Consider the following 121,896-nt stretch of genomic DNA (forward strand, 5'->3'; position numbering starts at 1 on the left):
CCTAGAAAATGTAACATAGCTGCCCTCTCCTTTCTGGTGTCCGGAGAGGTAAACACCCGCAGCTACTCGATGAGACCAATATTCCATAGCGCCTACAAAACCAATAGGAAGCCCACTGGTTTTGTAGGTCTATCAGATCATTGACAGCTATGGGTGTACTAGCATTACAGACCTATCAGTTTTACCAGATGCCATAGGACCGATAAAACCATAACCTATACGACCAGTAAACAATTGACCTATAAAACCAATACTCCAACAGACCTGTAAAACCAATAGGCTAGGATACCCATAAGACCAATACTCTGGCAGACCTATAAAACCAATATCAATAATCTGATAGGCTATTAGTTTTCTATTGGATTTTTTTGCTAGGGCCGCCACTCAGGTGTGCCGTGCTATGTGACTCCCGCGCTGCCCTCAGCAGCCTTCGAACCACCGGCCGGGGAACTCCGCTGCTGTGTCAGATTCGCGCGCGTCTCAAGCGCTTGGCGGAGCGTGGCTGCGCTATACGGGCACAGTGGATCCCCGGGCACTGCGGCATTGAGAGCAACGAACGTGCCGACGAGCTCGCGACCGCAGCACATGAACTCCCTCCTAGCAACGAGCAACTCGCTTTGGAGGATGTGCGTGCGGTAATCGACGATCACCTCCGGACGCAGCACCCCGACCCACGCATCGCAAGAGGTGAGCGCATTCACAGTGTCAGCGGCCGCTCGCTGACTCGGCTGCAACGCGCAATGATCCTCCGTGCACGCATTGGATGTGTGTGGCCTGGGGAACGACGGATGCGCCACGGACTTGCCGCTAGTGACGTGTGTGACGGCTGTGGCGCGGTAGAAACTCTCGAACATATTCTACTGCGCTGCACCGCGCTAGCCGAACCACGACGTGAGTTGCTGGCGGCTTACAGAGCGCAGGGGGTAATCCCGGACAGCGTAGCTGTGCTCCTGTGGCCGCCGGGCAGTGCGCGCGTCCGCGAGCGAGCTCACGTGAGCCTGTGTGAGTACATCGAACAGGCGGGCTTGATGACTCGCCTATTTCACCTCGCCAGATGGTGCGCGCTGTGACTGAACGCTCCACGTGTGCTATTTCCCACAATAACGGCCGATCGCCCACGACAGCCGTCAGTGTTTTGTACAGTGTGCCAGTGCGTGCGTTGTGAACAGTTGCCTGGACGCAGAGCTATTGCGGAGCCCCGCCCGATGTGCCGAGTGCTCAGTGACCTAAGACATTTGCGGGTGGGCCTCAAGCAAACTACTGTATACTGTGTAGGGCTCGTGGCGCGCCGCGCATTCGAAAGCCGCGCCACTTCCCAATGCTCCCTGCGCGCGTGCCTGTTTCCCTCTCCCCGCTCGCGCGGGGATAACCGGTCCCGCGCGAGGGGGCTATAAAAGAAGGCACGCGCCGCCGTCGCGCGCTCTCTTGGTTTCTGGCTTCTTGGTTCCTGGCTCGTCGCTACCGCTTCGCTCCCGGCTCTCCACGGAAACGACCCGCAGCCACCCGGACGACAAGATCCCTGTGAGATAAAGGATGTTTATCATACGGCCCACTGTGTGTTTTGTCGTGCGCATGCCTCGGGCAGAGGAATCGCCCACAACTGGCGCCCAACGTGGGGCTGAGTTAGCACCCATGTGGACGATTTTTCTGCCAACGTGGCAGCGCACGGCAACACGACGGGCCGGTCCTTTGTATGTTAGGCGCGACGCCATTTTGAGTTTAGGGCTATCGTGTGTACAGATGACACGGAGTGTAGTATAGTAGTGTTTGTACAGTGTTTTATTTTGTTTTGGGTTATGTGCGTGTTTGTTAGTGTCGGGCGGTTTGTGTTTTAATTTTTTTTGTGCATATGTTAGTTTTATGAAGTGTTTAGCCTTTGTGACTAGCCTCTTAATGCGGGCTAGGTGGTAGTCGTGCGCGTTTAGGCTCCCGACCGGCCTTAGTTGTTGAGTGAAATGCCTCCGAGAAAAGACGTGCCAGATAGGGCCGCCGCTTCGGACGCCAGTGCGTCCGGAAGTGAGGTAAAGGACGCGGTAGAGTCTGTGCAGGTTACCGATGCGGCCGCCTTGATGAGGCAGATGAACGAGGTGTTGTCGGTGTTCGCCCTTCAGCTCGGTTCGGTGGCTAGCGCCAACCAAGCCACAGCTGCGGCGGCAGTCCCGCGTCCGCGGATAAATGTAGAGGTTCCCTCCTTTTCCGGTTACACGGACGTAAAGTCAGTCCACGAGTTCCTGCAAGAACTCGAGGATTATCAGACGGCACTGGGTTCCCCAGACGACGTGGTGCTAGCGCAGGTAATCCCCGTGGCACTTGTTGAGAGCGCGGCGCGGTGGAGACGCTGCCAGCCGGCCTTCCAGTCGATGGCAGACTTCACAGATCGCTTCCGCGCCGAGTTTTTGCCGCCCGATTACGAACGCCGGATGCTTGAGGAGCTAGCGTTGCACACACAGCACCCAGAGGAGAGCCTCCTCGAGTATGTACGCGCAATGCAGGAGCTCTACAAGAGGGCAGATCCCACGGCAACCGATCTAGAACAGGTCACGCGCGTGATGAGGCAATGCCATCCGCGCTTCAAGCCGTATTTGCGGGGACGTGGTTTTGCAAACCTCGAGGCCCTAGCACAGGAAGCGAAGGTAGTACAGGCGGATTTACTCGCTGAATTGCGCTACCAGCCACCCCCCAGGCCAGCCGAATCGCTAGAGCCGCGATGCGCCTGGGCCGGAGGCCAAGACTCCGTGCCGCGCGCCAGAGGCGCAGGCGTAATGACGGTAGGGCAGGAAAGGCCAGCGGAAGGCTTCGCGATTCCTCGCGCTCTTGACCCGTACGCGTTCGAGCAGCGGCGCCGAGCTGGGCTCGCCAGCGACGTCCGCATAGGCGCGGAGAGAGGGGAAATACGTCCCCAACCGCTTCGTGGAACGCGGCATCCCCCGACCGCGTGGCAGGTGAACGATCGGCTTTGCTGGAATTGCAACCAGCCGGGCCACGTGGCACGAGAGTGTCAAGCAAGGCGTACGCAGGGAAACGCGGACCGCCGGCGGCCATAATTGGTAACACCAGCCTGTCGCCGTCGGCGGGAGAATTTCGTGGTAGCCACGGCGGAAAATGGGAAATGTACTCCCACGCCGCGTCACCGGGCGACCGCCCCGGGGGCGCAGAGGCTTTTGTCCCCCTCGCCTGTAGAGCGCAAGGAATGATGTCGCGCTCGAGCCCTTTTATGCTAGTGCGGTTAGTTGGTCAAAGCTACTCGGCACTCGTTGACACGGGCTCAACTCTGTCATTGGTCGGTGATGATGTTTTCGAGGCCTGGCGTAGATGTAACATCCGTGTAAGGCCAGCAGAAACCCCTTTGAGCTTAGCAGCAGGGACAACAAAAGCAGAAGGAGCGGTGCGTCTGGTCCTGCGTTTTGACGGCAGGAAGCGCAGGCATCGCTTCGTCTATCTGCCCGGCTTAGCCATACCAGTTATTCTGGGAAGAGATTTTCTTTCGAGCGAAGGCATTGTGCTTGACATGGGGGAGAACGGCTATCGCTACAGCCCCTTCACCCCCCTTATTCCCTTTGTTAGCGCACCCAAAAAGGAATGCGTCGCTGAGCGAGCGAGCGTTCACGCTTTTGTCGCAGAGGGCTCCCCCGCGACACTGAATGGTAGCCCATTAGAAGCAATTATCGCGTCCTTCTCAGGAACCGGTAGTCAGCGCCGAAGGCTCGTGGAAACTTTACTCCCGTTTTCGGATTGCTTCACAGAGAAACCAGGCAGAACCGACTTGCTTCAGCACGAGATCGAAACGGGTGATGCGCGCCCTTTCAGATGTAACCCGCGGCCGTTAAGCGCGCATAAGAGACAGCTTCTCGACAGCGCCCTTGACGAGATGATAGATACCGGCGCGGTGAGACCCTCACAAAGTCCCTGGGCGTCCCCAGTGGTTCTAGCGCCAAAGAAAGATGGTTCGGTCAGGCTGTGTGTTGATTATCGTAAGCTCAACTCACTGACGCCTACGGTTGCGTACCCTTTCCAGTCGATCAAGGCTGTGATGTACGCGTTAGGGAACGCAAGGTTCTTCACAGTCCTGGATGCAAGCAGAGGGTATCTGCAGATTGAGGTGGCGGAAGGTGACATTCAGAAAACCGCATTCACCTGTCACCGCGGGCTCTTCGAATTTACTCGACTCCCGTTTGGCTTGTCTAATGCACCGAGCACGTTCATGCGATTGATGGACATCGTGCTGGGCGATGCAAGGTTCAACTACGCGATGGCGTACCTCGACGAATATTCTCACAGTCGTTCGAAGAGCATCTCATTCACTTGAATTCCGTTCTTGAAAGAATGAGACGTGCGGGTATAACGATCAACCCAAAGAAAGTGCAGTTGGCATCGAAGAGAGTGAACCTCTTGGGATTTGTGGTTGATGATGGCACTTTGAGACCGAACGATGACAAACTGCAGGCAATTCTGAACTACCCCTGCCCGACGGACGTGAAAAGCTTGCAGAGGTTTTTGGGAATGGTTGCCTTCTACAGACAATTCATCCCTAGTTGTTCAGAGCTCGCTAGGCCGTTGAACCAGCTGTTGCGAAAAGGCTCGAAGTGGGTCTGGGGCAAGGAACAGAACGACGCTTTTGTTGCCTTGGCACGCGCGATAGCGAACACCGCTAGTTTGCGCCTCCCCGACCTGAACAAGCCGTTTGTCTTGCAGACAGATGCTAGTGATGCCGGTGTAGGAGCGGTTTTGTTGCAGGAACACGAGGGCAAGCTGCGCCCTGTCGCGTTCGCTAGCCGCACGCTCACATCAGCGGAGCGGAATTACTCCGTGACCGAAAAGGAATGCCTGGCGATAATGTTCGCATTGTCAAAGTTCGACATGTACCTAGACGGAGCGGTTTTCACCGTGCAGACAGATCACCAGGCACTTTCGTGGTTAAAGAGGCTGAAAAACCCCGCAGGCAGACTCGCGAGATGGGCGCTGACGTTGCAACGTTACGCGTACGCCATTGAGTACCGCCGGGGCAGCATGAATAAGGTGGCCGATGCGTTATCACGCGCACCGTTGAAGGCTGGCAGAAGCGCAGAAGAGGCGCAGACCAGCTTTGCTGAGATCGGCGTCGCCGCTAGTGGAGAGGAGGAGAGGGCGGACGCGAGTGTCGCGCCCTGCGTAGTTAAAGAGAGAAAGGAGGCGGACAGAGTGTCCGCGCGGTGCTGCGAGAGAGAGAAGGCGCAGCAGCTGGTGGCGGCGACTACTCGCCTGCCAAGAAGCGAGGCAGAGAGAAATCTGTCATGGGGAGTAGCGGTCAGTAGGGAAGAGCTAATTGAGGCCCAGAAAGCAGACGGTCTATGCCAGCGGGTGCTGACAGAGCTTGCGAGTAGTGCAGCTTGCACCGGGAACGCTGAGGGCAAGTACGACGCGTATCTGCTGGGCGATGATGGCTTACTGCTCCGCTACATCCCCCAACTTGACGAGGAAGAGGCGATTGCATCCCCCTTCCGAGTCGTGGTCCCGAGGAAGTTGCGGAAACGATTCCTCCAGTACTTCCATGACTCAGCGCTGGCAGGCCATGGCAGCGGCAGTAAGACTTATGACAAGTTATGCCGTGCCGCGACCTGGCCAGGTATGAGAAAGGATGTGCTGGGTTACGCCCGTACATGTCCTGTTTGCCAGGTAGCCAAGCCTCGGGCGGGGAAACCCGCTGGCATGATGAAGCCGGTAGTTAGCAACTATCCGTGGCAAGTGGTCGCGTGCGATATCATGGGACCCCTCCCTCGCTCCGCGCGCGGACACCAATATATCCTGGTAATAACGGACCACTATTCCAAGTGGGTTGAGGTTTTCCCCCTTAGGAAGCTTGTGTCAGAACGGATTTGGGAGAAACTGTTGGAGACATTCACTCGTTTCGGTTTCCCTTCCGACCTGATTACAGACAATGCCTCGTATTTCACAAGCAAAGTCTTTGTTGATTCCTGTCGGGCGCTTCAAATCCGCCACAGGAAAACGAGTCCCTACCACGCTCAGAGCAACATAACCGAGAGAGTGAATCGGAATGTTAAGAGTATGCTGGTCGCGACGACCGAGCAGCACAGAGATTGGGACGCACGGCTGTCCGAACTGGCTTTCGCCACTAGAACAACCGTGAACAGGTCGGTAGGTATGACACCTGCTTACTTGAATTTTGGGAAAGAGATCGCTTTTCCGCTAGAGAACGCCCTACTTGACGCGGCGGGGCCCGCGCCCCCTCCGCTTACACAGTACGCGGCAAAGCTCCGCGAGCGCCTTGAGGCAGCGCAGCGCGCGGCTCGTGAAAACCTCGATGTCGCGCGCATGGAGCAAGCGGATCAGTACAACAAAGGTCGTCGTCACGTCGTTTTCAACACGGGCGACTTGGTACTGAAAAGAACGCACCCGCTTAGTAACGCAGCGCGTGGTTTCGCCGCGTCGCTAGCGCACAAGTGGGTTGGACCGTTCGAAGTTACGGCACGGACTACGCCACTCACCTACCAGCTGCGGTTGTTGGCGAGCGGTGAAACCGCTGGTCCGGTGCACGTCGCAGACTTGAAAGCTTACCACCTTCGCAAGGACGATAACTGCGAAGCGGGGGAAGCTCAAAACGATGCAGGTAGCAACCCGGTTCGCAACCGACGCTATAACCTAAGGCCAAGGTAGTGCACTACTTTGTCTAACGTCTTTGCTTCTTTCAGAATGCATTCTGATAAGATTTTGCAGCAGCCAAATGAACCACCGTCGCTGGGGCGGGAAACCGCACCCAGCGCTTGGTTCAAGGAGGGGCCACTTAAACAGGGGGTACCCCCCTAGTTTGTGGCCCATTATTGTGACCAGCGCGGCCATGCTGGCCGTCTTCAACGCGTCTGGAGTGGAGCCCGCTGCCCAGGCCTGGAGTACGGGCCTCAGGAAGCCAGGTGTGCCCGGGGCGAAAACGCCTGCTGCAATGTACATCCAGCACGGCGCCACGTGGAAAGGGGTCAACGATGTAGAGCAGCAGCTCAGGGCCGCTGCCAGGCGTATCCAGGGCCAAGCCCAGCTGCGCTGTGACCCCGAGGATGTGGCCGCTGCTGGAGAGGGACCAGCCGGAACAGCCCCGCCATGCCTGCTGCTTCTCCCGTCCCACGGACCAGCTGAGATGGCATCCCGCCAGAGCCAGGCGACAAGCTTTCATATTTTACGCTGACCCGGGCTCGGACATGGACATGGCCCGGCTGTTGGCGGAGCCCGGGTCGGACGCTGAGGGGGGGGAAGATGTAGGGCTCGTGGCGCGCCGCGCATTCGAAGGCCGCGCCACTTCCCAATGCTCCCTGCGCGCGTGCCTGTTTCCCTCTCCCCGCTCGCGCGGGGATAACCGGTCCCGCGCGAGGGGGCTATAAAAGAAGGCACGCGCCGCCGTCGCGCGCTCTCTTGGTTTCTGGCTTCTTGGTTCCTGGCTCGTCGCTACCGCTTCGCTCCCGGCTCTCCACGGAAACGACCCGCAGCCACCCGGACGACAAGATCCCTGTGAGATAAAGGATGTTTATCATACGGCCCACTGTGTGTTTTGTCGTGCGCATGCCTCGGGCAGAGGAATCGCCCACAACTGTACCATAGTGTATATATTTCTTTTATTTTTACCTACCCTTTTCTTTCTTCCTATCACTCACCTCTTTGATTTCCTCTACCTTCTTCTCGCTATCCCTTTATTTCCGCCGCCCCAGTTCAGGTGCTTCAGATATCAGATAGCAGATACCGGGGATGGCAAACATATCTTTTCTTGTTGTTGTTGTAGTGGTTATTTATTGTATGTACAAAAGGAAAGAAAAGATGTTTGCCAGCCCCGGTATCTGCTATCTTATATCTGAAGCACCTGAACTGGGGCGGCGGAAATAAAGGGATAGCGAGGAGAAGGTAGAGGAAATCAAAGAGGTGAGTGATAGGGAGAAAGAAAAGAGTAGGTAAAAATAAAAGAAATATATACACTATGGTACAGTATACAGTAGTTTGCTTGAGGCCCACCCGCAAATGTCTTAGGTCACTGATTACTCGGCACATCGGGCGGGCCTCCGCAATAGCTCCACGTCCAGGCAACTGTTCACTACGCACGCACTTGCACACTGTACAAAACACTGACGGCTGTGGTGGGCGATCACGTGGAAATGCACACGTGGAGCGTTCAGTCCCAGCGCGCACTATCTGGCGAGGTGAAATAGGCGGGTCATCAAGCCCGCCTGTTCGATGCACTCACACAAGCTCACGTGAGCTCGCTCGCGGGCGCGCGCACAGCCCGGCGGCCACAGGAGCACAGCTGCGCTGTCCGGGATTACCCCCTGCGCTCTGTAAGCCGCCAGCAACTCACGTCGTGGTTCGGCTAGCGCGGTGCAGCGCAGTAGAAGATGTTCGAGAGTTTCTACCTCGCCACGGCCGTCACACACGTCACTATTGGCAAGTCCGTGGCGCATCCGTCGTTCCCCAGGCCACACACATCCAATGCGTGCACGGAGGATCATTGCGCGTTGCAGCCGAGTCAGCGAGCGGCCGCTGACACTGTGAATGCGCTCACCTCTTGCGATGCGTGGGTCGGGGTGCTGCGTCCGGAGGTGATCGTCGATTACCGCACGCACATCCTCCAAAGCGAGTTGCTCGTCGCTAGGAGGGAGTTCATGTGCTGCGGTCGCGAGCTCGTCGGCACGTTCGTTGCCCTCTATGCCGCAGTGCCCGGGGATCCACTGTGCCCGTATAGCGCAGCCACGCTCCGCCAAGTGCTTGAGACGTGTACGAATCTGGCACAGCAGCGGAATTCCCCGGCCGGTGGTTCGAAGGCGGCTGAGGGCAGCGCGGGAGTCACATAGCACGGCACACCTGGGTGGCGGCGGAGTCAGTTCAAGCAGTAGATCCAGGCCTAGGCGTAGGCCCAGCAGCTCCGCCGTGGTGGAAGAACCCAGGTATGACAGGTGCAGCTGTCTGTGCAGTTGCAGGGCGGGGATGGTAGCCGCCGCTGCTAGCGAGCAACTGTCTCTGGCCACGGAGCCGTCGGTGTAAACGAGTAGTTGGTGTTGGAGTTCCTCGTAGATGACGGCTCTGGTCAGCTGCTGCACTGCACAGTGCGGTGTGGTGCGTTTCCCCGCGATTCCGACAATCTCTCGCTGAACCTCCGTAGCAGCGGGCCAGGGCGAGAAGAGGTCGTAGGGGGGCGTTGCATTGGTGAGCTGCTCGTACTCGAGCAGCGCCGCTCCCATGCGTGAGTGGCGATGATGTCGCAACCGATGTAATAGCGGGCCGCCATCCTTTGCGCGCTGTAGGCGATCGATGTGTCGGAGCGCCCGCCGCGTGGCCTGAAGTTGTAAAGGCCACGCACCTGCCTCGGCCAAAGTAGCTGCGCATTGAGAGTTCTGAGGAAGGCCGAGGCAAATGCGGAGCGCCTTGCGATGCTCGACCTCTAGCTTCTTCCAGCATGGTTTGCGCAGTGTGACGAGCGGTAGCGCGTAGAGTATTGCCCCCAGAGCCGCGGAGTTGTACAGCCGTAACGCTGCTTGCTGGGAGATGCCCTGGCCTCGAGCAGTGAGCCTGTGTACGGCGGCGGTGGTTCTCTTCATCTGCAGGCAGGCCTTGATCGCCGCGGTATCTTTTCTTTCCTTTTCCTTTTGTACATACAATAAATAACCACTACAACAACAACAACAGCACGGGCCTGCTACTGGCTCTGTAGCTGAGCCACCTCCGCTGCCTCGTGCGGACAGAAGAGAAAATAGAGACGAAATAAAAAGAAGAGAGGAGAAAAAGACGCGCGCCGCAACAACAGCCGTCGTCCCCAACCTAAGCGGTGGCGGGTGCAATGACGGCCTACAACAGATAACAGGCTAGCCCTCGCCGCAAGCGGCATTGACCTACCGGTCCCAGCCGATCAGGGCCCTCCGTGCAATTGCTTTCTAGAGTGATCGGGGCGCCTTAATTGTTTAGGGGCAGGTGTTCGCATTGGTGGCGGCGTCCGCGGTTGTGGCTCATGCGTGTTCCTGTGCGCGCAGCGTTTGCGTCGTTTTGTTGTCTTTTTTTCTAGTATGGCTAGCCTCTTTTCAAGTCTATCGTTTTCCTCCCTGAGCTCACGGTTAGCAGCCTTTGAGGCCTCTATTTTAGCTAGTATTGTTTGGTCATGAAAGGTGGGAGAAGTCTGCACATCAAGTGGAGTTGGAGGGACAGCCGAGGCATATAAGGACGGGCTCGGGAGTTCGCGCGCGCGCACGCACATACACACCCACACAGCGGTGGACAAGGACGGGAGTCCCAGCCCGTATAGAGCAGCAATACACAGCCACCGCCGAACAATTTCCCATAGACTGCGGCAATGCAAGGCCCATGAGAATGCCCTTGGCGTGGACCGAGAAGCGAACCGTGCCTACTGAGATGCTGAAACAAAAGAGCACCAGGTGGAATCATTATTGGTCTAAAGTATACTGAAAACACATTGCCAGATATAAAAAAAAACATTGCCAACGCTCTTCAGTCGAACAGAACACCAAAGGAAATGTGGTGGCGACATTTTTTCTCAGCGTTTGTTTCGAGGACGGAGGCACTACTTCTGTGCCGACTAACCTTTTTCGGCGGTGACCTCATGGCGTTCTTCGCACCCCCGTCGTGACCAGCATTCGGTAGGCTCGGGAAATCCGCGTCCTCGTATAGTGGCCTGAAGCCAGCGTCCAGAGTCCCGGACTTTGATCTTGAAACGCCATTCCTAATTCCCTCTCGTTCGGCTTCCTCGCTGTCGAACCACCTCGGTCTATGGGTGGTTTTGCTGTCTTTCGTCGTCGTTTTGGGAACATTTTTGAGTCGTTTTTGGCACCCGGTCTCTCCTGTTGCGTGGGCTTCACCGCACCACTCACACTTGGGAGGGCCACATATGTCCTTGGATGTTCGAGCGTTTACACAGTGGTCATTGAGGCAGGGGTTGTGGTTCTGGCAAACGTCCGCTCGATGACCCTGCTCGTGGCATCCGAAGCACGCCTGCCTTGTCGGCAGGTAGGGTACACCTTGTAGAGTTCCCCCATTACGGCGACCGTCTTGAGTAGTCGTGAGCTTTCGAAGGCGATCATTGCTGTCTCTGACTTGCCAAACAACCTTGCGTAGATCGCCCTGACACCTTCGGTGGTTACTTGGATATTGGCCATAAGTTTCTTGCGAGGTTCCAGCGTGGATGCCGTGTACCAATCCTCGTATCGTGCCCTCCGATGTCGAGCAATATGCATTGAACTCGTAGGTCTTGACTCCGAGGGTGAGTTTTCTTGTCCGTTGTAGCGCTTCTGCCTTGACGCCGTCCGGTGTATGAACTGTCATTATTTTGGAAGTGTCATTGACCGCGACGAGCATGTCGCCAATGTATGTAATGTTACACGCGTTCACCAGGGCTTGAATGTATATATATAGTGACTGGTTTTAAAGTCATTCACCCTTGGATTGTGGTCCATCGGTCAGAAAATAATCTTGAATCCTCCCTTGGGCAGTTTCACGAAGTCTTGCTTCCTTGGCGAGGTCATCTCTTTAGGTGCTGCGGCTAGGCTCGCTGCGAAGCTGGGTGTTGTCGACCGAGTCGTTGGGCTTAGAGTCGTCGCCTCGTGGCCGTTCGCGGCTCCGAATCTTTTAATCCTCGCCTCTTCGAGCTTCGGCCATGAGCGAAATGGGAGAGGAGCTCCGTCTCACACCAGCTCAGACGCGCTGTTCTTTTTTCCTTGTATTTAGAATTTTATAAACCGAATAACTCTCGTTGCCGTGCGCCGATTTTTGTAATTCTTTTTGAACTGACATCGGCCCGGTGCAAAGAACCTAAAGGTCGGCTGGAATTAGCTGCCTGACGAACGTCACTGTGCTCCTTCAAGATTCGGTACACACGAGAGTGGGAATGCGAAAGCATTTTTTCTGTGTGCGGCAAAGCTTCTCATAGCTTTCTGCGAGATACTTCGTGAGCGTGGTTTGTTGTGCACAAAGATCGATAAACGTTCGGAACCACAGCGATGTGTAGCAGCCGTTTATTTTCAAGCAATCTATCTTGCTGCAGCCTCTCAACTATTTAGCGCACTCTGCCTGAAAGAGACTCCGCAGGATCCGTCGGATAAGCTGCTTTCCCTCCCGACCTGTCGGATAGGATAAGATAATCTTAATTGCTCTACTTAGATATTATTGCCGACGGAGTTCTTCCATCTTTTCGTCGATGGCTTGGCTCCATCTCACAGGGTTGGCGCCCCTATTCCAGGCCACCACTGAGTTTTGCTGCTCGATGGGCATGGATGACCAATCCTCGTTGTTGGTCTCTCGCACGAGTCGGTGGGATCGCCCAGCTTCGTAGCAATCTGCCTTTTTCGCAAGATGTGGCGCCGTCTGGGGAGTGCTTAAAAATTCGTCTGCTACTGGTTGAAAGTGTCCTGCGGAGGTGAGTGCCACTCTGACAGCTACCGCCATCTGTCGCATACACCTGCCATGAATATGAACTGCACATGGCCTCCGAGATAGACTCCAGCTGCGCCGATCACGGACGCCAAGAATGCGTATGCGCAGTTGCGCCTTGTGAAAACGGCAGATTCTCTTATCGCCGCGAGCTCAGTCGACACAGTGACGTCACCATATATAGGAGTCTTCTATTGCCACAAAGCGCGCCCCTCGCTCAGAGACTTCGTCCATCTTTTGAGGTCAAGTAGCCGACGGAATATTGCCTGATCAGCTAGTATGGCTTTTCGCATTAATATTTGCACTCATATTCTACTACAGCAAACCCGTAGATAAATTTAAAATGTGCATGGCGACCGCTTGCTCGCAACCAATAAGGGTGACGCCTCGCTGCACATCCTTAGCCTCCTTCTGTGCCCATTGCAATTAGCTGTAATATATTACAACTAGATAATATAATTAGGTGCCCTTGTGTATTTTTTCTCTGCATCTGCGGCCCACAAAATTGCCCATGACTGCATAGATTTTGTTCCACTGTAGTGACATGCTGCAACCTGTGCAGATGCCTTGCAGTAATTTATGCAAGCACCACCAGCAGTGAAAAGCAATCACTGAAGACCCCAAGCCAAAGCTTGAAAAAAGCATGCCACGGCAGCTTGCAAAGCTTGAACTTATTCCGATGGCCATATCACGAGATATTCATGGAACTGTAATGAAGTATTGTTAACCGGGAAATTTAATGTCCTGATGATGAACAAAGGCTATGAAAGACACTACAATGGAGGGTTACGGAATAATTTAGCCAACCTGGTATTTTTTAACGCATGCCAACACCATGGCCACTTCTCGTATTTAACCTTCTTAGGAATGCATGCCCGTATTGAACCCATATGGTTCAACTTATTGGCACAGTGCCTTTGTCACCGCAGCAAGTCAAAATAAATTGCGTAAAGCTATTAAAACATGAAAAGCGCATCCCTGTCAGATAAGTGCATTAGACAGCCGCCTCCGTCCGCAACCTTCCAGAAACATGTAGGCCTGTAACTGGTGTTCCAAAATCTCTCTGTAGCAATTTATAAGAAATCCACAGACAAAAAAGTCCTGCCACTCTGCTTCCAATTGATTCAATTTCATCCCGGAAGTCAACACCTTCACAAGCTTAAAATTACACAGCGGTGCCACTTCAACATATTTGGGCAGCACTTATTGTAATGTATCCTGCAATGTTCTACAAATTATGCAGGAAAAGAATTGAACACGGAGCACCTGTTACTTTGAAGTGCGCATACAGTCATGGCCAGCATGACAGCGCAAAACATTCCAGCAGAGTGCAACGGCGACATAGTACTTTTATTGGCCGGCTGTTTCATTTAAAAAGGAATGTCTAACAGTCCCAGGCTGAATTTCTCTTTACTTGGTCGAGCTCTTTATACACAATCTGTACAATAAATAAGAACGCCACCACTGCCAGCCCTCTCGGAGCAGCGGCTGCCACTGTCAGGCACACCCCCCCACGACTGTGCAAAGTGGGTAGTCAAGAACGGTCGAGACAGGGTAGTCCGAGCATATTAAGCACTGCTGGCACACAAGGAGTCACCCAACAAAAAACAAAAAAAAAAAAAAACAAACAGAAGCAGAAATTAAGTGCAAACGAATAACAAAAAAACAAGGGCTGGGACAATCCTTCATTTCACAATCACCCCGCCCTACCCCAGAAGCTGGCAACATACACGGGTGTGAGGCACGTCTGTGAACACAATCTCCCATCCACGAGCAAGCGCCGTGGCACCAAAGAGAAGTGGGACGTCCTCTTGAATTTGGCCAAACTGAGAGGAACTCGAGGTCAGTGAAGAAGCAAGGAAGGGACCTAAGATTTAGACTAAGGCAGAAGATCTTCTGCAGCGGCCGTCAGTGGTGGTGGGGAGCCGATTCGAAACAGCAGGAAACAAAGTGCGAGAAAGGGAGCTAAGAAGAACCATGACTTGGGTCCGTGAGAAAAGAAGGCGGAGATGCGTGTCCATTTTTTTTTTTCTCGCTTCTTGCTGCTTCCCTAGTGAGTAGTAGTGGTCGCCTCCTTTCTCATTTAACGAGGGTGCCTGCTGTCGTCATTGCCGTTTGACTCGGCCACGTCTGGACTAGAAACTCCGTTGGGCATGGCACCTTGAGAGAACCGCTGGAGCCGTCGCCGGCGTACCTCCTCGTTGGGGTCGTCTTCCCCTGGCTGCCTCAGCCCTGCCGTCACTGTCGTGCTCCCTTCCTTAGACCCTGCGGTAGGAAAATGTCAGAAGAGTAGCAAGGTATCTGTAAGCAGTTACTACAAGTACACCAAATTACATCTGCTCAAAACATCCATAATAATGGTTTTCATCCTATGACAGCTAGTATGCACATTTCCCTTCACAAGTCATTTCCCTGATAAGTCATAAAATACAACGATGTGCTAGAAGCAGCAACAATATTATTTAATACTATTTCCCAATTTCAAGCCACCAAGCTCCAACAGAAATCAATGAAAGTAGGCTTATTTTTCTGCTTGATCGTACGACAATGTTTCAGAGGTTTGCACATTGGTCTCACTACACTAAAGGAAAAAGCTATTCTCGCGGTAAGCTCATGTCCATGACATTGAAGAGCATGACACTTCAAAACATAAAATGGGGCTTTCTTCATGCAGAGAAGAAGACCAGGCTAACACCCAAACCTTCCATAAGCACTACAGGCAGCAATATACAACAAGGTTCATGTTATTTGCTGGTTAATACACTCAAAATCTAGGCTAATAAAGATGTAACACAGTTTTTTTTTTTAACATTACAATGTTAGTACAATACGCCGCGCACAAATGGATCGCTACGCCGCCTATCGGCTGTCCCACAAAAGCTACCTAGGTGGGCTGCATCTGCTGCATCTCCCCAACGGTTTCTGTATGCTTGCAAAGAGCTTGTCTCGACAACATACACAGTGTGGGATATTTACTAGCCGTGTTCGGAGGCCTTCAGTGATGTAAAGAAACACATTGCGCAAATGGTGGCTCAAGAGCTATTCTTTCAACTGGAGGCAGAACTGAAACCAAAAACGCAATTCTAGCAAGATATGCCAGAGCTACTTGGTGGAGTTGGTGGAGTAACAACATGAGGAAAGCCCCACCCCTGTATCCTTGGCTGCATAGCCACAGAAAGCTGTCCCCAAGTATAGTTTTGCTATCGTAATAAAGAAATCGGATGTGTTGCAAAGTTTTTTCCCCGCCAAGAACACAACTGCAGAATGAATTCTGTGAGCACTAGAAAAGGAATTGCTCAGACCCTGTGCCTTGGAAAGGTAAGATGAGTATAAACAAATGCTCTTGTACTGCATTCACTTGTTACGGCAAATTTTTCAAAATTTGGCTTGAATTACACATTTTCCTAGATATCACGTTTCTTTTCCTACTGCTTTTTTATAACTGGACCAAAGATTTATTGCACTGAACGTCTAAAACTTGTCCGTTGCACTTAATCTAAGTTGCACCACTACTCATTTCCTACTTCTCTGACGGAAGCATAAGAGGAGGAAGTAGCGGCAGCCAGTTTTTTACCAGGGAATCCGGTTAGCTATTTTGGGACACAATGTATCAGCATATATAATGGAACTGGAACTGGAAGTGCGCATACCTGATGCTGCCACATCCGCAGAACTTTGTGCAGAGGCAGCTGCACTCTCTGCAGAGGGCACACCACTCGCCTGGTTTGATGACGGTCGCTGCTGGTGCTGCTGCTGCGCAGGCTGCTGCTGTCCAGCCATTGTTTCTCTGTCAACACAAAGACATGAAAATGCAAAAACCAGCAGCTCATTAATCGTTCCTCTCCATGTTAGACATTCATGGGCACTGCAAAATCTTGATATTTTCAAGCCTGTCTGTTTAAAACCACAGCTAATTCGAAAAGCCAGAGCACTGGGATACCCTGCGACGAGAGATCAAAATCATGGCCAGATCTTAGAGTCCTCGGTAAAGGCCAGAACCCTACCGAATGACCAAATCCAAAAACAGGAACTAAAATGATGTTACACAAACACCGTATAGACAGAGTCATTGAGGTTCATGCAGAGACTAGAAGCTCTCACAGATTCTGGGGGGACATCAGCCAAACACAATACAAGCTCAGCACTGGTCATTGGTCATAAGCCAGGCAAGAAAACAAAGCCACACACCAGTGGTAAATCCAGGAATAGAGCAAACAATTTTTTCATTCTGAGAATAATAACCGAGCCAAAGTTGGCACATTTCATGCCATCCCATGCCTTATTCCATGTTAAGCTATAGAAATTGCCCCATTTCCTTCCAATGTGGCATCGTCAGAAAGCCTTCTTTTGCAGCTGTGGGCCTGCATTCAGGTGGATTTCATCCACAGTCATCCTTCGTCTAGTCAACTACCGCAGCAAACAGGAGCAGCCCACCTGGCCACGATGGCACTGTACTGCTGCAACTGGAGCACGGCCGCGTCCAGCAGCGTCTGAATGTTGCGCAGGCAGCGGATGCGGGCCACAACGTGCTCCCTCTCCTGACCCTCCATGGAGCTGAGCTCTTCCATGGACAGAGACTCCAAGCCCTCAGGGGGCACGGGAGGTGGCGGGGGCAGCACTGCACACCCACAAAGGCAACAGAGAGAGAGAACAAACTGAGTGGCAGCAGCAAACAGGCCATAATCTGCTGCTAACAGCAGCCAGCAAAAAGCAGGGGCTTCAAAATGCAGAGACACGTAACACTCAATTCAAGAAAGCACGAATAAGAATTTCAGGGGAGCACTTCGTTTCCCTTACGGCAGCAAAACGAAAGCCTTTTGGTCACCCTGCGGCGATAATTGGAATGCCCTACTCCACGAGAGAGAGATATACTTTCTCCCTCTCTCTTTTTTCTCTTGAGAGTAGTCTTTCTTCCTCTCTCTCTAGAGAGAAAGAAAGGGGAGGAAAAAGAGGAAAGAGGAAGAGGAGGAGAGAGTCTTTCGCTCTAGAGAGAGACCCTCTTTGCTCTCTTTCTATAAGAGTTCTTCCTCTCTCTATAGAGAGAGAGAGCATCTCATAATTGACTATCATTATCACTAACTATAACTATCGGTCATTATATACGAGAACCACTGACGATTACTGCACATCCCTATCTATGATTGACAGATGGAGCGGACACTTTCTGCGACACACTTTCTGTGGACGCCACTCATGAGCTGTTCAAATCTCTTGCTTTAAAAAGACCAGCAGGGCTTCATTTGTGGTCTGAAAAACTACCCTTTCTTCCCCTTTTTACAAGGTCTGTGCGTGCACAGTGCCCACAATGGAAGATCCCATCAGTGGCTGGCTAAGCCAACTGCTCGCACATTCAAGAAGCAAGCAACCATTTTTACTCTTCAAATACACGTTTTACGACAGGTCTCGTGAGCAATGTCCACTTTGCCACTCCTATAGCAAAGTTCAACACTGCTGACCAGAAAAAAATTTGCAGTGCTATAAACATTAACACACATTACTGCTTAGCATGCAGCGGAGCCCTAAAAACATGGCCTGCAATGCTGCGCTGCAGTAAATTACTGTGTCTCTAATGTAAGAGCAGTCCGAGCGCAGGGCTACATCTTAACAAGATAAAGTTAAGGGCCCCGTGTCACAAAAAAGCTGGTGTTGGCGTTGTGGTTGTAACGCGAAAATCAGAAGAGAAAAACAATAAACGTTTTGCGGAAACCTGAGGTGTTGAATACGATTCCTTTGCAGTGCGAAGCGAGCTCGCAACAACTCTGCCAGAACCACATTGCATCTTTCCGAACAAAGGTGGACCTAATGTATGCATTGCCTTATGACTGTCGGTTAATGTTTAGGTGCGTCATTAAAAAGAGACTAATTACAGAAAGAACATTTCCCCTTTGCTTACCTGTGGTGCGGCGCTCACTGAAAAATTTCTTCAATTGTATGGAGCTGCCGCAACAGATGGCACGAGCCACCGCCCGATCCAAACCCTTATACATCCATCCATCGCGTTGAACAGCGTCTTCCAATTTTTGCTCCCTATCTATCTGTACTACACCTGCAGCAAAACCTCTTTTGCAAGTTTTAAAGGGTATTAATCAACCCTGTGTCCTTCAGGAAAGTTAGTAAGGCCTTGGTAGCTCGCGCAGCAGACGATCCGTCGCACCAAGGGCCCAGGACATGTTCAAGGCGCAAGGTTGTTTCTTTAGGTAAGCTTAAATTATTGCGCTGTGTCCTGCGATGTGCAGTAAACCGTTGACAGGAGGTTACCAAATGTTCAAAATTTTCACACACATCACATGTAGAGCACAGAGGCCTGCTCGCTATGCCTATTTTATGTAGGAAGTAGTTTGTGTATGACACATTTAAGCGGATTCTGTGTAGACAGTTTCGATGCCACCTGTTCAAATTGTGAGGAATTCGAAAAACGCAAGTGGGATCTATTCGGTGTAGAGGTCGATATTGATGGTTCGGGTCACACCATAGAGAGCGTTGCAATCGCCATGATTCAGTTGCTACAAGTCTTGCTGCATCTCTTCGTGAGAATGGTATTGAAATTGTCCTTGTGGAATCCTTTAATCCTTTGTGGAGTCCTTGTGTCCTTTAAAACTCATCTGTGAGTGATTATGTGCGTGTGAAAGTTAACTTTTCTTAAGGACACAGGGTTGATCAATACCCTTTAAAACTCATCTGTGTGTGCTTATGTGCGTGTGAAAGTGTGCGACACCGATTCTTTTTTTTTTCTCATTTATTTCCCCTTCCCCTCCCACACTCTGTCACCCTCATCCCTCAACCCTCATCAGGAGTAGCATGCTAGGCATACCACCAGGCAGACATCTCCTGTTGCCATTAAAATATCTCTCTCTCTCTCTCTCTCTCTCTCTTTTGCAAGTGATCCAGTGAGGCAAAGTGCAGGCATCACAGCAATGCACAGGACACCACAATGCTTAATTTGCATTTCAGAAGTAAAACCACTACAACCATGGGTAAGCAAAGCCTCAGTGAAACTCTTTTCGGCAACATCGTATGCAAAGTTTCCAGACAACTGTCCCATATTTCTCGAGATCCTAGCTCTCGGGGAACAGAGCGTTCTCACCAACTTGCACACTACAAAGTTTCCAAACCCCAAAGCAGAGGAATGGCAACACTGAGAGAAGGCCTAAAATACATACGCAGCGGGAAGAAAGGAGGCAGGAAGAAGGCTGCACCGGCAGCCATTCCAGCTGCGCCGCCAGCCTCAGCCGTACTGGGCTGTTGCGGCTGTTGCTGCTGCTGCTGCTGCTGCTGCTGGCTGGAAGCACCAGGTGGACTGGGCGCACCTGCTACGCACCAAAGGAAGCAAAGCAAATGTGGCCAACCTTACTACAAAGCAGGTAGTAAGCAAGACTGCCACACAAAGCAGTGGGGCCACCCGAGGTGTTGGCCCAGAAAGTTTTGGACCAGGAAAAGCGCCATTTTGAGGCGGCTTTACACAGCGGAAAGACCCAATTTCGAGCAACTTTGTATCAGGATGGATATTCTGGACGGTGCTTGCAGTAGTACAACAATGAGTAATTCAGAAGAGTTGCTTAGGAATGGCGCTGAGTTCGGTCATGTGCAGCTATCAAAAACACACAAAAGAAGTTATACATTACAGCCACAAAACTTAATACGTTATTTGATGGTAGTTCTACCCTTGCTCGTAATAAGAGCATGTTTGTTATGATTGTTTCCCAATACACTATGATCCTGATTAACTTTAGTGAAGTCTGTGTGTGCAACAGAAACACTCAAAGCCCCAATACCTACAGCTTTTAACTACAGTCGAACCCGGATATATCGAACTCGAAGGGGATCGTGAAATAGTTTGATATATCGATAATTCGATATACAAAAATCGGCTTGTGACGGCACTTACGATGCCGAAAAACGATACCGTATTTGTTGCATAAGCAACCCACTCGCATAATGAACCCACCCTGCACTTTTGCACGAAGAATTTGAAAAAAAAAAAAAAAAAAAAAAAAAAAGCGTTAAGGCCAGCTCGCTCACATGCAAGCGATTGAGCGATCTCAGGAACGAGTGGCAGCGACAGAGCGAAAAATTTCTAACTCCCTCTCGCTGCTCGAAGCACAGCAGCAGCTCTAAACTAGGTTTTTGTGTTGCCGCGGCAGAAATCGCGAGCGTTTTCGCTTGCATGTCGATGGTGCGCCTCACTCTGTTTCGGTGGTCTCATCCACAGCTCATTGCTTGGCAGCGTGCCAAGATGCTGCGATAAGGTCGGGGTGCGTTTATCTTTTTATAGCTCCTGCGGTGGCGGGGAGCGAACTTGGCAGAGTGCCCGTGATGGCTTGATTGCACAAGCCTGGTTCGATTTATCATGCCGCGCTTGGGGCGGCCCATGATGGCTTGATTGCACAAGCCTGGTTCGATTTATCATGCCGCGCTTGGGGCGGGCGTCATGATCGCAGCAGCTGACCGCGTGCTTTCGTTGACTCATACATGCAAGGATAAACGACTCCCGCAAAAAAAAAAAGAAAAAAAAAGAAAAAAAAAAGAAAACTTGCCGCCACTTAATGTCCGAACAGCACAATGATAAGAAAGGATGACTCGCAATAAAACAACAAAGAGAGAGCTGCCGCTTTTTAACGTCCGCAGGCACCATAGCCACCTCAGCCGCTGCGCGCGCAGACAACACACGCTGGAGAAAGCGTTGACGCCTGTCTGAAAACGGGCTGAGCTGGCTTGGCGCATGCGTAGCGCGTGCTGAAGGAGAGAGATAGCTTGGCAAAAGGATGGGCACACCCACGCACATGGCTTGCAAACGTCATGTGTTGGCGCGCAGAAAACGATAACTGCAGATGCGCGCGCCTTTGGGGAATGGGCGCGGCGCTGCCCAGACCAGCCGTCGCCGAACTGTCCCCTCTCATTCCTTCCGCACGTGGCTTGAAAACGGAACGTGGAAAACGGCCAAGGGTGATGCGATCGTCTTTGGGGAAGGCACACTTTCCAGTGCGTGGTGTGGAGTTCGATATATCGAACGAGCGGTGAAATTAAGTTCGATATATGACGCGGCTTTCCTATACTTTTACATAGGATTTTCAAGGGGATATTCCGTGAGTTCGATATAACCAAAATTCGATATATCCGGGTTCGACCGTACGACTAGGCATCACTAAAAAGTCTTGACAAAAACTATAACAGCAATAATACCCTGAAAGTAAGATCTCATTAATTTCAACAACCAGGATGGCCCAGTGAGGCCCAAGCCAATGATCAGTGTAACCCTGCAGCATTTGACATTCATTAATCTGAACACAACAGTGGTCTACACACAACACAACACATGACGTGGTATGACAGGCATAACAAATGATCATCCAGACAGCCTTACTCAAACTAGAATTGTATGACCAATAGACTGCCCCTGTCTCCAAGAGTTGTCCAACCACTTAATTTTCGTTCTGCTTCTAAGAGCTTCAAGCCAGCCCTGGGTGGTGAAGGCTATCGGCCGCGCACTAGCGAGACGAATGAGCCCAGCTGTGTTCTCATCTGAACGCTGACCGGCGCATCACTGCTTTTTTTTTGTTGTTGTTGCCACTTCACCGCCTTTGTGCACTCTCCTCCTGCTTTTCCAGCATGATAATGTATGCTCAACTTTGCTTGCTCACAACACTGTGCATGCAACAAGGCATTGATGGAAGTGGGAAAAATTCTCACAGACACACAATTCTTTGAAATGCAGGTGAAAACTGCTCAGTCCTTCACTACACGAGATTACTATGATGCAAGCAGTCCTTCACACCTTTTTTTAAGGCCGTTCGGTTAATTCCAACATTTCTCCCACTCCCTTGAAGTATGAATTAACAAAATTTCACGATGCAGGGTTTTCCCACCTAGCCATGCTGAACAGCCACAAACTCTTCAATATCGCACGAAATCAAAGGCGGTAGACCCAACCACCTCAGAATGCCAGCACAGCACAGATAACTTAAGCCTGTCACAGATACCAGCTGGAGGCTGAGCACCAGGGACATGTGAATATTGAAACTTTCGAATAAGTACTGACTATGAATTTGGGAAAAAAGTACCATGTTGAGTCATACATTGAATACCTGATCAGTAGGGGGGGGGGGGGAGAACTAAAAACAAAAAAGCAAATAATGTGTCTTGTTCATTTCAGTACCCACATAATATTTGCAAACAAAATTAAACAAATTGCAGAGAAGTGTAAACCATACTGAAAAATACAGTACAAATTTCAGTACAAATTTGTACGAGTTCTTTAAGGCGAAAGCCTTTAATGGCTTATGTTGTCGTGGACAAAATGTGTCCCACTTTTGCGGCGACTCTGATAGGCCGAGACGGGATGATGTCATAGAGGTCTCGACCAATCACACAGCACCACCACAGTATGCACAAATGCGCGCCTTATATGGCCATATGTCAATCAATGATCAATAGCTAATGAATTAATTATTACTAATTGGCAATGAATTAAGCAATTCGTCATTACTAATTAATCATTCATCTAATTAATGACCAATCAATCCATTAATTATTTAATGACAAGTTAATTAATTATTTCTAATTAGTGTCGAATGCATAGCAGAATGCGGCACTCAGGCTTTCGCCTTTCACTACTTTAGTCACTACAGTCCCTCATTTTTTTTTTTTTGTACAGGAAAGATCTGCTTGAAACCCCATGAAGCTGTCATATTGTCGCTGAATATGGTAAACATGTGCTATTTCTGGCTTCAAGAGACCACAAAAGAAAAGGAAAAAGAAGCGTCTGAATTAACCAAAAGCTCAAATTATCAAATGGATATGGAAAAAAAAAATTGCCGAAAGCAGTTTCCACCACAGTAACTGTATCTGCTGTACACCCGCAAAATGGTTGTCTGCGTTTGAGATGACACTAAAGTGAAAAAAACGTTTTCCCCGTTTTGCCAAGTGCTTCGCTTTACGCACACTGGCGAAAAAGGCCCTCTTCACAAAACGGCCCGTCACGTTTTGAGCGATACTTCATCTCACAGTCCACACAGCCAAGCATTGCAGCGATACTGCAATGAATTTGAAAATTTACAATGTATTCGGTAATTTTCGAATATTCAGAAATTCCGAACGTCATTTTTCAAATATGAATCATATAACAAACATATTCGACTCATATTCAAAATTTCGAATATTCACACACCCTTAGTGAGTACTACGTGAATATGAGTGAGAGATTAGCAATGAGTATGCGGCTGAAAAACATCTCATCGGGATTACCGTGCTTACCGGCTGGTTGCGCACCCCTTTGTTGTTGCTGCTGCTGCTGCTGCTGCTGTTGATGCTGCAAAAAGTGCTGCTGCATCTGCTGAAATGGAGGAAACAACGGGAAGCCCGCCATACCCGGAGGCCCTGCAGAGAAGGCATCCACGACATGAGACATAAATGCACGAGTTACACCACGTGAAACTTCTGCTCATCTCATATCATGCTGCAAGCAATGATTTGACTTCAAAGACTACCACACCATTGAAGAACACAACACAGCTGTGTAGGCAGATGCCTACCATTGTTCATTCAAGCACAGACAAGTCTCTTTATGTCCCTGTCCTTTGATAGAGATTTGGAAAGAGCTGACTCATGTGAAATGAATCGCAAAGGACAATGCAAGGAGGCTGCCATCAAACCAAGCAGTTCAGATAATTTATGCCCAGTGTCCTTTGCAGCAAAATGCCACTGTTCCAGACTTCCAATTTGAACGAGCAAAGGAAGAGCACCACGGTAGGACTCCTGTAAACAATCACATCAATGCCATACAGTCCCAAAGCTATGAATACTCTGACTCCCACAAAGCAGTCAATTTCGTCAGCCAAAATCTTCAAGCACAGTCTCTCTAGATCACACCTACACGTCACGTTGTAAGCTATTTGCAACTGGTCACATACAAATGCATGCTGCATTTACATACTTAGGTATTTCTAGCACACACCCTTTCCACACATTTTAACCTCCATATATACTGACCCCGCATCACAGGCGGCAGCATCTAATCACAGCGGATGTTTTCAACAGGATAGCCTGCTTTTCATTGCAAGTACAGTATTCTAAAGCACCGTCAGCGCCTATGAAGAGCACGTGCCGCTATCTCAAGTGGCAACATTGGAGGAAAAGCGGTCAGCCCTAGCCAATCTATTTCATCCAACTGTCTCTGCCTAAATTCAATTCTTTCATGATGGCAAAGAGCTGGATGATTGCGACAGTGAAGCCCATTTATGCCTAGGTTCGGTCCCCCCCCCCCAAAAAAAAGAAACAAAAAAGATTTTAACAATAATGCTGCCATCTAATTTAGACTTCAAAGAGTTTGAAATATCGGTCATAAATATGCACCTGTTCACGTGAGATGCATAATGGTTTCTCAGAAATGTCTCAAGTACTCCTCAAGTGCAAATAATTGGAGTTCAAAAAAATTGACCAGCAATTGACCAGCAACTATACTAGATGGTACTACAAACGAAGCCATAGTGGAAGTGCTCGGGGTTAATTTCGACCATCTGGGGCCCATTAAAGCACACTGACATCACACACAACACCTGGGCACCCGGCATTTCACTAAACAAGTACGGCCATGTTTAACATCCTTCCTTAGGCTCAGCATCTGAGCACCCTAAACGCAAATCCACTGCAGTGTGGCTGTGTCCCTTTAATATATAAAAGGTTTTCAACTACAAGAACATTCGTTCCATATAATGCATTATTATGGCTGTGCCTGGATTCAACATTGTTGCTAATTTGTCTTGAACAGCTTCATGGGTGATCAATACTGAATGTGAAGTAGTTATTAGCCTAGTGCTCTGTCGTTTCTCTCTTTTTTTGCCTCGAGGCTTAAAGAGAGTTAAAGAAAAAAAAGGGGGTCGTTGGATAAATCACTAAAAGGTAGCTGATCGGATGAAGTTGAAGAGGGAGCGGCAATGAGGCTTGCGCGTCCCGGCAACATATGACGATGGGTGCCATTTTCTTGATCGCTTCAGTGCCGAGCAAACCCACAACAAGTAGTGAATATCTGCCCTAGTGTTCTCAGAGTGGCAGACGGGACACCCTCGGTGGGGCAGGAGTGAGGGCGACCCCAATCTGTATCCTCCAAAGCGCAACCTTCTCTGCGTGGTTAAGACCACGGGAGAGGGTCTCGCATATTCCATGCAATATCTCTGTACGCCGTTTCAAACTTGGGTGCCCTTGAAGCTGTGCCCTACTGGACACGGTGAGTGGCACAGAGGTCCAGAGAAGATATTTTGCACTCACAGTGGGGGAAGGCCTGTGGAGGAACGTTGGGCGGGACTTGGGGCGGAGCCTGGCCAGCAGGTTGGGCGCCACCTGCTGCGTTGTTGGGCGCGTTGGCATTGCCCACTGCAGGCGGGTGCCGCAGCACGTCCATGCGGCAGGTGGGGCATGTCTGCTGCCGCTGGAACCAGGAGCGCAGGCAGGCCGTGTGGAAGATGTGGCTGCAGGGAAGCCGCTTGTTGCCGCCGCCCACCATCTCCTCGCGGCAGATGATGCAAACGTTGTCGGCCGACGCCAACTCCTCGGGCGTCGCGTCTGGATAGCTGTGCAGTGCCGCCAAAGGGTAAGGAGCACCTCAGGGGACAAAAACTTCAAGCCCAGAAACCCAATGCAAACACATATACACGATGGAAGAACTGTACTCTCCTGTCACTATCCAACGGTTGTCAGTTATACCTCTGTCACATGGGCAGTTTCAATGCCCACTGAGTCTATGAAGATCGAACTCAATGGGGATCAGCCACTGCCACACAGCAATTTTCAATGACGATCGACACTGATTCAATGAAGTTCGCGAATGACCATTGGAATGCCAAGGAGCATTGAGAGGAGCCCCGCACTCGCCCTAAGGTGAAAAACAAGACATAAAACTTAGATGAAACAAAACATCTTCTGGATTAAATTATTTAGACTACATTATACAGTTCGTCAACTAGTTCTTTGCAAGTCAAAATGATAGCTGTATTGAATGTGCGGTGTTCAGATGTAAACAAGCTGACCCTGTTCTAGGGTGTCTAGCTGCTGTTCTACAGCAGTGCGGTATGCTGCAGTGTTTCGCTCATGTTCGCCCTTTATCCCACTTTGCGACAACTAAGACCAAGAAGAGCCCGATAGCAACTACGAACGCAGCGAAGACCACTGCCAAACTGCGGCAGCATCGCTGGCGCGAAATGAATGCGGCGATTGCACATCGTTCATCGTCGCTCCGCCGTTGCTTGCCTGTGGGTAGTGCCGTGCTGTGAGGTATTTCAATACCTTTCTCTGAACGAACTTCCATTTAATAATAGCATTTAGAGCAATATCCACTTCGTTTTGTCCTGTTTCAGTTCATATTTTTACTGGGTGTTATTACCCGCGGCACCATCTGTCGGATGACACACTCACTATTCAATGGTCATGAAATTTGCCATGTGGCAGTGGCACATCTCGATGACCCTCTAAATTTTCAATGGCCATTCACTCGATGGGCATTGAGATTGCCCGTGTGACAGAGGTATTACACAAGTTACACAATATATACAGACAAGAGAGACATTTAGAATGACATGGTTCGCGTTGCATCACCGTGAGCTGCTACCACGCTCTGCCGGTACCTATGTGCTGATTAGTCCCTATGCGACACATCTGTGTGTCATTGCACAATGAATATGCACGCAGCAGAGATCACACCCGAGCTGCCCAGCCTAGGGTCCATATTCAGAGTTTGCATCATTTTCAAAAAGTGTTGCTATCTCCCTCACCTTGAGTCATCTCATTCGTAGAAACACCGGAAACGGAACTGGCAGGGACATCCAGTTGCGGTGTCTCCACCAATCAAAAGACTCAAGGTCAGGGAGATTTCGCCACTTTCGATGGCGATGCAAACTCGCAATATGGAACCAGTAGTGAAGCACCCAAACCACTGAGCCACTACGGCAGGAGCAAAGCAAAGATAAGAACAACATTGCACGAAGCGAGTAGGGCTATGGAACTCTGAAGCAAATCCGGCAGCCAACATGAATGCATGTAGAAATTTGCACGGGCCGAAATTTTAAACCCGAGCACGGCCCGATTCTGGAAGAGCCTGAGCCCAGCTCAGCCCGGCCCGGCGCTCAAATTTAAGGCCCGGGCACAGCCAGTCATGCTGTAATTGCAGTTCAAGCTAAGATACAGAACGAAATAATTTCAGAACGATAAGTTTATCCAAGATCTTGAAATATTGAGTTCTCACATTTAAAAGGACAAATTTGCTGAATATATAGAGGCACAGCACATACATAGAATTAACCTACTGTGCAAAAGCGACAAGTTATGCATTGAATTGAGGAATTTGCAACGCTCCTAAATAATGGAGCCAGTAGCGCTGAAGTTTATTTTGATGCTACCACTTGTAGCTGGAATGACTAACACATTCTTTGATAGCAAAGCAAGTTTTTTGGTAAGCAGCTTGTTAGCTTGTAGCTGGAATGACTAACACATTCTTTGATAGCAAAGCAAGTTTTTTGGTAAGCAGCTTGTTAGCTTCTCCACTGTACTAGCTCCAAATCTAAACAAGGGGTTCATTTTGTGGCCAAGTGCTCGACGACCTCGCCTGGCTCAACGGGTGCCTTTCATGTGAACTTTTCGCAAAAAGAAAAAGATAAGGAAACTCTTGCACCGCAGATGCTTTGAGTTATGTCCCGCTTCAAACGAGGTTATATCGAACCAGGAGTAAGCCACAGCGGAGACGTTTGATAAGCGACAACGTGTTGCAAATCTCGAAACGGATGCCTAAACATCAGCACCGGTGTTACCCAAGCGGAGATGCGACCCTCGAAACTAAATCGCCCCCAAGCAGCCCCTCTTCTCGGTCACTGCCAGCTACCAAAAATCGATTCACGGCGAGCAGGCGGGGAGGAAAGGCGGATCAACTGAAGCCCCTCATGGGGAGGACGTGGGAAAATGCTGTGCATTCTAGACGCCTACAGCACTATGGCCGTATTTGCGCTTTCCCAAAAGTTTTATGTGCTCGTGGTCGGGGTGCCAAGCCCTTTCCCAGCCCGAGACAAATATACCTTGGCCCGAGCCTAGCCCAAGACCAAGGTAGAGGGCTTTCGAGCGACCTGAGCTCGTGCACAGCTCTAATGCAATGATTTACTCACAGGGTGTTCATGTTCCTGATCGCTCGTCGTGACATGATCACGTCGTTGAAGGCCTTCTTGAAAGCCCTGAAGAGGAGGAACAAGCACAGTGTTAGAGCTCTCGCCCTTTTGTTAATAATAGAATTAGCTAGACAGCCCTCTCACAAATGCACGCGGTCAGAGTTCAGATATTTTTTCACGCAAATACGAAGGCATTAGCTAGACAGCCCTCTCACAAATGCATGCGGTCAGAGTTCAGATATTTTTTCACGCAAACACGAACACGAAACAACAAATGCAACAAATCCACAAAAATAGTGCAAATGTCACCTGCTAGAAACAACAATTGTATGATGTATTTAATCAGAATGCACACGTGTTAAGACTGCAATAAGATATTGAATTCATAAGGCAGTAAGATAAAGGCGATTGCTTACCTCATGCTTAAATACATGGGACGGATCGCAAATAACGGGAATGTATGAATTTTTATCATGATTGCCATGAATGCCAGGTACAGCACCACCTTGATGAAACCTAAAATACGAGAAAGACCGGAAGGAAGAAAAATGCTTTATCTTTTTCAGCTCCTGTCCATTTCTTCTTGACCCCCAGAAGCACCCTAGCACTATCTGCATGCACTTCATATCCGGAAAGCCCAATACGAGCTGGTAAGAGCTCAAGGTGATAAGGAGGAGTCTCAACTCTGTTCAATTTCTCCAAAGTAGAGAGCCCTCCACACCTCAAATTAGGTCACAAAGCAAGACTTACAATACAAACAAGTGCAAAAATATAATATAAAGTAAAACTAAACATTACCATCACATAGGAAAAAAGCAGGTAATGTCCAGAAAAAAAGCAGCATGGACAATATTTTTGACAACGGGTACAGGCAATCCTTCGGTTTAGCGGAAAAAATTTTGACAAGCACAAATTTCCCTGCCATAGCCATAGCTAGACAAATGTAAAGGTTTTACTATGAAGATTTGTCACCTTGTCGAGACAGGCACTAGGCCCCGGTCCCGTTTTCATTAACGCCTCTCCCTCTACAGACCCAAGAAAAGGCGTGCACATGTCACTCACTGATGATGAGCTCGGTGTAGAGCAAGTAAACGGCCTTATTCTCCCACGGATTTTCACTATGCAGGTCCATCGTGTGCAGGAAGTACTTGACATAAATGTTGGCCACTATGCTCAGCAGGATGGCATACTGCAACAGAAAGGCCACAAAAGGCTCACTTAGGAAACTTTCGATAGCATTATTCAGGCGTGCAGATCCTTCCCAGCAGAGGAAGAATTATTAAACCACGAAGTCACACCCCTGATTTCCCCGCAGCCAAGCCTATTGGGTCTGCCTGCTTACGAAACCTAGCTGGTAGGACAAATTTCTGTGGCTATGCGCTATAACCCACGAGCATGCTGCCCTCATCTACTTGAACACAAGATGTAGAGCAACACCTGAAAGCTACACAGCTTTCTCAAGAAGTCTTTAAAATACACTGAACAAAGAGTTATTTTTCAATGACTACACCAGGTGGCAGCACAGGGAACTGGATGATGCAATGCCATCAAATATTACATCAGCAGGCACCACTGCTTTCATTACTGATCCTTACATCCCAATTTGAATAGGCTGATCCCAGAACTTCTATAACCAGTGCAAGTTTTTCACAACACAAGGAAAGCTTAAAATAACTGATTGTATGCTTTCGCTTCCACTTTTCTGTTTGCTTTATGTTTGCAACTACCCCCCCTACGATAATGCCCAATGTGCACTGTAGGTATTTGTAATAAATAAATAAATAAAGCATAAATGGGCACACTACATTTCCTGCCAATATAACTCAACACAGGCTACCTTAACATCTCAGTGTAAAAAGAGAAAAAACAGGAACTAATCAAGCGCAAGTGTGAAGCAGAGTCTTCAGTGATGCACCTGCACCAAGAGGCGGCTTCAAAGACTAATTTATGCAGCACAACAAAGCTCACCTCGAAGCCAAAGACCACCTGGACAGACGCCCCTTTAGTGAGAGTAGTGTGGTATGCATGAGCAACAAATGCATAGTCCAGGAAACCCAGGAGCAAGAGCAATGCTGCCAAAGGAGTGGTAGGGAAAACAAAAAAATCAGGCACAGTACTTTCTAAATAAAGACAAAGGCAAGGAGACACAGTAATTTAAGGAAGCATGTGAAACATCCAGATACACTTAACAGCAGTCTGTGCCCCGCCCCCTTGACAGCTGCTTCTATGGGTTCGCTTGGACTGAAAAATTTTTCATAGGCCAGTACTGTGTACTTTATAAAAGCAGTAATTGCATGAGACACAGTTCCTTGACAATGCATTGCACAACAATAATGCCATCTTTTACTGCTGCCATTGGTGCATCTGCACAAAGCAATGAAATTCGGCAACAGAGCAACACGCCACACCATCGAGGAAGTATAATTATGCCAGTGCCCCATTTTAAGACTAAACAACAGTCAGTACGAGAAAAGCACTGATGGGAATTCTGGTAATTCACTGCATTTTGAAGAGAGACAATGCAGTCTGCGATGCAGACACTCGCAAAAAGCGACTCCCGCTCCTATTGATAATAACAGAGTTAATACTACAAAGACTAGAGCGAAAGCAGCGGCGGCACTCCCATGTAAACTCTCTCCACTCCTTTGCTAATCGTGTTCGCAGCCATGATGGTACTTCTCGCATGCTACAGTTGCGTACAGCAATGCCCTCTAGTTCTAGATACAGCAGACGAAACAATACGAAACTATCGCAAGGATGCTTTTATCAGCCTTTATATCACTTAAATTTTACAACTGTAAAAAAATAAAATGTGAAACATTTTTTTATAAACTTTAATGCATTATAGATCTACTTTTTAGAGTTTTTTGTGCCAGTAAAGCAAAAATAATGAGAGTACCATCAAGCATTACACGAGTATAGCACAACCTCCTCGCCGTGCTTTGCCCCCTTGGATAATAATGAGCAATATCTAACCCCAATACCCATTTGTGTACTTTATGGTCCTAGTAAACTTTCGCTGAACTGTCTCAATGCTGTTCACGATGAATAAGAGGGCGCAAACGGAACGTAGACCCAGAAAAGGAGACAACAGGACAAAAGCCTTTTCTGCCTACGCTCTGTGTCTACATTCTGAGTTTCTGCCTTTTCTGTGTCTACATTCCGTTTGCACTCTTATTCATCATGAACAGCCTTCAACTAGACCAACTTTCCATTCTGTCTCAATGCTCTCACAAGCCTAGCTAAGATGAAGCAAGCATCTGCAGGTTGTTCACTGAAACCACGCCAGGAAAACAAACTTCACCCACAAAAAACCCAGAATAGAAGTTACCTATCCGCAAAGCCATCTGTGATTAGCCAACTATCCAGCTGTTTTTGGGCAATGAGCAAAATTTTTTACAAACCCAGAACTTAAGCGACGTGATGAGCAGCAGTATTTTAGAGGCTCTCAGTTCGAGTGCTAATAATCAGCAAGCGCTCGTTGAAAACAGCATGCACCAAGAGCGTCAAACTTCAGCAGCAAGCTTTCAATGAAGTATTAAAGTCTGTAACCGTGTGTTCCAATTGCAAATTTCAAAAGATGTTCAGCCAAGGTTAACAATATCGCCTGCTAACATGTTTATGACAACATACTCTCAAGGATTGAAGGAAGTGCCACGAAACCACGTCTCTGTTGCCCAAGTTCAGAATAGACATTTCTCGTGAGGACTTACCAACAACTCGTACATGGAAGAGATAGGATATGACAGGGCTTCTCTCCATCTGAAAGAAAAACTCATCGTTAAGGCTCAGGCGCTGAAGGCCCCTTAATACCATCTCTTCTCTAATCTTAATGCATCTCTTCCCTAATGCCATCTCTTCCCTAAAATACTATGTGTTTTGCAACAAATACTTTAGATAGACTCAAAAGTGGCACTTGGGGACTCACGTAATCAACTCTGTCCTCAGCCAACCAGTGGAAACACTTTAGGAAGAGCAGGAGTGTAAACAGGGCCACAAATTTAGGGCTGAAGTCATCTCTGAAGACGGTGAACGCCAAACACGTTTCCGTAACGGCGTACCACGACCTTTCAATGAGATGCTGGAATAGAAAATACAACTTACTTAAGCACATTCTCCAAAACAGTGCCAAGAACATGACGTTACTAATACTTGCCTCCATCTCGGCTGCTCGCAGCTGTCCGAAGAACACTTTTCGCATTAACTTCCCCATGAGAATCACAAACACAAATGCCTGGAGATATATGATCTGAAAGCGCAGCAGAAACACGAGACCTCATGAACAGGATTGCATGCAAAAATGATTCCTTCTCAAGAAGAATACTGAAGTTCTCGGTTGCACTCAGCCATCTACCTGTACTCGTTCAAGTAGTGAAGTTACCCTTCACTACTGCAAAAAAAAGACCACCCCACTCATCATAATTATGGGTGTCCTGCCAGTGCATTGTTAACATATAATAAACAGACAACCATAAGAGAACCATATCAAGCCATTATAACATACAAAGCAAGAAATAAGTATGAAGCTGACCCTAATAGCAAACGCCACTCATCATTACATGCTAGAAGCCTTGTGGTATTTAGTGCATGCTTAACAAGAAACACTCGTACAATACTTCACTACGTCACGTACATTATGACAAGAACGCGTTCAGCAGTTGCAAAGACGCTACACTATCATGGCAGAGATAAGAAAACAGAAAGAGGCGTGTACACGACTGTTAAAGTTAGAGAAACAAGGGATGTCGTAGTGACTACAAATTATTTAAATGACACGCCAGCGATAGCAGACGCGGGCCGATCAATTGACGTCTGACATGCAAAGATCCAAATGTCATCGATCGTCAAGGTCCCGGAGCTCCTGACGCAGTTTTCTACAGCCATGTCCTCTACGCGTTTCAGCAACAGGTATTCCGCAAAACGTTTCTGCTCTTCGAAAATACCTTGTCATCAAAGCAACGAAACATTCCAGCAGACGTCACGGTACCGGCCTACAGCTGACCTATTTGTCTTCTCTGGAACGAACACAATTTCTTGAAGATGCGCAGAACAACGATCGACTCCTTCCGCTAGCGTTTAACACCTACAAGCACGAATTTAACAGCATTTTCCTTGCCACTTAGCAACAGAAATGCGCTCTATGCAGATTTAGTCAAGTGTACATTTCATCAACATGCATATCGCGTCACGGGCGTCTTAATCAACAAACCAATGCACTGCATACAACAGCTGGCGACGAAATCCGCGGATTCGATAAAGCGCCATCAAGTATGTACGCCAGAATCCACTGCAATTGACCTGTCATGCAATTCTGAAGCAAAAAAATTGTTTTCGAATGCCAACCTGTTGGCTTTCAAGGCACAGACAGCTGGGCAAAACATTTCTGCAAAGGCTTACGTAGATCAACACAACTCACCGCCATGCTGGGATTTGACTTCGTTAAATAGACCACAGAGGGGTAAAACTGTTTCTTCTGGTAATAAGCATTACCAATTACTGCGGTAGTGAGGACTACACTACCCAGAGTTAATAGGAATGCCCGCATTTTGCCGTTTAGACGTGATGAGCTGCGGATCCCAAAATTACATGATTTTTACGTCTGCTGGCAGTTTTCACTCCGCTACGCTAGATGGCCCGGGACCAACAAAACGTAACAAAAAGCTTGGAGCGACGGCTGGTGTTACAACTCGTGTCCTTTGGGGATTGGACGTCTTTATTGAGCTTAGCGCTGAAAACAGTGCACTTTAGTGCGTGTACAAGCGCGTAGTTGGTCGAATTTAGTGCATAATGTAACGACGCAGGAATCAGCGTCTTTGATCGAACATCAACGTGTTTTCAGAACCCTCTGGGTGCATCCTTTTATTTGGCGTTGTCTAAAATTGTACTACTATTACGAAAACATTATAGTTATGGTTAGGAAAAATATTGTGTTGACAATGTGCTACAGTGCTACCATCAAATCCATAAAGTTTTCTGTTTTGCAAAGCCAAGACGTTTACTTTATTTTGGTAGTTTCTAATTAATAATGTAATAACTTTTATTGCAATTTATTGTATAAGCACGTTAACTACAAAAGATAGCATCAATATTTTTGCTTTTTCTTTTGTCAGTGACTGAATATCAAGCCAACTCAAGCCAAAACTGTTTGTAGCTTGTTGAATCATAGAGAAAGAGATTGGTAAAGAGCGGACACTCCCATAGGGCCCAGCGGCCCATTTGACTGTAGTGCACCAAGCGGCCGGCGGCAACTACTTCCGGTCTTGCTGAAAGGCGCGTTATTTGAATGCTAGCATGCGCTGCGCCCTTCCCTGCCCCTTTTGGCGCATTATTTTGGTTTTACACGGTCTGCTAGTGTTTCTGTTTATGTTCAGCATGTATAACAACATGAGAAATAGGCCCCCAGTTCTATAAATTGGCCATCAACGCAGCTGCGTTACAGCCTTTGCAAAACAGTATTGCAGAAAAGACGCCAAGTCCTTTGTGAAATGATTTATTTTGCTGCATATAAAACACACAAGAGACGCAACAGATGTAGACGGATGCATTGACAAAACTTGGCACAGATTAGGCGATGTGCACAGTGCAGAAAAATAAAAATACACAAGGCGAGAAACAGCACTTAGGTAGAGACAAAAAATAGCATAACGTTGATTTCCAAATTATGGCAAATGATATGTAACAAAACAGGCATTATACATAAACTACAAAGTCTAAGTCGCGGCTACCTTAGCAAGGGTAACTTGTATTGTTCAGGGCAGAGAGAAGTACCAGAAGTACTGACGCTTGGGGGAAGGCCACTCCGTTCACTCGTCGCATCTGCCGCGCTTCGGCTGCAGTCCGTGGGTCCATTCAGTGCTGTTGGAAAAGGAATGAACATGATGCAGAAGGTTGCAATGAAATGTAAGGCCACTGCACCGCGCACACAACTGTGCATGTGGGTGCGTACTGAAGACTTGGTGAGCAGCAGTTATGGTCCAGAACAGAAAAGCTGTGATTCGTAAAATTGATACAAAAGCTACTGTTGCAACGTAGAGGTCAGGAAATGCAGGCTAACCGAACCTATCTGAAAATGCATTTCTACAGTGAGTGAAATAACAGCCACTAAACTAACAACATTCCTCAAGAGCACTGAACAGCTGAAGCAATGAAGCTTGCTGCATAATAAAACATTTCTCACTTTAAAGTTGTCCCGTTACATGCAACGCGACACCACGCAGAACTAGCCGTTCGCAAAACCGCGGCCGGCGGGCACGCCATGTTGGCTTGCCCTTTATACGCGACTTTGTGAAGCGCAGACCACCGTGATGAGCTAAACTGCCCGAAATGCCTCGCAGTTTGACAAGAACGAAACGTTTCACACCTTGCGGTTGCCCTGTTAAACGCGACACCACGCAAAACTAGCCGTTCGCAAAATCGCCATGTCACGTCACCGCGGCGGTCTGCACGCCTTGTCATGTCTGTTAGCTTGGCCTTCACGTTCGACTTTGTGAAGCGCAGTCGCCGGCGTACTGAGCTAAACGGCCTGTAATACTACACAGTTTGACAAGAAAGTCAACGATGAAACGTTTCTCACTTTACCGTTGCTCTGCTAAACGCAACACTTAGCAAAACTAGCCGTTCGGCAAACTGCGTCAGCATGGCCGCACCGGCCGGTGAACACGCCATTTCGGCGCAACGGCCTGCCTTGGTGCCTTCACATGCCACTTTGTCAAGCGTGACGAGCTAAACTGTTCGAAATGAAGCTGTTTCCCGGGAACACAACATATTACACCTTGCCGTGGTTGGGAACCGCCAGAGTTACGGCGTAACGAACTGCGCCTGAACAGCCGGCGCGCCTGTTCACGAGCTGCGAAACTTATTGGCACCGGCCGGCATGGTCAGCGTAAACTGCTTGAAATGCAGCGTAGTTAAGCAAAAAACGTTGCTCACCTTGCCGTCGTTCCAAACCGCTGTCGTTCCGCGCAGCAGCCCACAAGAGGTCTGTGCCGCACAAGCGCGAGGCACGAGCACACAACCGCACCCTTCGACAACTTCTTGTCGTCTGCTAGTGCTCCGGCGGGCTACCGTTGCAGCCGGTGCCGTCGCGCGCGCGTCCGCTCATGCGCACGTTGGTGCCGCCATCCATCAATCGGCGGCAGCGCAAAAAGTCGCGCGTCATTTCCTGGGGCCAGTTTTCGCCGAGTGACCGCTCTTTACCAATCTCTTTCTCTATGGTTGAATAGCCTTGGAATAGTTTCATGCTTATGTCGACGTCCGAATCCCGCTTATTTTTTCTACGGGAGTTCAGCCGTGGTATTAAATATACCTTGGTATTATTTTAGCCATGTGCTCCAGGCGCGTACATTGCAATGTGACACGGGTGCACGCTTGTGGTCAGAAGTAAGCTTGCCGAAGCCGCATATCTTCGTCTGTCGACGTCCGAACTCCAGTGAAAATCTGTTAATCCGCTGGTCCGTGCCGCTGTCCCGATTTACCGGTGCATCCGACCGGTTTGTTTAGAGGAACTGAATCGTTACATTGCCTTCGGGAAGCCGACATACAGCAATGTTGCGGCGCCTGCCCAAAGTGCTGGGTCTGACTGCCAAAGCGAAAAACAATAACCCGTTGCTGCGAAGTACCCGCTACGTGAGCAGCGACTGGGAGCGCAAGAAACAGAAGGCGCGGCGGGTCGTCAACAACAGCGATGACTACGTGGCCATCGATTCAAGACCTAACTTGCTGGAGAAAGCGGGGTCCATGTTCAAGGGACTTGGCGTTGATTTTGTGTCCGGTATGCAAAAGATTCCCACCTACTTCACCAAAGGTGCTGCCTTCGAGCGCAAGCTGTACAGAGAGAAGATGAGTCGGCTCATGAGCCAGAAGTACGTAACACAGAAGTTGCCACAGACTTGTGCCGTGGAGGTTCGTTCTCGAGGTTACCAGAAATACCTGGCATCTGTCAGGATAGTGTGCAGCTAAAAGAACGGCTAAGGCGGTACTTTGGTCGTTTGCCCGAATACTGACGCAATTGTACTGGTCGGATGAGCTCTGTATGCATGTTTGCTACATAAGTACTTTCACCCCTTAGGGAGCAGAAAGATAGCCCCGCCTAATAGACGCATTTGCCCCTTATACACTGGCAATCTGCTTTATTACGGCTTGTCAATGTTCTAGACTTTATAAACTGCAACATCTAAATGTACCTCACACTGCCTTGTCTACCTGTGTCTCACTTCATCCCACCAATGACCTCCTCATGCACGATTGGGCCTAATTTATAATGTAAAGAGCCCATAGAAAACCAAGGTCTATTTTCAAGCTTGTCGAGCTCTCCACTTGCATTCGTCTAGGATACTTAAAAATGCGCTAAACAACACGTTAATGAACCCATTTCAGGTTCATTCCAGAGCGCCATGGCATCCTTGGCCCAGATCTGGCAGCCGCATCGTTCCTCGTCTTCCGTGGAGCGCTCGTTAAGTTCCACGGCAATGACAAGTGGTTCAAGCGCACTAAGGACGGTGACACAGGCCTTCCGGGGAAGCGACAACCTGGCTGGGTCCTTGAAGCCATTGACGCCTCTGACACTGAGATTTACTACGAAGGCCTCGACAACCTCAGTAAGTGAGAAAATTTTGGAATGAAGTTGATAAGAGTGCTCTGTTAAGCTTCCATTTAGATGTTGCTATGGCAGTATGCTGCCACAGTGAGCATAGTGTGCTGTGGTAAGAACTTCGTGTTCATTGCCCCGAGTCCCCGCAGGGGGCATCTGTTAAAGCAGATGTTAGCATGCACTGTGCGGCGTCACGAACCCTGAACACCCATGCTTAGCCACGCGTGGCATCGCCGTGTCTGGAGAGGATGGGATCCTGGTGGTTGAGCCGATGCCAAGTGTTTGGACTTTTAAGGCCCCTCGGCAGACCTCTAAGGCCCATCTTTCACTTTCCTATCTTCTTTCTTACAACTGTCCTGTTTTCTCCTAGCTTCTTCACTTCTTCCAAGTGGCGAGGGTTAACCTTGTGTGGCTAACTACCGTGGGTTACGCCATGCTGGGTTATAGTTATGGTATACGGCTGGCATGGGCAGGACTTGTATGCCATTTCCTGTCCAGTCCCCTCGTTTGGCTCCGTGGTGAGTGGCCAGCACTGCAGCCGAACAGTATACATTTTTTACGACTTCTTCTTCCAAACCAGCTGATCGCCCTTTCAAAAAACGGCAGACCAAAAGTACTGCAGAGTTTTTTTCAAAAATTGAGTGAGTGTTTTCTAAAGTACCATGTCCTTTATAGTGACATCAATGAAAATAACCAGCCAGACTATTGTCCCCATTCCTAGTGTCCAAATCTCTGACAGACGCCCTGGGTTCAGGCTACAAAAATAACCAAGCTGCTAGTGGTGACTTGCAAACCTTGCCTCTACTGAGGACAGACCAGTCTCCATAACAGCCCACAGATCCTTAAACACAACCCATGGTGTAATATCTGAAAGGGATTTTCTAAACTCACTGAGCAAGAAATGCAAGAAGGGTTCACTGACCAAAAAGTAATAAATGTTCAGAGAATCAAGATCCGAAAAGATAATAAGGGAATACCCACTAAACACCTGGTCCCGACACTCAGCTCAAGTAGTACATTACCTGAATCAATTGAAGTCTAATAGATGAAGATCCAAGTACACACTTACATTCCTAACCCCCCGCAGATGTTTTAATTGTCGGAAGTATGGTCATGGTTCACTGAGTTGCCACGGACACAAAACTTATGCTAAATATGCCCCGAGGGATCATTCATTGGATAGCTGTGTTTCTGAACCACGCGGAGCAGCCACGAACATCCAGCGCCTCTGAGCAGGCGATGAACACAAGCCCTTGTTACCTTTAAAAATGACAGCACAAGTCCGACAGAGCAAGCGTATAAAGCACACTTGGCGCCCCCCGTAGAGGATTAAGGTGCCCCTCCTTCAACTGTGCATACACCTATGGTAACTATGAAAAAAAAAAGCATCCTAGAAGCATGGAATCATTAAGTTAGCTGTGTTTTTATAGTGTGCATGTTTTTTCGGTTTACAATTAATGCGGAGATCGGAAATTAATTTCACAGCGGTGGCTCAGTGGCTTTTAATGGAGGTGAAATACCAAAGTGCCCATGTATGTGTCAGCACACCTTAAAGAACCCTAGCTGGTCTAAATTAGGTTGAAACCATCAATTGCAGTGTCTCTCGAAGCTCATGTGTCGCGTCGGTAGGTTAAACCCAGCCAGAAAAAGGTTCTTTTCTTTTGCTGACATGGGAAGTTATAAGCAAGTGAGCCGATTCAATTGTACGTGCACTGATCTTATGGTTATGATGAACAGACATTTTATTGCAAAAGCAATACTACGCCAGGTTTGAGCCCGTCGCGTAGTCCGTGGTCGCAGTCACGAATGACCCTGAACAGCCGCGAAGGACACTTGGTCACCCGCAGCTAATGCTTTTGCTCCATATTCGGTTCAGCAGGGGCTGGGCATAAATATTTAATAGAAATAACATGGTGGTCACTGTTTCTTGCAGTCGTGACATATATATAAATGCCATCTGCTTTGAAATTCGGAGCTCATAAAGATAATAATGCTGTTTTGTGTTACGTGAAACAGTAAGCTATTGGTCAAGTCTCACTCGAATTTTGTTTAATGTAGTCAGTGTGATGCTATAAGACAAACTTTTGCACAGTTGTAGTCACAGAAAGTTAGAACAAGCAGTGATGAAATTAGGCAATCTAACAGGTGGCTGGTGTGTTAACCAATGTGCTCAGAACTTCTGATAACCATCATGACCATTCCTAAGTGCACAATGTTACTAATCCGTTGCGTTGAAGTAGTGTGTAGTCCTTACTAAGCCTAACCACCATTTAGACACTTCAGCCAAGTGTGGAAGTGCTGGCATCCAATACTTCCGTTGCATTGAGCCATAATAGCTTCTTTTCTGTATAGAAGTGCCTTAGCTCGTTCACTGACTATTTTGTTTTCTCCTCGTATCCCCAGCTTGCCTTGAAGGTCTGAAATCTCTGAAGCTGGCTGGGAATCCGAATATTGATGACTGGTTCCTAGACAGGTTGAGCCAGTTCAGAGAAACCCTGGAGCACTTGGATCTGTCAGGCTGCCCCCAGATCACGGAGCACGGGTTGGCCGCACTCTACAGGTTGAGGTAAGCCTCCACGGGAAAGGGAGGATTAGAGTTTGGAGTTGTAAAAGCTAAATATTAAGCTTCTGGTTCCTGTTACCTTGTTTGGCACTTCGGACACATTTTACTCAGGATGCATTACTTATGAGGCTTCACCACATTCTACCTCACCTGCATCGCAGGCCATCAATAAGATTGGGTAGAGTGCTGAATTCTTACTGCTCAGTAGATGTGTGTTGTCATCATCATTCCTTTGATATGACTGGTCTGTCAGTTGCAACAATTAGACTAACCTTATTACATGGTGCTACGTTTACGAAATTTAAACCTATGGTGAGCCTGCACTAAAAATCAGTGGACTTCGGACTACGTTTTGTTGTCTGTGCCATGTGTAGTAAAATGAATCTTCGGGCCGCAGCGGTGTCTGTATATGCTCATCTGTGCATTACCGTGCAATCAGACACCATGTTAACCCTCTTAACATCACACAGGCACGTCAATCAAGATAAAGACAAAGCATTTGACTTTGCGCAAGCATCCGCAAGCAGCGTCAATGTTTAGCTAAAGTTTTTGCTGGCCGCTGGTGACAGCCAAGTCAGTTTTTAATTTTAGCGCGACAGCATTAAAAGTCCCGTGCTCCAGAAAATGCAGCGTCAACGCTCCGAGCGAATTTATGTCAGGTTGTCGCTCATAGACTGGTAGCTTAGGGCTGAATACTTGCACAAGTTAAGGGATTAGTAAATAAGTGAGCAGAAACTATGTGAATGCAAACGAGGAGCCTCATGGGAAGCCGCAGACGGGAGTCAACGCTATTACATTATGCCCTCAAAGGCGGGCCTCAAGTTTCTCTCATAATTTTATTTTAAACCACATTTATGCTCACTGCTGTGGCACAATCACCTCAGAACGCGAAATCGAAACCTCATGTGTCTTTCGCCATGCAGCCATACACACTTGCAGTGGTGTCACTTTGTGGTATGCGTATTCCGTGGCCTCCGCTGTCTTATCTGGCCTGCTTTGCTTGCTCCTCTCGCTCTCCAGGTCATGCGAGATTATGTGGATTGTGGATGTGGCCACATAACCTGCACCGTAGCATGGTTTCTTTGGCTTCACTCGTCAGCATGGCCATAACTTGTTTCAACACAGCGTCAGGTGTAGCACGCTTTCAGAACATTTTTTTTTTTATGTAAATATGGTTGCCACTGACAGCCAGCTATACATCTTTAATTTAAAGCCAGGCACATAACTATGTTAATATTAAATTTCGGGTAACCTACCATTGCTTGGTACTATTTGTATCGAGCAAGGTGCACAGCAGAAAGCTCACATTATGTGTAGAAAAGCCTGCATTTAAAAATTACAATGATGCTTCACTGAATCAGCCTGAACAAGAGTGTGCATGCATATAACACAAAGACAGGTCTCATGTCGGCACTGTGCCGATTCAGAAATTTAAAAAACTTAGCTTTACTTCCATCTGGATAGCATATAGTTGCACAGTAATTGTTGCCTATAAAAGCAAATAATTAACCAGATTTCACTGCCTATGTTTTGATTGCTACCTAATGTCTGCCTCGCAGCAGTCTACCTGCAGAAGTAGTCTGCCGCCGCATTTGGAAAGCACTGCAGTTACCAACCGCAACTGGAAGTGTTCTGTAGCAAGTGCCCTCGGGTACGACGAACTGATGTTGAATGCTGCTACTGCATGCAGGAAGCTCAAGACCATAACGCTGGCCCACCTCTCCCACATCCAACACATCAAGTTGGTCGCCTTGATGCTGGAGGAGGCCATTCCTGGTTGCAGAGTGCTCGGCGTCAACTACTACGAGACCGATGCGCCCTCCGAGCAGACAGAAGAACCATCGTCTAGAGAGCCTGAACAGCAGGAATCAGGAGACTGGCGAACCAAACAATTTGCACCTACAGACAAGATGGAAGATGACTCTGAACTCGGGAAGAGACGCGCAAATTTGTAGAAAAGTGTAATATACTTATATAGGTTTCAAGCAACACTGTGAATATTAGATTCTTACGAATTGAAAATAAAATGTTCCCTCAATTGAATCTGTTGTAGTACTAAGTTTGTATATTTAAGCTCAACTGTAGACAGTTAATAAACCTTCTTGCAAGGTCATTGTTTGCAGCAAGTCTGCATCTCTGACACTGTCTTAACACAACGAGCAGCATGGCAAAAAGCTTTTCAAGGACATAAAAGTGACAGCACCTGGGCCAAGCATTTGTAACTTTGGCTCTGGACTAACATAAGGTCACTGTATTTGCATTAGTGTGTTGAGAAATAGGCTGATAAGAGAATGGAGGGCTATAAATCAACCATTAAATGTGGTTCATGACCTCAAGTTATTCAGAGCGAGGTTTGTTCACCTAAATGAAAGGTCTAAGCATAAGGGATGCAATCAAATTACACCGGCTAAACAAAGGCAGTCTGATAATTGGTAATGTAATCTTTTTTTCTAAAAACGGGGTCTGAATGCTCCTGGACACCTGCTTTCTGTAGATGTAACCCAACTTTATGCCCCATGCCATTTTATCTGCAAAATAATTTTGTTCAGCTGGAGGAAACGAGTGACTTGGCGCATGGAGTGCGGTAATGAGCGTTACAATCTGAACACACGACGTGCGGGATGAAATTTTATTAACTTAAGATTAATAATCGACAACTGGCCTTATATCATTTTCTGCCTAAAGTTTTTCGGGTGGGCAAAGTTAAGTGAAATTGTCTGGCAAGTTGATGGTAAAGTGACAAAAGCATAGCACAGAGATGCAGAATAAGAATGAATGAGAAGTACTACTCATTTGGTCCACTTCCATATTAGGCCTCTGTGCCATTTACAGAGCTTGAAGCCCATACCAACCACACCCCTATGTAAATCTTTGGGGCAGGATTTTGAAAGTAATGCAATGTAGGACTAAAAAAAAATCCTAGCTGCACACACTAACTAGCTCATCAGGTTAGGTGGTGCTTGTAAAGAACAGCATGCCGACACTTTGCATCAAATCTTTACAGTTGCGCAAGCAGGCATTGGCAGGTACCTTCCATTATCTAATACATGATGGATTCATAAACTATTTGTTTTTCCACGTATCTGTCGCGCCTGGCTCTGTATATTTTGTGTGCATGACGAGCGTCCTGAAACCTTTACACAATTTGCAGCAAGGATCACACAACACAGAATCACGTGAGCTTTGCTGACAAGTTTTGGCAGCTGTGCATCTTCTATACAACCAAATTGTGGGTGCTCAGGTGATCATTTCACCTTGATGGCCATGCTGCATTTGTTTGTGCTAGGCAAGCGTTCATTTACGAGTGATTATGCCCACAAGCTATCACTTTGACATGAACTAAATCACTACCCTGTTCAAGCATTTTCTGAGCTGAAGCAAATACATATTCCACAGCGAAGCGAACATTTGAAGAAATAAAAATTTGCTTGAAGAAAGAAAGAGTGCCACCACGCCAACATTACACATTTTACAAATCCCAATCTGGAGAAGGGAAATTTGCGGATGAAATCTCAAGCTATTTGAAAACTGCATTTGACAGTCAAATTTCTAGTTGGTACAAATTGGTTCAACTTCTTGCAGACATTATTTTAAAATGAATTTCAAGCCAAAACTGTCCTCTAATAACTATGTGCCATCATCTGTTGGCTGAACAAAAATTAGCACTAGATGAGCCCACCTCATTGCAAAATGGACACGAGAGTGCCATCAAACACACAAGCTGTATTCATCAGGAGCCAGAAATGACAGTTTGCTTTCGATCAGCCTGACTCGCCTAAGTCGACTAAGGGATTAAGGAACAAGTGGCCACCTGATATTGAAGACTTCTTTTTTAAACCAGGTTTAGTTTGACTATTTAAGATATCTACTGTCATACGTTTACGGGAGAAATCTAGAATGACAAGGTTTTTCTCTCAAGCGGACCGGATGTTGATCTAATCACACCCATGCTAAACATCAGTTTACTGTGGTTGCAGGTTTCTTAATCTTCAATGCTAGTTGGCAAACAGTTAGTTGCAGTGAAGTAGTAAATGCACTTCTGGTCATGCACAGGTGAAGGCAAAAAACATCTCCAGTTTAGTTTCTTGTCTTTACACGTTTAACCATCTTGTTTATTGAGCTTCTTCCTCTTTTTGCTCTTGGCAACAGCTGCTGTGCGGCTCCTCTTCGCAGAAACTTTCTTAACCGCAGCATCGGCCATCTCGTCGACTTCCTCCATGTCTTCCCAAAGTTCATCATCAGCCACGATCTCTCCCTTGCCTTTCTTTTCACCCTCGTCTTCAAGGTCGAAGTCCGTGCGGATAAGCAAACAGTTGAGCCTTGACTTTAGGTACATCTGCAGAACCGAAACAAGAAAAAAGCATGTAGTGATGCCACCCTCGTATCTAATGCGGCAAACTGTGCCAAATCAGAAAATCACCGCCATCCCAATGAAAACTGAAAAATTGTGCCAAACTCGCTGTTTTCATGTTCGGCTGCGCCATGGACCGCTATTCAGGGAAAGGTAACCTAGGTTGTCACAACTTTTTCAAAATGCTAAAATCCATGAGGCCCTTTTATAAAGAACATGACTCCCTCGTGGCAATGATGACCTGCGTGGGGCAGCTTTTGAGCCATAAGCACAAGCCATCACCAGTCTGGCAAAGTTCCAGTGCGCATTTCAAGCCTTTGTATTTTTCTCTTTCACTTAAAAACATGAGTAGTATGCGCATCGCGATGAAGGTCAATAGACATCCTCAAGCTTGCATGCCTCAAGAATTTAACTTCTGTCACCGTGATTCAGACTGGCCAGCCAATAACGCCCAGCGTGGATTAAATGACGAAAGGTTGTGCCTATTCTGACACAATGGTGATTTCATGGTATAACTCACATGCCAAACATGGCGATTTCTGCGTAAACGGCACACTGCATCTGTCATAATATTGTCACAGAAGCCAGTGAAACTGGTTCAGCAGGTTTACTTACACCTTCTTTTCTTTTACACCTTCTAACACTGTCTTTTCTGAGCGCTGACAAGTGACGGCTTGAGGGGAGAGCCTGTGACAACACTATGCTTGGGTACAGTGGTGATGCATAGAACGCATTTAACACTATGAAATAAAATTTTTGGAATTGACAGTCAAGCTTGTAAAGTCTGTTCATGACAATCTCGGGCAAAGCAACCAATAGCAAAAATGGCTGCTAGACACGATCCACCGTCCACCTGGGTGCAGCTGCATGGGGCTACTGTACATTTTGCCATCTGTTTCAGGTGTGCGGCGTAGTGACTGTGGCACTCCACAGCCTGTTTTACAAACTGAAAATCAAGAAGGCTTAGTGCGAGCTTATGCGCACTCGAAGCAATCAGTACCAAAAACCAAAAAAAACTAACAGCCTCATCAATCCAGAGTTAAGACAGGCCAACTTGTGGCGCGACAAAAATACTGCAGGTTTCTTTGCACATGAAGCCCCTTTACGCGCGGCTATAAGGGCTTCAAAAATGTAGGTCAAATGGGGCAATGCATCAGTGACTGCCTCAGGGAGCATGCATCGTCCCTTTATTACACTGTCCCCAAAAGCAACATAGTGGTCCATTACAATTTGTAAAAAGGTTGTGTCCCACTTTTTGAGCAGTGCACAATCCTAAAATGTTGCTCTGAGAAATGCACGATGTAAATTTTTGAATTCATTGTCACACTAAAGGAATTTCATGTGCAAGCAAACCTTCAATATCTTTGTCACGCCAAGGGTTCACCTATCTTGACTCTTGATCGAAAAGGCTGGCAGTTTTTTGGTTGTTTTGGTGTTGGCATTGCTGGCTCCCCTTTTTATGTTTTCTGTGCACTTATCGTTCATGAATTTATGTGCTCAGACATTAAATACGATCAGTTGTTAGTCAGCGCTTAAGCGTGTGTCAGCTTTTTTCGTGTCTTGTTTTTCTGCACTCTTTCCTTTTATGATGCTATGAAGTCTGATTAATCACCTGTTCATGAGGGATGCATAAGTGTGCACAAAATTTGACTGAACCAGCTGACATAAAAGATAAAAATTGGAGAGGTTTTAATGTGAAGGAGATTTAAAGAAGAAAAATACGGCAGATACACATAAGACCACAGCTTTTTGATCCTACCAGTTGAAAAACTCTAGTTCTAAAAGTGACTAGCTTCAGTATTCATTTCTTAAGTTTCTTAAAAATAGAGGGGGGGGGGGGGGGGGCTTATAGATTGTGGTACTATCTAAAGGCACCTAATGAAAGCTACTATTACCGTCCTTGACCTGTGACAATCACTTTTCTCTCTTAATTATCTCTACAGCTATTACATACAATAATTTTTCCTGCTGCATCTTTTCAACTGATTTTATTCGTGAGACGGTCATGTATTTATTGACAATTTGAAAGTTTGCAACCCAGACACAGTCTACGTTAATGGCCACCGACCGTAAACACCCAAATTTTGACCAATAAGAACCACCATTTCTTTTAAGACGAAAACCTAAAAAGGCTCATGGGCAGCGCAAATTTCCGAAGGAAATGTGCAATCGAAATTACTGCACGAACCGACAGTTAAAAAAAAAATCCCCTCCACCAGAAATCAAACTACTCCGATCACCAGCTGAGCGCGCAAACCACTCGGCCACGCTGGGCTTATGAGAAACAGATCGTAATTCTCCCTGTCTAGCGAGAGGATAATAGAACTGATGACAATGATGGTACATTTAGTTGATAATGATGATGATAGCAGAGATGACAATGGCGATGCAGTTAGTGAAAACAGTCCTGTAAAGTGGCTTTTGCCGTTTCTGCTCTTATGCTCACTTAAGTGCAGTCCTGTCACATTTTTTTTTCATAGATGGGTTCTAGGGGAAGTTTTGCAATCGAATAATACTGAAGAGTTCTGCTTAAGACTGCTTATGTGTATGAATGTGAAAATATTGTAGCGCTAGGAGTGAAATGTTTTTGAGTGAGGTTTTTGACACTTAGTGTTATTCATTCCACTGGCACTGCACTCAGTGTATGTGTTTGCATATTCCACGTACACTGCCATGCTTCACGTGGCATCTGAGATGTATTTGCTCAAAACCTCAGTTTGAAAGCACAAATGCAGGTACAGCCTCGTCCACTTCTAGCTACTATAACACGGTCACTGCTTTCAAAACGTCACTGCGTCCGACTCGGCCAAGCAATAAAACTAAGTAGCAGGCCATGCGAAGCAGCACGTCCGAGTCCCTCTGAGCTTAGCATCGATATGTGCCTGCGTCGACCGCAATGTTGACTTGAAAGCACTGACCGTGTTATAACTAGAAGTGATGACACTGTACATATGGCATTAGTTTGAATTCCTGATGCAACCAGTACATAGAATACTGTACAAAACTTCAACTGGATTTTTTTTTTTCAGTACGGTATAATCTACTGTGCAAGTCTAAATTAATTTTGTTTGCAAATACCATGCATATTTTGAAATAAACAAGATGAGCAACGTTCGCTATTTCTTAATTTTTCTTTTTTTTTTCCCACTCTTCAGATATTAAATTTTATATTCAAAAGACTCTTTCTTTCCCTTTCGCATACGATACGTATATTAAAAATTTCAATATCCGCCCATCCCTAATATATTTTACTTCGTGACAAGTTAATCTCAGCCTGAAGCTGGTGTCTACATAGCCCGTCTTTCTCCCTCCTTGCATCCCTCCCCACCGCTGTATGGCTCATAGCACTAAGCAATAGCCTGACCGCGCTCTGTTCTATCCCGCGCGCCATGTTTTTACCTTGGTGAGGAGCAGGCGGGAGTGCAGGTCGTGCACGCGCACAAACCGGTCGAGACCGCAGCTTGCTACAAGTGGCAGGTTAGGATGACAGCAAACGGCACGGATGCTGCCTGCCACCCCCTTGAACACGTGCACAATGCCCTTGCGTCGAATGTCCAGCAGAGCCACCCGGCCATGGCTGTTGCTGACCACCACTTGCCTGCATCACAGAAGAGAGCGGGAGATGCAGCAGAGAGCGTCCTACTGCCCTGTTCACTCCTGAAAGCTACAGACCAGAACAGCAGCAGCAGCAAAATAAAAAAAAAACTTGCTTTGGTCAAAAATGTTTTCTCCCAAAAGGCTGCTTGCATGCGCAATGTTGATAACTATGAAAACAACAATTATCTTTTTTTTTTTTTTAAATGCCCTCAAGAACAACAGCAGTGAAGCTGCGAAATGTCTTTTGCGGTACTCTTTTTTTTTTTTTTTTTTTTTTTTCATTTAGTTAAGCAATGACGACAAATAGAAGCTGGGCTGTTTCAGTAGAGTGCAAACTGACAGTGTACAAATCATGCACTCTTATCGCAAAGAAGAAACCACTTTCAGCAAAAGCTGAGCTTTTATAAGTGACAAAAAAACAGAAAGCAAGAAACAGGTGTTACCATGATCAGCCAGTTTCGCAAGCAAAATGTGCGCATAACTCTGGCATTTTTGGATGTTGATCCCAGAGACTAGGCTATATACAGGGGTAGTCAAAAGTTCCCAGGCCGCAGGTTCTGCTTTTGGTAGGCATATTCTGGCCTACCAATCTCAATTATCTCTGAGGTTAGAATCATGCTTCTTGTACCCTGCATATATATTTTGAAACTTGGGGCTGTCGTAGCTGCCTCACTATACTGCTCAAAAGAGCAGCGTGTGGCCTGGGAACCTTTGACTACCCCTGTACCTCCATTCACTTCAAAACAGTAGTGAACAGCACTATTCAGTAAGGGTGTCAAATGTTGAGATCGACTGATAGGACTGGTTTTAAGTCGACTTTTTTTTTTTCGGCAATAGATGCCTCTTTCACTGCTGGACAAACGTCAACACAGCCACGAAGTGTCATGCAATTATTTATGAGAACCCTTGTCCGCATTGCATAGCAACACATGAAGCATGTGCAAAATTTTCTTGGCACTACGAAATGGAAATTTCTAGCTGCTGATCTTCTTAAAATTTTCATCTCAATGTATGCTTTATATATCTTAACTACATTGTATATATATAAACGATATACAGGCATGAAAACGAAAAGAAAGAAAACGTGCATCAACACCATGCAACATGCACATGAAAACAGCTGTCGACACTTGTTTCTGTGCACATTGCATGGTGCTGATGTATTGCATTGTCTTCTTTTCACATTGTGCCTGTCCCTAGCTTAACATGTTTGGTTCCTTTTACTGCCCTCAATTATGCATTTCTGAGTGCGGAGAGTAACATACCAAAAATGAAGAAACAAAAGCGTGCACCCACACAAAAGCCCATTTGACTGCATTTACTCTTAATTCAGGCACTAATAGGCTACAAAAATGATGAAGAAAAAAAAAGGAAGAGCAAAGAAAGGAACACAAACGGCGAAACACTAAAGAAAACAGAGATCATACTAACACACATGATATTATAATGGCACTTTTATAGTACTGCAACAATTCACAGCAAATCAAAAGCAACGTAACACCAAAGCTTCTATGACACTAAAACACTAGCAGTTTTTACAAAAACAAATGCATGTGGAGTAAAGATGTCAAGCTGCCATTTGCCTGATGGGTAGCAGTACAGTTCTTTTCAGTCAATAGGGCCATTTGTTTACCCTGCACCAGCTACACAGTGCAGGAAATCTCCTAATCCTACAATGAATTTCTGCTGCACTGGTGTAGCTGGTGTAGATTAACAAAATGGCCCTAATATGTCCTTATGCAGTTCAGGTGAACGCTAACATTTTTCGGGTTAATTTCCCATCTCATAGTACACAAACGGAAGTATTCAGCAGTAAATTAAGTGCGAATGAATAACTTGTACTGCCAGGATGCCCGAAATTAGAGAGAGCAATATGGCAGTTAGTGGTAATCAGATCCTACAAACTTTTGAAATAAAAAAAAATCCTTCTTCCCTACATTATTGAATGAACGTGGCAGCGAATAGCACACCACTGTAGCCAGCCTCTAGCATCTACAAAGGACCTGTCAGTGGCAATGCATTTGTTTAGAGCGAAAAAGCTTCCTGGCTCGCTTGCAACATAACTATGAAGCAAAGTTGTGCTTCACTGGCAGCACTGCTTGAATCGCCAGTCAAAAAACAAAAAAAACACTGCACAGTACCTATCCCACACGCAGCTTATTCCCCATTGGCTAGCTTTAAAATTAAAGCTTTCTTTTTCTTTGCTTTCAACAACCCGTTACTTATTCATTTAGAGTGCAGTACATTCATGAACCAAATTGATCCAACACTTATGTGAATATGGATTCTACAGCACTATGCACGAATTTTCATCTTATGTTGAAACCTTATGCTTAATGATACTCTCAGTGCCACTCCCCTTGGGCATTTTCTCGAGGTGGCTTGACAAAGTTGGCATGGGAGTGAGTGCCATAAGCATGATTTTTTTTTTTTTGTTATTTTAGCTCCTTCTATAATTATCACTCTACATTGCCTTCAGTTTAGCATTAAGTATTTTGCAACCAAGGCTTCTTCTTTATGGTGTTTTTGTCTCGACATATCAGAATGTACATTCATTTTTATGCATATCTTCTCCATCATCCTGCAACTTCCTGCCAATAGAGGCTAGAAGTGGGATGCAAATAAATGAATAAATCTTACATAAGCCTACTTTTCTTCGGGGAGGACGCACACATTTTTGCCTTCTCAGTTCCAATATCAGTTTACAAAGCTTACTTCATGGACCACTTACTCAGGTTGTGGTGTCAGTGACAAGCACGTCAGGGGGTACTCGTCAAACTCGAAGTCGACAACAGGCCGGCGTTGACGGGAGGTTGGGTCGTATACTCGCACCTTTACGTACAGCCCAAAGGGAGAAAAATATAGGGATTAGCAAAACCAGGAAAGGAAGCTTTTTTGAACAGCCAATAGAAAAGCTACCATAGTAAAAACAAATCGATTTTGCACTTGGAGCAATGAAAAGCAAAACCAGGAAAGGAAGCTTTGTGAACAGCCAATAGAAAAGCTACTATAGTCAAAGCAAAACGATGTTGCACTTGGAGCACTAAATTTGGCTTGCAGAAGTATGCTGTAGAACTACTCATGTATACACATTAAAATGTTTGGCCACACATGAAAGCTTTCTTCTGCTTATAAAAAGCAAGTCTAGGAAAGAAAAAGACCCCGAGGACCGCGTTGATACTCGGCTGACATAACTCATCACACAACGTTCGCATCAGGCCGATTCAACACTTTCAATGGTAATAGATGCAAATTCAGAAATTTTCACTTATAAGAAAGGTTCGGACTAGTTTGTAGGATTGAACGTCCCAAAGCAACTCAGGCTGTGAGAGACGCCGTACAGTGGAGGGCTCTGGAAATTTCGACCACCTGGGGCTCTTTAACGCGCATTGACATCGTACAGCACACGAGCGACTTGCGACACAGACGAGATTCGATCTCGCATCCATAGGTATAGCAGTCAAGCACCCTAACCACTGCATCACCGGGGCAGGGCTATAAGAAAGAGATACTATAATAGTGACAAATCACATCCAAGTGCAAAATAAGGATGGCCACTTTGTTAAGGCACTTTATTATATGTCCAAATGCAGGTAGAAAAGAAAGCAGAAACCCAAATTTCCCATTTCGTCGATAATAAATGCATCATATTCAGTCTTTCTTTAAGCTTAACGCATGGAATTGATGCTACGTGTAACTAATCCTCTTTTTAAAACCTACTCCACCTAAGCAATTCCCGCTACCCACATAAAGACAAAGCCACTTGAGAATTTCCTCAGCAGAGTAAAAAAAAATTAGAAGAATTTAACTCTGCTGAACCGAATATTGAGCGAAAGCAATAACTGCGGTGACCGAGCATTCTTCTTCTTCATCTTCCTCAGCCCACACATAAAGCCCCGCTTTAACCAAGCCGTATGAATGTGCCTTAGTGGCCTAGAGGGGTAACGAAATGCCAAGGCCCTAGCAGGCTGATTCTAACATAACCGTCCCATGTGAAACGAGAGACCTAAGTTGGCAGCTCCTGCCAGCCTACATATAAAGCCCCTTTTTAACCAAGCCGTATGAACGTGCCTTATTGGGCTCTAGGAGTAACGTGAATACCAGGGTCCTGGCAGGCTGATTCTGATATAACCGTCCCATGTGAAACGAGAAACCCAAATTGGCAGCTCCTGCCAGCTTGGGGTCTTCTATGGGGGTCGTCTAAAGGTCAATGGTGGTCACCGCCGGGCCACGCTGAAGGCTCAAACTGCGAGTAGTATTGCTTTCGCAATAAAATATTTCTTGGCTGGCATACCTGGTGGTGCCCCGTGATGGCAATCACTTTTTCTGAGCCCCTCATGAAGTCCATGTCTGTAACCCACACTGGCACTCTAAGGTCAAGAAAGTCATTCCTGACCTGTTGAAAAAGAAGCATTTTGTATCACTGCAAGCATAAATTATCTTGCCTTCGCTCTTAACTATGTTAAGTACCTACATTTTTAGCCTGGAAGACTGGCTTCTGCAGGTATTCCAGATCCCACAACTTGAGGTCATTCTCCTTACCACCTGTAGCCACGACGCCTGGCTTTTGTGAATGCTGCCGCATCCTGAAGACATCTGCGCCGACTTCTGTTTCTGCCTGAAGATTGGACCGGAAGCCTTGGTTCACAAAGGTATGCAAACGCTAACATGTCGCAAAACCATCCGACAGTGTGAACAGTTGTAATGTACCTGAACGCTTCCATCCTGGTCCCATACCCGCAGAAGTCCAGAGCTCACGCAGGTGACAAGGTTTCTGGACGGGATGTGAAAAAAAGAAAGAGGAGGTGGGGAGGGGATTTAAGTGTGGTAAAAACAAGAAAAAAAAAATACGAGGCACTTTAGCGACTAAAGTAGTGAAAGGCAAAAGCCTGAAAAGTTTCATTTTGTCTAGCGTTCCTGCCATCTACAATCCCACACTTGAACGCGCGCCAAGGAACGCCCCGCAACAGGAGCGATGGCGTAACATCCAAACGCACACTTGTCGGAGAAAGTGTGACAGATATTGCGCTTTTCCTCCAGAAGTCTCATTTTGTCTAACGTTCCTACAGGAACGCGCGCCAAGGAACGTCACGCGACAGGCACCGCAAAAGCGGGACACACTTTGTCCACGTGTATCAGCAGCGCGAACACAATCAGAGGGAAAGAAGAATAAGAAAGGACAGAGCGCTGAGGTCATTCAGCGCTCTGTCCTTTCTTATTCTTCTTTCCCTCTGATTGTGTTCGCGCTGCTGATACATATGGATCGTTACCAACTAGCCCGACAGATCGTGTTTTACTTTGTCCACGACAGTATGAGCCATTAAAGGTTTTTGCCTTAAAAGAAATAATAAGTACTTTCTTTTAAAGACGATGTCTTCAGGTGTTCTCAACCACTCTGCGATTGTGACTTACGAGTTGACGACGCCCAGGCCTTTGATGGGCCCTTCCCCTCCTTTCACATCGACAACGTCTTTGCAAATGCCGCTGTTCGGACAGTAAGTCTTCACAACTTGAGAACGTAAGCCGGCGTAAATCTGAAAGGGGAAACGATGCGATAAACATTACGCATTTACACACCATCAATATCACATGACAGCTCACAGGAGGAGGGGAAATCACTTGAAACGCAAATTTGCTTATCAGTTAAAGACTGCGACGAAAAATCGCGACGGCTCTGGCCGTTCTCGAAGACAGTCGTGAAAACTCGTTATGCTGCCTTCCCAGAACAGAACACTAAAATACATTTTATGCACTGAAAACAACCATTATCATCCAGCCCTGCGACTTGCCGACAATTCATATTCCTGGGTTCACTCATTTTGTGTGAGTAATGCTAGCCTTAACTTCTCTGCTGGCTTATATGTAGTACCTCACACGATGCCCATAGTCTCAGCTTCACGAACTTTAAGAATTTGCTACCACTGCCAAAACAAAAATGCCAAAACTTGCCTCAGATTCCGATTCATCTTTCCAGCGCAGAGAAGTGATTTCAGCGCTTTTGTTGATTTCCTGCAGGCTGTTCAGATTTGCAAAGACGCGCTTCTCTGTGTTGATACCTGAAAGATGTGATGACAGGTTCGAGTTTTCGCTATTAAGCTCTATCCATATATTTATCTCGCGGCCACATTGGTAAGAAGTCATTATGGTAAACACTGCAGCGCCGAAATATATGTAGACGTTTATCATACCTTTTAGAAGTCCGGTTTCGGCTCCAACAAACACATGGTACCTGGGCGCCGCCATATTGGTGGCTACAAGTGCTACAAGCTTCATACGCCACCTGGCCGGCATAGCGATATCTAATTAAATCAGCATATGCAAATCAATACCAAGTTGCTACTTCCTTCCACTGAAAATAAAAAGCAAATTGAAAATAAGCTAACCCCCTACAGTGGACATGAGATATGTGCATCTACAACGGGCCATTTATCCCACGAGGACAACCATTGTGCAGGCATGAAACCAATCAAATCAGAGTTAATCTTTGTTAATCCACAATCAAACCGTCATGAGCGTTTATCACGGTAATGCTGAGGACAAGCCTCGGATCAACGAAAGCATCGAGAATATAACAGCTTTCACTGAGCGAACTGTTCCAAAGTGAAGCGCACATACAGTTTCTTTCCTCCTAACGAATTACCTAATTACCGAACAGCAAGTGTTGCATTTTTTTTTTTTTCCGGGAGTGTTGCAGTTTTTTTTTTTTTTTCCCCGGAAAACCATTGCAACAATAAGAACCACCCACCAGTGCTATCGCGACTGCTTCGAAAGAGAGACGTGCTCGCAGCTGCGTAGGGACCCGAGCGTTGCATTATATTTCGCGAATAGTATTTGATCCTATATTACCAATCGCAGCCGTTTTATTATTTTCGGACTTTCTCTAGCGGCAAACAGGAAATCAGCAACGAGTAGTTTCTTTGCACCGCCAGCCTTTGCAGCAGTAACTCGCATGCTAGAATTTTTTTTTTCGTGGCTCCCTCCTAGTCACGCACGACGGAAAGGAGTCTGTCCAGTATTTTTTATTGACGCATGAACACAGGTACAGGACAGTTTTCTTCGCTTGCACGCACAAAGGCTAAAACTTGACAAGAGTGGCGAGAAGGTTGAAACGATGCGTTGATGACGCGGAACGCCACACTGACAGAAGTTCACTGAAAGTTCACAAATTGACACGAGCACATGGTCGAGATGTCCGTGCTCACTTCAGCCGAGGGAACACGCAATGTTGAAGTGAACAGATGAACAAAAAAAAAAGCGTCCAACGCCACTCTAAAGACTTGAAGTTTGTCAAAAAAACTTGACGCCTCACTTGGAGGAAGTGTACTTAGTGACGGCCTTTGTGCCTTCGGACACTGCGTGCTTCGCGAGCTCACCAGGCAGCAAGAGGCGGACGGCGGTCTGGACCTCACGGCTGGTGATTGTCGACCGCTTGTTGTAATGCGCGAGGCGAGAGGCTTCGGCGGCGATTCGTTCGAAGATGTCGTTGACAAAGCTGTTCATGATCGACATCGCCTTGCTGGAGACGCCGGTGTCCGGATGGACCTGCTTCAGAACCTTGTAGATGTAAATGCTGAAGCTTTCCTTCCTCCTGCGCTTCTTTTTCTTCTTGTCCGTGGCGCGGACGGCCTTCTGAGCCTTGCCGGCCTTCTTGATAGCTTTTCCACTAGGTTGCGGAGGCATCTTCGAACTGACGTGACCAAACAGCAGACAAAACCAGGCGCTCAATGAAGGCAAAAATTGCAAGGTCTGCCTTTTAAGCAAAACTGCGGTATTCACGCGCTCCACGCGTCAGACTGGTAGTGAAAATAGAAATGTTAGTGCTGTCCTCTAACGACGAAGAGCAAATCTAGCAAATATTTTTGTAAATAATTAACAAAAATTGCAAAATTATTTATAACTTGTTTGTTATTTATTTTTGCATTTAAAATAAAATAGTATTTGCTCTAAATAAAATTACTACAAAAGTTTAGACCTTAATTATTTTAAGCTTTTGTTATTAACCGCTAGAGGCGCGTAATGCTATATGTGCGCTGCTACCAGTATAAAAGTACCCTTTATTACCAGCATTCACGCCTATCGTTGGAGAAGCTCCCACGAATCATCAGGCTAGAATTTGTCCATTGGCTCAATTTTTAACCAATGGGCACACAGAAGCTGCCGCTCAGCTGTTGGCTGAGCCACGCCTTTCGCCGCCATCTTGTTTATAGTTGCTCTGTGTCCGGCCGCGTCGCAGCAGACGTTTGTTTTTTTGAGCGTCCCAATCGCCGTGACGACTTCTCCGGCACTCGCCACTTGAGCTCAAGCCGTGTGTTGGAGCCCGCCAGCCGCAGGTAGTCTCCAGAAGCAGTTCTTTTTTTGTGAAAAGCGTTCACGCCATCATGTCTGGTCGCGGCAAGGGAGGCAAAGTGAAGGGGAAGAGCAAGACTCGCTCCAGCCGGGCCGGCCTGCAGTTTCCTGTCGGTCGAATTCATCGCCTGCTTCGCAAAGGGAACTACGCTGAGCGCGTCGGTGCCGGCGCCCCGGTCTACTTGGCTGCAGTTTTGGAATACCTGGCTGCTGAAGTGCTGGAGTTGGCCGGGAACGCCGCCCGAGACAACAAGAAGACTCGCATCATTCCGCGGCACCTTCAGCTCGCTATCAGGAACGACGAGGAGCTGAACAAGCTGCTTTCTGGAGTCACCATCGCTCAAGGAGGTGTCCTCCCCAACATTCAGGCCGTCCTGCTGCCCAAGAAGACTGAGAAGAAATCTTAAGGACTGGCCATTCCTGCATCCCGCCACACGGCCACCTTTTGCGTCGCCAGCCGATGTAATTTTTAGGCTTGTAAAACGAAGTGCGGGCAAACGTGTTGTCTCAACAGCTCACGAGAGCGCTCAAAATTTTAAGAAAAATATCGCTGGTGTAACTTGTGTGTACATAATTAAGTGTGCAATGGTGTGTCGTCTTTGTATAGAGTTGTGAATCTGTGCTCTGTGGTTGCCTTGTATTTTTTTCTTTTTGCTGGTGGCAAGTCTTTCGCATAAATAAAGTCCCATCTCATCCACATATACTGGCCTTGTTTGTCCTACTGCAGAAGAGGCGCAAGTGTTCTGGCAGAGTAATGATTAATTCTCCAAATAATTCCAAGCGCAGTAGCGTCTCGCCGCGGTTGCATGCATTGAAATGGCGCATTCGTTATATGCCGCCTAACCATGGAGCTAATGCACCTAACATTCAACACCGCTGAAGTAAAAATGCCGGGTATTACATTTTGCTCTAAATGCTAACCTAAACCACTGGAGAAAGGTTAGCTTTCGGTCGAGGAACTGCAGTACGTTTGGGCTAGATTTGAGAGGGAGTTATTTGATGGCTGCCAAATCTAGCACAATAGAGCTACGAGGTAATATACGAACACGCTGCTCCGACTATGAATGCCACACTAATTCAGTAATAGCGCAACCACTACAACAACCAACGAAAACGACTCCAGAGTGAAGGTATATGCTGAAGACCGCCGTCAAAATTTTATTGATTTTAGTTTCCTTGCAGTCACTGCAAAATGCTTGTGGTTTCAACCATGACAGTCAAAATGGTATGGTGCTTTACGTTATCTCTAAACGAAAACGCTATCAATATCACTGCACGCAGCGGTAAAAACTCCAAGCAATGCCGAATGTAAAACGAAATGTTTTATTGCGTTTTTTTTTAATGTCAACCAGCCACTCATAGGCGGCGCTTCCCATAGGTCCGCAGAAAGGGGATATAAACCTGAGCCTTGAACAGCGCCGATCATTCGCCGGTACTGCGTAGCTGGGTGAGCTGTGGAAGTTTGGTCGGACATATCCGTCTTTTTATTGAATTTTGCAAATTTTGATCTGAAGTCGCCATGTCTGGTCGTGGAAAAGGCGGAAAGGGACTTGGAAAAGGAGGTGCGAAGCGTCATCGCAAGGTACTTCGTGACAATATTCAGGGGATCACGAAGCCAGCCATTCGCCGTCTCGCCCGTCGTGGTGGGGTGAAGCGTATCTCCGGTCTCATCTACGAAGAAACAAGAGGTGTGTTGAAAGTTTTCCTGGAGAACGTTATTCGTGATGCCGTCACCTACACCGAGCACGCCAAGAGGAAAACTGTGACTGCCATGGACGTCGTCTATGCTCTGAAGCGACAGGGCAGGACCCTCTACGGTTTCGGCGGTTAGACTTTTGCGCCGATCACCTTCGCTGCTGTGGACAGCATTTCCGGTTTGGACTATGTCATGTGTAAAAAGTCTCGCAGTACTTGTGCATGTGTAAGCCCCCAGTTTTAACCGACATCTCCGCCTCATCGAAACTTCATCTGGGACTTTCAAGATGGCCGCCATCAAAACAAAAGGCTTACTGTGCATGTGTAAACCCCGGTTTCCCACCCAGTTCGGCACCACTTCGTATCTTTGATCTGCTTTTCTAGACTGCCTCCATCACGAGTAACTCCTTTCTGTGCTGTTGTGAATAAACTTATCCATCATCAGTATTTGGATGTCCTGTTGTCATACTGCGCCTGCAGCGACTTGCTGTCTCGGGCGTTCTTGGCTATGCCATATCCGCGTTCGGTACGCTGGTAATGGCGTCTAGTCTGGTGGCTAAACGCGGAACGTGAAGCTGCTGTTCGAATATGGGTTTACCAAAAATAATGATGCAGTTTTTTTAGATGCGTATGTAAGTATATGCGTCCAAAAGCATGGGAAGGGGCAGCGAAAATTGCGTGGTAACATTGCACGACGGCGTCCGTTGAGGTGATAAGGCAGATGACGGTTGCACTTAAGTAAACAGATTTGCAATATACGCTGCAGCATGCCTAGGTTAGGGTGTCTAGAACTTATCTAAAAAAAAGGGGCATCTGACCTTGCCATCTACCATGCCGCAGCTAGCGGGCGGCGGGCCTGATAGAACAGAATATTTACTGTGGGCCAGCCGGCCAGCGTCATGGCCTCCGAGATCATGGATCACGCACGCGTGACGTAATCTCGCAGGCCATGCCTGTGTGAAAGGGGTACGAAGTTCAAAAATTCGTGGCAGGTGGTCGTAATGTGACCATATTAATATTGGTCCAACCATCATATCCTTAGTGCGTTCATCGTACTACCCGTGGCACGGTGGCTTAAAATGACATTTTACATGTTTATTTTTTTTTTTTTCTTTTGTCTTTTTTGTGCCATGTCAATCCAAAATTTAATCCCCAAAGAAAGCCAATATTAGTAGTGGCGCGCAACAGGAGCGGTGACTTGTTGCAGGTCTGCTATCGATATTGCCAAATCCTACTGCGGTTCTCTAAATTTCACTACAGGCCGGGACCATTCCACGTCAAATTGAAAATGAAGCAAGCGACGTTATTCAAGGCTTGGAACCCCAGAGGCTGGACCCCATCGAAGGTTCCGAAACCAAAGGATAAACCTCCCGACGACATGGTGGATCTCAGTGACGAGGACGACTTATTCTTGATTAAGGCGATGGACGAAACCCTTTCTGGCAACTTGCCGTCCACATCCTTTGCTCAGGGTGCCTACCCATCGACTCAGAAGGCCCTGGAAAATTTAGAGGGGTTTGATGTGGTTGCTGGTCAGACGTGGATATACCCGACGAACTACCCTGTGCGTAGTTATCAGTTCAACATCGTTCAGACCGCTTTGTTCAAGAACACGATGGTCATACTTCCAACCGGCCTCGGCAAGACGTTCATAGCAGCCGTCTTGATGTACAATTTTTACCGTTGGTACCCAACTGGCAAGATCGTTTTCATGGCACCAACGAGGCCTCTCGTTGCTCAGCAAATCGAAGCTTGTTACAAAATAATGGGCATACCACTGGAAGACACTATGGAGATGACAGGTGCGTTGTTTGTACTGAAAAATCGTTTCCCGTGCTTTGTTTTCGCAAAACTTTATCTAGAAGGGGGGTTAACGCATAAGAACTGAATGCTGTCAGAGAAACAAAATTTATATATATATATATATATATATATATAAGTACTTTTCTAGGCATATGATTGTGACAGGGGTGTAGTGTGACTACTGATAGCATAGTTTGTTTAAGTTTTAAAGACCTGCCACCGGCTAACTGCAGAAACTGACGCCGTTGTGGGAACACGCGGATAGCGTAGATCCCTGCCTGTTGACTTGCCTGTTGAAAGCTACAAGCTCAAGACTGTGGCTTCAACAGGCTTTCTGATCTCACGTCACGACCTAACAATAGATCAGGGAGCCTTTCTTCACGCATCTAGCTTCTGCAACAGTGCCAAGTGATTTGTGACCAACTACACTTGCAAATAGTTGAGTAAAATACTTCTGCTCAGTGATGATGCTCACTACGTTCGTAGTCTCGATTCTAACCCACGCTAATTTCACAACTAAAATGAGGTGCGTTCTTCAGGCACAGTTCCTGCCGGTCAGAGAGCCCAAGGATGGCGGGAGAGGCGAGTGTTTTTCCTGACGCCCCAAGTTATGATGAATGACCTGCTACGCAATGCCTTGAGACCGCAGGACGTGAAGTGCCTGGTCATTGATGAAGCCCACAAGGCGCTGGGCAGCTACTCCTATTGCCAGGTACAAAATTGCCTTAACTATATGTTTTCCTAGCAGCTGATCCTGAACTTCGCTCTTTTTGCTTGCTAGGATATCACCAGCAGCAGTGCCAAGATAAGGCGATGTGCAGCAGATTTGCCCTTTCCTTCAAACTCCTGTGAAGTGAACATTGCCTGATAATGTAGCTCAGGCCTCTTTGGTGTATGCGAAGCTGTTGTCACTGAATTTTAGTAATGTTCTTTTGAGAAGGCAATGCATTTGAGCCCCCCCCCTTTCTTTTTTTCGTCATCATGCCACCCCACACTAAAACATCTTGAAGCTGTCCCTGCTTGCACCACGTTTGAAGCCTCTGCGAACTTCTTATTAGTTCAGTCCAAGCTTGCGCTGGTTTCTCATTTGCAAATGGGTATAAACTGCCATATTATCCCATAGTTTTGATAATATGGTCTGCTGTTGATAGTACGGGCAACGTTTGTGATCAATTACCTCAATATAGTAGCCTAATTTACCCCTGAGAAACCTAAAGAGCTCAGTGCAGAAGGTATGAGCTGCAGTAGTCAATCAAATGTATTTCCTGTATGGTTTAAAGTGAAACCGGTCAGGGCAAATTGACATGAGGAGACTAGCAACATAGTTGCTTTGAGTTAATAGTGGTAAACTTAGTGGAGCAATAGAAATGGGAGCACAGAGCATTTAATGTTGTTGCATGGTGTTGTGGCTTTAATTATTTTGCTGCGCTGCATCCTGTTAGTAGTTTCTCGTATTGCGGACAAAAGTGTAGAGTAGCACCAATGTAACATTGACGCACGATCTGTGCAACATCATTGCAGGTTGTGCAGGAAATCATCAAGTACAACAACCAGTTTAGGGTTCTGGCCCTGAGCGCTACACCTGGCACGGACGTGAAGGCAAGTGAAAATATGTTTATAAAATGGAGACAACCCATCTTCATAGCTTCTTCAGTAATCCGCCTTTTTCACAATATGTGGCGCCCTTTGGGAGTGGTTGAAAATTCTTCTGCTACTGGTTGAAAGCGTCCTTGGGAGATGCAGCCACCAGCGAAATGACGGTGCGTGTTCTTGACGGCTACCGCCACCTATCGCATACGCCTGTCACGAATATTAACTACACATGGGCTCCGAGATTAACTATGACTGCGCCGATCGTGGAGGCCTACGACTGCGCATGTGCAGAGCGGCCTTGGGAAAAAGGCGGATTAAGCATCGAATTTATTTCAGATAAATCTAAGACTCGTAGTGAAGTAAACCTAGGACGCTGGTGGTTACTTCCAGATTTACTGTACTTGTGCAATGTGTATGTGTTTTTTTTGTGTGTGTGTTTTTTTGTTTTGTTTTTTGCAGAGAGGGAACGTTTAATAGCAAAAACTCTCATTAGTCAAATCTCAAAGCAACCATGACATGTTTGTTTTTAAAATAATGTGACGGCTTGCATAGTAGGCAGTCACAAGCATTTCAGCCAAGCGTTGCTATGATACATGAACACACTTATTGCACACTGCCATAATGTGGGGTTGTCATTTGGAAAGTAGAGTGTCATGGTTTCCTGCCTTTTGGGATCCCACTTTTATTTGCATTAAATTATGTGTCAGGATTTCTGATGCTTGCTGCAGGTAGCTAGGATTTCTTTTGTATCGGTGTAAATGTTCTGTGGTGATTGCCATAGAAGTTACTGCAATGCAATTTACAATCTGCTGTAGCCTTTATTACTATTTCTTTCTTTCTCTTTTTTTTTTTTTTTTTTTTTTATTGTGAAAGCAATACTACCCTAGGTTTCGAGCCTTCAGCGTGGCGCGACGGTAGCCATGTCTTACCTACGTGACGCTGTGACGTCACATCCCACGTGACACTGGGTGAGAGCAAGGCTACCAACTCAAGTGGTCGGCGTAGCGCAGCAGTAGCCACGTCTTACACACGTGTCCCTGTGACGTCACACCCCACAAAAGCGAGAGCTGGACTCCCAACTCCAGCGGTCGGAGCCTGATAGCTGTCGGAGCCACGGCTTAGTTGGCAGGAGCTGCCAACTTGGGTTTCTTGTTTCACATGGGACGGTTATGTCAGAATCAGCCTGCTAGGACCCTGGCATTCACATTACCCCTATAGGCCACTATGGCACATTCATACGGCTTGGTTAAAGCGGGGCTTTATATGTGGACGTCACCCGCAGCTAATGCTTTCACTCAATATTTGGTTCAGCAGTGTTGAACTCTTTTAATGTTTTTTTCAGGCTGTGCGTAATGTCCTTGCAAATCTGATGATTTCTCACGTGGAGCTGAGAACGGAAGAGTCACTTGACATCCAGGAGTTCACACAAAAGAGGACCATTGAGAAAGTGGTTGTGCCTCTTGGAGAAGAAATTGGGGAGCTCAAAAACAAGTTTCTGAGGGTGAGGAGGTCCTTTCCTCATTTGTACCTTCCAAATTGGCTCTATTCATGCCTGAAGGTCGCTTAGAACAGCTGCAAATTCAGGTTTGGAAAAGAACAATTCACTTTGAAATGCAGGTTTTTTAGTCGCCTTTGCTTTCACTTGCAAACATGCTTTCAAGTTTCGTCAGTGGTATCAAATTGTCGATAGGTAACAAAACATTTGGTCACTAACACACTTTAAATGCATTCTACCTGATATATTCCATCAGCTGGACCTCTGCAGTTGCATAGGGAAGGGGAGTGAGAGGTAAGGAATAGATTTTGAATCTGCTATAGTACAGCAAAACTCTAGTCGTGCTAATACCGGCATACGTTACTGCTCGCATGCATATACAGGATGCAGTTCTACATTTTCTACCATTTGTATACGCCTTGTAAAAGGGCCTTTATTTTCTTGTAACAGTAGTACATATACAAGGAAAACTAGAGGAGTAAGCCTGTTATGATCACTGAAAGTAATGCCTAGACCTATTTTGATGTGTCATAACACAGGATGCAAACAGGAAGTTAGGAAGTTACCAAGATGAAAGTAGAAACGGGCTTCTGAGCTCATATGTAGGTTCAGAGATTTGTCATGTAATCACACAACAGATAAAACTCTGACACACACACAATTGAAGAGCGGAGAATAATATTGAACAGAGATTGGCACACCCAGGTGATCCGCTCCTATCTTGACCCTCTCGAGCGGTTCCATGCCATCCCCCGGGTGAACCCGGAGTCCCTGGGCAAGTACCGAATGTTGCTGCTCAAGGAGAGCTTCCAGCAGAGCCCACCGAGTGGCCTGAGTTCAAGGGAGTGTGGCCAGCTGCTGGGTCACTTCTCACTGCTCATCAGCCTGTACCATGCGTTTGAGCTGCTCCTGGCTCATGGCATGCAGCCTTTCTTCTACTTCCTCAAAGGTGAGTGAATGAGAGGGCAGTTCTAGAACAAGAACGTGCAGGCATGGCCAGCACTGTAAGGAGCACATTTTGGCATTTCAGTTTCTCTCGTGTTTGTGCACTTGGTATGTTTGCTGGTGTATATACTGTTAACCCTTTGAGTGTCAAGAAATTTGAAAAAAATTTACCCCCAGTGTAAAATTTTTTACTGCTGATTTTAAACAAACAAAATTGAGAAAGAACCGGATAAATGGGCGAGAAATATATAGGGAGAGTATTGCAGTCATATGAGAGAGCAATGATACTCGGTGAGTGTAGGTAAGCTGGGAGGGCACCAACAAAGACAAAAATCAGCCTTCACGGGCCTCCGCTAGCTTCCCAACAATGATAGAGATCAACTTTCCTGCTTCTGTTGCGATCGTGCAGAGGAAACGAGACCGCGTGGACGAGTCGAAGCAAGTCACGCGTAGAACCGGAGGTCACAATTAGTTGGATATTGTTCTTTTTTTTTCTGCAAAATGGTAGCGTAAACAATTTGATAACATTCCTTTTAGGTCTTAGAAGGTCTTCACGGGCCTGGGCTAACATTCCAACAAGGATAGAGATCAAATTTCACGCATCTGTTACGATTGCGCAGAAAAAACAAAACTGCGAGGGCACACTGCTGCAAGCAGCGCGCAACATGACAGTCATGGTCAGTTTTCTTTTCCTCTCCAAGATGGTAGCATAGACAATTTTTAATAGTACTTATACATTCTAGAAGATAGCAGCACTTCGCAGTAAGCATCTTTCTTCAGAATGGCGTGAAATTTCCAACCAACGCACGTTGAGCGCGGTACGCACACAGCAAAAACTTCGCGGGACAGAATTCGGCCACAGTACTTGTACGACAAAAACACTCAAGGGGTGTTTTTGTCAAGGTAGAAGGGAAGCCTTCTACCTTTTGACAGGCTAAAGCTTCAGAAGAGTTTGATCGCCCAAATATGCTCTGTATTATTTTGGCTAGGACTGTACACTTAGTCGGAAGTTTATAGAACACATTAACTAGGTTTCATTGCTCTCTTTGCACGCAAGCGGAATAGATTTGTGCAACTTAATTATGAACGCAAGAAATACAGAGGGCACCTTTAAATCCTATCTGCTCTAGATGAAAAAAATGATTTTTTTTTTTTTTTCAAAATTTTATTATAGCAGATCTTCACAAATGGAAGCTTGCTGCTGACATGATGAGTTTCAATTAAGTGCCACGCGAAAAAGAATGATGCATTTTTTAGTTTACTTCTCTCAGTGATGAATGCATTTTTATTTTGCCAGAGAAACAGCAGCCTACCCATAAAAGCCATAAAATAATTTTTTACTGAGTGCTAAAATTTCATGTAGCAAGTTGCACCCTGCAGCAATTGGCTGTACATTTCGACAGGGCACCAAATGTGTGGAAATGCAGCAGAGAGCCTCAGTTTCTCTATTTGTAGCCACAGTTGTTACTTATATCTCATTTCCAGCACGCCTGAGTCACACTGTGATGGTGCTGTATGTTGGTTGTAGGAATTTTGCAATGCAAAGGTGATGGTGCTTGAATTAATCAGATTAGCTGGTCATTCCAGACACCTACCTATCTGGCAGCAGCATCTATCTTTCACAATGCTACTGGTTATGCTGTTACCCCAAAATGCTGATTCTTGGACTGTTAATAGTTTTAGCAAGCATTGTCGTTTAAACTGTCATAGTTAGACTGCAGTGCTATCCGTGAGAAACTTATATATACACAGTTTCGTGCTTAGGTAGCTATGTGACACTTACGATTCCTACGTGCGCTATGCAAGGACGTTCATGTAAAGACATCCTTGTAGTGCAACTATATCATAAGGACCTCTTTTTTATGACAAGAGAGGATGGAAAAGCTTCTCTGTTTCCCCGACTCCTACAGTACTACTGTTCCAAGTCTGTAGTCTTCCCCATATAATTGTGCCCCCTCCCTTTCTCTGTCTCTTTGGCCACAGGCATTGTGGATGGAGAGAAGAGCCAGCCACGTGTCCGCTACGAGCTGATGCACAACAACGAGTTTGAAGATCTCTACATACACCTTGAGCGGCGCTTGGGAGTCTCCGAGGCCTCGGCCAATGACACACTGCACCCAACGGCTGCAGCTGCTGCATCTTCACTCTATGAGGTGCTGCTTTTGTTATTGCCGGAATTGTTCAGCTGTATTTTTGTCACTGCTTTCTACGGACATTTCTGCCAACTTTAATGCAGAGGTTCGCACAGGAGAAATAATACTTCAAAATTATTGAATATCTTGATAATCTGAAAAGAAAAAGAAAAAAAAGCTATGCATAGAACAGAAACATCCATGTGAAAACTGCTTTCTTATCAACACTACATTATCCTTTGCTCTTTGAGTAAGTCCACTTTATTTTGTTCAGTTGTCTGTTTAGGGAAAATTAGTATCTCGGCACTTCAGGTTTTCATCCCTCATGCAGAAGTACATATTTGCCTGCAAATTATACCCTTACTCAGGACAAGCAAAATTTATAGTTGATGACAGAAGCTAAAAAACATTGGAGTTAGTAAACTTGCTCTTAGATGCTTTCCAAGTTTTTTTTTTTTTCTTTGTTTGTTTGTTTGTTTGTTTGTTTTTACGCCTTATTGGAGGACGATTGAAAAATTGACCCCCTATAAATTTTTCTTCTTCTTCTACTGTTTTTATCCCTTGCCCACTCCCCATCCGGCTACTAAAATCTGTCTGAGGGCGCTAAAGTATGGCTTAAGCCCATCTGTTGCTAAAGTGGAGCCCGTCTGCGTAGTTCTGTCATTGTCTAGTGATTGGATATTGCGCATTTATGTGCTTATTTTGAGATGTATTTTCAGACTTCGTCTTAATCATAGTAGCTTCTTCTCACTGCATTTATAGAACACACTGCCCCAAAATGGAAGCCAAAGAGAACATGTGGTGGGTCACCCCAAGCTGGCAAAGCTGGAGGAAATCATCCTGGAACACTTCAGGAGCTTCGCCAGTAACGGTGAGTTTCGCGGCTGTTAATGTAGTGACAACGGGTAGTGGAACCTACTCTCAAGTTTTCACTTCGCCACAGCGGAATTGAGAAATCGAGCCAGTTATTGGCTGTGATTACAGTGGATTACATCGGTAGGATGAACAATGTTATTATGCAATCATACTCTCGCTGGCCATTTTTGGTTTGGCACATAGCTCCTCCTGAGTTCTGTCTTTGCCAGAACAGGCGCATATTCTTGGTCATCGCCACAGTTGGTGCACTGCTGACGATAACAGGGAGCAGGTTACAGGGGTGTTTATGAAGCTACACAGCATCGTAGGCGTCGGAACTGCTTTGCACGTCACTGTCATCTTTGCTTGCATGGGGATTGCTCACTGGGCGATGTAGCAAATAATGGCTCTTCGCTGCGCCGCCTCATCATGGTCTCTTTTTCATGCACGTGGAGCTCACTCCTAAAGAGAGGCATCCATACTTAGAGTGTTAGAGTGAACAAGCGAGCAGGTGGCCGTATTCTTCGGAGTGCTGGTGCATTTGGCACGGCTGCAGGTTGCAGCAAAGTGTTGCAAGTGAAGATGGCCCCAGAGATGATGCCTCGCATCACGTCTCACTTTTCTTCAGCGCTTGGCTGTGACAAATGCAGCAGTGTTCTAAAGGGCTCGGCCACACGGATGCTGACTGTTCACTGTAAGAATGGGCTACCCTGTACGTTAGTGGTTATCATTTCTTGAGGCAGGACCCTCATGTTGACAGGTGTGCAATACCCTGTCTCTTGGTGTGCGCGTCCATAGAGTCAAAAAGAACTCACCAAAAGAGCGCGGACAGCAACCTATGCCAATCGGGTTTCGGATTGGGAATTCCAACCGCTACTACAACTTTCTAAACATTTTCATTAAAATATTTTCACCACCATAGCCTGCGGCATGCAAGGAACAACAACAAGAAATGCACACACACACACACTCATACACACATCGTTCACGCTCCTCTAGGGAAGAAAAGGGGGTGGTGGCAATTGCTTTGTGGCATTCTTTGTTAATCTAAATTAGATGAAGCAAAGTGACATGTTACCCATCACAGCTTGGCAGTCAGTTGCTTATGTCAACAGCGATTAATAATGGTGCATTGTTTGGTTCGGTTCAGTTTGTGGGGCTTAACGTCCCAAAGAAATTCAGGCTATCAGAGACTGCATGGTAGAAAGCTCCGAAAATTTGGACCACCTGGAGTTCTGTGCACTGGTATCGCACAGCACATGGGTGCTTTGCTTTTCGCATCCATCAAAAAGCAGCCACCGTGGCCGCGATTCGATCCCGCATTCTTAGCCACAGTAGTTGACCACCTTAACCACAGCACCACCGCTGTGGGGGTACATTTTTAATTTGGGAGGCGGTCTCTGAAAAGATAAATGATTAATAGAAGTTGCAGTTATAAAATCTTCAGGGAGCATATATGTTTGCATGCAAATTTCAAATGTGGCACCTATAATTTTCTATAAAATTAGTAATTGTATGTTTATGTTGTGCAAATTGTGGTCGGTGCCATTTTATTTTTTCTGCAAGGAACTTACTAAATGCATGATGTTGGTTCTGTCGACATCAGGGAATGCAATAAGGATAAAATTATTTAGGGCTTATGCTATAACTTGAGTTACAGGGTCTTGTATCTGAAAGGAGATTGTTAGCACGAAAATTGGTGTCATACTTTTGCATACGATTTTCAAAATGTTCCACCTGTTCAGTGTAGGCATTAATTCTGTATATCTGGAACTGCTTTGACTGAGTGTACTCCTGTGGTCCTCACACTAGGGCCTTGAGTACTTTTGCTTGGTTCCCAGCACTTATGTACCTGACTGCCGCCAGTCTAAGCGTAATGTCTTGCATTTGTTTTTATTTTGTTTTTTTTTGCAGAGGGAGGCACCCGGGTGATGGTCTTCTCCCAGTACCGGGACAGCGTCAAGGAGATCACGACGTGTCTCAACCGTCACCAGCCTCTCGTCAAGGCTATGAACTTTGTGGGCCAGAGGACAGGCACGGCCAAGGGTTTCAGCCAGAAAGAGCAGCTCCTGGTGAGGGCAACACTTCCCAATGTTCTTTGTCGAGATGAAACCTCTTTTGGCAGTCACTGCCAGAAGAAAATGAACAAACAAATCAGAGCAAGGTCAAACTAGGCACACCGTCAAGAATAATAATGTATGCCATGTAAGCTAGATTGACGGCAGAGCGTTCACTCATAATTGTCAATGTAAATTAGTTTATAGCGAAGGAAAAGAGCGATGTCGGTTGCACTTCTTGGGGTACACCTGAACCGAACCATAAGGGAAGGTGGAAAGGGAGTAAGAGAATAGAGAGAGACAGAAAAAGGTGTCATAGTGGAGGCCTCTTTTGAAACACAGTTGCTGCTGTTGGTTTCGCACCCAGGTACTCCGGTTCAGTAGTCGAGCGTCTTAACCACTGAGTCACTGCGGTAGATGCTTTCGCTCGTTTAACCAGGTCTAAGTAGGGTTAACCCTCCGCCCTTTTTTTGCTGTGCTGAAGGCATACGTCAGACCAAACTCTTTCAAATGTCTGCCTTCTGGTCAACACAAATTATTTTATGCTTTTGTTTTCCTCATTTGGCCCAGTGAACCAGTGGGATCTGAAGTCAAGGATACCAAGTACGCTGCCAAGAGGTTTTAACTATGCCACTGTTGTGAAAACAGAAGCTAAAGGCACATGCAACTACAGAACCAGAGTTGGCTCACAATGGGCTGTGTGCACTGTGAAGGTTGGAAAATGGGGAAACTGCAATTTGTCAGGTAGCATTATTATGGGAGCATTAAACACAGTTACAATTCGGCATACTTATTGCAAAGTGGTATTTGTGGATTCATTTGAAGTTCACTGTATCCGCAGAGTCTCGTAACGTTACTGGAGGGTAGCCTGGTGGCAATGGCCTTCGTTCTGCCGTGGAGAGAGGCAGGGTTACTTAGAAGATGAGGTCCCATACTCCTCTTGGCTATTGTTCGGCATTCCAGGTTCAACCCTAACAATATGATTCTTTTCGAGGCAAATCTCGAAGAAATGATGCGAAAGTTTCCATATTGGCTCCAACACTCACATTAACATTGACCAAAGTGTGAAAAACACACCAGAGGAATAATTTAATCTGCACACAGAGGAAAGCATCCTGGTGTAGCTAGTGCTCTGAGGCAGAAACCACGTTTTCAGCTTAACACTCACTAAACTGAATATGAGACCTCATCCTCTGAAATTCCTACCATGGATGAAAAGCACTTTCAGTACATAGTGTCCTTCCTTGCGTAACATCTGCGCTCTTATTTTCCCCCGGATTAGCTCCCGCTAAGCCAACCTTCGCGTTACAGTCATAGCCTCACTATATTTGGATAAATACATAGTATAGTGCAGTTTTAATTCGATTTGACCTTCTAAAGTCCACTTTATTTTTTTTGCACTTCAAGTTGGAACGAGCAAATGGCTTAGAGGCCAGTCCTTGGCATCGCATCATTTTGACCAACTCTTTGCCCATCACATTCAGGTTGTACGCAAGTTTCGCGAGGGTGGCTACAATGTCCTGGTGTCGACCTGTGTCGGAGAAGAGGGGCTGGACATTGGCGAGATCGACCTGATCGTCTGCTTTGACGCCCCCAAGAGCCCCATTCGCCTTGTCCAGAGGATGGGCCGCACAGGACGAAAGCGTGCGGGGCGCATCGTCGTGCTACTTACCGAGGGCAAGGAGGAACAGGTGGGGCATGCAGTTCCCTCTGACATAGGGCCCTTGATAAAGCATGTTACACAACAGAAAGAGAGATGACAAGGGTACACAGCATGACGTGTGGCAGGTATAGGAAGCATTGTTAGTGCTCTATCTATCAGGCCTATTGTAAAAGAAACAGAAGAAGCAGCTCAGCCTGTTTGACTTCTTTCTTCTTGTGCATTGTTTATATGTAAGCCACCATACATTTTTATCCATTAAGTAGTTGAAAGTGTGCAGTTGTGTTTGATGTCTTCTACGTAGTTAACTTTTGGCTGTCCTTGTTCTTTCTGTTGACATGCGTCAGGACAACGTATGACACGGCGCACGGCTGAGTTCCTTGCAGCAGTGAAGGGCATCTGTGCTAGTCCCATTGTTTGTGCCAGCATGTTGTTTGTTCATTTCTCTGATCTATTCAACTGCTGCACGTGGGTCCATGTTGTCAGGCCTTTCGTAAGGCATTGAAATGCTTGGATAGTATTAATAGTGTCACCTTTTTAATAGGCTTTGTGCAGCAGCTCTTTCCAGGGAGGCTATCTTGGTAGTTTGGAAGGATTGTCCTGAAAGTTGTTCTGTTCTTCAATTTAGAGACTTGATCGTAAGCAACCATGCTATTTGGCACCGTTAAAAAGAAGCATGCCTCTTGTATGAATTTCATCAGCCACGTCCATTTCTATCGCTGGAGTCAGCAGTATAAGTGCTCGCTGGGAGTGTCATCTCTGAAAGGAATATTTTGTATGGGACTGCTACCCTCAAGAGGGAGTACTATCACACTCACTCCTCAAAGGAATTAGGATGGCCATCCCAAAAAGGGATAGTAACTTTCAAAGAAAGTGGGGCATTTACTGTTCAAAGCTGTTGAGATTATCACTACCATTAGGGATTGCACTCTTTCTAAGGTTCACTGCCAAAAGGGATAGCTTTCAGAAGTGAGTCTAGAGTCTGACCTCTGCGAGCATGACATTTGCACGGGTTTTCCAACAGGCCTACAAGGAGAGCAACTACAAGAAGCAGAGCATCCACCGGGCTATCACCAGTGGCAGGCAGCTGGGGAACCTGTACGAGGCAAATCCGAGAATGGTCCCTCGTGGCATTAACCCCGTCTGCCATCGGATGTTCATGACAGTCCCCGACTACGACAATGCCAAGTCTTCCACAGCCACGGGCAGGAAACCTCGGTCCATCCTTAATTTTTTTACAGGTCAGTATTTTGCATTATAAATTTATTGGCTATGCACACACACATAAGAAGTCTGCAAAATGCCAACAATGTTTTTGTTTTTGTTTTTCGAGAAAAGTTTTCTTAAAATTTGGTTGCTTTGCTCTAGAGTGCCTTATAAGCCTGCAGCCAAGCATTCAGGTTGCAAGCCTTTAGACCCTCAGGCACTTCTTGTACCTAGCATTTGGTTTACCATGAGCATTGAGCTCTAGTTTATATCTCGTCGCGTGAAAAAATTATAACTTGTTTTTTGCCACTTTTTCTATATTTCCTACAAATGCCTCATTCTTTTTAGCAACCTGCAAGGCTCTGGGTCCCTCGCAATCACTTGTGATCATTTTACATGCGCATAAAGTTCCGTAATGGCGCTCCATCTGCTGGAACAACTGTCTGAAAATGGAGATATTGGACAGAAAGGGACGCTTAGAGGGTGGGCCTAGATTTGGCACATGCATGCTCGTGGCCAATCTCAGGAAGGATTCTCATCTACTAGCTGTCATCATCAAAGTAGAATACTCTCAAACAAACATTTGGTGTTTGTACCTTAAAGGCATTGCGGACAAGGGATTCCCTCAAGACACTTTAGCCAGTATTAGCTGGCTAAGGCAGTATTAGCCAGGATCATGGTATAAAAATATATAGGTGCTGACACTGTGCCCGGCGGCGCGACCAGATCTTGTTCACACTCCATGCTTCTCTTGAATGCCGATGGCGCCACGCCACGGGGTTTATACTAGTCGCTGACCTACGGTGGCCGTAATGCGAGTGTAGTGGGATCGTTCATTGCCCCGGCGTGTCCGTATGCTTTGTTAAGTGCGACGAGGGCTCAAAAAGATTGAAACTGCTGTCGACACCTAATAATTTTTTGGCTACCTCAGGCTTTACTTGCTGGACCTGCATGAATGGGCGCAGTAACAGCGGGAACGAGGCCCCATGACTTATCCGAACTCATTATCGAAATGCATTCATTGCCAAGTTTTTTTCCTTCATCCTCACTATGCTAAGGTATAACTTAACTGCTATACTACCTCTTTAATATAAAAGGTGGGCCTCAATGTTCCCACACTTGGGTCAAAGAGCCTAACTGTGCATTCAAACATTGCTTGAGCAGTGTAATGCTCCGACGCTGTGATCTTTGCCGTATAGAGCATACGGTTAACTTCAGCCACGTAGGGTCTAATGAGCAGAGAAACCTCAAGAGCGTTTTTGTATCTCATCCGTATAAGAAAAACTGCCTCCACAGTCAGGAGTAGAACCCGCGCTGTCGTGCTGTGTTGCGGTACGGCTCTGCTGTTGTACGCGTGAGCACTGGGAGCCCATTTGCGACGTTTATTTCAGTTTCCTGTTAAAGCGACCTGACCTCAATAATTTGGGGCCATGAAGTTCTCCATCCAGTGTTCTCAGGTCCGGCAAATTATGTAGCTGTACATTGTTAGAAACGTTTATGGCAAATCTTCTGCTTTTCATAGTAAAACCTCGTTATAAGAGACACTCAAGGGACCCGAAAAAGGTATCTGTTGTAACCAAGGTCTCTTGTAATCACAAATTCTTACCAACTCTTATGTGCGGCAGTTTAGATTTCTTTATCTAAATTCTGTTCCATATCAAAGTCCTATTTTTTTTCCACAACGTGGAAACTCAGAACCTAATATACAAACCTTGTGATGCACTCTGTCAGTGCAAAACACCGACAGACACAGCCTGAAATGGCGCCGTAAGTCGGCCACACTGCTTAACCATGCGCGCCGCTCCTAAATCGAGTGGACGCGGTGATGCAGCGCCGCCATGCCGCTGCATACAGTGCGTGTACTAGAGGGCGAACACAATCTGGGCGCGCTCTCTGGCACAGCGGGTGGTCAGTGTCATCACCTAAATATTCTTGCAGCGTGGCCATGATTCGGTGTCTTTGCAGTGTGGTAATCTCATTTACTGAATTTGGCCACTTGATGTGCAAGCAATGTCTAGAAATGCAGTGCAGTTAACTACTCCAAAATAGCAGCACAGGTGGTTGAAAATGCTCCAAAGTTCATTTTCAGGTGCCTCTGAATTTGCTCCAGACGAGGATTTGTTACAAGCACCACTGTCAGCTTCAGCTCATGTTTGCCTGCACCATGAGCTTCATTTTATATGTGTTTCTTTTATGCTTTTATGCCATAATCCTAGTTTTCTATTTATTCTTTTGCTGTAACATTGGCAATTCTTTCTACTGTGGTATTTTTTTTTTTTCTTTTGAAGAAAAAGGAAAAGCACTTCTGCTGTTTGTCAGTTATTTTCAGTGAATCTGCCAACACAGTAGGCCCACTGGAAATAGGCGAAAGTTTTTCGTTAGCTCTTTAGAAAAACGTTGCATTTAGTGTGTACAAACATTTCCATGCAGGCAAACAACAGAAAAAGGCTGGTGCGGCACTAAATAAGCAAGAGGAACTCTACTATGAAGCACACTACCAGGTACATCCTTCAACGGTCCCACTACTGCCATCACCGTCCCAGCATTTTCTTTGCCTTCGAAACTTTTCTCCAAAAGAGGTGAGCAGTAGCTGTGCACGTCGTACGTCAGTACCCTCTCATCTTCCCAGTGTAAAACGGGCGGCGTCACAGTATGCTTTCATTTCTCCTCATCGTTGCAGGAAACAACTGGGGCCAAAGACTCAAAGAACAGTCCAAGGCTTTCCTTGTCGAACTGGACACCGTGGCAGTCCAGCGAGCAACGGAGTCATTTTCTGGCCCACTCTGGCAGAACCAAGCTCTTTGTCGAGCTGATGCACTTTTTGGAGACTGCTCACGATGCTGACGATAAGTTTGATGCGTACAGCCTCGAACTGAAGCCCTTCCTTCAGAAGGAGTACATTCTCTCATCCGACGAGTGCCTCTCCTCCGACCCCGATATGGTTGGTGCTGATGATAGAAATGGCAAGGCGGCCAAAAGAGGGCGCCAAAAGAAGTTCACCAAGAAGATCGGCGACAACATGGCTGCAGACAGTGAGACTAGTGATGAGAAGACAGGAGACGGAGAAGACGAACAGCCTAAGGCTGCTATCAGCTTACTGGACGACGAGGCAAACCGTAAGGAACCAACCATGAGGAAACCGTCAGAGGCATCTGCTCCGAAAGTGAAAAAGAGGAAGAAGAAGCGAGTCATCAACGACTACTTCAAAGACCAATCACTGTCTCCGCGCTCACGACCGGCTGCTTCCGCAACAATGACTGACCTTTGCAGCAGGGTTGAAGAAATGAACTGTCAGGAGCAAGTCGGAGCAGACCAAGATTGCATCGAAATCATCTCCTCCACTGAGCCAGCACCTGATGTTGACATGGAGAATGATGAGTTGGTGGAATCGGATCACGCCGAAGTCGAAATTCGCACTCCACCGATGCTAGACATCGACATATTTCCTAGTCAGGGCTGTGCACTCTCACCCGTTGACATGGCAAAGGTTGTGTTTGGGAAGGCAGAGACCAGCGGCATCATGTCTACAGACAAGTTGACTGCCGTGCTGGAAGTGGAGGCCACGGATCATCATGGGGTGGTTGATACGGATCATCAAAGGTCGGAAGGAACTGCTGGTGGGGGCTGCAAAGCAATGTTTTCAGAATTAAAAGTTGCCAGTGATATCGAAGACCTCCTGGGTGACGACAACTGCTTTAGTGCTGATGAGGAACTTGGTGACGTCAGGCTCAGTCCTTGCATCAAATCTTCATGCGTAGGTGACAAAAAATTGAGAGAAGATAGGGCTTCCTCAGTGCTCTCCAAGCCTCCGGTACGATTTATCATTGTTTGCTTCTGTGATCACTTTGTCACCCACATCTATGAACGCATTGTGTGCAACACAGTATGACTTTCAGCTGATGGGCTAGTTAGTCCTTGGTGGCAGCTTGGAACATGCAGTTCAGTTTGACCATTCTTTAGCTAACCTAAATATGAAAGTAAAAAATCTTTCCAGTCTGTTCAGTTCTTGTTGTGAATTCTTAAGTAGACATTGTGCTGAAAATCAGAGTGTATAATGATTCAGTAGTAACTGACGTGCAATTGCTAATAAACTACACAAGCAATAAGTTAACTAAATGTAAGTGACTTCTGTAGCTAGAGCTCCTTTACGTTTACTGATCCTAATTGCCAGATGTATTGATGTACCATTTAGCTGGCTTTTGTAGCTGGTCATTTTCGAGCTGAGATTTTGTGTTCAGCTCCTTTTCAGACAAGTAGGAGACATCATGAAATGGTGCAATGTATTTGCTATGTACTCCTTCTAATGCCCACCCTTACGTCTAATACTTCTTGGGACAAAGCGAAGTTTGTTATTTATTCTTTTATTCAGGTTGGCAGTAAGATACACACAGAAGCCCCAAGCCCAGCTGCTGTGGAAGTGTGGGACCTTGTTGGAGATGCAAATATGGACAGCTTCTGTGATGAGCTGTTCAACTCTCAGAAAAGAGGTCATGAAAACGACACATGTGCAAAGGTGCATTTCTTTTTATACACTGCATATTCGCAGTGCATTGCTACATTTGCTTCTCTGTTGTTTTAATAAACTGCTTTTTTTTTTTCACTCTTCCTCAGATCGTCAACGAAAAGGGATCAGTCTTGAACCCAGTTGTGATCTCAACTCAGCACCCTGCTTCTTCCCCGGAGCATGACAAGTTTTCTGACGAGTTGTTTGATGCCAAGTGCGAGGAGGCTGCAATAGGGACGAGGGCAGTGCAGGTAGTCGTTCTTTAATTAGCTTTCTCACTCACCTTGCCTCCTTTAAGCAAATATTTCACACTGAGTCATGTAAATCTGTCTGCGAGTTCTGAAAAGGTCGTTTTCAGGCCACTTTATAGCTATGAGTCATCATTAGGCAAAGTAGGATAAAGGCAGCTTGAAGTGTCTTTTTAATTAGTAATATTGTAAGGCCTAATAGATGAAAAGAAAATAGGAAGGAAATTTGCTTTGGCTCCTGTTCTGTCTGTGTTACCCATATATTTTTGTGCCTACCTCAAAATCAGCCGCACCCTGCCGTGGCGGTGCAGTGTTTAGGGCGGTTAAATGCTGTTCTCGAGGATGCGGGATTGAATCGCAGCCGCGGCGACCGTTTCTCTATGGAGGAAAAAAGCTAGGTGCCGGTGTGCTGTGCGATGTCAGTGCATGTTAAAGAACCCCAGGTGGTCGAAATTTGCGGAGCCCTCCGCTACAGTGTCTCTGAGACTCAGAGTCATTGTAGGACGTTAAATGATTGAAAGACCCTTTGAAACTCAGCTGTGTGTGATTATGTGTGTGTCACAGATTTTTTTTCTTTTTTCATTCATTTTTTTCCATCCCCTTTCCTCCTTTGTCACCCTCATCAGGAGTAGTATTCTAGGATCAGTAGCTGGCAGACCTCTCCTGCTACCAGTTAATATCTCTCACTCTCTCTCTCTCTCTCTCTGGGACGTTAGACCCCATAAACCAAACTAGAATAAACCGCTGATCAAGTAGCTCACAAGCAGGCTGTACTTGTCCATTTGAGCTGTCCAGTTCACATGTGAAGTGGGGAGGAGTTTGCAAGATTAAAAATTAATAAAATATAAGCAGCAGAACAATTAGAAGTCAGTGATATTCTAGCTTAACCAAGGTGAGCAAATGAAGCATGGGCAGGGCATGTAATAAAGGTGAAATAACCAATATTCACTAGACGTAACTGGCTGGTTTACAAGTGAAGGCAAGCGTAGCAAAGACTGTCAGAAAATTAGGGTAGGTGGTTGGATGAGATTGGGAAGTTTGCAGAGCACAAGGCCAGGTTACCAAGAGATAAGGGAGATGCCTTTGCCTTGCAGTGGGTGTAGTCCAGCTGAGGATGATGGTGAAACACGAAAAAAAAAAAAAAAACAATGACCTGATTCATTTTTATTCATTGTTATCCACTAGCCATCATCAGATGAACAAGAAGATAGCTAAGAAGTATCTCAGCCCTTATCAGTACCCCTTCGTTGGGGCCTTTGAGGTACCCATAAGCGAATAAATTGAGAAATATGCATCACCTTCGTAACTATGGTTGTGTATTCCTGCAATTTTCTGTCGCTGTTTTTAACAACTGTCACGTGAAGCCTAATGTTCTGTAAAAATCTTTTGCATGAAAACTGCGAGTACCACTCACTGGTTATGGTCAGAATGCATTTTGTTAGCAAATTCAGAGTGCAGCTCTCTATGAGGTAACATGAAACATGGCTAAGCTTTGCCGTGACGTGCTAGCATGGTTAACAAGTACTTACATTACACGGCGATTACAACAATTAGCGTATGCAAACCTTTTGCTTGTTCTTTTGCTTTCCGTGGCTAGAACACAAGATACATTGATGAAGCTACATTATTTTTTATCTTTGACGCAGCTGAACGACACAAAAGCAAGAACTTCGCCAAGAGTTTCAAGTCCGGTCACAGTTTTATCGCAGAAGCTCGCACCACCATCCCACTCCACGCCTTGCCGGAGCACTCAAAAGACGAGCATGGCCAGGTCCTTGGAGGCAATTTCTAACATTCCCAGAAATGTCAACGAGCCGTCTCCAATCAGAAAAACCGTTCCCTCTGGTTGGGACAGTGACTGGGACGCGCTTGGTGACAGCGATGTCGAACTATTTCAGAATGCCTCTGGTGGCCACGCTTCTGATCCCAGTGATGTGTCAGGTGACGAGCAAGGCTGTGAGGACATGGGAATCACTGAGCTTTGCAACTTCATCGAGGAGAACTCCGTAGTTGAAGCGGCAAAAGATGATGAAGACTCAGTTTTCCACCGCAGCAAGCCAGCACAGATTGCACGCAGCACTGTGGTGAACAATGCAACGTCACATGTGTCTGATGTCATCTGCGATGGCGCATTAGCTACTCATTCCTCGTCTTCAGATAGAAATGGCTTGTTTGGACTCGGAAGTGACCTGGTTGGCTGTGCCAAGAGCCTATCAATGAGAGAAAACAAAGATATAAGTAAAAACCGCTCAATAACAGAAGCATCTGTTGGTAGCACTTCACACCTGACGGAAGTGAAAAGTCGAAGCATTGTAGAGAACAGTGCGAACTGCTCTTCAACGCATACTAGTGTCCATGACAAAAGTGCCGTTGCAAGAAGTTTCTCTGCTGTGCATGGGACTTCTGACCTGAACCAAACTTCTGCTTCGAAACGGCCCTCGTTTGAAATCACCGTTGACTGGAGCGATTTGGAGTCTGGGAGCAGTTCAGATGAACCTCCGGCCGCTGTCAAGACCTTGACTCAGACGCAGAAGAGTAGAGCTTCCTTGCCGATGAGTGCAATCGGTGCAAGCGGCCTGACGCAGTCTCGCAACGTTCCCGTCGCCCTAGTCAAGCCCATCATGTCCAGTACAAGCAAGGTTATAGAAGTTGTCAGCTCTGGTGAGTTATGCCACTGTACAAAAGGACATTTGTTAATGTTACTTTAGTTAGTATTGAGGAACTGCTGAATTGATGAGTATTGATAATATTGAGAATATGTTATGTTAGTCGTATTGAGGAAGTAAAATGGGTGTAAGTGGGGCAAACCATGTGAGTGCGCTTTACGGAACCATAATTTTCTGGATTTGCATCTGACTCGGGGTATATAAATGAGCAGCACTGACAAGAAGTGAAAGCGAGAGCCTTATTACGATATTACGGTTGCAGTGGCACATTTTCCACTATGGATTGCATTCTTCTCAAAATTTATCACTGTCAGCCGGTCTCTGCAGCATATACAAAGCTTGTCATCATGGCTGCAAGAATTGGCTTGCCAAACAGTGCTATGTCACACGGTTTTATGTACATGACATGCTTCCAACCTCTTTCCGTGCAAGTAGCATAAAAAAGTTATAGATAGCTATGGGTGGAAAGCATCAAAGATTTGATAAGACGAGTTTCTTTGCTTATGTAGCATGTTTTAGACGATACTTCCATTGCACTGATGTCTGAATTATGTAAGGAAATTTTATAAGTAGATGCCATGTGCTTTCTATTGAACTCGTTGCCTTCCCTTTTAGATACGGTCAAAGTTGTTTGTGTTTTTCATACTTTATCTGAAATGATACGTTTGCATTTATTTTTTACCATTATGTTTGTAAATAACCCCCCAAGATATGCCTTGTGGGCACTGTAGGTGTTAGTAATAAATAAATATGTGTGTGGCCATCTATATGCTTTTGCAAGCATTGAGCGTGTTCATGTTGTTTTTCATTTCAGTTTGTGCTGCACATTTAAATGTAGCACTTGCTGTTTTACGAACACAGGGGTTTAATTGGACACCTTAATAGCCTAGGGAAGAAACAGCAGTTTACGTTAGGTAGTGAAGCACTGGAAGTAGTAGGCGAATATATCTATTTAGGACAGGTAGTAACTGCAGATCCGGACCATGAAAGGGAATAACAAGGAGAATAAGACTTACTGGTATCGCTCAAGAGAAAAGTATACAACAGTTACATCTTACTATGGGGCTGAAACATGGAAACTAACAAAGAGGGTTCTACTTAAGTTGAGGACAACGCAGAGGGCTATGGAAAGAAAAATGATAGGGGTAACATTAAGAGATAGGAAACGTGCAGAGTGGGTCAGAGAAATAACTCAAGTCAGTGGCATTCTAATGAAAATCAAGAAGAAGAAATGGGCATGGGCAGGACATGTAGTGCGAAGAAAGGATAACCGATGGTCGATTAGGGCAACAAACTGGATTCCAAGGGAAGGAAAGCATAGCAGGGGACGGCAGAAATTTAGGTGGGCGGGTGAGATTAAGAAATTCGCAGGGGTCAAGTGGATGCAGCTCACACAGGACCGGGTTAATTGGAGGAATATGGGAGAGGCCTTCGCCCTGCAGTGGGTATAGTCAGGCGGAGGATGATGATGATGATGAGCATAGGCACCTGAATATGTTTTCACTTCTCATTTGAGACACTGTGCAGAAATGGAGGGGCTTGCCTGGTTTTATTTCTGCAACGTGACGTCTCATTCCAGATAACGACAGCCCGGTTCAAGTGAGGAGAAAGCGGCCTCGTCGGAGGCAGATTTCATCTGCATCCTCAGCAGAGTCAGAGCCATCACCACCACCCAGACAGGTATGTTGGCTTGGGATTATATGCATACTTACTGGACATTACACTACCACTGATGACACTGGTACAGTGGTTATATGTGCCGTGTACCAGCTAAGTTGGAAGATTTTTAAGAACCGAAACTTTCTTTTGGGTTGAAATCAAGTTAATGTTGATTTTTGTTTTGCCTAGGTGAATGATTATTTAAAACTTTTCTTTTTTTTTAATTAACTCCTCATTTTTTTTAAATCTTGGTCCATCTTAACTGGAACTTCATCTGTCCTCTTGGACACTCCACTGCCGCTGATATCACTGGTACGGTGCAGCTAGCATCTATTCCAACCTGTTCATTGGTAGGCACTATCACTGTCCTGTATTAAGATACCTGCATGATCTTCCTGTTGGTGGCATTGTTTGATTGCTGCCTGCACAGTTTCAGTGTCTGACAATTTTTAAGTGTAAAATACTTCAAATTTGTCAGTTCAGCATGCCGTCACATAAATATATCCAGTGACGATTTGCTGAATTTCCTCCCAATCTATCCAAAATGTGATAGAGCTGGAACCACAACAAGGTAGTAAAATCTGAAACCTTCTTAGGCCCTGTATGGCACATCTCATCATGTATACTAATACCTTGCTACTCCCTTTGGCAAGGTCGTCATGCACATTGTTTTTCAAGGCCTTCTCCTATGAGCCTTCTTTAGGAGCAGGACTTCCTGTGAAAGAGGCTGGTGCAATTCTCAGCAGCATGTTTCGTTCTTACTCACACAATATGTTTCTTGCATTTCTGGTTCTAGAGACCACGCGAATTATTGCACAGCATGCCAAAAATTGTTATTCCTTTAATTCACTATGTGCAGTTGGTTTCTTCTACCATGCATACATAAAGAAAAGAAAAATAGCTTTGCAATTGCTTTCAGAGAAAATCCTCAAGAAGAGTCATTGTTGACAGTGATGACGACTTCCAAGTGCTTACTTGCAAGAAGCAACAGCCTGCACGAAAAGAAGCAGCATCGCAAATAAGAGCTAATAGTGAGTACATGCACTTCATTGGTTACTAGCACAATGGAGAAAGGATTTTTTAATTTTAAGCTTTCCGTCAAAAGCACGGGTATATTAGTGTAAATTTTGTTGCATTTTCAGAGGAGGCCAATACACCTGCAAGAAAAAAAACGAAGCAAACCTCGGTAGAGTAAACACACGTGGCTGTTTCCTTGGCCTGCCTTTATGAGTACTCTTCTGTATTTCTATATTTATTTTTATTTTTCAGAAGAAAAACAAAAATAATTTTGTCGAGCAAGAAGCCGACGTCTCTGCAGATGTAATAAATTCGACAGATGAGTCTGAAAACAGCAGCCTTGATCAGCTTGATGAAAGCTTTATTGATGACCAGACACAAGGTACATAATTTTTTCTGTCCTTTTGATCTAACTACGACAGCCAAGCTACTAATATACATTATCACTGCTTCATTATCTGAAGTAAAAGAAATTACTTTGAAAACGCCAGAAAAAAAATATAAATTGAGGTATAACGTTGGCGAGCCTTAAATATCTCTCTAGGTTCTTGGTGCCAAATACATAACTTTCACCTGACGAATTTACCCTACATATTGACATGCAAGCTTTATCTATTGCCATTATACAGCATAAATTATTAGTACATCAGACTAGTATTTTGTGATCACCTTTAAGTTCAATATATCTGTGTTTGACTGTATATTCATCCTCTATTCATTCGCTCGCCCACATAAGGTTTTTACCGTGCTTTCATAATGGTCCTTGATGTACTCACACATTTTCTCCATAGATTAAGCACATCTCTAAACAGCTGAAATTTCAACTTTGTGAGCCAGCGCAACATGTGAGTGACAGCGTAGCGATACAGATACACGTGACAGGCCCGCACCAACATTCACTGTTCGTGACTCAATGTGCGTGGCGTTTGCTCTCTCTGTTGCAGTCCCAAACAAGTCCCTGTACCTCCAAACGGTTCGCAGCCCAGTGGGTGCTTGTAAATTCAAAATTGGTCACACTAATCGTGTTCGATACTCGGAGGTGTTTTCACAACCTGTGCCTGAGGAAGACGACGACTACATCCAAGACAGCTTCTGTGTTGGCAATGACGACTCCTCAGTATTGCACCGACTGAGTTCTTCAGCCTCTGAAAAGGTGAGTGGTCTTTTTTGTTCCACATTTCGTAACGGATCCACCTGGGCTAGTCGTTTGAAAGGTGACTAAATGCATAGAAAGTAAGTGGGAAAGACAACTTGATGGCTATGAGTAATCAGCCAAGGTTGACTGGTAACGGGGAATGGACTCTCTGATGACCATTTGCTTTTTCTTCTCTAACACTTGGGAAAATAAACGTTAGTCTTCTCAGTTTTTTAGATATCTGCAGCATTTACATTTTGGCCTAGGCTTTCAATGTCCTTTCAATATGTCATTGAAAAAAATCCCTGCTGCAGCGGCCACTTTTCAATGGAGGCGAAAAGCAAGGTGCCCATGTGCACATTAAAGAACTCCAGGGGGTCAAAAGTTCCGAATCCCTCCACTACGACGTCTGATTTGGGACATTAAACTCCTTAAACCAAACCAATAATTCAGAAAGAATGAATCTTTCTTAGTATGATGGCCTCCCGCTAGGTAATCTTTTTTTTTTTTAACCAGTATTGTGCAGTCATGTGAGAATTCTCTGTTGGTTTACTAATGTTCTCAAATGATATTGAAATAGCAAAATCAGTGCTACGAGAAAAGTAGCACAGCAGAGTGTTTGTATAAAAAAAATTCAGGCGCAAAATAGAGTATAGAAACTGGCGGCTGGTTAAATCGGGAACATTTTAGTCCACCAGCTCTCTATAGACAGAACCCTAATTTCTATATTGAGTAGGAGCCTGCAAAACCAGCTCATGATAAATCTTCCACGCCACGATGGCTCAGGGGTCAGGGCACTTGACTCTTGAACCCAAGAAAAGTTGAACCCAAGGACATAGGTTCAATCCTGGCCACAATAGCCACTTATGAAGGAAGGCAAAAAGCAAGGCACCCATGTGCTGTGTGATGTCAGTGCATGTTGAGGAACATAGATGGTCAAAATCTTTAGAGCCCTCCACCATGGCATCCTTCATAGCCTCAGTCACTTTGGAACATTAAACCTTGTAAAAACTAAACTCTTGATAAGTCTTAGTTTAACCATGTGTTATTCTTTTAACTCTGCGGTGCAAAATAGTGACATTACTGTTTAAGCTTGTGGGCAGTGCCCCCTTCCTCTTTCTTTTTGCTTTTAACTGCCACGTCAAGGTCTCATACACTGTTAAATAATTCCGTATCCTACTAGCACATTGGAGGGCATAAATATACTAAAGAAATGGACCTGTATGCAAATTTTTGTGCTTAAATGCATTTGTGTTGCATTTCACTACAAGCGCATAGCATTGGTTTAACGGGCCAGACTGCCATGTGAATGAATGTAACACCTCCTTTGCAAAACTCGCTCAACCATGCTTTGTGACATAGGTCATGGAGAGCTGCGCAGATCTACTATCGCTGAAGGTACCTTTAGTGCGATAGCATTAAAGGCGTCCTTCTCCTGAGAATTTGACGGCATCATTGTATGCGACCACATGACATGGCTGAGCTGGAAGGCACTGTCAACTTAGGCTGCGCCTTTGAGATGAGAGCATGCCACTGGATTCCAGTCTTCCAGGAGCCCTTGATTTCGAGTTAGACACGGTGCCCCTAGGCCACACAGGTGTGTTTGTGTGGCTTTGTTAAAACCGTACATTATACCACTGTCGGGTGGGTTTTTATATAATGTGATAGCTTAGAACTGCACGCTAATTAGTGTGGATTAATAGAGACACTAATTAAGATCACTAATTAAAATAATTAAGCGAGTAGCAAAGTGCACGAACACGAATGAGGATCTGCGGGGGGGAGCCAGCAAATGAGAGTTTTTAACGCTGTCATGTCGTACCCTTTAAGGCGGAGCTTAAGTATGTCCTCCGCCCTTTTTTTTTTCTTTCTTTTTTTCATTTCTGTCAGGAGGAGCTTGAAGAGGGCTCTCTAATGCGCACTCCAGTGAAGACAAGGTTGCGCAAGAGGAGAATACAGATATTGTCCAGCGAAGATGAGTCACACTATAGTGAAACTGCTGTGAAGAGTCCTCAAGTCAGTACTGATGGTAATGCCGTCAGTGAGAGACGTCAGGGCAAACTGCCTATTCAGCTGGGCCCAAAAAGCTCGGGGAATGTCGCAGTACCCGAGGTCCCGGGATGTGCATTAGCCGATTTGCCTGGACATCGGGCAGCCAAGGTGTCGCCCGCCTCATCGGTTACTTCTCAAATGTTGTCGAGGGAAGAGCGACTACGCCTGCAGAAGGTTAAGAAGGAAGAATTCCGCCGAATGCATATGGCAAGTGTCCTGAGCGCAACAAGCTCATCTGCGGCGTGTGTTCATCAGTCACCCCCTAAAGCACAGGTATGTTCTGGGCCTGTTAGTTGTTCAGTATGACAATGCATGGGAGACATGGCTGCGATAGATGCGGACTCTGCAGTTGTCGACTTGAAGCTGACTTCATTTCAAAAGGAAATTAATCAGTGAGGGTGATCAGTTTCAATCAGCGAGGGTGATTAGGGTCATGAAACTCCTATCATTGTAAATACTACAGTTCTTAAGACTCATTTCAGGTATTTGATAAAGATATCATAATTTTCAGCTGAAATGAGGCATTCCTGTAAACTCGTTTAATGTTCTGTAGTTTGTAATTTTTCTCCTCTTCAGTCTTTTGTATGCTAACCACAGCTACCTGAAGATAGTAGCAGTTTGTTGCTTAGTTGATGGACTGTTTATTTGTTCTAGGGTCTTATTTTTGTTACTTTTTGGAACATTTTATTGCCTTAGTATTCACCACATGTGCCTAATCTGGTGGGCCATTACACTAGACACTGATATTATCACATGCAGGTGTCATTCTCAGTGGGAAGGGAAGGGTATGATGCTGGACTTTGACAAATTGGTAATCAGTAATTCTCTTTAATGAAAACATATTTGCTGCAAGAACGCTCGTAGTTTTTAGACTGCACCCTCTTCCATGGCATTTATTTGTAGAATCCAAAATGTATAGCATTCACTCTTCTTTTTGAAAACACAGTTCAGTAAGACAAAGGGCGTAGAGAGAAGACACGGATCTATTTCCTTCGTCTTTTTTCTCTATGTGTTCAAGGTGTTGTACGAACTAGTTCACATTTCGATTCTACTTGTCTTTTTATTGGCCTACTGTTGTCGTAAAACCAAAGAATTGAAGTTATTGCAAATACCTGCGCTTGTCGCTTTTTTATAATATCATTTACTCTAGAACAGGAATCGATAAAGATATGTGTCTAAAGGAACCAACATATGTATCTGCACGACCGGACCATTCCCGAAAAGTGCGTGAATATGCTTGCCGGATAAACTTATTTAAAAACAGCTTCTTCCCTAAAACAGTACATGAGTGGAATGGTTTACCTGAAGAAATTGTTTCTGGGACCCCTTCGTCTTTTATCCAGGACCTGAAGAATATTCTTTTTTAATTGATTTTAGCATTGCTTTCAACTTCACTTGTCTGTATTTCCGGTGTCCTCTAGTGTGATTAAGTGATGCAAATATCTAGACAACTACTTGTATACGTACCATTTTATTTTTCACTGCTCGTTTCATGCCTTTCAATTTACAGCTGAATTTGTACTATGTCATCTGTGCACTCATATTGTTTTGTTTTTTTCTCTTTCCTCTCTACACTAATGCCTGCAAGGGCGCTGTAGGTATGTAAATAAATAAGTAAATAAATAAATAAATCATGTCAACTTATTTATGGCTGCTGTTATTGCTGCTAAATAAAGGTTGCAGGCAATTAAAGGAGTAGAGGCATGTATTGCTTTCACAACTGGAAATACCCAGCTGTAATGAAGCTGCCTTTTGTGGCAAAAAAAATATCTGAAGGATTGCTTTAGGCAAGTGTACTCGGTATGATGTGCAAACTTGTATGAAGATGTCGGATAGCAAATTTTTAAATAAACAGTTAGTCATTGCATATCTTTTCTACTAACTGTTTGCAATTAACCAGTGTGAATGCAAGGGGTCAGGTTTACAACCAGTCAAAAATAAAAACGTAAAATGTAAGCCTTTCATTGCTTTCAGCTTTACATCCTGTGACAGGGCCAATTTCATTCCAATCGGTAGCCTGCTGAGGCCTAGCTTTGAATACCCTACCCTGTTAAGGCAAACATGTGGACTATTTCTACTGCTTAGTTGAGTTTAATCACAAAAAGTGATCTGTCTTGGTTGTGACTGCTGTACTTTTTCTATGTTCAGGTCGAAAGTATTATTACAGTTATTGTGGACACGAGGGAGATAGCTTCAGGAACGGTAAGTATAGCACTTTATTAATTTACTTTAGCTTAACCAGAGTGAGAATTCATAGGTCTTATTTTTGGTAGCTGTTGTGCGGCATGTTAGCATATAAGTAGTTTTGCTACAGTTGTCTCTGTCGTCACAAAGCCTTAAAAAATTCAGGGGTTACTTTGACTGTCTAAAGTGGTGAGAGGCGAAAGCCTTTCTCGTCGCAACTGCTAGTACGAATTATAGCCGAATCATTTGTGGTTGGTCCGGCAGAATGGTGGCAGCACCCAATAGCAGCCGTCGCAATTGCTCAGTCGACGGAGTAATCGCGACGGCAGCCACTGGGTGCCGCCACCAGTCTGCCATGTGGTGTGACGGGGTAGAGCAAAATGTTTGATGGTTGTATCAGGCGCGCACCCTTGCGACGGCTGCTACTGGTGGCGCCACCAGTCGTACGGTGAGCAGTTGTGATTAATTATCGATAATGCATTAACTAATAATTGTTTCATTGTGAAATTCAGAAGGTAGTTTCATTTTTATTACCACTCCTAATCATTAGTTGGACCTCACTGGTGTTAGTTAGGCATTACAAAACGCAGACACTTCTGTTCACAGACACTTCCATTCAGGGGCACGATACAATGAGGCATTAGAGGCTTTCGCCTCAAAAGTGCTATCTACTTTTTAAAATGCATTAACATCAAGTCGTGAATGCAAAGGTTAGGCTGCACAGCTTGTGTCATTATCGTTTATAAAAGAAGAAAAATCGTGGTCATGCCATGCTTTGCATTCATGTCGTGTCTCTGTTAACTTATAGCTCAGGAGCGCAAGTTCGTCTGAGGGACACTGAGGAAAGATTCAGTTCGTTCGTGCAGAAGGCGTGCTTCTTTCTGACTGCAGAAAGACCAGTGTCACTCAAAACGGAACTGTTGCAGGCTAAATAAGACCAAGCGGAAAAATATGGGTGCCTCCATCAGTGGCTCAATTCGCAAGTAAAATATGTGTGTCAACACCGATTTCCAGATGTACATTTCGGAAGCTTCATTACTGCCATTCACTTCAATACGGTAGCAACCACCTTTTGAGTTTATAAATGATGCATTTCGATGGGCATAGTTTTGCCATTTTGCCAGCAAGGTGGCACCATTTGTAAAGAAACAGTGTTATGGCACAGTGTGGCTAGCAGCCTCAGTCTTAAGCGAATAACATTGTTCTGAATTTCGACTTCATATGCGCTCACTGCGACCCTGTTCGTATGTACTCATTGCGAGCCTGTACGGTGGTCTTCTTTAGCATTTAGATGTCAGTTATTTTTGCAAATTTTCTGTTTCCAATGGCTAATTTCCACAAAATGAAAAGGGAAGACGAAAATTTCATTTGCATACAGAGAGCATGGAAAGAACTAGCAACGTAGCAGCTGTTAACCGCTCTATATTAGAACGAAAAGCTTTACTGCTCCATGTCTGCCAAGGTCAAGTTTGCCGTGCGTTTGGCCTTGATCACAGGTGCGGCTTGTGAAGCTAGCGGCATACGCTTCTTTTTCCTTGCACACCTTCCAGACTCGCTTCGAAGACACTCAGCTGCAAGTGCTTGCCCGGCTCTGCTGTTGCGATACCATGTGACCAGGAAAGGGTGTAACAGTTGCTTCACTTCGCATCTGTCGGCTTCATTGCTGTAATACCGCAGTTGCTTTGTCGGCTGTTTCTCCTCCAGTTTAGCCTTGGATGAGGTGCGCACTGTACCGACTGCGTCAACTCTTTAACAGCAGTGGTGTCAGGCCGTGCCTGATCACCCAGCAGCTCTTTTTGCTCTGCAAATCTAGATTTAGAGTTAAACATCACCAGTTTTCTCTGCTGGTTGGGAATTTTGCACATACTGTAACAGAACTGTGGTTTAATTCTGTACAGTAGGTTTCACAATTCGGCAGGCTTTTTCTAAAGTGGAATGTGTACCTTGCATAGTATCTAAAAAGAACAGTGAAAAACTGTCATCGCTGCAAGTGCCTTTTTTTTTTCTTTTTTTTTTTTTCTTTAGCATTTCAAGCTGTGATGCATTAGCACTAGTGAAAGAGCTGTGATGACATTGAGGCTCATCATCATTAGCTGTTTGAGTAGCGCCACCCATGGTTGGTTAGTTCAGGCACGAGTTAATTCCAGTATGTGATACAGTGTCGCTTTGTGGATGGCTGAGGTAATGGTTTCAGGTTGGTTAAGTGTCATAGGAGCCTTTGAATGTCCTACAAACAGCGTCAGTCTTCATCTCGGCCATCTCATATTGTGCAGAACGTTCTCATCCACTGCAAGCTTGTCCTGCCAATCGGTGTCCGTGGGATTGAAATCGCACTCAAGTCCGGCAATTCAGAGATAATTTACCAACTTCTTTTCAACGAGTTACACGTCTTCATTTCTTTCGCACATTGGCTTCAGATGGCGAACTAAATGGTGACGCTTTTTAGTCGTTGCTTTCATAGCTGAAATGGCAGCCCATCCCACGTGAAGACAAAGAAATCATTCACAGAGGGCAGCGCATGCAATGAGATGCCAGAACAAGGAAGCAGCTTGCTGCAAAATGTCGCTAACTATACAGTTAGGTGGCCTCCTGCTCTACCACTCGCCAAAACACGCTTCTTGGAGAGATCAACACCACAGCACATCCACTTTGGGCAGCATAGCAAATTCTCTCGTAAAGTTCTGGAAAAGTCCAATAACCATAAAACACCGTGGATGGACTGGTTGTACCCTTGAAGTATGTTAGTAAGCATGGACTTGAGTTGACTATCTAGGAACAGAAGTATTTGTGCTGCCTGGATATGGGCAAAAAGTTTGGCTTTTGGTACATTTCTGTTCCATACTCTCATTTTTTGCATCCCGTGCTTGGTGCATGTTCATTGCATTTCCAGTATTGAAAGGTTTCGTGTTCCTTCTGTGACAGACGCTTGTGTCAACGCTGCGTGCCTGTGAGGGTGTCCGGGTGGAGGTCCACTCGTTGTCCGTTGGAAGCCTCGTGGTAGGGCGCCGGTGCTGCATCATGCGCCGGGCCCTGGCCGACTTTGGTAATCCCCAGAACCACTCGCGCCTTGTGGACGAAGTGCGGCAGTTGTTCGAGCTCTACGACCGGCCATGCGTCATCCTCGAGAGGCCACAGCGAGTCAAGCCTGGCGAGCGACCTTTGTGAGCTTGCTCTTTCATTTGTCTAGTCTAATCGGATTCAGTTTAGAGTGAGGGACTCACTACTTGCCTTTCACGTTACTGAACAGGCACTCTCAGTTACAGTAACTGACCAAAGCCAGGTTATTGTTTTTTTATGGAAAAAAGCAGAGAATAGAGAGGAAGTTAGGTATGATTACATCAGATTCTTTAAAATTTCTACTGCTTCTCCAAAAGAGTGTCTAAGGCTTATGCGTGGGCACAAGTTAAAGAAGTGAATGTTACTGCAGTTTTTAATACACTACTCACACATTGCTTATATGAAAGATATTGACCAACACCAATATGTGACGCAAGAAAGATGTGGTGGCGCTGTTGTCAGCAGCCTAAGCTGACTGATGGTGAAAAAAAGGCTTAGTGCCTATAGGTATACATGGAACCAAAATTTTCAAAGCAGCTTTCTCATTTCGCACTGCATCTATGAAGTCAACTCTTGGTGCGGAGTAACCATGAATAGATTGTAAAGGTATGAAATCTTATTGCACAGGCGGAGTATATTTAAACCGCTGGCAAGCATATGGAGATACCAGTCGCGAGCACGTCCCACGAAAACACACATAATAAGGACTTACCAAGGTAATTTCCCGGTTTCAGAGAGCATCATTAAATGTGGCCGATGGTTGAAAGTTTGTGAATGCTTTGAAAAAAAGTGTGACAAAGTACGCTCGATCATTTTGAGATCAATGTATTTTTAAAATGCCCCTATAAATGTCCATTATAAAGCCAAACATACGCTTCAGCTTCTCGTGTAGTCTGACATGCTGCTGCACAGGCGACATTCCCTCTTAAATCCAGCCATTCAAACGATACAGCCATGTGGAACACAGTCCTCACTCAGCATGATAAATGACCCGTGCGCAGCCGAGCAGGCGACTAAAACTGCCGTCTGACACCTAAATCGTGTTCACGGACACCAGCATTGTCTGTGCTCGAATAGGGCGTAGTCTGCATCGCCATCTGCTAAAGTGATCGTTCTCATTTGTTTCCTTACAATCATTTTGGAGAAGTGCTTTTTGAATATAGTTTTGTCGAGGCTACATAGCATGAATTACTGGGATTTGTAAGCAAATTAAGTGCACACGGCAGCATATCAGGCTGCAGAGGAAGCTTTCCCGATTCAGAGAAACAACAAGATGATAGCGAGTCTGTCGGCGGTATGTATGGCTTCGTAACAACACATTTATAGCGGCGCTCTAAAGCTAGATTTGATTCAGAATGACGTAGTATACTTTGTCACACATTTCATCAAACCGCTCGCAAACTTTTAATAATCGCCAGCCTCCATTGATACTCAGTGAAATGGGAAAAATATTAAGGTAAGTTTTGTTTACATGTATTTCTACGAATCGCGCTCTTGACTCGTACCTTGTGCATTTCGTGGTGTTTTAAAAATGCTCCGCATTTCGAATGATGTTTTATACTTTTTCAGTCTGTTCTAAGGTGTTTTTGGTTACTCTGCACTAAAGCACAGCATCACTGGCGCCCTGTGAAAATAGAAAACTGTTTTGAAAACATTCGCTTCCTTGTATTCCTATGGGAGCTAAGCCTGCTTTTCACCCCCAGTCTGCTGCGATGTCCGTGAACGCCTCCTTTGTTTGTAAGCACACAAATGATTTGCTGGCATAGTTGGGCATAAGTATACCTTGACTGTTTTTGTTTACTGGCCTTAGCATAATTACAGTTATTTGCCCAGTTCATTTTAGATTAATAGAATACTATTGTGTGCTGATCTGGTCAAAAAAAGAAAGGCCACGTGGTTGATGAGATGCATTTCACTGCTTTCAATTTTTTATCTGTGTATCTTGTCTAAGAATTGAAGCTGTCCTGCAGTGAAGCGCTGACATTATCGGTGTAGTACTCCACATGACCCCATCTCCGAAAAACATCAGATTTATGTGCATGGTGTTCTTTTTCGTTCACGATTGCTTGTAGCATGATATTATGTTTCACACTTTCTTCAGTGTACCCTTCAGTAAAAAGCAACACTCCCTTTGCATTGCTGATTATGTGCTTTTCGCTTTCGTCACTAGATGGCATTGCGCTGTTATAAATTTTTTTTTATAAAGCCGTAACCACCGTACAGCAAAATTTTCTTCAGCGACACATACGTCCTTTTGCTGTATAAGCTTTGAATGTACAGACTAAAATGGACACTACTTTATACTAAAAATTTATAATTAGTAATTACTCTCCGGTGGAGGAGTTTTCAACACAGCGCTTTTGCACACATGGAATCGCCATTGCACTCATTGATCGTGGTTTCCAACATCGGACTACATAAAAACAGTCTCATGCACCAACTGAATAATACCCTGTCACACGAGCAAGCAAAAAATCTTTCACCTAAGCAGTCTTTTAGCGAGTTGAAAGACTTGCATTCAAAAGGAGTGGCATAGCAGATGCACAGCGCTGGCGATCTTTTTAGCATTTCCTACCGAGGACACTATCGGAAAGCGTGGCGCTAGATCTTAAAACAAAACCACTCAGAATAAACCGACGTATAGAAACATATAAATCAAATAAATGTTTTATTTTATGTTGTTTATAGTAAATTTAGCTAAAGTATGTTCACAAATGTTAAATTAAAAAAGAAGGCACGCATACGCATCAGCGGTTAGCGTCATCACGTGATATCTTCCAACTGCTTACAAGAGTGCTGCAGAAAAACTACAGTATTGTGCCTAGTTAACCTTCTGCGAAGCGTAAAACTTTTTTATAATATATAAACATGACACGAATATTCACTTTCGCTTCCTTTATTTATTCAAAGATAACCATTGGTGTCCACTGGGCTGGAGTACTTCTTTCCAGCCGTAAAAGAGATCGGCGATCTCCGCTTACGGTAAAGACCGCTTCTGGAAAGGCGATTGAACTCTGTCATGTGTCTGTGGATGAAACTCTTTTTGGGAAGGTGTCTTTTTGTTCAAATGCCTTTACAGTGCCCGTGTGACACGGGTATAAGTCTCTATAAAAATTTTCTACATCATTTCTAACAAAACAGTTTTGGAATCGTCCAAGCTTTCCACTACGCGGAAAATAATTAGACGCTTGCTCCTAATGTCGTTTTTCCCCTTAAATAAACCTGTACCTCCGTAAGATGTATTGTCGGCCTAGTTGGTGCAGAACTTCAGACATCTTATAGTAGCGCGAAAAAAACACACACAAGACAGGGTACAGGACGAGCGCTAACTGCCAACTGTTTATTGGAAGGAAAAAGGAACGTATATTTAAGTTCTGCACCAACTAGGCCGACAACACATCTTACTGAAGCATATTTCTTCTACTGCAGGCCCATCTTTATGTGTTTCCTCTTCCTACCCTCAAGTGGACACTTTGGTCACGTACATAGTCGCTTCCACGGTCCGAGCAAGGAGCCTCTCTTTCAACACCTGAGTGGCCGAGGGTTTAAATATACGTTCCTCTTTCCTTCCAATAAACAGTTGGCAGTTAGCACTCGTCCTGTACCCTGTCTTGTGTGTGTTTTTTTCGCGCTGCTATAAGATGTCTAAACCTGTACCTTTGTGGCAATGCTTTATGTAACTCGAAATCATAGACAGCTAGATTATGGCTTTTTGTTACTGTAGTGCAGTGATACATCCTCAAGTGATGCTTATTCAGGGCTGATTATTGCCTTGGCAAAAGAGATTTAAATGTTGGCCACTTTAGTAGCTTCACCCCACAATCTTGTGTACTTGTTGTGTTTTTGTATGCATAGGCCAAAACTGGAGGTTGGAGTGCGAGCACCAGGCTCTCATATTTTATGGCCATTTGAAATCTTGTGACAATATATTTCATTGTCAAGGTCAGCATATTTTCTTTTTGTGTGTTTCTTCAGTTGTAGGGCTAGTGTTAGTTTGAGGATAACGTCGTTATGTACAGAGTATGAAATCAAGAAAGGCTATCAAGTTTTTATCCAAGACATGGTGGTGTTTGCTCATACTGCAGCTATTTGTTTGAGGTCTGCTTACGTATTATTTGACGCTTCCTTCTTTTTTTTTTTTTTTCTGCTGTTGTGGGCTCAGCAAGAGGACGAAATACTTTGACTCAACATTGGCGTTCCTGGTCACCACACATGCCAAGGTCTTCTTCTCGCAATCTCAAGGTGTGTAACTCATGCATTACCACTCCTCATGGCATAGTTCACCTCTCTTTTGGTTGTTTAGGACTCTACCTTCCCACCCCTAGCTTTCTATAGACCTTTCAGAACAAGGTCAAAAGGTGGTTAACTTTGTTCGTTCAACAGGAAAAGTTGAGGATTAAGGGGCAACTCTGAGGGGTTCTTTTTTTTTTTTTTTTAACGTTTCGAGTTCCAAATCGCATCACATTTCTTCGAGTCCCCTATCTTTGGTACAAAAGAAGAAAAAGTTCCAGAGGGCACTTTGGACCATTAAAGTGCGATGAGGAGGATCAGCCCTCCACTACTGCACCTCTATCTCCCTCTCTTCTTTCACTCCCCCCCTTCCTCCCTTCCTTTACGGCATGGTACATGTGTCAGGGAAGAATTGTGATAAATACTGCGCCTTTTCTATCCTGTAAATCAATTTTAAACGCCGCCGATGCCTACTGTACTAATGCCTCCTAGACATCTGGGTCTGCTTCTGTTTGCTGTGTGGTATGGCGTTCAAGGAAGCACCAAATGAAAGGTGCCGCACGGACGCCTGGATTGGACCGTCTGGTGACGTCATGACCTGTAGTGACGGTGATGGTACATCACGCGCCCCTTGTTGAACACAACTAGTATTTAATTGAACGCATTAAAGTTCACCGGCATTCTATAATTCGTTTACAGGAAAGGAAAGGCGCAGTATCTGTCACTCGCGGAATCTTGCTATCCTCACGGTAGATAAGAGGAATTATGAAGAGCGTTTCACGATCCAGTGCATGGCACAATTGGGAAAGCACTCGGCTGGGGATCTAGGGTATGAAGGTTCAATTCCTGGTGGAGACAAGGTTTAGTAATTTATTTTTAACTCTCTCTCTCAAAAGCGTGACACCTCTGCTGATAACCTTCTGTCAACCTTCCATCGAAACGATGAGGCATTAAAGGCTTTCGCCTTAAAAATGTTCAGCAAAATACCAAGTAGAAGTACATTAAAAATGCAAAAGCCAGGAAGCTGATATTGAAAATAGGTTCCGGCCAACCTACAACGCCACATGCCAACTTGTGACATCATAGATAGAGTCCCAAAACATGTTTTGCGCGCTTTGATTGTCTAAACTAGTGACTGCAAATAACAGCTGGGGTCAGTATTAGTCAGAAATGCCCAAAAGCCAACTAAAAATTTTGAAACAAACACAACAGATATAGATGGCAGTGCTTTCAGCGATGGCATGTACCCAAGGTTGCGTTCCCTGACTGAGGCCACGAAATGGTAAAGTTTAAAAAAAAAATCATTGGTGCTACAACAGAATATCAAGCGGCTGTTAAATTTTATGCGGGTATCTAGAAAACTGAGAATGTTCTGGGAAAGTTTCAGTAAAATTTAAGGAGGTTAAGGAAACGCCAGAGCTGCCCTTTAAGCTCTCCCCTGCTCTCCCCACAGGCTAAAAAAGAGGTTTCTCTGAAGGTCATGAAAAATTTTTTAAGAGTATGATACCTGTTAGCATTTTATTACAATTGTTGTAGCACTCGAGGTTGGTCAGTGGTAGCTCAGGTACACATCTTCGGATGGCAGTGAGTGGTAGCAAATTTCTGAGGCTCACAGGTATTGCTTAAACTTTACAAAAGACTGAAGTTAGTTCAGTGCTGCTTTGTCTTGCAGCTGTGCATTGCTTAGTGTTTCTTTTGATTTGCAACACTGAAAAAGATGCATGTTTCTTTTATCATATGAGCCACTAATCTTTACACATCGACAGTTAGGATATCTGCTACCGTTGTCACTCTCACATTGTTAACATGCCGTCTCTGTTTACAGGAAACACAGCTGAGCTTGTGCTAGCTCTCGCTAAAAAGGAACGTCAAAAGGGCATGGCACTCGCATCGCCTGACTGCATTCGAGACAAAAAACATGTGAGTCTGCGGTGGTCAGTCGCATGCGCTCGAATTAGCGCTAAAGTGAGGCTGATGTTTTCATTTTGCAGGTTGTGCAATTTTACCTCGCCTTCCCAAAGGTCAGCTTGGCGACAGCCATCAGCCTGGCCTCCTCGTTTCCCTCGGTGCAAGCTCTTGTCAGCAGGTAGAGAACAGCAGTTTTTCAAATTTTTTGAAGCCTTAGGGACAACCAATTCACTGCATTCACCTTCATGATGAATGTGCATTTGTATGAAAGTAAATTGGTGCTAATTTTTGAGGCTGTGTGGTAACCGCATGAGGCGACAACCTTTGGTGATGAGTCGCCATCGCCTGTCATTGCCGCTGGTGCACCTCACACGAAGCCGCGAGACTTGGCAACAGAGCAGCACGTTTTTAGTGTTGCTCTGTTACCGCCGCCGCATTGTTCACTCAAGGACAGTATAGTTATGCTAGTATCCCCTATCTAACCCTAAACAGCATAAGTGCAATAAAAGCACTCATGAAAATTTTGGTAACGCATCGCATTTCTATAGGACACAGCGCAGGGGTGCACCAAACTACACTGAAGTGCAGACCTGCAAGAAGTGACTTTCTCGACCCTGCTCTCCTCGATAATTAGCAGTATTTGGACACACTTGCATTCCTTGTCCTATATTACCCTACCCAGCTTTCACTGAACTATATTCATGCGTTCATAGTTATGCATTGATGACATGAAGCGAGTGTCTGTATGCAGCCGTTTTGCTCAAACCGGACTAGGAAGACAAAATTCGCTTGTAAAACCAGAACAGAAGTAGCATACCCTCAAACGCTTTGGCAATTGACTGCCTCGCAAGCTGCTTTGGGGTGACGAACGACGGGCAAAATTTTCGAAAAACACAGAACCTGAGTGACAGCGACGAGTGGCAATGCTTTGGCAGCTCTCAGCCCACTGCGCGACAGCGTTGCGCGGCGTGCCGCTGCTAATTTTTAACGCTTTAACGCAAGAGCATTAAGGGCCTCGTTTGGAAAGAAAACCTGGCATCACTATTATATTTTTGCTTACAAGCATGAAAGCAACGTGGCTACAAATACAACTGAACTTGATTTCTTGTTAAAATCAAAGCCTTGCATAAACATGGCATCATCTTTCGCTGTTTCTGTCTTTTAAGAGGCAATAGATGAAAAATGCACACGGCAGTAGAACGCCGCAAAACCGCTTACGCTACACCTCCAGTTCTTACCTCCACTTCCTCATGCTTTGTGCTGCACAGTGCTTCGAATGTTCGGCCGTTTCTTCCCTTCTCTATTTGTCACTCCACTTTTACTCTCTTTCATTTTCTGAATGGACTGCGCCGCTTTCTTTCCATGTTTGTAGGCAGCTTTATTTTTTATTATTATTATTTTTTTTACTACACACTGCATGCTTTCCCCCACGGCTTCAGACCTACGTAAAGTCGGCTTCTCCTGAGTGCCTGGTGGTAAAGTCATTTTAAAAAATGCACAGTGGCGTAATTTTTTTTTTTCTTTCAGAAAAAATTCGCCTCGCCATTCTAAATAATGCGCGTGTGCGGCGATGTTGCTTCGTGGAAAGTCATCGCTGTGGCCAGATGCACTTCACTATAACCGAATTTTAGCAAAAATGTTTTTACTATAAAGGCAGAAAAATATACTGTCGTCTATAGAAGATGAACTAAGACTTCACTTTCACTTGACTATATCCGAGTTCACTATAGCGGGGTTCTGCTGTAGTAGAATAGTCATCATGAGCGAAAAGTCACGAGCATGTCTCCTGTATGTGGTAGTTGACTGTTGGCATGACCAGGCACTTATTGGTCAGTGGGCTGTGTGACTTCACAAGACCACATCACGTGATCGACTTGGCAGGAGCTGCTAACTTGGGCAGCACCTGTGAGAAGAGAAAATGGGATGAAAATCAAACCCGCGACCCTTGGATTACGAGTCAGTCACGCTATCCCTAGATCATGGAGTCACGTTCGTGCAGGTTGTCTAAATTAAGGTTTTATATCTGTATCAAGTGGTCTTTCACATAAGATGTTAGTCAGGCTGACTTTGAACTCCCCCATTGTGTGGAGTGCATTTGGCACTTACTCTCAGGTCATGAAAGATAGTGCACTAAGTTCCATTGCATACATTAGGTGCAACGCTGTCAAGGCCAGCACTCTTGCATGCGCAGCCTGCATCCATGCCCAGAGATGATGTGTTGCTTGTGGTGAGCGAAAAATGATGAATACTTTGCCAGCAGGCTTGCTGCGTATACATTTGTTTTCAGCCTAAAAATAAAATGCTGGCATTGCAGGCAAAAAAAAAAGAACAACGAAATTTGCGAGTTTGTGTTTGCTATTTAATCTCGTCATCAAGAGTAGACGTAGGCTAAAATATATTGAAAGAAAGGCGGACTGCGCTCTAGGTCATCTCATTTCTGTTGTGGCACATGTCTTGTGTGGCAGTATGTTTCAGGTGTGTGCCAATCAGTGATAGTTTTGACTCTTTTCAGTTTTGCACCACGAAACCAGCACAGATTGTGGTTGTTACTTTCTGAAGTGTGTAGGCATATAAGGGATGTATTGTGCTTATAGTTTTTTTCCCATAACTGCATTATGCTGCTGAAGATGTCAGAAGATGTGTGTAGATCATTTAAGCATAGTGCTCTCTGTATGTCACTTTAGTGAGAGCAGCAAAAAAAGAAATTGTCATTCAAATTAAGATGTGCGTGGGTATGTATTAGTATTTGGATGACCTCAAAGCTGCCACATTTTAATTGCTGACTATAATCACTTTTATAGATGTATATCCTGAAACCTCTTTATGTTTAAATGTAGTGAAAAGTCAATTTCTGTGGGAACGATTTCATTTTGTGGCCTTCGCTCACCAGAGCAGTTGTCATGGGCTAATTAACAATGTTGGTATTTTTGCATCGTGGGTTGATATCTCACTTTTTTTTTTTCTGTTTCCTTTTCCTTCCTTTAGTTCGGTGGAAGAACTTCAAGAGCGAACCAAGATCTCAGAATCCCGTGCCAGAGACATTCTTGACTTTGTTCGCACGTCTGCCATTGTGTAAATGAAAGCGAAGGCACTCAAACTGACCGCAGCACGCTGTGATGCTCTTCAAATCTAGTGTAATATATTTACTTTCAAAGGATTGCCTCGGGGCCAAATGTTCAATATTTTCAGGCTTGAAATGTAGAGTTCTCTTTTAGAGATTTGTTCCACATGTGATATGTTTCCATTTTTCAAAGCTTGTACAACCATTTTGTCTGTGTAGCTTTGTTTGTGGCCATGAATCATGGTAAAATTTTTTTGATATGTAGATATGTTTTTGGCATGATGGCAAGGGTGGATTTATTAGGAAGGGCCTTGGGAGCATTCCCCCCCCCCCCCCCCCCCCTCCCCCTCTTCTCACCCTTCTCAAGCGATAATAGAAGAACCTTGCTCAGCCCCATTTCAATTTTTTTGCAAAATGTCTTGCAAAAAAGGTGTTAAAATCATGAGGCAGATGTTTGTTTAATGCTCAAGTTAATACCTGTGAATAGTGATAGTACTTCAGAAAAGAGAATGAAAATATTTTTACGAACTGTTTTTGTTCCTTCCGTGTCACTTGTCATTTAAATACTTATGTACTGCCTGCACACTGTGTGGATGCTCTTAAGACTACTGAGTGCATGTCCTGTGTGTGGACGTTACGATGGGACCAATACTGTATATACGCTAAGACCCCTACTTCATTTGTTGTTATGAAGTTTGAATAAAACAAAAACTAGTAGCATGTTATTTCATTTCTATGATTCATGTACACATTAAGCACATGTTGACCTGTGAAATGCTTGAATGAAAGTTCTAATTATTTGCCATCCATGCATGGCAATATTTTGCCATTATATGCATGGAAGACAGAGAAAGCCTTCTTGTGCATATACATATCACCCTCTTCTCAAAATTGGTTTCGATGAAAGGCACATCTCTGCATGCTTATTCTACATATTAAGATTGTTCTTGCAAGTCGTTGCAACAAGTTAAAAGAGCTCTCATTTTATTTTCTTTAACGCAATGGTGTGAAAGGTCCTGTTCTCCGAAAAATCCGGCAGAAAAATCACGGCCAAGACACTGGTAGGTGGTATTTGGCAGGTGACGTATGGCTGTAGGCACAGTTTTGGTTGGCAGTTTTTATGTGTGATGCCACAAGATCAGGTGACATGGCTGAGTTGGCATGAGCTCCTCTTTGATGGAAGGTTGAGATGAGAATCGAACCCACCAGGATCCCGAATCAGATCAGCTCGGGTAAGGTACTGTTTCTGAAGCCGGTGTACTCTCCCAGACGAGACCGAAAGGGTGCCACTTTTGAGGATAAGCAAACGATTTTGCTAGGCTCTGAACCTCTGAATTAAAAAAGAAAATGCTGAGGGATAATGTTTATTCATTAGTCTATGGAGAGAAGAAAAACCAGAGGTAGTTTTAGGTCATTTGATAAATTAATAATTATTAGAAACTGCTACTACTTCCGAATGAAATTATCTTTGCACGTAAAATAGTTAACGTATGCTTGTAAACACCGGAGAAGCATAGACATGCGCGTCGGTTCGGGCAGCAAAGGGGGGGGGAGGTGGTGAAGGGTGGCAGTTTCTGGCCCTACGGGGCTGGGACGGTGGGTTGGCGCCGCTTGCGGTGGGGGCTGGCCAGCCACCGAATTTTTATCTGTTGTAGGCCGTCATTGCACCCTCCACCGCATAGGTGGTGGACGACGGCTGTTGCGGCACGCTCTTTCTCTACCTCTTTTTTTTTTTTTCGTTCTTCTCTATTTTTTTTTCTCTTCTGTCCGCACGAGGCAGCGGAGATGGCTCAGCTACAGAGCCAGTAGCAGGCCCGTGCATTTTCTTTTCCTTCTTCCTACAGCTATATATACTAGGCACTGTACTACAGCCACAGCAACAACAGCAGACGGCATTTAGTTCGAGGTATTCCTGCGTGGGGCGCAGTGGGACACGTGTCGCCTCTCGCGGTGATTCATAAATGCGGATGCTTGAAATACACGTTTACTTAATAAGCGAGGTTTTGTGGGCTATGCCAGCATCTGTCGGACAGATACTGGGGAAAAGAATCTTTATAAACAAGTTTATTAAACTACTGATGACGTCGTACGCGATTGATGCGATGGCGCGATGGTTAGTGGAGGTCGATTGTGGCGGCGGGCTGTACAGGCTGCAGTAGTTTGGCCGCGGTCCATCAAACCGCTGGGCGCGTGCGTTAGTGTACACATTGATTTCATAAGCAGGCGCTTCGTCTTCGCATCAAGAGTAGTCATGGATAAGATCGAGGACATTAGAGTTACAGAACTGAAGAATTCTAAGTATATCAAGCCTACGCGGCTGCTTTTCAAGCAGGTGAGCAGTGCGCTCTCCCGCCAGATGATGCGCCCAAGCACCTCTGCCATCCGATCGTAAATTGATTATCGTTACGACTGTGTTACCTTTTTCTCGCAGAACGGAAAGGAGAGGATATGGGACCTTATGAAAAGTCACGACAGGTACGTCGGTCAGCGGTTCTTGGTGTTCACGTGACGTGTTGTGCGCTCGTGATATCCTCATGGTTTGTTTAAATTTGCCCGCTTGCGAGTCTGATCCGGCGTGAATTCTTTGTTTACAGCGTCGCAGCTATTATACACAACAAGTCCAGGGACGTGCTTGTTTTCGTGAGGCAGTTTCGCCCAGGTAAAATCTCTAATTTATGAAGTGTTTCGCTTCGAGGTACGATTGCCGTTAGTTTCAGTTTGTAACTAGAGTACCGGTTGCTCGTGTTCTCACACATATATCGATGAAAAAAAAAAAAAAAAAAAAAAAAAAAAAAAAAAAAAAAACTAAAAAAAGAAGTCGGTACTTAGAAACTTGATATATTGCATGCTGTTTTCTGTTGCATTCCGCATATTTATTTTATTCGTGGTGGCCTTGGAACTTCGCATTCGTAGTGTCGTCTGCTGTTCGTGATCAAGTTGGCCGTGTTTTGTAGCTATATAAACGCAAATTATCCTTCCAAATCCGCATGCCGCTTACACCACTTAACATGAAGCGTGAGTATATAGAACATGGATTTACGGGGTGCGACTGAAAGTTAATCGCGTAGGGTTTTTCAGTTCTAGGGAGAGAACACTGCACAGTTATGAAAACAGCTAGTGCAAGCAAGAGAAGGACGTTACAATGGTTGTAGGCATTATAAATACTAATGTAGTTGGCCACAGAAGTATGAACTTAATCCTTATTGTGTTAGCTGATCGATAGATGCTGGCTGCTCACAGAACTATGTAATTGCCATCAAATCCCAGGTGAAAAATTTCTACTGGTATTCTAATGGTTCCAGTGGTAGTGGTTTATTGCCAGATTCCCAGTGCCCACTGGAACCATTGGCTACTGGAACCATTGGCTACTAGAACCATTGGCTACTGGAACCAGTAGCTACTGGAACCATTGGCTACTGGAACCATTGGCTACTGGAACCACTGGCTACTGGAACCATTGGCTACTGGAACCAGTTGCTGATGGTTCCGGCAAATAGTCACACAAAATTCTAGAAAACAGGTGAAATAAATTACATGGTTTATTTTCCTACTCTAGGAGCCAGGTCCAGGCTGACTACCACTTAATCAGTTGGCCGACTGTACTACACATGTAGTTGCAGGCTTGCGTAGCTTTGCTTTCAGGATATCCTGAATCTTCTCGGAAAGAATGCGGGTCAACCCGTTCTCAGTGCCGGCAACATCCACTGCCTTCAGGGCACCCCAGTGCTTGAGTGTTGCTACAAGGAGAGAATTCAATTTTTAGTATTACAAAACACAGATGCCATATCAGTTGAACTAGCACTGTTGTGCCGTTCAACAATAGAAAACCTGTACTACTGAACACGTCTGCAGCTGGCCAAATTTACAAAAAAGGTCCCCAAATCCAGCGGTCATGCATGCCATTTTCTGCAGTCAAGCTTCACATGCACCCTGGGCCTTGGCAGGATTTTGTTGGGAGGAGAGGGGGTTCAAGAAACAATCCCCCTTCATGTTTTTTTTTTTTTTTTTTTTCATTGGGGTCGAAACAAACATTCGAGAAAGTTTGTTACTGATCTCAGTGGGAAAATAAGGAAGCACAAGTGAAGGTGGCTTGCGATGAGAGTGAGGGCAAGGGCTGGTGTGGCTTTGTGGTGGGGGGCAAGTGCTCCTGCACCCCCTTGACAATGCCCATGCATCTACTAGAGCAAAAATATATCTTGAAATGCACCACATTTAAATGTTAGCTGACGCAGAGGTATAGGGAAGAACTAGACATGCCTTTGCTAATAAGCTAGCATAGGTCTGCTCCACTAATATATGATTATCCAATGGAGCTATAATTAGCATTTTGCCAGCTTTACCTGACACAACCTGGAGTTTCTCTGGTGTCAATGGGGGCTTGGGCTTCTCCCCTGAAGCTTTTTTCCTTGAATAAGCAGTGCCCGTAACACTTCTTTCCATTAAAACATCAGTGCCCCATATGGCTTGGGCAGTGTCTTTGACCACCAATGTGGGCTTTTTGTTCTGCAAAATCTTTTCCGCTGCACTTCCATTTATTATTATACCTTTGGTTAGGTGAAACTGAAAAAAAGAACAAAAATTTTAGTCATAGTTTACTTGAAGTCACACAAGAAAAATCGTAGCACGCAACTGAACACAAGCTAGATTACGTGAAAGCAGCTACTTTCAACAAGCAAATATTTAAGATCAACAGTTTCACTCTAAGCAAAACAGAAGTGAACGTTCATCTGCTACATGTACCCCAAGTGGTGGCCTCACACCACAGTGCCATGTCTGTGCCAGTGCAAGCTACCTAAAAGCAAATAAGTATGGAACTGTTTAATGAATGCACACTTTATGTAGCTTACTGTGCTCTGACAGCACTTGAGTAGTATGTGCTCCTTGATATTACTCTGCATAAAATGGATAACAATCATGATCTGCCCATCTACTGCTCTGCAACTGGCTTAAACAGCAAGCAGAAAATTGAAGTCGTTATGATAAAATTAAAGGAGCCAAAAGTCTACGAGTCCAAGGTAAACAAATGGGGATTTTTTTTTTTTTTTTGTAGTTATTCTGTTCAGAATTAGTCCTGTGATGATTTTAAGGAGAAAGAATATATAAATACAAAGTGGAAGGAAAAACAGTGCACATTGTTTTCCTTCCGCTTTGCATTCATTATCTATCTCTAAAATCACTACTAATTCTGGTCAATATCAACTACGAAAGAAAAAAAAAATGTCCCCTTGTTTACTTTGGACTAGTAGACTATTGGCTCCTAGCTTTAATTGCCTTGAACAGTGTTACCCCTGAGAACAAAAAAAATTATAATCATTCTACTGCAGCCTGCAGACTTGTGAAATTATTGCGGAAAGCTGCATTAACTAATGTGGGTTAAATATATACCTGAAAACCAGGGTTCTCCCCAGGGTGGCTGACAACGGTTTTGCCACCCATCTCTGAAGCTGACTGGCAACCTCTCCAACCATGCGCTCACCACTGCCCGCCTCTTGGGCTTCACATTTGCTATACTCTAGAACAACATTTGTGACTGATATGACCAGTCATGCCATTTGAGAGACCGTCACTGGCCTTTTAGTTTTATTCCAGGATGGCATCTCACCATTTTCTCTCTTACATTCATGTGCTTTCTTTGGTCTTTAAGTATGCGAAGTTCAGTGGAACCGTTGCATTTTGGTTTTGAGGATGCTTCACCACACGGGTTACACACCATGCGATGAAGTGTTCTCAAAATGCAATGAGGCCGTTTACATAGCCACTCCCTCCTTCCCATCAGTCCTTAAATGTCTATTTCCCAAAATTTTCTGGGGAGAACCCTGCTGAAAACAAAAGAACGTCAAGCATGAAAACAGCTAAAAAAAGTTTATATAACTGTTCAGAATATTATACTCACAGAACCGTCTTCCATGAAAATGAAGTCTCCACTTGGAACTACATGAGGGAAGAAACTAAGTAAGACTCCTTCTCATGCTATATGCAGGTAACTTTAATATATTTAGTCCTATATGAACCTGTTGCTTACCTGGAGCTGTAAGTACATGCTGGCTTTCTGGCCTGCATTGCCATTCCTCCCTTTGCCTAGGTTCAGCAGATGGTGCTGCAGAACATTTGAGAATATTAAAATCATGATTTGGCAGTGCAAAAGGAAATGTTACTTACAGTGAGGAACTTGACTCCAAGGCATGTTTTGTACCTCCATAGCTTCTGAAGTGAAATATATAAAATAATAGTAAAGCTTCGAAATGGTTTTGGCAATGTGGAATATTACAAAATTCACTTAAGTACTTACCTTCCATTGGGCTTTCTGCGGCAGCTATTGCAGAAGGTGCTGTAACAAAAAGAGCATTTCAAGAATAACGCCTCAAATTCGAATGTTCCTTACACATAGATTGCACATCACAGGCCTCACCTTTGAGTACTGAGGCTACCTTCTATAATTACAACTGAAGCAGTATGCGACAAGTGGATTAGCTAAACACCAGGCTTTCAGTGCCTTTTGAACTCAACCATGGCAGCTGTTTTGACGTATATGCAGCTTGTGCACAGGTACAATATGTGATACCTTACGTCTGATTAATTTGGCTGCACTAATCTGACCATTCCCATATAGCGTCCCAAATGTGCGATGCCAGTTGAAGCAGTCCAGGTGCACAAGGCTTCCATTTATCATTAGCCGCTTATTATTGCCAGCTTCATACTGCGTTATGGAGAGTACCGCTACATCATGAGAACTGCAACATATTGTGCAACCCATGTATGGTTTCGAAAACATCTAATAATATGCAAAGGGAAAACAAACCTGCAATCGTGCCTTTACTGCCAGTATGAAGGTCTTGTGCTCGTTCAACTTCATGTAATAATAATGAAGAGCAGACAAAAAGCACATGAGGTCTCACTTTTAAACTAATTTTACATGCAGAATCAACAGAAACATAAGAGTAGATCAGCACGCAACCTTACCGTCAAAAATTTTGCTCTCGAGGCACTTCTGCAAGCTCTGAATGTGCTGCTTTAAAAAGGAGTTGTCTGCTTGGAGCTCTTGCGCACGGGATCTCCAGAAGTCCTTCTGCCGCTTCATTTCCTGGAGCTCACTTTTTGAGCACAGGTCATCATCTGTGTCTGATGACCCAGCAGACTGGCGTCGAGTTCTCTTGGACTGCAAAAGGATGCATGATATGTTGGTTAACTGGTTTGGTTTGGTTTGTGGGGTTTAACGTCCCAAAGCGACTCAGGCTATGAGAGACGCCGTAGTAGAGGACTCCGGAAGTTTCGACACCCTGGGGTTCTTTAACGTACACTGACATCGCACAGGGGATTTGCTAAAATGTACTAATATGCCACACTTACGTGTGCACCAGATTTGTGTGCTTTGCCTTTTCTGTGCGCTTCTTCTAGGTTCTTTTTCAAAATTTCTTCATACATAATTTTTTTTGAAGCAGCCGAGTCATTCTTCTGTTTCTGAAAGAAGTGGAACATAAGGGAGCGAGAGATCCAAATTTGCCATTTCTTGAAAGAATATAACTATTTAAAGTAATTTCTGCTAACCCTTTTTTCAGCCTTTTTTTTCTTTGCTTCGACAGCTGCCTCTTCATCCTCATCTGTCGTGTCCGGCACTATTTTTGGGATCGCCACTCGCTTGGCGCGCATCCTCTCATGAGCGCCGTTTTCGCTCTCTGAAAGAAAGAAAAAAAAAATTATGAAATAGGCACCACTGCATACTGCACACAAACGACTAGGCCATCGCCACATACCAGCCAGCATCAGAACTTGGGCGCTGTAACAGCCGCTGTTGACGCCATCGACCGGGTCACGCCAATGTGCATTATACACGGTGCGGTTATTGAAGTCGTTCTCATTATCTGGAGCGAAATCTTCAATATCACTCGCAGGGATGACATGAAGGCGGTTATCGTGATCACAAAGAAATCGCACAACAGCGAACATTGCTGCCTGGCAGGGTATTTCAGAAAACTAAGTAAAAAAAACACCTAGACACAGCAAAAAGCACGGTACAAAGAACGAACCACCATAACAAGCATGGTCTATGACATTGGATTGGATTGGTACTGAGCCGTACTACACCGAGGGATGCTAATTTCAGAAAAAAAAAAAAAGAGTAATACGTAAATAGCAATCAGTATTTTTAAAATCGCTATAACGTTTTATAACTAAAAATGAGGTGTTAGTTTAATAACTTTTATTGCGTGCATGAAAAAAAAAAAAAGCTTTTGTGTTCCACATAGTGACACAGTGAACAGTACACATCCATCCAACCTAATCCAAGATACTGATCCAAGACCAAAAAGCAGGGTGGCGGCCATTTTGTTATTGTTTTTTCTATCTGCCTTCCATGCTCGGAGAGTAGTCTGTATGCACGACGTGCAACATCGACGTGCAACATCGCGATTCGCATGCAAATTTACTGAAGAGACTATGGGCCTTAGAAAGAAATACTTGAACCCAGGAAGCACCTCTTCCATCCCTGATTCAACCAGAAAATATCTTCATCGTTCAACCTGGCGGACGCAGGCATCGCCGACACAACAGGCCACCTCGACCGACCACGGAGCCGACAGCGATGTTTACACTGGGCTTGCGGATGCGGCCGCTTCGAGATCGGCGTCAAGTAGTGACGTGCTGGTGCCGGCACAGGTGCAGCTTGTTCAAGAGGATGTTGAGACTTCTCGAGAAGGCCATTTGTGTACCGAATCGACGGATGCAGCGGCTTCAACATCAACGTCAGCTGACGAGCCGCAGGAAGACAGTAACTTTTCTGCTGAAGATTTGCTTGCACTCACAGTAAACTTTGTCTTGGAGTTCGATCTTCCGTGGAAGGGAGTGGAAGCCCTACAAAGGTTAATAATGTATGTGCTCGCCCGGCATGACATTCCAGCAACTAAATACCGTTTCAAAAAGAGTGTCGGGGCTGAACTTCAGAGCGCCCGTTTTCATTTCTATTGTGGGCACTGCATGAAGCATCTCGCGGAGACGACTGGCGATCTTGCTGAACGAAATGCGGTACGAGGAGTGTGCTCTGTGTGTGGGCATCAGTACAACGGTCAGAAGATGCTACAGGATGGACACTTCTTCTTGACGCTGCCTACTGCACACCTACTTTCTTCTTTACTTTCGGAAAGTGATACTGCCGACGCACTCTACGGAAGACTTGGTTCGATTCACGATAGCCTCTTCGTTGAAAAGGATCGGATGTCAGACATCACAGATGGCTCCCTATACAGAGAGCTCAGGCAGGAATTGTGTTCCAGAAATGACATCACCCTTACTATAAATACAGATGGAAGTCCGGTTTTCAAATCCTCAAAATTTTCTGTGTGGCCAATCCAGATGACTGTGAATGAGCTGCCAGCAAACATCAGGCAAAAAAATGTGCTTGTGTCTGCACTTTGGTATGGACAAAAACACCCAGACATGACACTTCTGCTGAAGACATTTGTTGAACAAATGGATGATTTGTCCACTAATGGCATCACGTGGACAGTGAAGAATGAAACCATACAGTCCAAGGTAAATCCTTTTTTTTTTTTTTTTTTTGCTGATGAAAAGGTTTTAAAGGGAGAGAAAGGCTATATTAAGCCACATTGAGGAAACATTGTATCCGTTTATGAAAATCGTTTATGAGAAATTTATTTTATAAACATTTCGGCAGAATTTTGCACAGCTTAACTGTCAATGGATGTCTTGCATTGTAGAGTTATTAGTCTACTATATTGGCTCTTTTAAACTCTGCTGATGCGCACGGCTTAAATAAAGGAGTGTCAGGTGTTAAAACTAAGGTGACTTAATTAGGGCATTGAGGCCCTGACAGAGACCCTTAACGTGAAACACTGCCGCTGGTTTTGTACTTTCTTCTCCTTTTAACATGCTTGATTTAGTACACTTCTCCCCTGAAGTCTGAGGCAAGATGGGTACTAATCTGATAGTAATGAGAGGGACAGCTACCATTTTGTGCAATGTCACCATCATCACTGCATTAGACTTTTATTTAGGGCGCAGTTCATTACTACTCAGAGTGCCCTTTACATGGCACTCTGTTTTTCTCCAGCCGGTATGTATGGTGTCAAGAGGTATTGTGTTGAAAGGAACCTGAGTACTGTTGCCAGAGGTACACGGCAAGGCTAGCAATAAAATTACAATTGTTTAGGTTAACACCACCTTGTGTGCTTATAGTAGTCAAAATGTTTTGATTTGTCCTTTGCTCATGTTGTAATTTTTAGTAAGACAGTAAATGTTGTGCTTGTTTATATTGCAGGTGTACTGCTTCAGCTGCTGTGCTGATGCACCTGCACGTGCGGCCATGCAGCATATGACCCAGTTTAATGGTTATTATGGCTGTGGATGGTGTTTGCACCCTGGGAAAACTGTGAATGGTTAGTTTTTTTTTTTTTTTTTCAAAAGAAGTAATTGCAATGGAATGCAGCATCTGCCCTCTGATATGAGCAGCTCCAAGGGGAATTTGATTTTGTTCACATGGTTCTCATAAACACTTCCTTTAGAACTTTTGTTTTTTTCACACCTCATTTCAGGAATAGAAAATGGATTGTATCTGGAGAATCATTATAATATTTTAAAATGAAGGTGCATAGTCAGTACCTCAATTGCATGCATTAAGTAAGTTCACGGCTGCTGCAGTCAGTGGCATCACGAGGGGGGTGCGGTTTGCACCGGGTGCAGCTGGACAGTGAGAGGGAGGGAGGGGTGGAGGGCGAACGCCGAAAGGCACGAAATGCCTGTTGCTCAGTGGAATGGCAAGTCTGATCACTATGTGCTGACAAGAAAAAAAAAATGATAGAAGAAGGGCACCTTCAGCAAGGTTAGGTGCTTTAAAAGTGGAACTAAGAGTGAATGTCCCCAGAGTGCTCACATAGTAGTGTATTATGCGGTTCATACCTTTTCTCTGTGAAAAAGGCAAAGTGAGTGTTAAAATGACAAACGCAACTGAAAGCGTTTAAAAAAAAAATGAGCCTGGAGACGCCCATCGTTTCCCAGCTCCAAAAGGCCATTTCGCGCTTAGTATTTTCTGTTAGTATAGCATCAATGCGCGTTGGTAACTTTGCAGAATGGATGCAGAAGTTAAGTTGCACGTTTTGGAGAAAAGGACAGGAGAAAATTGGTAGATGTAGAAAATGCTAAGTAAAAGGCTTTCACCTATGCATGTGGCATGTGAAAGGCTCTTGCTCGGGACATAACTACAACGCGCAGCCTCATACTGGGCAATCACCTGTCTTAAGCCGCTTGGTCGGTGAATTTCCTCGCAACTTACACGACTTGCGTCTAAGCGTTGAAAAAAAAAAAACCAATTCACTCGCACTGCGTGGTTGGGTGCAGAGCGAATTTGACTTCAAAGCAAACAATGAGGACAGAGGAGGTGGCCGTAAGGGGGGGTTGCCGCGCTGCACCTCCGCACCGGGTGCGGGGTGCGGGTAACCCTAGCGACGCCACTGGCTGCAGTGTTCAAATACACAGTTTAACTTGTGCACCTTGCCTGTATTGTCTTTGTGCCTTTTGGTGTAATCATTGTGTTTAATACAGTGCATCAGTACTTGAAAAATTAGTTTAACTAGACTGGATTCTTTTAAAACTGAAAATTTTAGTTTATGTTGCCATTTTTTCTTTACAATGCCAAAACAGGAACCATCAAGTATCCTGTAGATACAGTCTTCCCTGGGAGAACAGCAGAAGACACCAAAAAAAAGATGCACAAGGCTGTCAAGACTGGTCAAGTAGTTCGTGGTGTTAAAGGTGTAACACCATTGATCAACCTTTCGCATTTTAATGTAATCTGGGGTTTCACACCAGATTATATGCACTGCATTTTGCTGGGCGTCTCACGACAGTTGACTGAAAACTGGCTTTCAGATGTAGGTGAGGAGCATTATATCGGAGCTCCAGAAACTCTTAAAGCCATAGATGAGCGTCTATGCTCAATAAAGCCACATCGTTGTGTGACTCGCCTTCCACGTTCCATTGGCTTAAGAAAGTATTGGAAAGCCTCAGAGTGGCAGCAGTGGCTTTTATATTTTGCCTTGCCCTGTCTGGAAGGTATCCTTCCTAGGAAATATCTCGACCATTTTTCATTGCTTGTAAAGGGTATAGCCCTCCTTTTGCAGGACACAGTCTGCTTAAATGATATAGCTTTAAGCACTGACTGCCTAGTCAAGTTTGTTGTTGACGTCCAGTTTCTTTATGGAGAGCAACACATGACTTTCAATGTTCATCAGGTGACACACATGCCTCAGAGTGTTGAGCGCCAGGGACCACTCTGGGCGCATTCTTGTTTTGTATTTGAGTCGAACATTGGGCATATTAAGCAGTTGGTCACGTCAGCTAAAGGTGTTCCTCTGCAGATTGTAGAGCGGCTCATGATGGCCAGTAATTATAAAAACCTGAAGGCCTTAGCAAGTCCTCGCACTTTGCGTTTTTTAACAAAAGCTGGTCCATCAAAGAGTCAAGCTGCTCCCCTTCTGAGTAGGCCCCGAGGCGTGACTGGCCAATTGCTTGACCTTATTACAAGCCAAGTTGGCAACATCGTAAATGGCCCTGTTGTGGAGCACGACCGAGTTATTTTGGCTCCAGGCCTCCTGTTCCACAGCGAGCAATACTTAAGGCCAAGCAAAACAGACTGCACAGCTGTAGTGACAAATTTAGGAACCTGTCTGAAAATAGAGCATATTGTTTCTTTCAAAGATGTAACTAACTCCACAAGGATTTTTGCTATTTCCAAGAAGTACTTGTCTCGCCACGCATTCAATACACAGCATATAATACATTTGGAGAACGGTAATTCATACCAGCTTGCTGAGATTTCGTCCAGTGCTGTTCCATGCAATTATATGCAATTGGATGGAAAGATCTTTTTTGTGAGAATTCTATTGAAACTGCTATCTCTGAGTTAATGTGACATTGATAGCAACTGTTTACTAATTGAGTTATATTTTACACTTCTCTTGCCTTCATATTTGTTGCTGCAAATGATACATTATAAGTCAGGAATTGCTAGCTGCTGTACATTTTTTGCTAACAAAAATTTGTGGGTCCTGAGCATGGATTATATAGGTAGAATGAGAAAACGAGTTAGACTGATGTAAAACAAAGTCTGATCTAACAGCCTATGTGTCTATGCTCGATACATCCAGTTCTAATCATATACTACTATTGCCACAGTGACTATTTTTACTAATGTATTTTTAATTATGGAGATGCTTTCAGCCCATCATTGTGACATATATTCTGCAGTATTAAAAAAAGTCCTGGTAATAGAAAATAATTTGAAGTCCTCCGGTACATTAAGAGTGCTTTTAAAAGTGTGTCTTTAGGTTGCTGTATTTTCAGTTGAACTTAACAGTTCACGCATTAGTTCTATGTTGTGCTCTTAGAAATTCTTACATGATGTCATGTATCTGCTGATCATGGCTAGAGCAAATTTGGCACTGTGGAACTGTATAATTTACCTATTCTGCATTTTTAAAGTATTATCATGTTATAAGCTTTTTTTATAGAGTTACAAGTTTTGCTCACTGTGGCTTACAAGAGCTGAATGTTGAGATGGGTCACTATTAAGTCATTGTTTCCACTCTGGAATGTTATTTCAGGATGAAGTGTCTTTTCTTATGCATTGTTGTTGCTTTTTTTCCTGTGATATAATTGTATCATGGACTTCTCTGTGAGTCCTCATTTTTGAAAATTCACCATGGTTTCTAAGCAATCCACCTTTTGGCGGAGGATGTGGCACCATCATAAGAAAGCTGCGAGAAACACATTGAACGGCAGTGTAGCAGATGACACGAAAGCGCACCATGTGAAGTGGCCACGCCAACGCAGGTAGAAACTAAAAGCTCCCCACTTTTATATCTTTGGGGCGGAAAGTAGTGACGGTGATTGCAGTATTATGTTCACGTAGTATGGAGGAATGTTCCAGCCATTTTAAAATCCACTCATAACGCACACAGATACTGTCTTCGTATCGTAGGAGCGTGTAGCATGGGCCATGGCGCGGGCTATGTTTCACATGACAATGAGACTTGCTCTCAGCGTGCAGATTCACATAGTGTTAATGTTATTCTCAAAAAGGAATTTGAAAGGACCGTGGAGACAGAGAGGAGTTCTCAAAGGGCAAAGCAGCCTGGGGTTTATTGATGCTGCAATGCTAGGTGGAATCGTCTCCTGTGACTTATGAGCGGCGCATATGCGCGGGGCGTCTTATTACCGAGCACCGGTCACCGCGGTGCCAGCATGGTGCAATGGGCATAGCTTCATCACATTATCTACAAGCTTGGAGCTATAGTATTTCATCTATGAAGCTTGGCAGAGAGGCACTTATTCACACCCCCGGCATTGTCCCAGCCGAAATGCACAACAGAACCCTGCAGGAATTGCGCAGCCTTTTTCTGACACTGGATGATTCAGCACTGTAGCCGGTTTCTTACCCCAAAACGAAGGAAAGTCTGTAAGGTTAAAAGAAAAATGCTGAGCGTCATGCAAAAGTGTGAAGTGAGTCATGCTGCGAGCAGCAAAAACACAAGGCAAACTCATGATTGGTTCAACCACTCGGCTTGCGAACGGCAATGCATCAGAACAAATGCCATACTTTTTTTTCTTGTTAGTCAGGCAGCAGTCACGATAAAACATGCTAAGTATTACGGTCTAGCGCTCATAGCCGCCTGTGATATCTGCGCTACCCAGCCCCTTCGCACGTCAAGAAAACGACAAAATGTATCGCGGTCGGGCCCCGTCCCACTTAAAGCAAACACGCACCAAACAAATCCTCACTGCGGCCATCACTGGTGGATTATAAGCTCGGTGCAAACTCCAGTAGGTACTTGTCATCATGCGCATTTCTTTTAGATGCATGCATACTTGTAACAAAGTGTTTTTCACACAGTCGAGAGTAAGCAGTCGGCTGTGAAGGTCACCCATTCACATATTGACGCTTGAGAGCCCAATTCAAGCTTCACATCATTCGTCATAGCTCAACGAAGGGAACCTGAAAAACCACGTCTTGCATCCCGGCACGCCTCAAGAGTGGCAACCGTATGCGGCACGTGTGGTTGGCATCGTTTTGCCGAGCCTGTGATGGTCACCATGCCGCCCCGTGCACTGGCTATGAGTGCGGCAATGAAAAACGCCGTTCAGTGTGTTTACATCAGTCGCAGCTAGGACTTTGCGCAAGCGCAGAAAACTCATTCAAAAGGCGGATTATATTAATTTTTTTTTCGAGTGAGTAATATTTTCTGCAAATCATGTGGTGTTTTCTGTTTGTGATCTAACATTGTATTTCTGTGTTGTTAGAAGCCACTTGGATATGCCATGATTGTTATTTGGAGTGAGTTGTTCATTTACAAGTAGTTAATTCACTTGTGGTCATAGAGCTGTGCTTGTAAGGTGGAAGTGCAGTTGACATGTCCAGCGACAGCCATTTCTGTAGACATGGCTGCCACACTTTTGTTGCTGGAAATTATGGGGGCATGGAGCATGTACATGCATGCAATTATGCAGAAATATATGCTTTTGCAACAAGTGCATTTCTTGAGTTTTATTTAAAGGCCCACTATTCACCCTCCGGTCGAAAATATTTTGTCCCCCGGTGACTGTGAGGCTTCGATCCTAGAACGCAAGGCAACAAAAAGTTCTTGAAGAGTAATTAACGCAGTTACAACCACCGCAGTCTAGCAATTTTACGTTTCCTCTTCCTTCCGTTCCCTCTCAGAGGTTTTAGATTCTCCTGCTCAGTCATCTAGCCTCTGCAAGCCAAATTCTCCTTCCTCCTCCGCATTTGGTGGGAGGTGGGGTGTCTTGTGGAGAGCGGGTGAAGCAGGTGGTGGCGATGGTAGCACTCTTCGTGCTCGAAAACAAAACGGGTGAGGAAAAAGCGCATAGCGAGTGGCAGACACAATTAGTGGTGTACACCCATCCTTCACCCGTCAGCGAGTCAGACAAGTGGATGTCATTGGGAGCTTGACGTCAGCCTCGCGACTCAATGGGCCAGCGTAGAGAACGGGGAAGCTGATTTTCCGGAGGAGTGGATGAGAGAGCTTTGATTTGTATTTTTGCTTCTTTGCGGCATGCATATTGCTGTAGCATTTCGCACAGACCATCTCTGAAACCTGATCGGAGCACTGGGGTCCTTTGCTTAAAAGGTCGTTCTGGACAGTAGCCCTTTAACGCCAGAAGCCGCACTTTCCCCTCTACAACACTGCTACAAAGCAGCAAGTTCTAGTAATAATAATACCTTTATTTTCCATCAAGGTGGTGCCCGAAGAAAATGCGAAGTAAACATGCATAGGCAAAGCAATGTAGCGTCCGCAAAAAAGTAAAATAAAATAAAATAAATAGAAGTACATTTGACGAGACATCGCGCTCAATGGTAGCGTATAAAAAATTGACAAGAACCAGCACCTTATTGCACATGAACAGAGTCGGTAACAAAGAAAAGCGAGATTGCAGTAAGATCAGGCTGAGTAAAACAACAGAAAAGGACCAATTTCTTTCCATATAGCGGTAGTAATAATAGCAGTGTCAGCAATGCAGCAGTGACAGTAATAATAACAGCAGTGTCAAACTGTCGCACACAGAAAAGAAGAAAAGAGCAAAACCTTTAAAAAGTGAGTTTTTATTTGTATTGTAAATACAAATTGATAAAATGAATTCTTATATTGTAATTGAAATTTTAATTTCTTTGAACTTGAAAAAAAGGCTGACACTAATTTTCAATTCAGTTCGCTCTTAGTTGATTGACACGTCCTTGCATGAAAACAATTGCTCCCAACAACGGCCAGCAAAGTCCTGCCCAATAAAAAATAGGTTTCGATTGTTAGGGGTTTTGTGCACAACACCTGAAAGTTATCTACTGGTACCAAATAAACTATCCAAAATCAGTAGTTACTACTAGTACCTCAGTTACAGGTCCCAGAAGAAAACCATTAGGCACCCTGCTGGAACCAGTGAGGCCAGATAAAACCAGCAAGCTCTCTACTGGTACCACTACCTTAGTTAATGGTCCCAGTAGCTACTGGGACCAGTAGCTACTGGCCCCAGAAGAAAACCAATGAGCACCCTGCTGGAACCAGTAAGACCATTAGAAAACCAGCAGGTTTCTTAATGGTTTCAAAAGAAGACCAGTAGGGTTCCTAATGGTTCCAGTAGAAACCACTAAAAACCAATAGGTTTCTTCATGGTTCCAGTACAAACCATTAAAAACCAGTAGATTCCCACTAACAAATTTTCACCTGGGATATCTTCCAGCTATTCTAAGCTTTCTTAATTGTATTGCACTTGGATTGAAGTTCAACAGGAATGCACTTTTTACCTTATGTACAGCAGATAATTCAACTCCTTTATCATGTCCTTAATTACTAGGACTCCATGTGAGAAATATCTTCTCATCCGGTCAAGTACTAATTTCTTTAACTCTAAATCTAACTCAATTGCACTATTTATGGCACTTGGCTGTTATCTATTAAAAAAAAAAAAAAAAAAAAAAGAAGAAGAAGAAGAAAAGTACAGACTATGCTCTATAGCAGCATATATCGCTTTGCGAGAATAAAGAAGTATAAATTCTCAGCTAAAGTCCTGTTTAACCTTCTATCACCTGCTGTGGGAAGAAAGTGTCAAGAAAGCTTTTGCATCTTAATTAAGCTCCTAGTGTTGTTGTTCTTTTTGAGAAATGGTGCATCTTTTTCATCGCATTGCGATATAAAATGTCGCACCTTGATTAACTTTGTTATAAAGGAACGGATATGCAGGACTGAGACTTGAGCTGTAACCAGTTAAAGCACAAGACTATCGGCAAAGATAACTTTATTCTCAATTATGGGCATGAATCGGACTGCAGATTAGCAAAGCAAAGGTTTATACCTCTCGAAGAAAACTTCAAGCTGAGCTGTGTTGGTTCATAGTCTTTTGCGCAGTTTTTCGCTGTGCAACGAAATGTCACAAGGAAAAAAAAACACAGGACAGCGCTACAAGTGCTGTTCTGGATTTGGAAGGATATGGAAGAGATCTTTATCTTGCAGTAGATGTAGTTAGGATGATGATGATGAAGGCCTGAGTGACGCGCAACATTTATCACATTCAGTGCTTCGTTATAGCACATTAGTCAGATATGATTCTGGCCAGTAGGAGGGCGTGTAATATATACATATATAATTTTTTATGTGATTGATGATGCTCTTGTTTCTTAGCTTGCAATGAAGTGCACATGTGGATGTTTCCTCACAACTTTTTTAGCAGTCTACTATGGTCGAATCCCAGCACACGAGTTGGCTTCAGGGGCACCCATCGACACCCGCAAATATCCAGGAAACTTGGGTGTTACGCTCGAGCTGTGTGCAGGCATAATTGACAATGAGAAACTGACACCTGCTGAGACCATGCGTGAAGAGATGCTGGAAGAGTGTGGATACAATGTGCCATTGGCCAACATACAAAAGGTCACCTCATTCAGGTAGTAATGGCTCCATACTCACCCTGATTATTAACATAGTCAAAAGACAGTAAGCATATGCAAATAGTAATATTTCCAAGCTGAATCAGATGCAGATATAGTGTAGCTGAAAACTGTATCGAATTGAATTGTGCTACAACCGAATTGAATACAATTGTCTTTTCATGAATATTTGTCACTTGTGCAAATGTTCTCAGTTTCTCACAAAACAAGCAAGTTCGAAACACAGAAGGGCTAGAGGTGGTGCTGCTTTGGGGCGCTGTAGCTTATGAAGTTATAGCTTTCACTTTAAAAAGACACAAGGATATTGCAACACTCAGTCAGGATATAAACTCTACAACCCTCAAGTGAAATGTGTGTAAAATTACTCTTTGCTATTGATAATGCAAGAGAATGAACTGTCGTCAGATATCAGATTGGCAAGAGCTATGCAAGAGACATATGGTGTTAGCTCATTAAGGTTGTGGTTGCAGAGTCCATCTGAGCTCTGTGGCACTTGCTGGAATGAACCATGTGCTGAGCCTTCTATTCCGTGCATACCACTCTCTGTAGTATACTGCATGGTACTGGATAAATCCCATTTTGGGACTAGGCGTCCAAATAGGGAGGGGTATTTGAACTTGCCATTTATTTTGACAATGTTCTAAGCTTGAAGCTTGAAAACATATTCATTTCATGCTCAATGATTTTAAACTACTTTATTCATTTGGCTAATTGGATATGAAAATAGTACCTAATTTGCTATTTGAAAATTTTGTGTTATGTGCACATGATGTCTTCAAAGATTTCACTACCCTTACGAAACATAATGATGTTACATACTCTCTTTCCTAGGTCAAAATCTAGGAGAGGCAATATTTTCAGAATTTCTGATTTCGACTTGCTGTACCTACACAATTGTAATGCGAGTTCTTTTCGAGAAATCACATTGTTGAGGACGTTCTTCGTGTTGCATTTAGAAGCAAGGTCTGAATATAACACTTTTTTTTTTTTCACTGCTCATCAAGGTAGCTTATCAGGCTTGCAAGTTAAGAGAAAACAAGTTTGTCATCCTTGGGGCCATAAAACGAGGCTAAGTTAAGAAAAAAAATGGCTGTGAGGAAAAGCCGAAAATTGGCACTGTACAGCACCAGACGACGCGTGGCAGCGGCCACAGGCTTCACAGCGACCATGGCTTAGGGCGAGTCAGGTCTACGTGATGCTTCACATTGTGTTGGTTAAGATCAGTGCATGGGTAAAGTTAATATTTCACGTTATAATCATAATAAAACTCTCTTTCTTTCTTCCAAGCTCTCCCCTCCTTCACTATATTCGTTGTTCTTCTATTAACATGCAAATACAGTATATACAGTATTGCACATTTTTATTGTTTGAAGACTTTAAGAAATTTTTCTCCGTCAACGTCTGGCTGATTTGCAGTTAAACTGTGGATTACTGTAACCTTTCTCTTGTAGTAAGTTTGCAAGCTCAATGCTCAGTTACACCGCAAATGAACTTGCAGTGAACAGAGGCAGGAAAATCTTTGAACATTTTCGCAATAAAGATGCACAATATTGTTGTAGGCTTTATGTAAGATGTCTGTTAACACATAAAACTTGAACTGTGCATACATGAAGCCCAAATTTTGTGACATGTTTTCAATTCCTTCCACCTCTTTCTCTCTTCTTGTTACTTTCAGGGCTGGTGTTGGGATTCTTGGTCAGAAACAGGACCTATTTTTTGTAGAAGTGACTGACGACATGAAGAAAACTTCAGGCGGAGGTCTTGATGAGCAAGGCGAGATGATTGACGTAGTTGAGCTTACGAGAGCTGAAGCCAAGAAAATGCTGTTTGATGAGACCATCATGAGGCCCGCTGCACTGCTCTTCGGTGTTACCTGGTTCTTGGAGGTCAAATCAAAGCAGTAAAAGGGCCTTATCAATGTATAGAATATGTTTAAAAGAATTAATTTGCATATATATATTCACATCAAGATACCACTGCCCGATGAGAGCACTTTGGGACACCCCTGGTGCTCTGGTCTTTTTAGAAGCCAACAAAAAGCATAAAAAGTACTTGGAAGTCTGTAAAACATGTTGAGCGGATATTATTTTTATTACTATGCTACTGTGGCTAACACTTCAGCCCAATGAAAGTTCATCATGCGATGTACTCAGTACATGTTCAGTATTATAACTAGATAATGGAACCTAATTCTATATTCATTTGTCATTGCATTGTGTAGTTACTGTGTTCATAAAGGGCTAATTAAAGAGAGATAGGAAAGACTTTTTTTTCTGCATACCATATTTTTCTGTGTATAAGACACACCCCTCAAATTTAGAAACATTCAATGAAAAAGTCAGTATACTAATGTGCACCCCTGTACAAGACGCACCTCACTTTACCTAGTTAGGGCAATGGTACTTATACTATACATGCTTGTGCTGCCATCACGAAATTCTTTGTACCGGTGAGAACACTCAATCCTTCCGTGGCACCAAATAATGGGAAAAAGGGGCAACACTGACACTCAACGAAACTCTTACTTGTGCAGAGCAGCTACACTTTATTTTTACTCAAAGGCTTCCTCTTCAGGCGTGCTATCGAAAGGTTCGCAGAATTCTGGTGACAGCGCTGCCAAAACATCCTCTTTGCACTCATAATCGCTGCTTGTTCGTTGCCATGTTCAGGCGTCTTTGTGCTCTGGTGTCACTGCCATCATTTCATGATAGTTCAGTAGGAATTAACATTGCACAAAACAAGAAAAAAAATAAGCATATATAACTCGGGGTTGTACAGGACGTGCCAGCAAACTTCTTGTAGCAAAAAAAAATAAAAAATGTCTTATACACTGGAAAGTATGGTACATATAGCCTAATATTCCTAGGTAAGCTTATCCAAAGTCTTTAGAATGCTGCTGCTGTTGATGGTGATGATATAGTGCAATGTAAGTGAAATAAAAATGTACGAACCACGTTTCTTTGTTTCTTAAGGAGAGAGAGAGAAACTTTTATTCGTCCAACAGAGTGACTATCCCGCTCTTCGGGGGTTAGACCCGGAGTTGCAGGCCGGTATCCGGTAGTTCTTGGACTCCGGTGGCATCTTTACTTCACATGCAGTCTTTACTTCACATGAACACCAATTCAGCACATTCGCATGTGGAAGTCCCAGCCTTACTTATGGGCACACTCGCCTCATAAAATATCCAGTTCAGTGGACCAGCTTGCTGAACCCACAAGGAAGGTTAGCTTGTTATGTGAAATAGGCTTTGTGTAGTTCTTCATTTATAACAGCTTTAGTTGGTC

General features: G+C 45.1%; 10 protein-coding genes across 13 annotated transcripts; 6 read left to right on the plus strand and 4 right to left on the minus strand.

Annotated features, from left to right (window-relative positions):
- Positions 1-13,731: 13,731 nt before the first annotated feature.
- On the minus strand, positions 13,732-34,235 carry LOC146176223 (E3 ubiquitin-protein ligase synoviolin B-like). Of its 2 annotated transcripts, none has more exons than XM_084582529.1 (14): positions 33,958-34,235; positions 32,698-32,790; positions 32,470-32,622; positions 32,255-32,303; positions 30,510-30,613; positions 29,604-29,730; positions 28,958-29,057; positions 28,542-28,607; positions 25,663-25,964; positions 23,653-23,775; positions 19,563-19,709; positions 16,837-17,020; positions 16,053-16,189; positions 13,732-14,667 (listed from the first exon to the last, which is right to left on the minus strand). In XM_084582529.1, exons 1-14 carry the CDS (start codon positions 34,084-34,086, stop codon positions 14,486-14,488), a joined length of 1,896 nt encoding a protein of 631 aa, XP_084438655.1. In that variant the 5' UTR covers positions 34,087-34,235; the 3' UTR covers positions 13,732-14,485. The 2 variants fall into 2 exon arrangements, with proteins under 2 accessions (XP_084438655.1, XP_084438654.1); XM_084582528.1 differs by having other exon boundaries at positions 19,563-19,712; positions 33,958-34,234.
- A 2,525-nt stretch (positions 34,236-36,760) lies between these two features.
- Positions 36,761-42,736, plus strand: LOC146176224 (distal membrane arm assembly component 2). The gene is made up of 4 exons (XM_084582532.1): positions 36,761-37,402; positions 37,917-38,137; positions 40,534-40,696; positions 42,384-42,736. Exons 1-4 carry the CDS (start codon positions 37,086-37,088, stop codon positions 42,646-42,648), a joined length of 966 nt encoding a protein of 321 aa, XP_084438658.1. The 5' UTR covers positions 36,761-37,085; the 3' UTR covers positions 42,649-42,736.
- Positions 42,737-44,769: 2,033 nt separating this feature from the next.
- l(2)k09848 (WD repeat domain 74 lethal (2) k09848) lies at positions 44,770-54,980 on the minus strand. Its single transcript, XM_084582531.1, has 9 exons — positions 54,830-54,980; positions 54,591-54,697; positions 54,054-54,175; positions 53,352-53,415; positions 53,116-53,259; positions 52,936-53,037; positions 51,373-51,473; positions 48,444-48,642; positions 44,770-45,029 (listed from the first exon to the last, which is right to left on the minus strand). Exons 1-9 carry the CDS (start codon positions 54,930-54,932, stop codon positions 44,793-44,795), a joined length of 1,179 nt encoding a protein of 392 aa, XP_084438657.1. The 5' UTR covers positions 54,933-54,980; the 3' UTR covers positions 44,770-44,792.
- A 664-nt stretch (positions 54,981-55,644) lies between these two features.
- On the minus strand, positions 55,645-56,380 carry LOC146176226 (histone H2B-like). Its single transcript, XM_084582533.1, has one exon. The coding sequence runs from the start codon at positions 56,319-56,321 to the stop codon at positions 55,947-55,949; it is 375 nt and encodes a 124-aa protein (XP_084438659.1). The 5' UTR covers positions 56,322-56,380; the 3' UTR covers positions 55,645-55,946.
- Positions 56,381-56,829: 449 nt separating this feature from the next.
- On the plus strand, positions 56,830-57,688 carry LOC146176227 (histone H2A). The gene has a single exon (XM_084582541.1). It carries the CDS (start codon positions 57,020-57,022, stop codon positions 57,392-57,394), a length of 375 nt encoding a protein of 124 aa, XP_084438667.1. The 5' UTR covers positions 56,830-57,019; the 3' UTR covers positions 57,395-57,688.
- Positions 57,689-58,393: 705 nt separating this feature from the next.
- LOC146176228 (histone H4) lies at positions 58,394-59,129 on the plus strand. Its single transcript, XM_084582542.1, has one exon. It carries the CDS (start codon positions 58,507-58,509, stop codon positions 58,816-58,818), a length of 312 nt encoding a protein of 103 aa, XP_084438668.1. The 5' UTR covers positions 58,394-58,506; the 3' UTR covers positions 58,819-59,129.
- A 475-nt stretch (positions 59,130-59,604) lies between these two features.
- Fancm (FA complementation group M) lies at positions 59,605-100,866 on the plus strand. The gene is made up of 27 exons (XM_084582538.1): positions 59,605-60,484; positions 61,025-61,197; positions 62,007-62,084; positions 63,421-63,579; positions 64,279-64,522; positions 66,502-66,671; positions 67,413-67,521; positions 69,420-69,577; positions 71,047-71,253; positions 72,247-72,463; positions 74,859-75,007; positions 75,109-76,239; positions 76,798-76,941; positions 77,040-77,183; positions 78,827-79,841; positions 81,426-81,526; positions 82,425-82,536; positions 82,648-82,691; positions 82,775-82,904; positions 83,467-83,675; positions 85,548-85,982; positions 87,858-87,911; positions 90,816-91,054; positions 95,113-95,192; positions 97,006-97,100; positions 97,172-97,266; positions 100,074-100,866. The coding sequence occupies exons 1-27, from the start codon at positions 59,971-59,973 to the stop codon at positions 100,162-100,164; spliced, it is 6,297 nt and encodes a 2,098-aa protein (XP_084438664.1). The 5' UTR covers positions 59,605-59,970; the 3' UTR covers positions 100,165-100,866.
- A 1,233-nt stretch (positions 100,867-102,099) lies between these two features.
- Positions 102,100-121,569, plus strand: LOC146176230 (uridine diphosphate glucose pyrophosphatase NUDT14-like). The gene is made up of 5 exons (XM_084582540.1): positions 102,100-102,481; positions 102,581-102,624; positions 102,744-102,808; positions 118,393-118,609; positions 120,288-121,569. Exons 1-5 carry the CDS (start codon positions 102,260-102,262, stop codon positions 120,514-120,516), a joined length of 777 nt encoding a protein of 258 aa, XP_084438666.1. The 5' UTR covers positions 102,100-102,259; the 3' UTR covers positions 120,517-121,569.
- LOC146176231 (BEN domain-containing protein 5-like) lies at positions 103,676-108,185 on the minus strand. Of its 2 annotated transcripts, XM_084582534.1 has the most exons (11): positions 107,901-108,185; positions 107,695-107,822; positions 107,497-107,607; positions 107,110-107,305; positions 106,949-106,996; positions 106,439-106,477; positions 106,309-106,353; positions 106,172-106,246; positions 106,043-106,080; positions 104,490-104,709; positions 103,676-103,886 (listed from the first exon to the last, which is right to left on the minus strand). In XM_084582534.1, exons 1-11 carry the CDS (start codon positions 108,091-108,093, stop codon positions 103,735-103,737), a joined length of 1,245 nt encoding a protein of 414 aa, XP_084438660.1. In that variant the 5' UTR covers positions 108,094-108,185; the 3' UTR covers positions 103,676-103,734. The 2 variants fall into 2 exon arrangements, with proteins under 2 accessions (XP_084438660.1, XP_084438661.1); XM_084582535.1 differs by lacking the exon at positions 106,949-106,996.
- On the plus strand, positions 108,486-115,721 carry LOC146176232 (uncharacterized). Of its 2 annotated transcripts, XM_084582536.1 has the most exons (3): positions 108,486-109,674; positions 110,420-110,537; positions 111,799-115,721. In XM_084582536.1, exons 1-3 carry the CDS (start codon positions 108,520-108,522, stop codon positions 113,061-113,063), a joined length of 2,538 nt encoding a protein of 845 aa, XP_084438662.1. In that variant the 5' UTR covers positions 108,486-108,519; the 3' UTR covers positions 113,064-115,721. The 2 variants fall into 2 exon arrangements, with proteins under 2 accessions (XP_084438662.1, XP_084438663.1); XM_084582537.1 differs by lacking the exon at positions 111,799-115,721 and having other exon boundaries at positions 110,420-110,542.
- Positions 121,570-121,896: the final 327 nt, after the last annotated feature.

The sequence above is a fragment of the Amblyomma maculatum genome, chromosome 10 (assembly GCF_055883805.1).
Source record: "Amblyomma maculatum isolate TAMU_Amacu chromosome 10, ASM5588380v1, whole genome shotgun sequence".
Lineage (NCBI taxonomy): Eukaryota > Metazoa > Arthropoda > Arachnida > Ixodida > Ixodidae > Amblyomma > Amblyomma maculatum.

Bases quoted from the DNA above. Each gene is read 5' to 3' on its own strand.
- LOC146176224 (XM_084582532.1), top strand. From the start codon at position 37,086: ATGTTGCGGCGCCTGCCCAAAGTGCTGGGTCTGACTGCCAAAGCGAAA. The intron at 37,403-37,916 runs GTACGTAACACA...AACCCATTTCAG, and splicing joins AGTCGGCTCATGAGCCAGAA to GTTCATTCCAGAGCGCCATG. The intron at 38,138-40,533 runs GTAAGTGAGAAA...TCGTATCCCCAG, and splicing joins CGAAGGCCTCGACAACCTCA to CTTGCCTTGAAGGTCTGAAA.
- LOC146176230 (XM_084582540.1), top strand. From the start codon at position 102,260: ATGGTTAGTGGAGGTCGATTGTGGCGGCGGGCTGTACAGGCTGCAGTA. The intron at 102,809-118,392 runs GTAAAATCTCTA...CAACTTTTTTAG, and splicing joins CGTGAGGCAGTTTCGCCCAG to CAGTCTACTATGGTCGAATC. The intron at 118,610-120,287 runs GTAGTAATGGCT...TGTTACTTTCAG, and splicing joins CAAAAGGTCACCTCATTCAG to GGCTGGTGTTGGGATTCTTG.
- LOC146176226 (XM_084582533.1), bottom strand. From the start codon at position 56,321: ATGCCTCCGCAACCTAGTGGAAAAGCTATCAAGAAGGCCGGCAAGGCT.
- Fancm (XM_084582538.1), top strand. From the start codon at position 59,971: ATGAAGCAAGCGACGTTATTCAAGGCTTGGAACCCCAGAGGCTGGACC. The intron at 71,254-72,246 runs GTGGGGCATGCA...GTTTTCCAACAG, and splicing joins CCGAGGGCAAGGAGGAACAG to GCCTACAAGGAGAGCAACTA. The intron at 75,008-75,108 runs GTGAGCAGTAGC...TCATCGTTGCAG, and splicing joins GAAACTTTTCTCCAAAAGAG to GAAACAACTGGGGCCAAAGA.
- LOC146176232 (XM_084582536.1), top strand. From the start codon at position 108,520: ATGCACGACGTGCAACATCGACGTGCAACATCGCGATTCGCATGCAAA. The intron at 109,675-110,419 runs GTAAATCCTTTT...TTTATATTGCAG, and splicing joins ATGAAACCATACAGTCCAAG to GTGTACTGCTTCAGCTGCTG. The intron at 110,538-111,798 runs GTTAGTTTTTTT...ATGCCAAAACAG, and splicing joins CCCTGGGAAAACTGTGAATG to GAACCATCAAGTATCCTGTA.
- LOC146176227 (XM_084582541.1), top strand. From the start codon at position 57,020: ATGTCTGGTCGCGGCAAGGGAGGCAAAGTGAAGGGGAAGAGCAAGACT.
- LOC146176228 (XM_084582542.1), top strand. From the start codon at position 58,507: ATGTCTGGTCGTGGAAAAGGCGGAAAGGGACTTGGAAAAGGAGGTGCG.
- LOC146176223 (XM_084582528.1), bottom strand. From the start codon at position 34,086: ATGCGGGCATTCCTATTAACTCTGGGTAGTGTAGTCCTCACTACCGCA. The intron at 25,965-28,541 runs GTGAGTAAATCA...GGCACTGCACAG, and splicing joins ATCAGGAACATGAACACCCT to CTATCCAGACGCGACGCCCG. The intron at 16,190-16,836 runs GTGGGCTGCTCC...TTGTGTTGACAG, and splicing joins TACAGTGCCATCGTGGCCAG to AGAAACAATGGCTGGACAGC.
- LOC146176231 (XM_084582534.1), bottom strand. From the start codon at position 108,093: ATGTTCGCTGTTGTGCGATTTCTTTGTGATCACGATAACCGCCTTCAT. The intron at 106,997-107,109 runs GTAAGGTTGCGT...TATTACATGAAG, and splicing joins CGAGAGCAAAATTTTTGACG to TTGAACGAGCACAAGACCTT. The intron at 106,081-106,171 runs GTAAGCAACAGG...TCCCTCATGTAG, and splicing joins GCATGTACTTACAGCTCCAG to TTCCAAGTGGAGACTTCATT.